Source organism: Micropterus salmoides, unplaced genomic scaffold (genome assembly GCF_014851395.1).
Source record: "Micropterus salmoides isolate LMB-PRFRI ecotype aquatic unplaced genomic scaffold, ASM1485139v1 Ms_hic_scaffold_17, whole genome shotgun sequence".
NCBI lineage: Eukaryota > Metazoa > Chordata > Actinopteri > Centrarchiformes > Centrarchidae > Micropterus > Micropterus salmoides.
Window position 1 is genome coordinate 31,143,440 of NW_024040817.1, and position 144,179 is coordinate 31,287,618.

At 40.3% G+C, this 144,179-nt stretch overlaps 1 protein-coding gene across 8 annotated transcripts; it reads right to left on the reverse strand.

Annotated features, from left to right (window-relative positions):
- Positions 1-11,602: 11,602 nt before the first annotated feature.
- phf14 (PHD finger protein 14) lies at positions 11,603-107,220 on the reverse strand. 8 transcript variants are annotated; one of them, XM_038724639.1, is made up of 19 exons: positions 107,202-107,220; positions 107,004-107,059; positions 105,377-105,487; positions 103,845-104,593; positions 100,272-100,413; positions 88,046-88,205; positions 87,156-87,267; positions 84,597-84,734; positions 83,378-83,524; positions 81,358-81,628; positions 78,072-78,178; positions 75,329-75,424; positions 65,360-65,466; positions 64,018-64,149; positions 57,665-57,827; positions 52,153-52,215; positions 50,942-51,063; positions 30,497-30,614; positions 11,603-12,942 (listed from the first exon to the last, which is right to left on the reverse strand). In XM_038724639.1, coding segments are annotated over exons 2-19 (2,814 nt in total). In that variant the 5' UTR covers positions 107,005-107,059; positions 107,202-107,220; the 3' UTR covers positions 11,603-12,867. The 8 variants fall into 8 exon arrangements, 7 of the variants coding, with proteins under 7 accessions (XP_038580567.1, XP_038580569.1, XP_038580566.1 ...); XM_038724641.1 differs by lacking the exon at positions 107,202-107,220 and having other exon boundaries at positions 57,677-57,827; positions 107,004-107,148; XM_038724638.1 differs by lacking the exon at positions 107,202-107,220 and having other exon boundaries at positions 107,004-107,147.
- Positions 107,221-144,179: the final 36,959 nt, after the last annotated feature.

Here is a 144,179-nt window from a genome sequence, read left to right on the forward strand (position 1 = left end):
AATAATAATAATAATGCCCCACGATCCCACTGTCCTCCCTGCATAAGAAAAAACAAACAATCTAAACAGAATAAAAAACAAAGGTATGAACTGAACTGTGGATTTGGAGAATCGTTACACCCCTAGTTGTAATTAGGCAGGTAGGTGGCTAGCAGACAGGGGGCTAGTGGCAACAGCCGACTGGGGTTCAGGGGTAACACCGGAGGCTGGAATGGTGGGCCTGGGAGGATGAGGGCAAAAAGAAACCTTTCAAGGCCACAAACGATGAAAGATGAACTTGACACCAAAAAAGAGGAGACACACAGACTGGAAGCAGAGTTCAGACAATACACAAGAGACAGAAAACTTCACAATAAAACAAGAAGCACCAAACACCAAAACCCCAAACCATGACAATATCATCTTGACTCCATCCTTTGTTTTGATATAAAAAAACATCACCAAAACTTTCTTTTTCCACCTGAAGAACATCTCCAGACTATGCCCCACTCTTTCCCACTCTGATGCAGAGACTCTCATTCATCACATCCAGATTAGATTACAGGACTGCCCTTCTCCTTGGTGTACCCACTCAGCTGTTAAACAGACTCCAATACCTCCACTCCAGTACTTCTTCTTGTTTATAAATCTCTCCATGGCCTAGCACCTCCCCACTTATCCAATCATCCCTACACACCTACTCACTGACGTCCATCTACTCTCCAATCCCCCCCCAAGGCTCCGCACTACGGGTGACGGGGCCTTCAGTGTGCCTGGTCCGAACCTCTGGAATGCTCTCCTCCAGGGCTTGCACCAGTGCACATGTGTTGTCGACCTTTAAAGCGAAACTGACAACTCATATTTTTAGATTAGCCTTTCCTGGTGCTTCAGAATATTATCAATGTATTCTGTGTTCCATATCATGTATATTATTAATGTATTGGCTGGCTAATCTTTCACCATGGGTGACTTGAAAGGCGACGACAAATATGCATAATTATTATTATTTAAGTCTATTGGGTATCCTGGTTAGGATGCAACAGTAAATGCAAAGATGATAGTGATAATGCACAATGAAAATTACAAATAAAATTATACACAATACAATCAAAAGATTTAAATGTGGAGCTTATGTGGAGGTACAAAATAAGTTAAACTGCTGTGATTGTAACAGACAGATGTGTTTGCGCTACACTGGCAGCATCATGAGAAGTGTTCTGTGATGGCAAGACACAACAAAGCGAGTTGTGTTTCTTCTGTTGCTGAGAGCTGGCTGTTAAGCACCACTCCTGCTATGCGGATTCTTCTCTTCATAAGAAACTGTTTAGTATGCTGCGGGTGTAAATGGGAGATTGGCGGGGCACTGGGTGGCAGAGCGGGCCACTCTGTCATTAATGTGCCCATCGCTGTTATCATACGCCTAATGACATCGCTCTCAGATGGCATGCTGGGAGCTCGACCGCAGGGAGCCCGGCTCAAACGTCTGCAGGCGCCGATGCCTCCCGTCATCAATTTTACACGTCTCTTCACCAAAATCTGAGGCCTTCCGATAATGTCTTTCACGGTTCAGCAGTCTTACAGGGCTTCCCTCCTGCTTGGCCTTGAAATGGGCAAATTAATAGTCCCTTTGAAACAAATTGGAATTACACCCCTCGATGCCTTAATGTCAGAATGCGTTGACGTCGTGGGTCTGACTGCTGATGGAATATAAAGATCTGACAAATACACTGGAGGGGAGGACAGTGCGAGGGGGAGTCAAGAAATGCAGTACTGTGACACATAGATATTGTCCCCCTCCCTGCTCAGCATGGACCTGTACAGTTCTGTGTGGTCTCTATGAATGGAAGGTTGGAAGTATTTAATCCTCAGCATTAAGAGGGAAACCCCTCAGGCCGTGCAAAACACTGTAAGACTGAATAATCTATGGAGGATATATTTGGTAATTCAATTGGTAATTCAAATCAAAAGAGTTTATTTCACTAAACCACTAGGAATCATCAGGCCATAATCAAATTATTAAAAAAATGAAACTGAAAAAGCTAATATAAAATGTAAAATGATAATTTGAAAATGTTGAGTGACTGAAAAAAGTGAAATTTAAATTTGCTAAAGCTTAAAGGCAGGGTAGGTAAGTTTGAGAAACTAGCCAGAAACTGCTGGATTTTGAAAGTATTCAACAGAGAAACTCCCACCCCCTCCCTTCTGGCCTCCGTGGCGCACGTGAACGCGCGTTGCCGACACTGCAGGAGGTGACGAGCGGAGAGCAGCGGCTCACATCAGGGGTAAGAAAACATCTAACTTATCATTATGAAAATAAACAACTAACCCAGCTGTTAGTACTCACTATCAAGCTAGCATGTTAATATTGGATAGGTTTAAAAAGACCGACTTTTAATCAGTAACGAGCTGGCTAGCTAACTGTTAGCAACAGGTAGCTGTGCTAACAGCTGTGGTAACACTGGGCAAAGCTAAAAACAGGATACACATTTTCCCGTTTCCATCAGTTACACTACACGAACGTGTATTTCGTGTTAGACTCCTAACATGCAAGTTGTTTTGCGTTACAGAACTGAGACTGTGAGAGAGAGTTTGGGCGATCTTATGTATGCGTTGGTGATTGGATTTGTAGGTGTGTGTGATGGGACACGGGTGGTTTAAACAGTGAGGGGGAAGAGGGAGGCGTGGTCCTATTCCTGAACCTCAGTTTACATAACTTCAGTAGGTTTAGCTACGAACAATGTCAAACTATATTATAGGTAGCTTATATACCAGAAACACAGATACTGGGGGACCTTTAGCCAGCGTTGTTTATGTATACTAATGTTGAAATGTCTTTCTCATAACTAAAAACACACACCTACACCACCACATTTGTAAAAGAGTAAAATACAGTCAAACAAGGCCTGCAGACACAAGATAATCACACAGATTAGATACAAGGTAAAAATAGGTGTAAACATAGTATAACAATAAACCTAGATGGTGAATAACTAAACCGGCGCAGTCTACACCTACATTGTCTTACCTAATGTTAGCATTGGAAAACACAGCTTGCGCTGCTGTTTTCCAGCTCACCTACAGCTAGATATAATTCATCGTCTCTACTCTGGCTCCTACACCAGTCTGCACTCGTAGCAACCGTTATTTGTATGCTAAGTAGGTAGCAACGTTTGCTAGCGATGAAAGTAACAAATTACCATCAAAATGATAAAAGCCAGATTACCTGTACAGCAGAAATAAAGCCACCACGGTGTAACTTTTCAGCCCCTTGGGGTTCCTCAGTTTTCACCGTCGTTGAAAAGCCACGCAGATATCACCTCTGGTGTGACAGCTACACCCTTCAGGTCTCAGGTGCGTGCACGTGGGCAGCTCCTGTAGCAGCAGGGCTGGTAGCCATGGCAGCGAGGGAGAGTGACAGTCAGCCAGCCAATCATTGCATTCGGTCCGAATGGAACGAGTGGCTGTGTTTACTGCAGCCCTGAGAGGACTACAGACAGACAGACCTAACTTTTTAATATGCATTGGTGTATATAGACAGTTTCAACACAACAAATATGACGAAAAGTGTTTTAGAAACAACTTGCCTACCCTGCCTTTAAATGTAAATGCTCAAACTGAAAACTTAAATTTTAAAGATAAAATTCAAATTGGTAATAGAAACAAGAGAAGAGAAACTTCAAACATAAAACTTATTGTTGATCATAGATCTCTCACTTCACTACTGATGCTTGTTCCTCAAACATAAGTCGCTTTGGATAAAAGTGTCTGCCAAATGAGTAAATGTAAATATAATGCTAATGGGAAATGGAGACGCTTAAATGGAAATACTTAAATTAAAAGCTTAAAAAACTAAATATCTTTTTTCATTTGCACTTTATCATTTGGCATTAAGCATTTTTTCCATTTTCCATTTGGCAATTGCCATTTGAAATTTGAAATTTCATCTTGTCCAGAGCCACCTTATGGTTTTATTAGCTATTATTTGCTGGTATGCATGACTAACATTAAGTTGATACCACAGCCACTTGCGAGCAAATAAACAGGCAATGTCAAGTCACTTAGGGAGAAATATGCAAAAAAAAATCATCTTCCTGCAGAATTGTCATATGGGTCTGCCAGGCGAGCTGGCTAACAGTAAAGACCAGCTGATTGGACTTATCTGCATTAACAGTGCAGTACCTATATGGCTACTGTAAGGAATGATACATTTAATAATTTATAGTGTAGATTACTGGATGTTATTCTTTTGCCAGGCTATTTGTGTAGTTGTCCCTAATGTGTGGATAAGGAGTTTTCTATTTAATTGAACTGACCTTTAATAAATTTACGTTTGATGCTAGCATCAAAATCTGCGGTGACTTGGCTGTTCGACTGATCATCTGCTAGTCACATGCGGTCTGCGGTATTGGGTCATTAACACAACATTATCTTGTCTTTCAACGGACTGTAGTTCAGTGTTGTGTTGCTGCTAACCTCAAACAGGAGGAAGAAGCTCCCCCTCCTGTCTATAAGGTGCCTCTGCGCCCCAGCCCCCTCCCTCATGCCTTTGGGCCACGCCTCCTCATTTACATACAGCTTGATAAGCCTAATCAGAGCCCTGTAAAGAGAGAGTCTCGTCAGCTGGGGTCCAAAATGCTTGACTGTCATTTTTTGGCCAACCTTACATTGGAAAGTGTGTTCCTCTTGAAAACATGTTTAAAATTCAGATCAGATTTACCTTTTTAACATACCTTTTAGTGATCCCATAGTACCAGGGTTAATTGATCTTAATGACTAATGTTATCTTTATGACTTCAGATAGAACAGACAGGTGACTATCAATGATTGTCATGTATTAATTTAATGAATCTCCAATAAACTCCGAAAACAGCATGTTAAGTTGTTTGTGCCTGTAATATCTTACAGTAGTGTACAGCATGGTTCATTGTGCTGTGTGGAGATGCTGCAGTCGGTCAGAAAAAGGAGTATGAATGTATGGTTTCCCAGGTGACATGGAGAGGAGGTTAAAAATGATTGCCTCAGGAGCAACCTTACCATCACTAAAGAGGCTAACAACAAAAAATATGTGAGGTACTTTTTCCACAAAGAAAAAACACATCACAGGCTTAATGTTTGGTTTATTAAAAACATCACTGCGGATGATCTTCAGGCTCCACTGAACCCCCTGTGATTCTTGTGCTGAGAGAGGAAGAACAAGAGAGAGAAAGGGTTAGACAAATCTACACATCTGTAAAGATTCACCCAGGTCATGGTTATCCAAGAAAAGTTGAATCGGGAGCAGCTTGGTTGTAGATGACGTTTCAGAAGAAGTCCAGTTGCCCTCAATTCAACCTTTCTTGTAAACGGCTACAGGTTTGTTGAGAATGTTATGTATTGTTAAGGTTTGGAACTTCATTAACAGCTTTTGCTTTTGATTGTTTGTTAGTTAGTGAATGTTTTTTTTTTTCAAACAGTTCTCACACACAGGAACTTTGATGATGATTTGATATGAATTTGTACAAAGTAATTATGTAATTAGAGTAAACATACCCAGTAAGAATTGAGTGTTCACCAATATGGTGCATTAAGCCAATAAGATGTATTAATGTGGGTAAATAAACCTGAATTGTTGTGTGGAAAATAAGCTCATAAGATAAGAAGGGATGCAGACACTGAGAGAAGGGAAAGCAAATAATCTAACATTTTACGTATGATTTCTTATAAATGATATATTATGATAGGCATTTACAATCATGTGTTGTTTTCTATCTCACCATGGTCTACTCAGTACTCTTTAGCATCACTGCTCCTCCACCTCGCAATATAATTAATGTTAACAATGAAGATCCCCCAACCCCCCACCCAAAAAATAAATAAATAACGTTTTGAAATCTTTTATTCATGCATGCACCACTAATATATTTAAATAAAATTAAATACCACCCCCCAGAAATGCATATTTTAAAATAAATTAATAGGCTGCCCATGTTTATATTGTGTGCTGCTAACTTTATCCATTGCCAGTATCATAATTTGTTTGTTAATTTGTTAACCGTTAATGTAATTTAATTTAGTGGGGGAAATCCACTAACATATTTTAATGCACATGTTAACTTGATTCAGTTGTGCTAATAATATATAATCTCTATAATATCTAATTACACGTCTTACCTTTCAAACGTGCATTCCAGATAGCATTTTCTATTGCAGCTCTGCTGCGCTGCTAGCATTTGATGCTAACTTCCGGGAACTATTCAGACACTCCATGATCCGCCATTGCTGTGAAAAACTGGTCCATTGGAGTGAACGGAGATGACGCGACTCTCTCTTTAAAGGGCTCTGAGCCTATTGCCAAATGTGAAATGGCAAACGCCTAAAAGAATAAATTTAAAATGATTAATGGCAAATGCTATATGGTAACTTGCAAATACTAAAAAAAATTCTATTTGCTTTAAATTTAAATATTTATTAAGTTTTGCTAGGCCAGTTACTAGCATGCCAAGGATAGCTGGTTAACTTTCTTCGTTTGTATTGTATTGGTGGATTTGAGCCAAATGCAGTGTGTTACCGCTACAAACTGTAGACAAAAGTATTCTTTCTCCTCCGTTTCTAGCAACATAGTGTTGCTAGTACATGTTTTTATTTCACACTTGCTTCGGCAAGGTAAATTTATGTTTTTACATGCCAATAAAGCCCAATTGAATTGAACTGAAGTTACTGTCCTTTACTGACAATGTATGTGCAGCATACCTGCTTAGGACAGTGCATGTGCACATAAATATCTTCACTTAAAACTACACTGAATTTTAGGCTACTCTACATTAAAGATTAAACAATGACCAAGAAAATGTTGTTACTGTTTTTTCACACGGTGTCGGACTAGCCGCTTGCCGAGCATTATATGAGGCACATTTTGCTTTCATCGCTTTGACGTCACAGGGATGAAAGGGAAATGGACGGACTACAAACGAGCTGTTTTCAAGCAGTTCAGAGTTTTCTGTGGGAGATGGGAACTCCCTTTGGGCTGGACTTTGGGCTTTTTCACTTTGCAAACCTGTTACATGCAAAAAAAGGTCTATAACTCAATAAAGGAGAGGGGAAAAGGCAAAATGTATAATACCACCTCTTTAAATCTACACCAGTTAGTTTATGCAGTCAAGCCTAGCTGTCAAATTTCCTTTTCCTTTTCTGTGGGTTATGAATATGAATGTATAGTCCAACTGATTATGACTGGTACAGCAGGATTCTCCTAGATGGATAGTGAAATAGATTCATGTCGACAGGCCATTAGATCTGCACTGGACTACATGTAAGCTGCAGTTTCATACTGTTGATAGATGTCACCATAAATACAGTAAGTCTAGCGAGCTAGTCAACAACTGACACAGCTTTTGGTGCATCTCAGACAAAACTTAACATTTTAAGAGTGGTGGAAAGACTTGTAGAATGTCCTACACAAGTACAAGTACTGTTACTTTACTTTACTTTGACATTTTACCTAAGTAGAAGTAAACATACTGGTTTAATGTAACTAAAAGTAAAAAACAACTCATTTAAAATGTACCCTGACTAAAATAGTGTATCTATATTATATCTCTGACTATTTCCACCCTTGCTTATGAAGACATGTGTTTAACTTATACTGGAACATGACAGGGGAGTTGGCCTCGATTCTGGCAGGCCATTATGGAGTTATTTTAGTGACAGCACAAATTGCATTTTATAGTTTTGAATTTGAAATGCTCAAACTGAATATTGTATACAAAATTTTAAATTGTATTTCATCGATTGAAATTTAATCTAATGGTTTGAAATTGAATGTAACTCGTACTTGCCTACGACCATCTAAAGTTTGGCTTCATTTTAGACAGAGACCCAACAATGTGGTGCACTGTAAGCCCTGCAAAATCGGAAATGGCATATCGCAGTTCGACTGCTATTATATGCATGAACACTTGAAGCGACTGCATTTGACTCTGTTTCCCCTGGATCCAGCAACATTCTAGTTTTGAGCAGATGAACACACATTCAGACAAAGGAGAACAGAAGTAAGCCAATGGCTTACAATTCCAGATCTAACTATTGCCTGTAATAGAAGCCTATGTTCCACACTAGCTATGGATAAATTACATACTGTCACCAATTTGTTCAAATATTCAATGTATTTTAATATAAGACTAGCTTGTGTTCAAGTTAAGTTCACTACAAATGTCTACAGTAGTTAATGGCTTTTGCTATAGGTTTCTGACATGTTGGACTATATTGCATGTAGCCTACAGGTCTGTTTACATTTACATTTACATTTAAAATCAACAGAGCATCAAATACAGATCTACAACTGACAATACATACTAGTAAGAGCAGCAATAAATACTAGTATGAGCTCATTGTACATATCACATCAATGGGGTAAATACCTTGGGAAAGAAGTTAGAGGTAACAAAAAAGTGCAATCAATACAAGATAACTGAAGGGGGATAGAAGAAGAAGAGCACAGGAAGTGCATGTTAGAGGTTAGGAGTTAGAGGTGTTATAAGAGGAAATGTTCTCAGAAGAGATGAGTTTTCAAGAGCTTCTTGAAGTTAGAGAGGGACGCCCCTGCTCTGACGGCGTGTGGTAGCTCGTTCCACCATCGTGGTGTCACAGATGAGAACAGGGACTGGGACTGCTTTGTGTGAAGGGATGGCAGATCCAGGCGGCGTTCGTTGGAGGAGCGTAGCGGCCGAGAAGGAACGTAAGTTTGTATTATGGATATTAGGTAGATGGGTGCAGACCCAGTAGTCACTCTGTATGCAGCATTAGTGACTTGAATTTGATTCTGGAGGCCACGGGGAGCCAGTGGAGGTCACTGAGTAATGGAGTGACATGAGTCCTTTTGGGCTGATCAAAACCAGACGCGTTGCTGCCTTCTGAACCATTTGTAAGGGTTTCACCGCACAAGATGGAAGACCTGCTAAGAGGGCATTGCAATAGTCGAGGTGAGAGATAACCATGGCCTGTACCAGAAGCTGGTTGGCGTACTGAGTGAGGTAGGGCCTGATTTTCCTTATGTTGTATAGAGCAAAGCGGCATGACCGAGAGACAGCAGCAACATGGTCTGAAAAGGACAGCTGGGCATCAATCATGACACCCACGTTTCTCACCACCCTGGTTGGAGTGATGGTAGAGTCAATTTGTAGTTTGATGTTATGGTGGATAGATTGCTTGGCTGGAATGACCAAGAGTTCAGTCTTAGACAGGTTAAGTTGGCAAGCCTTCATCCATGCAGATATGTCCGAGAGACAGTCCGTGATCCAGGCCGAGACGGTGGGATCTTCTGGCGGGAAGATTGGGTAGAGTTGCGTATCGTCTGCGTAGCAGTGGTAAGAGAATCTGTGCAAGCGAATGATCGGCCCCAGTGAGGTGGTGTAAATTGAGAAGAGAAGGGACCCTAGCACTGAGCCTTGGGGCACCCCTGTGGAGAGGCAGTGGGAGGAGGATAATTGTCCTTACCGCAAAACATTGTAGGAACGCCCCGAGAGGTAGGATTTGAACCACAGGAGTGCTTTATTAGAGATGCCCATTGCTGAGAGAGCGGATAGCAGGATCCTGTGGTTGACTGTGTCAAAGGCAGCTGAGCTGGGCTGCAGCTTTAGCTGACCTTAGGGCTTCTGTTACAGACAGAAGAGCCGTTTCAGTAGAGTGGGCACTCATTCCGAGACCTGTTTGAGTACTGCCCCTTCAATAGTTTTGGATAAAAATGGTAGAAGAGACATTGGTCGATAGTTCTCATCTTGAGTTGGGTCAAGTGAGGGCTTTTTGAGCAAGGGTGTAACCCAAGCACCGCCTTTCCTTTTTTTTATGGTCCGTTATCTAGCTATGGTTTTCTGTTTAGCAGTATAGCTTTACTGACATTCAGCTTCTAATGAAGAGTTTGATTTTGATTGTATGTCCCAGTTTGAGCAGTCTCTTATCGGGTCTGTCAGCCCATCACGGGAACAGGCAAAATGCTTAATATTTATTATTATTATTACAATTTTTTGTTATTATTAGTTATTATTATAAATATATTGAATTTGCACAAGTGTAAAAAAAAACATACTATGGCCTGTAAAAAGAATTGATTGATATATAGACATGTGTATATATATATTTATCAACACAATGTGTTTTCTAGTAGTAGTTACTTCAAATTTATTTTTTACCCATTTTAAAAGTAATGCCTGCACCGATCGGTTGTTCTATTCTGCTGTGCTTTGTCTGTCTCTATTTCAGGATGATGATTGAATAAAGTATTGAAAAATGTATAATTAAATTAAACAAGTTTTAATATTTATTTTGACAATGAATTGTTTTATTAATCAATTAATAAAAAAAGAATAATTAGAATAATTAATAAATTAGTTGTTGTAATCCACTAATAAAAAAAAACTGTAAATTGAAAAATAATCATTAGATGCAGCCCTTACTCAGAGTCATCTGGAGGACTCTAGACTAGAATAGAAGAGCTCCAATTCAATCCAATTCCTTTCAAAGGACTTCTTCTGACCAAAAGGCTTGTTGGGTATGTATGCAATGAAGGTACCTGTGTAGTCTCTCCCATTTTGTCATGGTTGACTTCTAGTCTAGACTCCACCAGAAGAGTGCCTGTGAGTTGAAACTAAATTTTGAGAAACTGAATGTGGAACTCCCCTGAAATCGAAATAATACTCACAAGTTAAAAGCAATACAACTAAATATCAAACCATTTGTTTCAATTTTAATCTGTGAAATAAAATTTAAAATATAATAATGGCATGCTAGAGCTGTCATGTTACAGTATGTTGTGAGGATTAAATAAGTTAAACACGTCTTCATAATCAAGGGTGCCAACTAATTACATTTACACACTTTCTGTAATTGAGCCATATACCTTTGAACTACCTTCTGGAACTATAGAAATAATGCCAGATAATTCCCATTTGTCTACAGTTGGTGGCAGAAACTTGACTTAAATCCGCCAATAAATACAAAGATAGAAAGTGACCAGCCTGCCTCAGCATGCTAGTAACCAGGATCGGGAAGCTAATGATCAGCCAAACCAGTACCTGATCCAGCAGGTTGCTGGCTCTGGTGTGCTAGGTATGCTGGTGTGTTCCGCCAGTGTATGAATGTGTGTGAATGTTAGTTTCCGTTTGAACACTCAGTGAATGAATGTGTATGACTGGTGAATGCAGATGTAGTGCAAAAGTGCTTTGAGTGGTCAAAGACTAGAAAGGTGCTATACAAAATACGGAGCATTTACATTTTAGTAACCAGCATCGCCTGATCAACCGGGTTGCTAGCCCTGGCATGCTTGGTACCAGCCTCGGAAGCCAATTACCAGCTGATCCAGTGGGTTGCTAGCATGGCGTGCTAGTTACCAGCCTTGGGAACTAGTAGCTGAGTACTGTGTTCCTGGGTTGGACCTATACAGTCTATGGATCAGACTCACGAGTTACCACCTTGGACTTTACCAACACTTATTATTAGCCAGATCAGTAACTGGTTTTGGCAAGGATATAGCCTCCGCCAGCTTCAAAGTATTCTAAATTTTGTCCCTTGGCCTGCGCCATAAAGAACCACCCTGATCAACAGATTTAAAGCATTTAATGTGCACTGAGTATCAGTGATAAAGAAGCAAACATTTTTTTGCAGTTCAGATTTATTGGCACTTTAAGGGATACTTCCAGATTTACTATGAGAGTCTGACAGTGCTTTGGCCTGACAGTAGTCTCTGGTCAAATCTAATGTTGTGTTAGCTCTCTGATAACAGAAACTATATGTGAGCATCACTTCAAATCAACTTTATATTAATTCTAATTTGGGTTTAAAATCAGCCATATGTAATATCATATTACATGTGGTAGATGATTTCAGATAATTACACTCTGAACACATCAATTTTCAGAAAGCTAAACTTTGCCAACAAGTGAGTGATGATTCCCAGGAAGCTCAGAGACCCAGTCTGGACCATAGACTACTAGCAGGTCATAGAACCATCTGGCTTAGAAACAGAAAAAGAAAAGAACCCCAAACTAATTCTACTTTACAAAGTAAGGAAAAACAATCTCTGATTAGACACATTTCCTAAACATGGATGATTTTTATTACAAATCCAATGACAAAATAGATTGGTATGTAGCACTTAAAAGAGACTGTAAATCACAGATAAAAAAGTTTTTTTTCCAACACAAAAACAAAACTCAATACTTCACATAAGTGTAAATAAGTGAGTGAGAAAATAGGTGAATATTTAAAATGGGGGAAGTAAGAAGATATGCATGAAATATAAAAATAAAATCCTCCAGTCAAATGTCAAGTGAAATGCGTTCGAAGACGACGGAAAGCCCTTCACTGCTGACGTCAGACCAGTTGAACGTGTTCGGCAGGAAAGAAGTGTTCTGTGGATTTGGAGAGAAAAGCTCACCCCCACTCTGCTAGCTTCATCTTGTAAACAGGACACTGAGGATACTCTGTGTGGAAACACTATCTGATGATCATTGGTGTATGAAAATAGATTGCATGGAAAGTGTCATAAATAGATCAGGTGGCAGGGCGTTGATAGACACATATTAATGCTGGAGAAGAAGCACAATGGTGCGTGTTCCCCTGTGGCTGGATGATTTGATGTGCTGCTTCATGAAGATGTCTGAAATCTGTCTGTCTGTCTAGCCCTGTTCATAAAAAGTACAAACTCTACCGTTGAATCTAAAGATTTCACCATTTAAACTGTGTTTTCTAAAATACACCTCTTCTTGCTAAACTATCTGAGCGGAAGCTAACTGCTGGCTGTCTAGAAACTTTGGGAGGCTAGTAGAAAGTTACGTGTGCTATAGTCTGAACAGAAATGCTAAGACTGGAGGCGGAGCCACAGAGCAGCAGTGTGTGTTTGCGTCCTCTTGTTCAGGTTCAGTTTGGAATCTCCTGCTCTGCTGTTTCCTCTTTAACAGAGTCATCTTCCTCCAGCTGCTCCTCCTCTTCCTCCTGCAAACACAACGCATCATACCATCACATAATAGAAGGCACCTTTAAACATGTCAGCATTAGCAAAAATAAATAAAAATAAACTGAACTTTATTGCTGTACAACCAATGTGTAACTGTCTTTTCAACTAATGCTGCTGTCTGTATTATGTCTGTTTTACAGTCTGCAGATATATATGGATATAGTGTTGCTCACCAGCCCACTATCCCACTAGCCACAGGAATTACATCCATACCTCAAAATGAACACGATACAATTCTTTTGTTGGATGTAGTATACCTGACTTTCATGAAGGACACAGGAGATCACAATACTGAAATCAATGTTTACCTGTTTATTAACCATAACCACAATCTTTCCCCAACCTTAACAATACTTAATGTGCAGATAATGTAGAAAGTGAGAATTCTGAAAACACTGACAAAGGAAATAAAATAACATATAAGGATCCTCCCATCACAGTTAGATCCACTGTATGGCAACATTATGGTTTCCTGGTTAGTTACAGCCAAAATGGACATTGATTACTGTCGAACTGTTCACATGTGACATTGTTCAGCTAAAGTCGGGTTTGTCTTTGGAAACACTTCTCACTGCCTCTCACTGCAGACTCAGACCATGCCGAAGCAATAACTAATACTATAGGAGTGTTTACCACTGTAGATATGTTGCCATACTGAGTGGTAGAGAATACAGAATTTAAACATATGGTCTCAGAGCCACGTGTTGTTCTTTCACATGTGCAGTTTAGTCAGTCCGTTGTGCAGCCCTGTATAAACAAGACAAGCTGCAGTTGTCCAGGAATTTTCAGGTCAGAGTCTTAAGGAGTATTAGTGACATTTGTGTAATTTTCTGTTACTTATCTCAATTCAAAGGGATTTATTGGCATGAACGTTTCAAAGACAATGTTCCATCAAAAAGTCTAATCAAACATATTTGACATTTAACATTAACACAAATTTACACTGTAATACAAGCTGTACACTCACTACTTTACTTTGTAGCAAAGTGTCATTTCTTCAGTGATGTCACATGAAAAGATAGAATCAAATATTTACATGTGAGGGGTGTACTCACTTTTGTTAGATACTGTACATATAAATATTAGGGCTTAACACATTAATTAATTATTGCCGACAACTATTTTATCGCACGTTAACAGTTTTTTTTTATTATTTTGAAAGTAGAAGGAGGAGCCTGTTATGATGTTCTGATTGTGGCTCTGAGCTCTAACTTGTTTTAACAAGCTAGATGAAAGGTAATGCCCTGGCAGTGGCAGATAGTTTCGGTTTTATATTTGATTTGATTACATTAATGTAAGAAATATTTTATTGCTACTGTGTAAAGGGAATACTGCTGGTAAAAAGCACCTTATTTGTTTCAACAGTTTGGAAACCACATGTTATTGCACTTTTGTGTATATAGCAGTACATTTAAATAAAGTGCGTAATACACAATTTTAGAATACATTATTCAATTTTGCACATAACTATGCAATTAATTGCAATTACATTTTTTAATTGCACTAATATACATATATATGCACATATTTGTCTGTGTGTCCATGTGTGCGCATGCATGTGCTGTCTGAGATCTGAGATCACAGAGTTGAACTTTACTTATAGTAAATGTTCCTTATATCATTCAATGTGTTCCAACATAGGAGGGAGTGCATCTCTGTCTCAGTCTCACCTGTCCACATAAGGGACCACATATTCTGTTTTCTCTTAGTTGCCATGACTTTTTGCATCTTCCTTTTTTGCCAGTGTGTGCTCACTGAGTCTGTACTTGGTTAGGCTCTGTCTCTGCTCTCTATCTCTCAGCAGAGAAATATTCTGCCAAGTCATCTCTTTTTAGGGCCAGATTACATTCAAATCTACTTTGGCTTTCAGTTTCTTCTCTTCAATGTTCCAAATACTGTAGGTTTCTTTAAAGTGGGTTATAATTTGGTTTTCTCTGATTGGTGTCTGGAATGCAGTGTTGCTGTGAGACTGGTCAGAGTGAGAGAGGGCAGTTAGTCTTTTCTTTTCACAGTATACCAGTATTTGAGTGCTTATAGTTACTGTAAAAGATATGGCCAATGAGCCACTGTTGTATGTTTACAACAAAAACATTTTTATTTTCTACATGTATTTGTTTTCCCTGCTGTACAGAAAATATACCAATCCATGACGCTACAACCAAGGTCCCGTTATACCCCTACTATTAAGATGCAGCGCCGGGCTGATCGTGTGGGATCCAGTGCATTTCGTTTAATGATTAATAATGAACTAAAAAACGTGGACCGAGTTACATGAAGTTCAGAACATGAACGTTTTCAGAAATGACTAAACAGCTCCCAAATGCATGTGTGAGTTTTAAAGCGAACAAAAAGAGAGTGACATACAGAGAGCAGGAGTCACGCTGGGCCAACCAAGAAGCCAGCTGACTTAGTAAAGCAGATGAAGTGAAAGTGACAGCGGTGAGAGCTGCAGCGGTGATTAAACAACTCTGACAGATACAATTATCACCCCCCTCCAGAGGTTAATGAACACATCTATACACCAGAATGTGTGATCACCAGGTTAGGATCTGCAGCCCACCACACCTGATGAATCCACATTCCTCCAGCTAGCTGAGAGCGGACATTAGTCACATTCTAATTCTCTATCAATCAAGCATGCTTTCACACCCATATGGATTCTTTGTGTACTCAACATCAATGTACAGATATTGTTTCTTAAATATTCTAAACCTCTGCTGATAGACCCATCTAGTACATGCCTACAGAACATTTTGGGGACTTCAAACCTGCTGCATGTGACTGTTGCCCCTCAAGGCCAATCTGCTACAAAGCAGTTTTCAATACTGCAGCATGTCCCGACTGTGTGCTTGCTAATTAAAAAACAAGTCTTTGAACAGATGAGCTTCTGAATACATCTTTTAACAATAGACTGTGATGGGAATTATTCTGGCAGACTCATTTAACTTTAGACTCTAATATACAAAAAGCTTTGAGTCACATGTGAACATGTTCACAATGACAAAGCTGACATGGGGATGTTTACCTTATTCACCAGAATGTACATTTGCACTAAACATAAATGTAGCTGAGGCTGACGAGCCTCTCTCTCACTACGGGGTGCTGTGTCGCTTTTTTCCATTTATACAATTCTTTTGTTGGTTTAGGACTACTTAAAGAGAAGAAATGTGCTATTTAAACTCGAGTTTCCTATGGTCAGTTATGTTTAGCAGCTCCTCTAAACATTTAGCTGAGGTGAAGGCATGCAGTCACGTGAGGATACTGAGCTAGAAAACCACATGTCTGTCATTCAAATTTGCCCAATTGTTTTGCACTTGAACCACAACAGAATAACGCATCCACAAGCACTTGAACAGAAACTCTTACAGTTATTTTTTTTATTACAGATTTAAAAACGATTTTTACTCCCCCCCCCCCCCCCCCGTGCTAATGAGCTGTGATGAGCAAACTGTGGGTGACATTCTTTAGAAATTCACCAGATAGTCTTTACTGGTGAAAAAGAAAGATTCCTGCAAATCTCATTCTGAAGCCTTTAGTAAAAATACATGTGGGCCTACCCTATAAACCACAGCTGCAGATTGAAATTTAACGTGTCAGGTAACCTGGGATGAAGATGAGCTGAACTCATGTATTAACTTAGTGTATATAAATCAGAGTGGAGGATGTGCAGAGCTATTTGCAGCAGTTGTTAAGGCATGTGTAGAAACAGTAAATTAAGGTTAGAGTTAATGCAAAGGACATATATCATCTCTCTACTAACAGGAACCTTGTCGGTGCGTCTGGAGCAGTGTTGATATGCAGTCTCCCCTGGAAAAAAATGTGATACTTTTTCCTAAACTCTGGATACTTTCTGGTGCCGGTCCACAGGGCTGATATAAATCTAGCTGTGGGGTGACACCCCATGAACTCCGCCATCGTATACATTCGCGCCATCCACCAAATCTCCCTGACAAGCCTGCCAATTTTCCAATTACCTGTGGCGCCATCCGTTATCGGAGGGCCAGTCAGCTCTTAAATGGGAAACAAGAGGGGAGGAGGGGCCAGCGCATGCTAACTATCTCATAAAGCCAGAGATGTGCCTCCCATGCCTCCTTCTCCACTGAGTTAGTGCGTGTCCCTGGGGAGAGGGGCTGACACCAGTCCTGCTGGCCTCTCAGGGCCTTCGCTGGATTTCTCATGTGCTCTTTATCCTCCCCACTCCAACCCCTCAGCCACCTATCACTCCTGTCTCTGCCTGAGGGGAAGCAGACGGGCGTCAGCTCCGCAGCTTCACAGTTGCTGGTATTATCCTGCTGTCTGTCTGCAGAGCCTCCTCCTCCAGTCTGGGTAGGAGGGCAGCAGCGGGGGGAGACACGGCCCAATTTTCATCTATTTTCATGTTTCTTTGAAATTCAGTGAAATGCCGTGCTGGAAGTGATACTACATCTGAAGATTGCCTTCCGTTTGAGCCCACTTCTCATTTGTCTGCCCTTATAGTCAGGCTTATGGAGTGAGTCTACAGAAATTGCCTGTGCAGCGTGCAATTTAAAGTGTCAGAGAGATGGAGAAGATGAGCTGTTAATCATATTTGAAATGCACATATCACCTGGGGAGTATCTGACGAGTTGTTTGGGGAGAGGTGTAATTCCTGTTAGAGAGCGCACACTGCATCACACATGTAGAGCAGTCAGTCATTATAACTCTGTAAAGCAGCTCCTTCATGTGTCATAGCATTACTGTGCTACACTGACATACAGTTTGTCGCAATTAAAAGATGATCTAGTGGCATTCATTGACTTCTTGGTCACTTGGGGGGCATGAACAAGCTGTAAACACAACATCTTGTGACATTAAATCACAATAAATTTGATGTGGCAAATGTGTTAACAAACAGTTCTCTCTTTACACAACCAACAGACACAAAGGAACATTAGCATTGATTAAGGCCGTGAAAGCAGTGAATGTTTTATTTGTAAGGAATTCTTTTTTTTTTCTTTCCCAAATTGATCACATCTTTGAGAGGGTAAATGTGCCCAAAATCTCACGCATCAGTGGTGGCAAAAATTTACATGTGATACTTGTGTGGCACATGAGTGTGACAAAAAGGCTCGCTAGCGCCCCCCTGCGGAGTAGCCCCCGTGAAACGTTTCAACAAGATCTATCATGTCCAGACACACACCAAATACACGCCTCTAGATCCAACAGGAATTTGACCATTTTGAATTCTGTGGTCGTTTTTTGTTTTACGATTTACAGGCCCTGTGCTTTAACTACTCCTAGAAAAATAATCAGATCAACTTGAAAAGTAGTGCTAGCTGTGAGTTTTCAATGAAGGGTGTGTTTGTGAGAGTTGTGTTGTACAACTTGCAGCAAGTTGACCAGATCCACCTTAAATTGGCCAGAAGAGCCCTAACACTTAGATGATGCTATATATTAAGAAGCTGATTTTAAAGAACAGTTGCCATGGCAATGCATTATTCACCATGAAACAAGAAGTTGTTGTAACTTAAGTGTACATTGTCTAATCTGCCCCAAATTTCACATAGCTTAAGCTTAAGGACATCGACATGTCAACTAGGACGTACAGTCATTGCGCCACCTACTGGCAACAGGAAATAAGCCTTGTGTGACAATCATCATTTGATTTACATGACATTTGTGGTGTGGTCTTCACTTGATGTACTTTGACATAATGTATAAATAGTGGGAGTCCACTAGCGCCAAATGGCAACACAGGAAGTGATGTTTGACTCCTTTGTCACTTAGCCCCTGTTTCTGGTGACTTTCCAAAGTTTATAATTACAAATATGACTATTGACACTGGATATAAGATATAAGGCCTCGATTGCAGTAAACAAATATATTGAAATACCATGCAGGACTGAAAACCATCGTTGCACTGCCATGTGGCTCAAGGAAACATGGAAACCGCATCATGCTGTATACGGCCTGGGAAAATTTCATGTTTCATCTCTGCATTATTTGATAGGTCTTGGAGTGAACTTTGGTAAATATATTATAATCAATACATTCCATACATATGCAGCTCAAAAATTATAATTTTTACTTTCAAATATTGGGTAGGGAAATATTAGATATCATTTTCTGCTTATATGTTCTTGTAATGAATGTAATAATAATTCTAATTCAGATGTATTTTGTGCTTCTTTATGCAATTTAATCTACTTACAAAACATTTTATTTGTTGGGGGAGAGGGGGCATGGGAGAGTGGAGATCTGAACAATGTTCAATGATTAACCTGAATTAAATTCAGCTGGTGCTATTTATTTATATCTGTATGAACATCTTTTCATTTCTTTCTGTTTTTACACTTTTGTTTTCACTTTTTTCCCCTTTATACATGTAAACATTGGTTGGAGCAGCTTTCATTAACATGAAACATTCTGTAATGACTCAGTTGCTTTTGAATTGATCATGTTGATAAAACCAACAAAGAGCATGGAAAGGACAGATGGTAAGCAATTACGTGTAAAGAAAATCCACAATCTTGTTCCTTGTGATTTGTAGTCAAAGCAAACTATGTATTTATGAATACAGTAAATATGTAACAAGCAAACTGCATCATATCCATCCCATCAGTGGTGGATGACATATCCAACATCCTGTTTTTAGACAAAAACATATAATAAGCATTACTAAACCTAATTTAATCTGTGCCTGTGTTGCAAAGACATGTGTTATTTGTGCTGTCTTAAAATTTGTAGCACGTTTTAAAGCGCAGCTTTAGCCACTGATCCAGAGAAAGAGGACCGAGGGGAAGCAGCAATGTTCTGCCTCCTCCTGTTCTCTCACTGTGGACTACAGAGGTTGAGGTATGGAGCTGTGTTTTGCATTAGTGGCCCCTGCTAGAATCGTTTGCTTTGTGGAGAGCGGAGAGGCATGCGCTCCCCCTCAGTTGAGCCTGCAGGAGCTGATGGGCTCTGGCATTGTGGGATATCTCCATCAATTCCCTTTGGGGAAACGAGGGAGAGGAGAGGAGGGCGGGTTTGTTTTCACTGCTTGATTTCCATAGGCTGGCAGGCCCTCTGGCACTAACATATACATATATGATAATGAAATGTCACATTTTTTGTTCGAGTTGGGGTCTGCGTTTTAAAGGGCAGGAGCAGAGTGTCGTCTGTAATATGATGCAGAAAAAGGAGAGCTGAGCCTGAGCCCTAGGTGGCATGAACACACACACACATACAAACTGCCAACCACGCACCCTATGCAATCAACTTCAGAAACTTGGATTCAATTTATTGTAAAGAGATCATAATGCACAACACAGCGTGTACTTTAATAAGCTTCACCTTCCTTTATCAAGCCTATACAGTCCTCAAAACAATTAGCAGTTAATTAGTGTGACTGATTTTATCATGTTTTCTGCTTTCATTGTATTTATTTATGACTGTCTCACACTGCACAATGTGTGTATGCAGAAGAGGCTCTGCTATGTGTCCCCACACCTTTGATAGATTCACTACCCCGCAGTTGGATAAATGTTCAGCTGCACAGATAATAGCACGCATATTAGGGGAAAGCACAACCATCAAGCGTTCATGTGAAATTCATGTAAACAGTAGGGTTGTACCTTTAAAGTTGTGAATAATCAAAACAGACTTGAACTGAATATTGTCCTTGGAAACAGCAGTTTGGGTAAAAATAATCTTGACTCAAGGTCCAGGCTAGTGACATTCAGGGCGTAGCCGGGAAGAAGCACAAAAATCAATGGAAAATGAGCAAATCATCAAAAGTCAACAAAATCAGGCAGGCAAAACGCTCTGCTTCAGAAACGCTCCCGGTGGGTGTTCCATGGCAAAAATAATAATATATGTGTAGGGTATTTTTGGGCATCCAATATTTTTCCACACATGGACCACAGCAGAAATATGGAATTCCAAAATTTCCAAAATGAAACAGTTACAACATTCTAAAATAATAAGAGTAAATACAAAACATACATAAATTAAGCAAAACATTCTCAAATGTAAATTAAACGTGTTATTATGAAATGCTAGTTTCATCATTATTACTTTTCTATTTTTTACTTATTTGATTGGATTTGATTTTTATTTATTTACAGCGATAATTTAACCCTAATGTTTTTGATAGACTGTGTATTTAGAATTAAAATGTTGTCAAGTACACTTTCATTTCCTAATTTGCATATTTATTGAGATATCCCTGAAATCTTTTTCAAATATATTTTTGGTATTCTCCTATAGTTTTATGCCACTAGGATGATTTTATTTAAAATTGTAAATCATTTGCTTCTTTGGATGGGAGCTATGACTTTTCTTACTGATAATTGTTATTAATACTAGGACCTCATGTTATGGGAAACAAAGAAGCACCCTACATGTAAGACAAAAGGCCTGAACAAAGAAAAAATGCCAAAATCACATCTCAGTGTGATATAAAGTTGAATCCAAATACTGGATTCCTATATAGCTCCTATCTGCACAAAGACAACTCCGCTGATTTCTCATTTTTAACCCGGCTATTATCAGAATCCAAGCTGAGAAGGACTCCTCCGGATTAAATGGACTGACGCATTACATCGTTACCAAGAGCGATTCGAAGTGAGAGGCTTGTGTCTGAGCAGAGACAGTTTCAAAACGGGGGTATTGTAACCTGAAGCTTTATTGTGGGGATTTCTATGGGAAATAACGGACAGCCATGTCCATTTTACTGCTTTGTACTTTAGGGCCTAACACGTGTTATTTTGTGGATTGGTGCCATGTTCCTGGGCCTTTTACTTGTTCCTGACACTGTGTGTGAAGCCAATAACAGCACCAAGTCCAGTAATAAAACACCCGGATGCAATTCCGCTGCTGGTTCCTATATAAAGTGGCATTTATTATGTTTTACCATGGTAATTACGTTTCCAGTGTGGGGCCCCGTAGTTTTCAGCGGCCACTAGCAGTGCGGTTTTAAGATCGCAACCAGGCGTGTGCTTGTACGCATGCTCGGCTCGAACTCATGAATGTGCATAATCCGCAATTAGGGGTGTGCGATATTATGATATTAGATCATGAACGATTAAAATGCCGTGATCTGCCTTTTCAAAGAGATTGTTAGGATCGTGCTACAGTGAATAATCTATCAGTTTAGTTCTGTGGCTACACACGCAGTTGAGAGCTACTCTGTCTAGTCAGCTCCGCTGTACAGGGCTACATCCCGACCTGATACCTTCACATAACAAGCAGAAAAGTGGCTGTTCCACAGAAAACAGGTGTGCGCTTCATTTCTAAGTGAGGCTACAGCCTAATTTATTCATTTCATATTGGCCATTTTGGCGTTCCGTACATAAGTCTGCTGACTACTAATGACTCTGCAGCAAACTGTGAAGCCTGCATATCACTACAGGAACAACAATGTGTGTTTGTTTTTACATTATATTTTTCTGATGGCTTTGGTTTCTGTATTTCTTCATTGGCTTTACAAAAGTCATTATTGGTGACTTAATGTTATATATTGTTGGTCCGTAGATTGCTGTATCGTACAGTAGGTATGATACTTGACAGGATTTTTAGTTTAACATTCTCCCCTTTTACACATTAATAAAATTTACTGAAGACAATATTGTATTTGGTAGATAGAAGTACATTCAGGAGTGTGCTTCTGTGTGTGCACTGGCATCTTGTTGCCATTCAAGAGATGACACAATTGCAGTGGGTCATAAACAGCAGCTTCATTAGTCTGTTCAGGTGGTGTGTTACGCGCTACATTTAACCACCTCTGCTCCCAGCGCTTCTGCTTGCACCTCTGCTCCTCTGCACCCACAAACCAGTCACCAGAGAGCACAATTAAATTTCATGATTGCACATATTTGCAATTCCCATTTCATTTATTAGAAAGGGCATTCTTTAATGTCCAATTTTTTTCTCCAAGAAACTTATTTCGTTTTTAGTGAGGCATGACTGATACCGAGGTGAAGTTACCAGGCGACACCTAATTTAATCAGAGGTAAAATTCCCGTGCAGGGTTTTTTCTTTTTATCGCCTCGTCTACACATGCGTCTCTGGTAGAGGATATACAGTCAGGAGAGGCTGAGCTGCTCTCTCTGTTTCCAATTTGAAGAACATGTGACAGAATAAAAACGTTCAGTACAATGGAACAGAGGAAGAGTCTTACGCAGTGTCATGATGGCAAAATTTTGCTTACTCAAAATCTGCGTAGGCAAAACACAAAAAAACACCACCGAAGTTTTTCACACCTACTATATACTTATAAATAATAATACTAATAATACGTTTTTGCAGCTGTAGCCACTGACCGGTGCTTTTGAAAGTTAAAATAACAAATAATGCCAGATTCTATCAGCTGTAGATAATGTCAATTCATTGAGAAAGGTAACGCCTGAATGTGCTATTTGCAAGCCAGTGTCTGTCCTTGGACAAAGATCATTTGTGAGGGAAGAAAATGGATTCACTGAAATGAATGCGTTTTAAAAAAGAAAGCAGCAACATAGAATATTATCTTTCTAGTGTCGTGTCAACTAGTACTGGTCCTCATGATAGGTCCATAGATGTTTACATGTATGATCGTAGAACCGTAGTTCCAGTGGGATACGGATAGGCTTTATCAACACAAGACTAAAGTTTTTGCATCAATGCAGCTACAGATGAAGTTCAAACATGAATCTAAAGTTGGAAATCAAAAGAAGAAAATATGTGATTATGTACAGTATTTCATGCAAGTCCTTAATATGAAGCCAAGAATATATCCAATGTATCCCTAAATCCATCTGTGGTGGGTTTACAAAAAGAAATGTTAAACTAAAGTTTATTATGTACATCTATTAGATGAAATTGTTGTGTCTCTATCCAGAATGCCATTAGAATATAGCATGCTGTCTGCCCACACAGCTGGAGCCAGAGACTTGTGGGAATGTTATCTTAAAGAAGGCTGGTTGTGCTGCTCACTGTCTGCTACACAGTTTATGACCATAAAATACTGAGGGGGTCCGAAAAAGTGGCCTCATGTACGCTCTCAGCTAAGAGGGTTATTAGAAAGAGCCAGGTCCAGAGAAATGGACGGCCGAGGCCACCGAGGACCCTGACAGCAATCACACACTCCTGTTTACTCCACAAATTGGCCCCTGAGAGGGGCATGGGCGTCTGTAGCGCCTAGTTAAAGTGATTGAGGTGACTGCTAGCCATTGATTTTCTCTTCGTCTTCGGCTTCCCGCCTGGCCACCCTTGACCATGTCCTGTGCTCCCTACAGGCTAGTTTAGCTAGCTGCCCCTGTTTAGCTGCCACTGCTTGCCTTTAAATCACATTAAACCGTGGTTAAACTTTGGCCACGTCTAAAAGACAACCATCATTGATGAGGTTATCATGCTTTAAGCACCTCATACACTTAAGTAAAAGCCTCGACTGTTGGGCTTATTGATCTCGCAGTCCTTGCAGCATTAAGATTAAACTTGAATACAGATAAGAGAATGCAGAGAGCAACAAATTCAAATCACACTCAGGGATTTATCTTCATTCCATAAATGCACAAATGATACTGATTAAACCAACCAGACTGCTGATGAAAAATGCCTCATTTAGAAAAGTAAAACAGGCTAAAGGTTAGATTTTTCCACTAAGATAGACACCCACAGAAATGCATTCCCTCTGCCTCACTCTAAATACCAGAACATCTGATGAGTAATGATGCCTATTTTTCTTTCAATTTATACAATATAGTAAAGTCAGCCAAGTGTGACACGCCATTAAGTTAATTAGGCTAACTTAATTACAGTCTTTCACAGGTCAAGCGATGAAGTTTCTGATTGATGGCACCGCTTGTAACGGTAATCCCATCAAAACGAACATTAGCTGCTACAAACCGTCAAAAATTACAATCCATTTGCTTCATACACACGCTCTGAAAAAGGCATACACTATCTTTAAACACATAACTGTCATACAGACCTAAACAGAGCTCAGTATTCGGAGGTCATAAAAGAACTTCATATACAAACTGTTTGCTGAGTAGGAGTAGACCGATGGCTGTGGAGGAAGTGAAGAAAATGAAACTTTAACGCACAGTAATTTCAGCAGTTGCAATCCTTTTGATGACAACAAGTCTGAGTGCAGCGAAAGTAGTGCATCCCACACAAGTTCACAGTTGACTACTTTAAACACTGCCTGAGCAACTTTAAGAGCTTTTGGCATTTCAAACCTTTTATCCAAATCTTCTGGTCTGATTCACCGTGGAACCCAGCATGCCAGGCACTGCTGCAAGGGTGTAAATAAAGTCTTAAACAAGCGCCCCTTGGCACGGTAACAAGCTTGCATTAAAAGCCATCCGTATATTACGGCAAGACTGTCACTTTATTACTGAAATCAATTCAGAGAGGGCCTGGGGCGACAGCGGGAGGGATGTGGCCTTGGTCAGAGTGAGGTTTATCTAAGCCGAGCAGGCTGAGAGAAACACAGCGTCTATAATGAACTCAAGCCTGTCTAATAAAGCTTTTTATTGCCCCTTTGCACAACAGAAACATGTCTACAACAGCACCAAGCTCCTGCATTTTCCTGCAACACTGTAATTACTGCTGCGCTACAAAGATCTCAACAACACAAGCAAATCACAGGGACAAATACTTTATATAAATATTTTGGTTATTTATCAGGACCTCACAGACAGAATCCAAGACAATATGAGAAACAGAGATGAAAACAAAAGCACTTGAGTCTTAGGGTTGGTTTCCTTTGGTGGGAACTATAGTGGCAACATTAATGATATAATTCCCTACAATGTTTCTGGGATACATCTGCAATATGCCAGTTGTTGATAGCCTTGTTCTAGACCTCTGAATCACCGCCCAAACCTCTGATTTGTCCACTGATTTCAACAGACAGAATGATGTTGTGCTCAATGATGGATGTTTCCCGTAGTTACTGAGCTACATCCATTAAAAAAAGTGACAAGCTTGGATGAGATGGACGCACCTGTACAGGTTCTTGTAAGTCGAATGACAGAAATAAAAACTACTAACCACTACCACAGCTTCTGTGTTGACTGAAACTGATGTTGGTAGGACAGATATGTCAGTTTCTATAACTCCCATGCTAGATAACATGAACATGTTAGGCTAAATTAATGGAGTGAAATAAAAATGCCAAGTCAGGTTGATCTTCTTGGCAGATTCATTTTAAGATTGCCACCAAGACAAGACATTAAAATTGAGAGCCTAAGTTCTTGTGGAATAAAGCCTTCTGTATGCTTTCTTTAGGGCAACCTCTAGTGATCATTACCCAAACCTTTAAGGTATGGGTAATGATGGTATATAAATGGCAACGCGGTGGCACAATCTGCACCAAAAATGCCATGGTATCCGTGCCTTTAATATTTCTTAAGGTCATATTGGATTTGTAGCCATGGCAGTGGCCGGCCGACGGCAATGTCAGTCCACCACATTGGTCCCGAGGATTGTCATGACATTGTTTACACACATTGATGATGAATCATGATGATAATGTCTCTAGTCATCTCAAAACCAATGCTATGCCCTTGCTGTATGTTGCATTTGGTACAAATAATCAGATGATAGAAACTAAGATTGTGAACATGGTAAACATTATACCTGCTCAGTATCATGAACATGTTAGCATGTTGACTTTAGCTGTGCCTTGTTGTATTATTTTTGCATCCATGTAATGAAACACTTTGATTTTTCAGGTTTTATATTTGCTGTATTAGGCTGTATCAGGCATTTTGTCCATTGATGTGATACATATTGATATTGTGATGTAAAATTACACATACCATACCACCTTTCAGTGTGGCCATGTGGTACAGGTATGAACATTTACATTTATTCATTTAGCTGATGCTTTTATCCAAAGCGACTCGATATATTTGTCAGAGGCCACGACTCTGGAGTGTCTTGCTCAGGGACACATTGGTGGGTGCGTCACAGTTGGAAATTGAACCCGGGTCTCTCACACCAAAGGTGTCTTATCCACTGGTCCATCGCCACACCACACTTTTGTCTTCAGATGTGGATGGGGGACACTGGCAATGACTGACAGCGTAATTTGTGAAACTCAGACCGGCTGACGGAACAAGACATTTAACCAAAACTGTTGTCAGCACTGCATACTGTAAGGATACTCTGTGTCGCTTCCTGCAAGCCTCTCCCTTCGGATTTCATATATCTTCCTCTCAGATAAGAGCAGTGGCTGCAGGGAGCTTTTACAATCACTTCCTGTACTATTCTTTGTGGCAGACTGTCAGGCAGAGGAGTTGACCAGAAGCTATCTGTGTGAGCATCTGAATCTCAGTCGCAACGATCAGGTAATGTTCTGCACTTAATGCTGGCATTTAAGAAACATTCTCCCCCCCGCAGGCAAAAACGTTGCATGGCTTGGCATTTAAAAGCAGATAATAAAACTTTCCTTAAATACAGCTCTCATCTCAGAGTGCTTTTTAGATGCCCTTAGAGGAGTCAATTATCTCCCCACACTTGCTATTACTGAGACACTCTGAGCACCTTGTGCCTTAAAAGGTCTGTGCACCATGCTTTCTCAAAAATGTCACAGTCTTAACTGCCTCTCAAAATGTAGACCCAGCAATATTAGAAATGGTGCACACGTGTTTGCTTCTTTCATCCATGAAAAGGCATGTTTAAGCAACAAACTTAAACATGCGTCTTCAGGCTTCCAGTTATTGAACACGATCTTGATCTATGCCTGCTAAAGGAATGAAGAGAAAAACACCCACTACACTAATTTGCCACGTCAATGCAGCAAACGTTATTCTCCTGTCACCAGTGAAATGTCGCTCTGGGGCAAAGAGAGCCGATGCCCAGACGTTCTGAGAGATGGCAGAATAAAGGAGATGACACATAGTAGAAGGGGAGAAATATTCACTAAAGGTCTACAGAACAAAAGTATGATATGTAAATAAAGTATAGTTGAATGGATCACTGATTAAAGGGGGAAATACAGTGTACAACTGGTTTCATCTGACAGGGATTTGAATTCTACAGTACTTGATTGATACTGTCGCCACCAGAAAAACAACATCATTTGTTGATTATTGGTTCATTGGTTGAGAGACAGACAGCGAGAGACTGATGCTAGTGTGACCACAACTTAAGGGAGGTCACATCGGTTGGTCAGTTGTGATCTGTTAATCCAATTCTATGATCCACCCATTAGGCCAAAATAAACCCCATCAGCAACACTTTTAGTTGTGAGTAAGTTGTTTTTCCATTTAACACTTGTTTTGTTGTATTTTAGACTGTTTTGAACATGTTAATCTCCATCTTCAACTTCTGCTGTTTAGAGCTGGGTCCCCCCTGTTTTTTTTCCACTACCGCTGGGGGCACCAAAGTTAATTTTGTTTTTACCAGATCTCAAACTGAATTGCCATGTTGTTTCACTTTATTAATACAGCCTGGTATTGTGTTCATGTTAGCTCATTTCTGGTTGGGAGGAGGATTATTTATTAGTATGTATTGTTTTTCCCTAACCAAATCAGTAGTGAGTAACGTGTCTGTCTCGCCATCGTAATTGTCATTCGACACAGTGGCTATGCCATCATATGCTAGGAGCAGTTTTTCATGTTGATCGAAGAAATATGCATATATAGCAATTGTTATTTCTGCAAGTCTGTCTGTTAAATTGTTCATGAACGTAGCTAGGTACCTAGCACCATTGGTAACGCTGCATTTCTCACATGTAAATACATCTCAGCTGCTGTTGGTCGCACAATCTCTCAATGATTCAGCCGAACTCATAGCAAATTATTTATGTAACTAAGGTTCTATGAAATCTGGGTGAACACCACAGAGAGTTGACTTTTATGTCTTAATCACAGGTGCGTTGCCCAGATCGAAGTGAACATGATGTTGTCTTGAACACTGGGGGTGTAAAGTGCAAGGCAGTAACAAGGATTTATCACAAATGTTTTAGTCAGTATGGAATAATTTGATCTGTTGGAATTAAGAAATGCTGATGCAAGGAACACTACTGACCGGAACCAGAATCAGATGACAGTCTAATAAGGTGACTGTGAATATAATTTAAAGTGAATAAAGTGAATTCCAATAACCAGAATCAGAATCAACAGAAACTAAGATATAAATCAACATGCCTAAAACTTCAGGGCTTGTTTTTTTTTTTCTTCTCAACAGAACTGTGCTATGATTCATTAGACGTTAGAGTGAAAGCCCGGTGGACTGGAACTAACCCTAAATCCCTTTATGGCTATAAGAAGACAGATGTTTGTATGAAACCTATATTAATTATATTACAGATTATTACAGATCAGTTTCATTACAGTAGTTTTTGTGTATTTACACAACTGAATGTAAAAACATAGTAATGGTGCATTTTAAAATAAACTGATTCTTATAGGTTTTATATGGGGACCTCTTAACATTAAAAGAGAGCTTTAACCTTTTTGTTTTCTTGGTAATTGAATGATTTATTTCTGGTCATTCAATGTTGAATGTTTCATTCAGAATCCACTTCCTCTGCGGCAGCATCAATCAGCCTCCATTTCCCCCATGGATAGAGCCTAGCACGACAGACTACTAGTTTCTAGAAAAATGTAAATTGGGATGCATTTATCAATTAGGTTGAGAGGCAGCCAAATGTTAGCCTTCATTGCAATATAATTTAAAAAACAACAACAGCTAAACAACTAAACAGCAAGAAAAAACAATAAAATAGTTGCAAAGGGATGACCTCATTTTTGATGAAAATTAAACGCTGTTTTAAGGATGGATTTTTAAGATGGGCAGCTACTGTACCCATTGAAGTTTTCCTGTAAACAACAACAGCTATGTTCACATTCAGCGGTTTTCACCATGCATTGTGTGTATCCTTCTCTAAGATCTAACAGATGTGTTCCATGCATTCCATCCACAAGCCAATTTGAGGAATATTTTGAAACCTGCAAACCTGTTAACTTCCGTCTCCTTTTTCTCTGCATTTTGATTGCACATTGCTAGTATATATATATTTTTGGAGCATTACCAAAATCGACTGTCAATGAAGCATGAAATCATCGGTAGGAACATGTATCACATCAAGCATATGCTGTAGTGTGTACATGAGAGTCCTTGTGTGTTTGCAAGTTAAGCATAAGACAAAAACAAAACAAGGACCCTCTCATCAGAACATTGCTCCAAGGCACCACTAGTGGTCCACAGGGTCTGCTGTCAAACAATGTTTATTAATTACTGTTTTATAAGATGTCTAAACATTACCATTAGTATAATATTAATTCCAGTTACAGCAGTTTCATTATGGTACGTTGATCTCATTCATTAAATCCTTATGGAGAAAAAGATGGTTGGTCTCTAATTTGTTAATGCAAAGTGCAAACTTGTCAATAATGATAACCATTTGTGCAGATTCCAACATTGCAATGCAAAAATGGAAACTTTTACTAAATAAGTACACAGTAAGTCAAAACAAGCATACCGATTTCTTAGCAAACTACTGTCATGATGAGAGATGTCAAAGCAGGCCAGCTACACCACTACCCCCCCCTCCCTTTTGCTTGCTGAGACATGTACACACATACTGTACACACTCACCTTGGAGGAGGATGTGTCACACTCCTGGCAAATCCAGCCATATCCTGTCTGCTTGGGGGATTTCTTCAGCGGGGGGTCCAGACACCCGAAGTGATAGCAGAGCTGGCACTCGTCACACCTGAGGCACAGACAGGAAGGGCATGCATAACTCTTCACATAAATAAAGCCGCTGTCGTTCTCCAATGAAGAGGGCAACTCAGAAGCTATGATGGATGATTAAAAGGCAGTTAGTCGTCTGTCATGAGATTTTGTTAATGGATTCCAAAGGCCCTCTAATCACTCTCCTCCCTTGGCCTTTACACAGCCATTGACTGTCCAATGGTTCATATCAGAAGGCAGATAAATACAGGCCTTGTTAGTGTCAGATAAATGCATGTCAGGCCTCCTAAAGTTGGACTGACTGTGTCCTCAGGTTAGGTAACAAGGATCAGACAACGCACACTGAAAAACTTAGATATGCCCGGAGAAGATGACTATCATGCTAATACCCAGACGTTGTGCTGACTGAAAAAAATACCTCATTTACTGGCTTTTTAAAGCACTCCTAGATAAGTCCAGATCATCTTTGTAATGGGTACAAATAATTGCTGTTATTCACATAATAGAACATACAAAGGGTCGAGCAAACTGACAAACAATGAACAAGCAGGTTTAGCAACTGCAGAAATGACATTCTTTCCTCCACTTGGTCTGTTTAACTCAAACAGAAAAAGAAATGTAAAAACAACCTTTAGTGGAAGTTTAAACTATTTCTTGATAAACAATAGTTGATCCATCTTTTGGTTTTGGTCTCTGTACAGGCCCAATGGCATCAAACTCGCCAAATTCACTGTGATGACCAGACTGACTCTGGGAAGCTGAACACAGTCACTGCACCCAACTAGTTTTCTCTATGACATAATGTTCAGACAGCGAGCAGCTGAGGCTGATGGGAATGCCATATCATTGTTGCAGGACCTGATGGTGCTACATGAGAAGTCACTTCACCCTGAACCCAAACATCATTGCAATCTGTCCAACAGTTGTTGAAATGGTGGACAGACAGATATTGCCATCAGTATAAAGATTTGAAAAATGTTTTTTTGTTCATTCCAAAAGTTGTATTACGTTTAACTGAGTTTTTAAAACACTGGAACATGGCTTCAGGTACACAACTTATGATTAGAGCTGTTTTTTCACTGTCATTGCAGGTTTTTGTTTGTACTGCGTAGCCGATCTTAAGCCCCATTCGGACTTGATTTACTCTCTGAGAGAAGGTGGGAGGATTTAAACATTACCTGGTGCTGGTGAGTGATCCTGTTGATCCCCTAATGTTTTTTCTGTGAACTGTTTGGTCCTCCTGCAATTACATCCCATTCACTGTAACGTCCTTGTATTTTTAAATGGATTTTTTTCCTGTGGGATTGGCTGCTTGTCAAAGAAATCCAAAATGTTTTTGCCTATCTGATAGACGGAAACATGTTAACAGGCCTGTAGGCCTATTTTGGAACCAATACAACTAAAGAAAAATATAATGTTAATTCCGGGGGTTTAGATTGATATTTCATTCACACATACACTGCTCATTTGTAGTTTCACCGTACATTAATCTCAAACTCTACCCTGAAGATTACTGAGGTCTTAAAAACTCTCTCTGAAGCCTGCAGATACACTTGTCATTTTTGTCTTTTAGTGTTTCTGTCCCTGTCTTCAACCCCCTCGTGCTGCCCTTCTGTCCCCAGTAATGGAGACGAATAGAGACGGTTCAGGTTGACCTCCATGGCTGTTAAACTGCTATCAGATTTTCATTGGAGAATATAAATCTCCTTCATTGATTAGGACATAATTGGCTCTAATTGTGGAGTGTGTGTGTGTGTGTCTGTGTGTGTGTGTTTACCAGGCATGATGAGCTTGTTGAAGGGCAGTCAGCCCCATAAAGTATTAAAAGAAAAGTCTGCTCTATACACCCATGTTTTCTTGTATTGGTATTTTGTGTGGCAGTGCAGGATTGACTTCCCTTCGCTGTTTCCTGCTGTTGGGTGTTGTACTGGCTCAGTTGACAGGAAATGAGATTTATGGATATGGAGTAAATAAAAAATGCACAATTTAACTTGCTCTGCAAATCAGTTAAATATAAATGAATATGAAGGAGTGGCCTGGATAAAGATCTACATAAAAATGCAGTATGTAAACATATTCAATCCCTTTAGTCACTATTGAGCTGCAATTATTTTCTAAACCGTTTGTTCCACCAACAGTTCTAAAAAACAAAGATATTTAATTCTCAATGATGACTAGATTTAATCAATTATTGAAATTGTTTACTATTCATTTTCTGTCAATCAACTAATCAATCAATTGCTAAGTTGTTTTGAGTCAAAATTACAGGTTTTAACCAAATGACAGTGCTTCTTGAGGCACTGGGCTATACGTTGCAAAGTTGTTGGCAATTAAAGTCTTGCTCTCAGGCTCCGTCCAACAAACAAAACAGACAAAATATAGTGCAGAAGTTAAAATGTAGAAGTAAAATATAACATAACATAAAAGAGACTGTATGGTGTTCTGTAGTGACAAAATGAATAAACTGGAGTAAATAAACTGTATAAAGTACAGTGCTGGGGGACACCCTTTAGTGCTATTGTTCAATGCTAAAAGGAATAATAAACAGGAAAGTCAGAAAAAGGAGGTTGTTGGGGTGGAGAGCTGTGACAAAAACAGAACTTTTTTCTTTGTTTCCCCGTGTGAAACAAAAACTCAACATTGGTTCCTTTTTGTGTTATTACGTAACTTACGTAAGTAGTGTTACTTAACTTGCGTAATTCAAGTAAGTCATTTGAACCCAACCTATGATTTTTTCCTAAATCTAACCAAGTAGTTTTGATATCTAAACCTAACCAAACTGTGACGTTTTACATTAACCATTGCCGTTTCACAATGTTAACCAGTAGTTGTATTTTAAAAGTGTAAACCTGACGTTGACCGTTGACCCTACACAAAAATGAAACAAAAGGACACCCCGGGCATTACAAAGCGACTCCAGTGGGTCTTGGCAAAGTGTCTGTATGTGACACCCTGGGAGTCACTTCCAGGACTCCATGTTCTTCTTTAAGATGAAGATAGTTCTTAATGACGTTAACTTGTTAACATTGTTGTCATCCAGCAGAATAAATTTGGGGCCAGTCAGATGCCTCCCTGATGGTATTGCATGATGAATTACTAAACTGCCTGTACTCCTCAGCATTGAGACCATTAATTCTGACCAAATCCCCAACTCTGTTTGTAGAAATGCAACCCAAACACGCAAAGAACCTCCACTATGCTTCACTGCTTTCTCATTCTTGTCCAGCTCTTCAGCCCTTTGGCAAACAAAGTGCCTTCTGTTACAGCAAAATATTTCAATATTTCATTTTGACTCATCAGTCCAGAGCACCTGCTGCCATTTTTCTACACCCCAGTTCCTGTGTTTCTGTGCATAGTTAAGTCTGTCTTGTTTTCAAGTCTTCCATGAAGGCCACTTCTGACTAGACTTCTCCCGACACTAGAATGTGGTATCAGGGTCCTTGCTTATGTGAATTTTATTCCTCCTATACAGTTGTTTTTGATTGTGTTTCAACCTCCATATTGAATTGGTGATCAACAGCACCTATTTGTAATAAAATATCATCCACCTGATGATATGTCTACAAAACCCCTCACTTTGTGCAAGTGAACTTTTTGTACTAGTTCATGTACTGGGGTGGAGGTAGAATTCTTAGAGACAGATAATCAAAATTAAACCCACATTAAACTAAAACTATATTCAAGGATATTTAAGGGTAAGAGAGAAAAAAAAGTAACTTCAGTAAACCAAGAGTTAAGTAAGAGATAATGCACAACACTGCTCCCGATCTACAGCCATAATGGTGTGCAGGCAAAGGACTTCATTAATTTAATCACAGCAATATGAGCACTGCTTCCTCCACCATCATCTTATAAATGAGGACACTTATTGTATGTTAAGTTAGTTTTAGCTGTGAATATTAACAGGTATGTGAAGCATTAGTATTGTTGCTATGGTTACCTGCTGTTTAATATTATGTTCTTCTTCGCAGACACATCACTATCACTCCTGTAGAGTTGCGGTAGTCAGTCCTCGTCAGCCAATGAAATGAACAGGATACATCAAGAAGTCAGCAGGTGATCACTGCACCTCCGCATTGACTCTGTTTCATTTTGCTGGGATTGTTCTGTCTTTTCATGCTGTGGTTTCAGGATGAATATCATGAAATCACATTATACACTCTGTCCAAGAAGCTGTCTGTGCATGATTTATGGCAGCCAATATTTGGATATCAATTACTTGTCCACAACAATGAAGCCAGCTTTGTGTTGGATGTGTGTGCTGGAAGGAATTAGGCAGCTTGATGGTATCACATCGGATGGCTCTACAGACAAATGCAATATGGTAGATGGTAACTGTGTCTCAAGTTTTGACTGTGAATGTGAGAAGAGGCCGGCGTCCAAAAGGAAGGATTGAGAACACTTCTTAACACGTCACGTTCTACATTCTTCTGTTCACTTCATGCTAAATTAGTATCTGCAACAGTATCTGTGAGCAAACCAACAGTGAGCTTCTTTTTATATATATAATTTTATGTTCTAATGATCTTCCATTAACTTTCAGCTACAACAGCTACACCAGTCAAAATAGGGTCAAAATGCATTCTGTGGATACAGTGATAGCAGTTTTCTGGGTGATAGTGGCTACGTTTTCAGATAAAAAAGCTGCAGTCTAATAACTATTGAAATCAACAGTCTTTGTTAGACTACTGTCTAACAGTAGAGTGTTCTGTGGATTATCCAGAGTAACAGTGACAATGTTTCTGGAAAAGGAAAGGAAGCTCACGGGTGTGCGTCTGCTGGCCATGCCATTGACCCATGGGGTCTAATCGGTACAGCCTAAAAGAACAACACGTAGCCACCACCCTGTGGGCCCACCACCCACAGGGAAGCTGACCATGGCATCTCAGACTGGTTCTTCTAGAATTCAAATGGGCCACGTTTAAAGCCTCTATTAAGTGATTGCTGGGAGATGTGGTCAGAAGGTTGTCTGTGTCTGTTCTGCAGGCAACCTAAGAACCCGCTGGTGGACACCAACTGGTGAAGGAAGCTGTCAAGCTGAAGGAGACCTTTCAGGCTTGGTTGGCCAAGGGGTCTACAGAAGCCACAGAGGCTTCACATGTACGGGGAGGCCTGAAACACTGTGGCTTTGTTGATCCTTTATGTGGGAGGACTTCCTAGAGCCTGTGGCGAAGGACTTTCAATTGTTTTCAAGTAAGTTGTGGCAAATGACCACAATTTACTTGAAAACATATGAGTCCCTTCCCTTCCTGAGGCATATGTGGCCATATGACTCAGGAAAGGAAAGTAGGTTTTGGCTCAGGCTGTACTCAGCAGGGGAGGACAACTGCTGATGCTGAATGAGATCTACTTTGAAGAACTCCAACATGTCCTCCCCCCGAAAGAAAGAGAAGGGCATGCCTCTTTGTTTCCTTAAGTGCCTGCAGGTGCCCAGTCCACGTGTGATTTTAACAGCCCCTGTGGTTTCAGGCATGTAAAAGCACTCACAAAGATCTTTCAATTCAGTTCTTCAAGATTTATTGATCGTATATTAACAAAATTATTATGTTGTTTACTTTTAACAAACGTATCACAAATAAATTTCTTAAATTCGTTTTCCACATCTCATAGTGATCACTAAATCCCCCATCATGTGTGAGGCCACATTACCAGATGAACTAAACACCTTTTATGCTCGCTTTTATCTCCTCAACAAGGAGTCAGCTGTAAAGTTTACCGGCCACTGTCTGTGTCCACAGCAGATGTGAGGAGAGTCCTGCTGAGTGAATATGAGTAAATCAGCTGATAACATCCCTGGCCGTGTACTAAAAACCTGAGCCAATCAACTAGTTGATGTTATTACTGACATTTTCAACATCTCACTGTCTCAGGAGGGGGTTCCCACCTGCTTCAAGACAGCCACCATCGTTCCTGGACCTAAAAAGTCTGCGGTGTCTAGTCTGAACGACCACCGCCCTGTTGCTCTCACCCCCAGTTTGCTTTCAGAACCAACAGATCCACAGAGGATGCCATCTCCACTGCCCTCCACTCAGCCCTCACACACCTTGAGAAAAACAACACCTACATCAGAATGCTGTTTGTGGATTTCAGCTCAGCATTCAACACAATCTCCCCATGAAACTGATCAGCAAACTCAGCACACACTGGGTTTAAACACAACACTCACAACACAATTGGATATCGGACTACATCACAAACAGACCCCAGTCAGTTCGGATTGGCGGACTCACCTCCTCCACTCTAGTGTTCAACAGAGGAGCCCCCCTAGATCTGTGTGCTCAGCCCCCTCCTGTTCACGCTGAACACCCACGACTGCATCCCCCGACATGGAGAGAACTCTGTTGTGAAGTTTGCGGACAACACCACCATCATCATCGTCCGTTCAAACAATGAGACTTCATATCAGGAGGAAATTCATAATCTTGCAGAGTGGTGCTCAGAGAACAACCTACTGCTCAACCCACCCAGCCACAGCCTGTTCACCCTGCTTTCTGCCGCATTCTGGGAAGAGATATAGAAGTTTCAGCTGCTGCACCACCAGACTGCAGAGCAGCTTTTCCCCCAAACTATCAGACTCTAAAACTCTTATTCATCCTCAGCACTGCTCCACTGATTATAGTTTATTTCTGTTCATAATTGATTCTTTATTAATGTATATAGTCCGCTATGTAGCAGAAGGGAGTTACAAAACTCACTTACTCTATGACTTGTTATATTGTCACAATAAACCTACCTACCTAAACTATTTCACTCCTCGTCTCTCATTCAAACACAAAATAACTCCCAAGCTGTTGTACTTCCTCTGATAATAGTACCCATGAGGATGACCTAATTAGGATAAGGAGCAATCGTATACAATTTCCCAAAAAATCCCCAGTTATTTGAATAAAGAAAATATCTCACATTGTTTGTCCATAACAACAAAATAATAAAACCAATCAACTACTATGGCTTCAACAGATGGCATTTTATGCAAGGAATCGAATGAAGTACTCTATTGGTATTGGTATCACTTTAAGGGTACAGATGGTGACAATTCCTTCTGCTTTCTGACAACTTGCAGAATCTACAGGGCAAATAATAAACATTAGATAGGAGCATTCTGAGATTTCTTGCAGCATATGGCCAACTTTTTCTGTATATTTCTCACACTGGAACACTGGACAATAGAACAACTACATTCTGAGTTTACGGAGCAAAGTAAAGAAAATATATTTATTTTATATTTACAATGGCCAGAGAAAATGGATATGACACATGCCTTTGGTGTGAAAGATCTGGGTTCAATCCCCCACTGTGACCCATCTACCAACATGTCCCTGAGCAAGACGCTAGAGGCGTGCGACCTCTGACATGTATAGCAATTGTAAGTCGCTTTGGATAAAGGTGTCAGCTAAATGTTAACGTATTGTTTTTTCCATTATCTGTGTAAGTTATGATAACTTTTACTCACCAAACTGCTGAGATTTGGGAACACAGCTGAAATTAAGTGCAAGGGAACAAGAAATATATGAGCAGTCAGACAATCAGAAAGACTGGAAACAAGCCAACAGTTTACCCAGATTATCTAAACCACTTTTTAAAAGTAAAACTGAAAGTGAGCAACCCTGTATTGTTGTTAACAATCCCACTTTATACAGGTAAACCCTGTCCGTGTTAGTGTCTGTGATGTCAGTTTAGGTAACACGCATTTCTTGGCATTTCTTGATTTCTTTCTTCCAAATAAGTTTGGCTTTCCTGTTTTTTGTTTCCAACCAGTGTGACTGACAGTTAAGGTTTCTTGTCCTGTCAGACACTGTCACTGTGATCCCAGCAATTAACTAGGATACTTGTTCTTACTGCGAATGATGGCTAAAACAAAAATAAGACATAAGAAATATCCTTTAAACAACCAACGGAACACTGAAAGCTCCATTTAGACTGAGACTTTCCAAACTTTAATAGGCATTAAGTTATGGAAGGTAGCCCTCTAGCACTAAACAAAGAAAATCTGTGAAATAGGTTTAATAACATACCTGTAATGTTTACACATTAAGCGTGGTAGATTTACTCAAATCAGAGTAGAAATTTAATTGGCATAGATAATTGGCATCTTATGAGCTGTAGGGGCATAAGCTAACAGCTGCTGCACATTAGCACAAATATGCAGAGGCAGGTGGATCTCTCTAACACACTCACAATGAAACACACACACAGCCAAGAATCTTGGATGGGCTGAGCAGGCATATCTGCCTAGGAAACGATGGGAATTTAAAGTGCCCTCCGGCCACCTAGTGAATAGAAGACAAATGACCAAAGTGTGTGTGCTCCACTAATGAGCACAGTCCTTTTGTTGCACACAAACCGCCAATTGATTTCACATGAATCTTCAACTAAGGAGAAAAGGAAGGAGCAAACTCTTCAGTTTCGCTGCTGGAGACTCTTCCTAAGACCTTCCAAACTCACAGGAGGTCTCTTGTTATTTAGCAAGACTGTGATGACTGCACACATACACTTCTCTATTCTCTAATTACTTTACCTTAATGAACCCTTTGTAATGTTTGTTGTGTATCACGGGGAAGATCTTTGAATTAAAGCAGTGCTCACTGCTGCCAAAGCAAGTTTTTCTGTGTGTGATAATTTAGTTGTTAATCTTCATTTATCCATGGAAGGTGGGCTGAACTCCATCTTCTTTTTCAGCAAAATTGAGCTTTTAATTTGGATAGTTTCACACATTCAGAGAGCTGACCAACACAACCACAGTCCACTGATGTAAGGGCCTGGCAACATTTACATTAAAGCCCCCCTCCAGTGTATTTTGACATTTCTAATATTTCATATTTTCCTGAGTCATTTCCTTACAATGTTGATTGCCCACATAATTCGCCAAATATTTTTTGACAAATAGCTTAATTTTGTGCTCAAAGTTGCAAAAGTTGCTTTGTTGTTAAAGCGGTATGCATTACCATGCATCGGTGGAGGCCCCCCCACCCCCCCGCGGTAAAGCAAGCGCACCATAAAACGTAGTGGAGTTATCATGTGCAGTGCAGATAACAGCTGATACTCGCACATTAGTTTCTATCATGGGTAAGTAATAGCTACTCCTGCCAGACAGTAAAGTGTACTAAACTTTACAGTGTAGGGATGTTAACATTGCATATCGTTAGTGAACACTCCAGCCGTCTGTATTACGTCCAACTATTAACCACATCCCCATTCTCTGTTTGAGAAAGAACGTTCACCAAAAACGGCAGTTAAAACTGGCTGGAGGGGGCTTTAAGTGTCATACAGTTTCTCAGAGAAACAGATTCTATTCAATGTTGTCAGAGGAAACACATTTTGGTGACCTTTGCACTGCTGACCAATAGCGACAGCACTGACTTTTGAGGGAAGGGAAGAGGAGAGCCCTGAATAGGGCTGGGCGATATGGCCAAAAATGTTATCACGATAAAAATATTTCATATAATTCGATATCGATAATTATCACGATGTCAAATCATTATTTCATTTTAAGTTTAAAGGCTGACTTTTGCTCCTGAGTGAAACAAGATGGTTAATTATGTGGTTAAAATTTTCTTTATGGTCAGAATGTGACAAACACTTGATAACAAACAGTGGCTCACTTCACAAATCTGAGGTAGAACATTCAAAACTATTATGATAAAATCTTTTTCAACAAATATGATCGGGAAATCTTTTTTCAGTCCCTTTCCCTCAACACAATAAAGATCTTAATAGAAAAATTAAGTGCTATTTTGCTCGTGATTCAAATGAATTAAACCAAATATGTATTTAGGATACATTGAACATTTATTATATTGTTGAGGAAAATATCGCAATAAATTATTATAATTGTTTTATTGCCTAGCCCTAGCCCTGAATGAATGAAACTGTCATAGTATTAGCTGTGTCACACTAGCTAAAACAAGACAGGAGTTGGTGTAAATATATCTCTCACCGTAAACAGTACGAGCACGAGCATGTTTCTAGTTAGCTCACACGTTACCGATTAGCTTGCCAGCTACAGTAACTTGCCAACAAGCTTCAGCATTAGGTGAGGATGTGCAGATACATTTTGCCACCATCTGGTGTAAAAGGGCACAAACCCAAAGAAGCAGTTTGGGAATTTTTGTCTTCTGCCCAATAGTCATTCGATTGAAATCTTTTTTTGAATTTTGTTTTGAACACAAATGGATGCAAAGATCGCAAGCAGGGAGAAACAGCTTGCAAAACAAACAAATTCATTATATAATATATTGTATTTATTATTCATTTCCCCAAAATGCTTCAGTATTGTTCTTCTGTTGAGAAAGCAGAGCGTCTATAAATGTATTCCACAAGAAGTTTAAGTCTTAGTAATTTAACATTTTCTATTGTGTGTCACTTGTTGATCACAATGACAGACATTTTCTACTAAAAACAAGACTTAGAGCCATGCTAGCGACTCTGTAGCCTGCTTACCACAACAATAGTTTGACCTCAATGTTAAAATCAGCATAGAAACATGCTCAGAATGACAATGTTAACCGGCTGATGTTTAGCATGTAATGGTTGCCAAGTTATGCCAAGTGCACGAGCCTGCTAACAGCACGAAACACAGTGAACACAATGCTGATGAGAATTTCATTTGTTTTGCAGGTATTTGATCTTGAGTAAAAATGGAAATTTTTACGATAGGTGGTGGTGAGAGTGAAAAAATCAGATGATCATCAGAGTCATTTGACTTCCTCCTCTGGCAACTATGAATGTAAAATGTAATGACAATACATCCAGTAGATGGAGGAAGTGGCGGACTGACCGTTATTACCTTCCCTAGCTGTGAACACAAATTGATATGGTGAATTTGTTAGCAAACATTTGCTTATATACACATCCAGCAGTTACGGAGCAACATTATTATTCATTTGAAATAGTGTTTCTGGCCATCTGGCAAATGTAAGTCAAATATTAATTCTCATTTAGCTCTCTTTTTGATCTCTACCAACTCCTGAGGGAAATATCTGGTAGGGTTGGGCGATAAAATGATAACAATAATTATCGCGATATAATTTTCCTTGATAACAATATAACAAATGTTCAATGAATTCGATTTAATTAATTTGAATTACAAACAAATCAGCACTTAATTTTTCTATTAAGATATTTATTTTGTTGAGAACACATCACTGCAAAAAGATTTTACTTAATTTTACTAATGCATATTTGTTGAAAAAAGATTATTATAATGGTGAAATGATCCAGTGTTTTAGACCATAGAGAATAGTTTAAAACAAAATTAATCATCTGCTTCAACTTTCACTAAGGAAATCTGCCTTTAAACTTGAAAGAAATAATAATTTGAGATTTATCGTGATAAATATTGATATCAACTTTTTTTTGTGATAATATCTTATAGCCCTAATATCTAGCTCTTTAGCTGCTAAATGCTCTACTATGTTCACCAGCTAGCAGTGTCTGTTTGCCATTTGGTGCTGAGCAGGCAGTGGACTGTGGGTTTTACTGCGTTTTGACTGAATCGTCTGGTGTGTGTGTGTGTGTGTGTGCTTACAATTAAAATATAAAAAATCTCATTAAATCTGTCATTATGTCCGTGGTTTCCCACGTTTTTAAAATCAGTTAAGATCTGAAAGTCCTCTAGTGTGCACCAGGCACAATGTAGTCAGTTTTGTTCTCAGTCTCTTCACTGTCTGAGCCCCCTGCTACCTCCAGCCTATCTGCTCCTAACACTGCCCTTACACACTCAGCCACAGCAAGGTCCTTGATGTTATCAAAGCAATTTGGCCCTGCTTTAATCATTGGGAAAATTGAGTAGCCCCCCCCTCCCCCTCCCTTGTAGTTTGGAAGCAGACAAAATCCAATCACTCATAAGAGAGGTTTATTGATTGATGTAATCTTATTAGAGGTGAGGTGGTGGAGGGGACATGATTGATTGCTTTTGTCTGCTACACATGTAGCTCTCGGTTGGCGATTCGTGTCCACTTTAATCTGGTATTTAATCTCTGTGTGAAGTTCTCAGATCCCTTCCTCCCCTTCAGCGTCAACCCAGGATCCGCCATGGCCAAGCGGGGCTGATGACCCACAAATCTAAGCTGGCTCAGTTTGATCTCATCCACCTCTTCCAAACTCGCTCACATTTCGGTCCAGGTCTCAAAAAGAGGAAGCGCCATCACTCGAGGAACTGCAAAGACATTCCATTCGTCCACATGGCAGAAATACTCAGTGGCGCATCACCACAACTTAAATCACGCTGATGACGATGAACATGACACAGTATCAGATTGAGTAAGTTGGATAGAATTTAAAATAATGCGTCTAATGCCTGGTGCACACAATGAGGATTTTCATTGTGAGGACATAATGACAGATTTAACAGATTTTTTATATTTTAATCTTTAGAAAGCGCACACAGGAGCACACACTCAGCGTTCGTACTAAATTGATTTCAGAGTGGTGATTCAGGGGACTCGGGATCTCACAGAAACTTGCGTGATCAAAACCAAATAAACCAAATGTGGATGAACTCCTGGCTGAGAAGACGGATCAGCATGGTTTCTACATTTTTTAGCGCATGAAAATACCAAACACATTGGTGACGTTTTCCAGTCAGCCTGCTCTCATTCTCATTGTTACCGATTTACAGATGTACTTGGAATAATTTGAACTCCCAGCAAAATGTCTTCTTTACTTTTTCTGTGTTGTAGTGTCTGATTGAATACATTTATTTATTAAAAGCAGTCTGTATCTAGACCATGATATGATGTCCCACAACATTTTACACATTACATCTGTTTATAAGCCAAATTATGAATGTTATCAATGTTCATTTATTTCTTTTGTATGGAATTTCCAATGGCAGCTGATCAGCACAAAGCATGCAGGGTTTTGACCACCTGAGCGATTCGATCTCTCCTGAGAGCATTCACATCTGTACAAGCTGTCCACTTGAGATCAGATTACCCATGACCCCTGAGTGTACTGAATAGGGGTGTGACAATACACTTAGCTTATAAGATGAGACGATACACAATATTGGGTTCACGAGAACAAAACGAAATTTTAACTTTTAATTTCAAGAAATCTTTAATGCCGAAATATACGGGAGTCTGGCTGCACCAATTTCTGCCTTTTCTCCATCAATTGATGGTGGAAATTTATTTTTATTTATATGAAGGGAAACACAAAACTCGGGTGGCATGTGACAATTCAAAATGATTTAAACAGAACATAATGCAGTGCAGCAGCTCTCAGGCATTCTGTGCTGCTTTCAGATCTGTTTCTCCTGTAGATCAACTTGTCAAGTAATCTCCTTCCTGCTGAGTCAGCACACATGCAGGCATGATTTAGACTTTCCTGCTCTTTTGTTTGAGGAAATAACCTCTTTAAATGTGCATGTGGCTCCTTTTCACCTCAATGAGAAATTCATTCATTTTAATTCAGTTAGAAACTCCTGGACTTTAACAGCTCCTGTGTTTCAGCAGGTTTTCTGCTCATGTCACAAACTTTCTCCCACAAAACTGTGTCCAGAAAAAAGTTATGTTTAGTTCTTTTAGGTTCAACTTTTCATTTGTAAGACAAATAATTTATTCTTTTAAAAGTGACAGGTGTGCTTTAAGTGTTTATATCTCAGTTAAAGGTGAGTTTAAGGCATAATCATTTTGCCTGCTCTGATGAGCTTATCTGTGGCTGCAGCCCTTGAGAAGTACATATTAAGAAAGATTCAAAACATGGAGCAGATCTAATGACAAAAAAAAAAAAATTAAGTACTCAGCTAAACCTTAATGATGAGACCCAGAAGCTGTAGGGTTATTGATGCATGTTGAAGTCATGGGTCCGTGTATTGACAGTGGGTTTGTGGCCTCAAAATCTTCTTTCCTCTCCAGCCCCAGTATCTGAGCCCAAGTGGATGAAACAAGGCTGTGAATTTATCACAAGTGGGCAATGCAATTACCTTGGAAGTGGCCACGTGACAGAAATCAATATGACACAAAGCACTCAGCCATTGACTCTCATCCATGACAAAGTGCGGCAGTGTCTTTCCACAGAAAGGAGTGGATTATTGGACTTTGTGAGCCTCCTACTTTTTTGATTTACTGTTGGGTCACTGCATCATTATAACACAGCCATTGTTTTACAAGAGGGGGGGGGGGGGTAATGAATGGACTGCTGATGTTGCACCTATGGAGAAAGCTAAGTCAGAGTGGCGCTGCCTTTATTAGCTCATCTGGACAACTCATTCACAGCTGCGATGTAAGGGAAGGGGAGTGATCTCTGCAGCTCTCACCAGGTGCTTTGTTTGCGTCTGAAGTTTCTCATATTTTCCAGCAGGGGGCCCTAGTGAACTGGGTACACCCTTGAAGAAGAGTCAATTTCAGCAGCAGGTCTCTGCCCTCACCTCAGCCGGGCAAACCGGCGCCTTGCAGTGACTGACACGGCCAGAAACTCAGTCTACTCTACCGATACCTCGCTACGGAAACTCCACTAGAGATACACACAGCTTACAGCAGACTGCAACTCCATTAAAACAAGTCTATGACGAGGTAATCAATTAAGGCACCCAGAGGGCTTTGCAATTCATGCTCAGTGTGTAATGATTAAATGGGTTAGGAGGCAACACAGTTCAGTTAAAAGATGATAAGACAGAAACCGGTTAAGGAGGATGGGAGGGAAGAGCGTTTACCTCAGGAAGCATTGGAGCACACCCACACTGTGGCGGAATCAGTGGGATAAAGAGATGGGGGAAGAAGTTGAGGAGTAATAGATTTTAGCTGCTTGGCCACACTTCCCACACAGCCCCAGTCCCAGCTCTGTGTTTTCTGTTTTAATAGGGGGGGAAAAGGGTGAAGTCAGCAAAAACAAAATGCCGCCATTAAATCATCTCCCCGGATCCCGTGTCAGAGCAGTAATGGGAAACGCACTCATCATCAGAAAGGTTACTGCTTTCCAGAACCTCCCTGCTAGCTTTTCTCTCTCTTTATCCCTCCGCCCTCCCCCTCCTGCGCCATCCTGCCCTCAGTCTCATCCTCAAACCAGAAACCAGCTGTAGGCGAGCTGATCTCTAGTTTGCCGGCTGCTGTTCAGTCCCCCAAGGATCCTGGGGGTCGAGGATGAGGGATTGGGGCAGCTACAGTTCGCCACGGTGAGTTGGTTTCATCTCACGGAGATGCCACTGTGTTGAAAAGAAAACGGTCTCCATCTGTCTTGTCCCACAATTGTTAAAGTTCAAGTTTTCTCAGTTGTCATGAACTGAACAAGTGAACAATTTATATTACAACCAAGCAAACATCTTCATATCTGATGGCCACAAAATACATCTGAAAACTCCAGTAAGCGGACCTTGCACTAAGAATGTTATTGTCATAATGACAATTAATGAGCCTTAAAGCTCAACTGCTGCCATGATATTCAATGTGGATGATTCATGTCCCCCCCCTTACCTTTACTCTTACGCCATCATCAAGCTCCATCAACATTCAAGCCATATAAAGAAATATTAGGTAATAATAGATGTACTCTCTAAAAACAATTTTCAGCTGATATATCAATAACTTCCAGTATTTGCCAGGCTTAAATTACTTTTACTGAGCACTGTCATGCTCTGCAGAGGAAGAACCATTTACATTTTGCACACTGCAAGACACTTTTTTCTAGCACCAAACAGACCAAGATGTCAACTTTAAATACAGACATCTCATTAACTAAGTCAGAAAAGCCATGAAATGTGCTGAGCACATTCATGCTCCTTAGGTGATGAACCCTTCTGTATTATCTTTAATGCTCTGTTTTAGATTTATTCTTTTATTAACATCAGTTTGTCTGAACTCATATGATGTACATGAAATAATGCATAAATTATGATGAAATAATTGTTATACAACTGATCAAGGCTTCATGCTTCTATGAGTTGTCCGCTTTAGTTGCCCTAAATGATTTGGAGATGTCTTGGGTCTTTCACAGATGTGAGAACTTGCATTTTCCTGTATGCTTAGTATGAAAATGGCCAAATGTAAATGTCAGAATATTAGCAATCAGCTGCTACAATACTGTGTGCTGACTTTCACGGTTTCAAACCTTGTCAATGATTGCAGTAGGAGAATCCAGCAGATCAGCTCTAGACTGTACTCTGTGGGCTGAGAAGCAACAATTCATCTGACCCCCCCCCCCCCTCTAAACAAGAAGGCCACTTCCCAGGTGATAAATCACAGATGACAGAGGGCATTACACGCACAAACGGACCGCCGCTGCCGCACCTTCAGAACAATTCATTAGCTGGCTGACACTCATTTATCACTGCGGCAATAAGGTGAAAAAGTCAAGAGTTTATTAAAGCTCCGCGTAATTTTCAAGAGCTATAGGCCAGAGGCTGAGACACTTCACATACACAACAGCAGCAACATTCACATTCTTACTTCATACAGTATCACAGTAATACAGTACACAATTAATCCAAAATATGCCTTTCAAAGCATGTCTGTAAACAAATGTTTGGCAATTAAAAGAAAATATGGTGGTCGCTTAAGACTACATCACAAATCAGAGTTCAACTCTGTTCACAATACAGGCTTATGATATATAATCAAGTATGTAGGCACAAAAAGAAAAGACATGTATGTTTGGCCTCTTCATAAATACTGTACACGTTGTCACACTACAGAGATACCTGGCATTCAAATTCTACAAGACCACATCACTTATTTTCAGCTTTAAATTACTGTACAGTAATAGGTATAGCCATGCACGTAGACTGAGTATGAGTGATGGGAAAGGACTGCTCAGGAGTCAGCAAGTCATTCTGCACTGAGATCTCACCTCTAAAGACAAACCCAGTGTGGTGGTGTTTCTGGAAACACTCCAGAGAGGAAAGAAGCAGTAAACTGCATGGGTTTGACTGCTCCCAAAAGCATGCATACAGGCCCTGGATAGGCACCAGAGTGACATATGAGGGCAGAATGTGACAGTTGTCATGAGCCCTGACAGAGCAGCAAGCAGCTGTTGTTTTGACAGGGCTGACTACGGGCCTCCAGGGACATGTAGACAAAGCTGGGCTTCTTTCTGAGGAAGTGTCAGTTTAACTGTCACTCCAAGATATGTAGACAGAGGAAGACTTCTAAATGACTAAAGACACTAAAGACATTTAGATAATTAAGTGCTATTACCGCTAACTACACTAGTTTGTTTCTACTACAGATGCTTTATGGTAGCATTACTTTACTGCTACACTTGACACACCAGAAACAGCTGGTTTATCTATACACAACACTTTTCTCAGTACTGTTGGTCTTCCATTCATTTAGAAAACAAAACACAACACTCAAGTCTGCCTAGGTTCAAGTGCATCTGCTATTAACCAAATTCACACCGAAATGCTCGGGCTAACCGGGTGGCAGGTGACGAAGACTTTACATACATGTTGGATGCAGGCGAGCACCTAGAGGCATAGAGAGGAATTATTCAGGATAGCGTCAGAAGAAAATCCACCGACTGCAGTCGTTTTCTGCATTTTATAGCACTTTGTCTTTTCTGTGCTTCCACACTGCGAGCAACCTGAGCTGTCTACCAAGCCAAGAGTCTACCACTCATTACCTACACAGTTATGCTCAGCTGCCATGACGAACCTATTATACTCAACAGCCACATTTGAACACAATCTTAAAGATCCCATGATATGGCCACTTGAGCTATCTAGAAAGCTGCCCCTCATTGAAAATGGGTATACTTTATTTTTTAAGAATTCCCCCTTTCTGTCTGTCCTTTCAAATGAAATGATTTCCGCTGATAGATCATTCACTGTCTAACATCCAGTTTCTAAAGAAAGTATAGCAGATTAAGAAAGTAATGAGACTACATTAGATAGCAGGACTCGGTCTTATCATTTAAATTCAGGACAGTTGCATCCATCAGTTGGCTTGATGGTTAGCGCTTCTGTCTTTTTTTACTTATTTTGTTTAATGCTAACTAAGTAGTGCAAGAGAGGTGTTCGTTATTTCCCAAAACGGTTTAATACATGAATTGTAGAAATACATCACTTTTTGTAAATTCAATGGTCTGCATGGAAACTTTGCAGACGAAGACAATTGCACAGATGCAACTGGAGCCACAATTGGTTACAAAAAGAATCCACCAAGCTACTTGTAGTGTGTAAAAGAGTCCCACATTAACCAAAAAGTATTGGCTTCAGCAGTTCTTCAGAATTTAGACTCCATGTTTTAGATTCAGACAGCTCCGCTCAATTCTCGTTGGACAGTTGTTGGTCCAGTTTGGATCAGAGGTGGTTGTGGGGCGGCGTTCTCCAGCCTGACTCGAGCACCGTTCTTCACATGCCTCAATTTGCCTCTCTCTGTCTCTAAGCCAAAGGTCATCTGTCCCGAGTTTTTACGGCAGGTGAGGTGGCTGCCCCGGCTCTCACAACCTGTGCAATGCAAAGATAGAAAGAGTCAGGGCAGCACACCTCACACCCCGACCAGCAACCCTTACAACTTCAACACTGCCTCAAGAGCACCACACATGAAACAACTCGAGCGTTGAGCTTTTTCTTTCATCTGTTTCCATGATACTGCTCTTGCCATGGACATAGTATAATTTTTTTCTGCAGAGATGTCTAATACATTAAAAGGTATATTCTTGAATAAAAGCCAGCGTCCAGTCTCCAATAATAAGCGTGCTCTGACAAATAACAAAGAGTGGGTAAAAATATTGAGAGTATGGTGGGTGGTGAAGTGACCTACCTTACATCTTAATGTTCAGCATACTGTACATTTTGACAGCACTAGTTTCGTCAGTACAACAATAGTGTCATGTCATACTCAGAGTCTTTTTAACAGGAATTTGCTCACAAAAGAATTCCCAGTGATTTGACTGCATAATTTTTTTAATCACTGTTGAGGGATAAAAAACCTGGATCACTTCCTGCACGAGTTTTCAATTAAAAGCCGACCAAGAATGGGGGGGGGGGTTTAATTATTTGGATTATCCACCATCTTGTGGCTATGTTTTCTTTCCCTCTCGTTTCTGTTCTCTTCACTTCGTCTTTGCATTTATCCTCATTCTCTGTATTATGTTTTTCCCTTGTAATTTTTTCATTTGTTCAGTGTTTCCTGTTTTTTTTTTTGAAGTTGTTCTGCCCCCTCGTTGTCTTGTTTTGTTCCCTGCCAGTGCCTTGGCTTTAGCTTCTGTCGGCTCGTCCCTTGGAAGTTGTCATGCGTCTTAGTAGTGGTACCTGGATTTAACCACAGTGGATTTAGGATTTTGTCTCTCACCCTACTGACCCTCCTTAGATCACTGCTTTTCTTTTGGTTTTTGTTTTGTTGAGTTATTTTGCCTGTTGCACAGCTTTATAGGTTATGTAAAGGTCTGTATCTAAGTTTCTTGTTAACATTACTAAATTATTAAACTCTGCAGACTACACCTGCTCCACCTTGGTGTTTGCATTGTGGGTCTGATCCCATTTCTCTGTGTTTACGCTTGGCACAACACAACACATAGTGGTTCTTTTAAAACCAAAAACTAGCAGCAGAATGATGAGAGTGGCATGACTTTGTTGTTGCCGTAATGGACTTAGTGGTGTAGAATGTACAATATTCTGAATTTGGACACCAGGTAAAGATGGAGGAAGTGTGGAGTTTGTATCAACAGTAAAGTAAAGCAGGACAGATCAGAAATGAGGGAGATTATTGAAATAATACAACATGCTTAAAAAGAAAGAAAAAAGAAAAGAAAATACAAGCCTGTTCCAGATAAAGGCTTCCTGCAACTATTTGAGATTTTGTGTTTAAGCAATTGGTGATGTAAAAAGATGGGGAAGAGTGTCACGCTCAAGTTATGTTTCAATATAATTGAAAAAGTCAAAGTGTTTCAAGTCACAATGAGCCAAAGCCAGTGTGGGAGAGACAATATGAAGCTCATGAAGGGAATTCTGGTCTGAGAACATTTTTATACAAGAGATTCATCACATGCCAATGTGCTGACAAGCGGCCTGCTGTGATCTCGTTTTTTATTTTCTCACAGAATTCCATTGTCAAAGAAGAATCCTGGCTATTAGACGCCTGACACCTGAAATCCCGAGAGAGGAGCAGAATAAATTGTGCTATTCATTACGCCTTAATGAACTGTGCAAATGTATGTGGCAGGTCAATATAGGGGGCCAATGGAGAAGATGCCCTCAGCCCCCTCATTCTGCAGAGCCCAGGCGGCCAGAGCCTAATGAAGACTGAACTTTAATCATCAGGAGGATATGGCTGCTGCCCCCCCCCCCCCCCCCCCCCCCCCCCCCCCCCCCACACACACACACACACACACACACACACACAGAGCATGTCTAATAACCCCAACCCCCCCGCCCCCTCTCAGAGCCACACACATGCGTTCTCTCACCTCACAAGGTTTTCGTTGTCGCCTGGTCCTTTGCAGGTTGTACACTCAGTCCTTGTGTCGTCAGCTTTGGGTTTTTTCTGCATTGCAGACTGGCGCTGTCGGCGTTCCCGTGGCAGTGGTTCCTATGGAAACACTGCTGATTAGAATGGAGAGCTGTATGGGTATGGTTGTTGGTGGTCTGGATGTAAAAAGGAATGAAATGTTAAACTGAGGAGAAATGGGGACGCTTGAGCAATATAGTATAATAATAACTAGGCATAAAGACTGGAAGCAGGAGCCAGTCTGGCTCTGTCCAAAATTCAATTCTCTGTACTGGCTAGATGGTACCAAATGGTTATTGCTTGTCGAGAAATGGTTTCAGCACATAACTGCCTAAAACCACAAATTGTCAGTACAAGTCTAGTCTAAGCTAGGCTACACCTCCTGGGTTAAACTCTGTAGTTAATGCAAAACCATTTCTTTCACTCTTGGAAAGAAGGCAAATAAATTAATTTCACAGAATGTTGAATATTTCTTTCTACTGCAGGGGAGCCCCGCGCTGGGGGAAGCCCTGTAGTGTCAGTTTTGAACGCTAAAGGTAGGTGTAGGATATTTAACAGAAAAAGCCAAGTAAGGAAGTCGTGGATGATGGTCCAGAAACCAGACTTTCACCCCGGAGACTGGTGTTTGTTTCACGTGTGAAACAAAAAGTCAATATTGAATGTTTTTCTTTAAGTAAGTTACATAAGTAATGTTACTTAAGTTTCATAAGTTAAATGACATAACATTGTTTTTAAGTGAAACCACAATGTTTTATTAAACCTAACCAAATAGCGATGTTTCACTACTTTAAAAAGTAGTTTTACTTTGAAAGTCTAACCAGACGCTGTATATTTATTGTTGCTAACTTGACAGTGGAGCTCTAAAGGTCGAAATACCATGCTAAAGGGTTACCCAGGGCGTAACAACCGGCGACCAGGTTTCTTTTTGTTTTTTCTTATAGCCTAATGAGTACAATTCTCTCACGTGCCACTTCAATAATTTCTCAGATAAAAACAGAAGAGGATTTGGGCCACATGTGATAAATGTATTTGAGTTCTGAGTCAGATTTCTGACTTTAACCTCACCACCTAAATTCATTTTTCACATGTGGCTTATAGCTTGTTTTTAATAAAAGGGACTCCATTGCTAAATATAACCAAGATGGTCTGCATCTGAATGAAGTGACAAACCTCAACTTTCTCTTCTCTGTCTTCACAGATGGGAACTCTCTTCCTCTTCTGCCCTCTGGTTCTCTGCAGACACAAGCATTCAACTTTTGAGCAGTGGTCAAAAACACAATGTTAACGTGAAATGCTCATTCAACTTCCTTCTGAATGGGTCAACACCTTCTTGAGGTCAGAGCGAGGGCCTGATTTCCTGCCTTCATGGGTTCAGTTTCATTCACTCACTAAAATCTAAGTATCTCATCTGTTCATGTACTAAAGCGTATTCTGTGACTGTGATTGGTTTGGAACCCGTGTGTCTCGTTTATTACAGCCATGTGTAACATCAAGTACTGATGTAACTACGCTTGCCGTAGCCTGGTTTGTTTCGCTCCAAACCAGCTGATGGAAACGCATTTAAATGTTGTTTGTCTTTTTGGCAACATTTCAAATTTCCACTTAAACTTTGCATGGCATTAGATGGAAACATGGCTAATGGTCCTTCACATGTGCAGTTCCTTAACTGTTTTCCCTGTTGTACTGACGTTCATGGCGAACAGTGAATTTTGTCTAGTGTTACACCAACAAATGTACACTGCACCAACAATGGCAGTGAAGAAGACGACTGTAAGCAGCAAGGAAAGGTGGATACAAAAAAGGGAGGACATAAAATATTAACAGCTACCTCACAGATCCACGTGGGAATACCTGAATGTAGCTTTAAAGGCATCTTACCAATCAGCTCCTTACTAGCAGTGGTGTGTTCATGTAGGATCCCATCACTACTTTTCTACCTGACTTTAAACAGCTTTGGTTATGTCACATGAGAGATTTCTGCAGTTTCATTGTTGCTTTTTCTCCCTGATTGAAATCAAAATATGGTGTGTTGTTTTTATTTTGCTGAGTTGTGGATTGTTAAACTGTTAATGTTTTCCCTGCCACAGCTCGTCAAGTTGTGGCAGTAAATGTCACTTGCCAGAACACCAGTCCTATAGTTTCTATGGAAGCTAAACAATGCTGGATGGATGTCTAGCAACACTACCATCTACTACACAGGTCTGAAGTGTGCTTTCTCCTCGAAGGAGATTGCACAGAGCAAGAAGGGAAATAAAAATCAAACATCTCTTTCTTGTTGCTCGCAAGTGAGCGGCGGAGCTGCTGGGGAGAGTTTAAAAGGGGAAGAAAAATCGACAACATATTTGAACAGATTGTGAAAACAATTCCATCTGTCGCCTTTGGCTCACTACCACTCACCAGATGGAGCACTTATCATTAAGAATGCTAACTGCAAGTATGCTGCCAATTGGCTCCTACAGACCTCCACTATTTCTCATGTGGCTGTATCACCAAACAAAAGGCCTGACAATTTCTTTAGTTATTTCTGCATTAAAGCGGTGTCTGTTTAAGTGATCTATAAGACCGGGGTGAGCAGAGTGCAGTTCAGTAGCTGGTTCAGCTAAAAACGCTCAGCCACACAGCACAGCTAATCTAAGGCTCTGCTCAGGTGAGGAAATTAAAGCTGCAGGCAGTTTATAAGTCCCAGCCAAAATCAATCTTTTAATTAAGTACATCAGTGCATCTTTAACAAGCATGAATCATTTCACACAGGAGTAGAAAAATTAACAGAGCATAAGAAGTAGTAGTAACTAGATATATTAACGTAATTGTCATAATTTCCAACTGATTAATGACATATGTTCGTATGGGAGGTTTTAATGTTAACACAGTGGTGGTGGCAGGCAGCAGTAAATCATGTCCCATTAGCAGGAGCATTTCATTGCCACCTTCAGTTAGCCTCTCGAACCCTGAATTTGAAAATTGCTATGTCGTACTTTTTTTGCATATAACTATAGTGGAAGTAATTGGGATAATTTCTGACAGAATTAAAGAATTCTAAAGGGCAGGTGAAAACCCTGTTGGGTCCCGTATGGCACAAGATATAAGACTGAGATACCGGCCTCTTTTTTACATTCATGTTCAAAGAACTGTTTCACCATGAATGTAAAAAAGAGGCTGGTTATGGAGACATTGTGTATCAAAATGCTTCAAAAGCTGATCTTATGAAAGTTAATGTAAAATTTAATAGTTTGTGCAGATTTATTCTGAACTGTGACTTTTAAACCCACCATTGTGTAATGTACAATCAACTGCAGTGGCTTTCTCTTGATAACAGAAGACAGTTACACTGGTACCAGTTTCTTTTCAAATGTATTAATTTTAAATATCCTGTTTATTTACAAGAGTTTTTTATTTTGCATAACTCTAATCATATTTATTATCTTAGAAGCAATAACAGGCTTTTTTTTCATGTTCCAAAAACTACACTAGAAATAGGAAAAAAAGCATTTAGGGTTAAGGCTCCTAGAGACTGGAACAATCTACAAATTTTCTTGACATCTTTGCAGTATCTAGGTTCATTTAAGAATACTCTTATCATTCACCTTACAACAGACTGCTCCTGTTAATTATTGTTACTTACTGTTATACTCTACTGTTTTTACTATTAGTGTTGGTGTCTAGTTTGTGGCATGTGCAAGGTACATGAGTGAATGTGTTTTTATTTTTTTGTGGTTTGTTTTTTTTGTATTCTTGTGTTTGATGTTTGCTGTATATATTGTGTATTTTTATATTATTGTGTTTCTTTGGCCAGGACCCCGCGAAAACGAGATGGTACATCTCAAGGGGTTTTTATCCTGGAAATAAATAAATTTCTCACTAAATGTGAAGATTACGAGGCAAGATCCGAAGTTAAAGATTTATGATTTGTGGATGATTTGTGGATGTTTATTAACTATGGACATGCAGGTCATGACCAGAGATACGGATATAAGGAAGCATAAATAGCACTAATCTAGCAGTGTATGACTTCTGAGTTGCTATGTAAATTTCATCCTTTGGGCTCAAAGAACAATTAAAAAAAACTGGTTACAATGTCTAAGAGGTTGATCATTTGTAAATGGAATAAATAAATTATGATAAATCAAATCATCCTCTATGCTGCAACTAACCATTCCTAAATTAGCTTGTCCTTTTGCACAGTGGGCCAGAGTCTAGGTCAGCAAGTGTTGGGCGAGAGGCAAAACACATGCTGGACAAGTGATGGCAAAAGCGTCAAAATAAATAATAACGTTTCTATAATGTTGGATGCTTTCTCTGATCAATGACATTTTGCCTAATATTCTCAGTTCTGACAGGATTCAGATTTGCCACATGTATCCTCAATGGCAAGACCCTGTCTGCACCCACGGTAAGAGACATCATTACATTATCACCAAGAAACTGTTTTCCTGTTTAAACTTATTTCATTTCCAGTATGATCTACTCATTTTTTAACTTACTATTTCACAAAAACACCTTCACTTTCCTCATGGGGAGCAAAAGGGAAGGGGAAATAATGAAGCTTAGTCTGGATAGAAGAGTATTTGAGATGGTCTATCTTTAGCAGGGCTGTGTAAAATCAGACAGAGTGCGCTATGGCGCATTAATTTTACAGCTGCGACATTATGTACATGCTAAATAAAATTCAACTCACAGGTTGACTTTAAAAGGTTTTCCTCCAGTAGGCACTACCCACTACAGGCCATGAACAACAGCCACAGGGCTCTCGGCTTCATCAAGGTGGCACTCGGCCATGTTAGCCCTTTTGGCCAAACATAAATGTGTGTATGTGCATACACACTCTTCTTCCTGTCATGTACGAACTCCCAAACACGCACACAGGCCAGCAGGAGTTTGATTAGCCAGTCCTGATAAATTAAAACATGGCTTTAGAGAAGTGCCAGGGCTTGGGTGCCCTGGTAAAAGCATTAAAAATGCAAAGCAGGGCCCTTTTAGCGTCTGCCATTGCGCGCCTTGCATTTGAAGATAAATGCTGCACTGAAGTGCCTCGCCCGAGTGGCTGCGGCTGCGAGAAAAATCAGAAAGCTGCTTAATCCCTGAGAGCTCCAGCAGGGTCCTCGACACATGTCTGCGCCCAGGGTTTCCAAACCTGAACAGAAAAACACATTAACCCAACTGCCACTGTGCTCCAACACTCCGCTGTTTCCCCTCTAAGACAGATAGAGTGCAGAGAGTGGAGAAGTGGCTGAGACACTCCTTTTCTTTGTTCATTCCTCTATTTGTAACAGAGACTGTAGTCAGGAGCAGCTTCGCTGGAATTGACTCTGCTGTGAGCATTCACGGTCACAAGAGGAAAGTTCTCTCAACTCCCAGGTGAGTGGCACTCGGTCACATATTGACAGTGGAAAAACAAAGGGGAGTGAAAGACACCCCCATCCGCACCCCCACCACCAGGCTGTCAGATATCAATCTGGAGTGTTTCTTGAGGGAGTGGGGAGGCTGCTCTGTATCGCTGGATCGGAGCATGGTTGGTACAGATAAGTAGGATCCAGTGAGGGATGGAGAGATGGTTCTGTTCCCTCTCACAGCTGACACAAAATGTTACACTACAAGCCGACACAGTCAACATACTGTCGCTCTTTTATGGTCAAAGAAAAAAGTTGCAGGGGAACAGACACAAGATGTATGGGGAAACAAAAGTGACACTGTTCTGCCCCAAATGGCTTTCATAAATGCATTAATATCTTGAAGACATTCCTGGAGATCCGATCAGGGACTGTGGATTTTGTCCCCCAGTCTGAACAGGGGGAATGATTACATCAAGAAAAACCTGTTTCAATATACACTTGAGCACTGGCCATTGTTTTAAGACAGACTTTAAAAACCTCCTTCAACTTTGATTTGATTATTTGTTCATAAAACCACTGTAAGCTAGGGCTTTGCACAGTAGATGCAGACAGAGCTTTAATTGTGTGGAGGCCTGATGCTTCGTCATCTGACTGAGCTGCAGGCTGAGACTCTTGCCTTTTGAGTTCAAGCGATTTCTCCCTCCTCATATTTTGGGGCCAATTTTTGTAGTTTTTTGTTTATTTTTTTTTTACTGTCTTTGATTGTCCTACAGGGACAATGCAAACAAAATTTAAAGTCTTTATTGTCAATAATTTGTGAGGGTTTCTGGAGTGTGTGAAAACACAGAACGACTATTTTAAGACCTATTTGTTTCAATTATTTCCCACCAGGCTCTCGCCTCTAATCAAATGAAGTAATACAACAAAGGTCAACAATTCTTTTGTTCAAGTTGAAATATTTTTTTCCACCAAGAGCAGAAGCCACATCTGTTTTGCTGTTGCTGTTGTGTTTTTCTTCTTCTTTATATTCAGTCACACAGCCTTCTGTAGCAAAAGCCCTTTGAGCTACATTTGTTTTTATTTTGGTGCTCATGGGAACACACTATCACCTTGTGCAACTTTCAGACAGCCTTCAGGAGAGCATGAGACTAATGAGATCTCAAGTTCATTATTTGTAATCAGTACAAATCAATCAATTAGCCAACGCTGACATCAGTTACACTCTAGTGAAGGACGAGTTGAGAATCCAAACTTTTCATTATTTTTAGCTGTAAGAGCAGTTTTTGCTTTGAGAATGAAATATTATTTCTACTGATCATATTTTTAGATATTTCCAGTGTGTCCATACACACCGTGCCTCTCACTTGATGTTTCTTGGGCTCTGGCGACATCTCCTGTGGGATGAATTTGATTGGTCCCTTGATCTGTCTCCTGGACCTCTTGGTTCCGTCAGGTAGCGTCTCCATGGCGATATCGGCTTCATCGCTGCTGGCTTGGTCACACTCGGAGCATTGCCTGAGGAGAAGGAATAAAGCTCCTCTCAATAAACTTTTACCCTAACCCAAATCTTTAGTCTTAACTGTAAACAAAAATAAAAACAACAACAAAACATGTTGTCACATTTACTCAGGGTCAAAAGATTTTCGCTAATTCTTATGTTGCTAAATGTCAGCCGGCACTTAACACTGTTCTATGATACTGTTTGTTCTTATAAGGGTCTAAAGTAATCTATTGGTGATGAGCAGCAAAAACCTTCTTCTTTTCCCCCTTTGGACAGCGCCACGCTATCTGTTTCCAGTCTTCATGCTAAGCTAAACTAGCCACATTGTGACTGTAGCTACGTACTTAACAGACAAGCATGAGATTTATATTAATCTTTTCATCTCACTTTCAAAAAGAAAGCAACCAAGTCCAAACAACTATTCTTAAAGCTCATTAATGTCTTTATTTAACATCTGCTCATCTCACTCTGACTCAGTACTCATCAATGATTATGCATCCTAAACAGATGTATAATCTACAGTAGGTACACATTGTGAAAGTACTTCTATCTAATGCATTACAATTGAACGACAACAGAGAGATAGTCATCATTATTATTTATCGAGCTAGCAGTATTGGTTCAACACATTGGTCCAGACTGAAAAACCATGACAAATATTGATTGGATTGCTGAGACATTTAGTGCAGACATTCCTGGTCCCCAGAGGATGGAACCTAATGACTTTGGTGATCCTCTGACTTTTCCTCTAGCGCCATCATGAGGTTTAGATGTGTGGTTCTGAGTGAAAAATCTCAACCACTATTGGATGACCTTCATCCAAGTCAAATGACATTCCCATCGACCTCAGTTGTACTTTGTGTTAGCATGCCAACATGCTAAACTAAGATGGCAAACATGGAAACATTAAACCTTCTAAACATCAGCATGTTAGCATTGTCATTACGTGCGTGTTAGCATTTAGTACAGCCTAACATAGGTGCTGGCATGGCTGTGGACCCTTGTTGACAGAGCATTTGAAGTTTGTTGCTGTACTAATTGTTTGTGACTGCATCATATCAAAAAGTGTTCCTGAAAATATAATGGTTTCTAGCCCCCTTGGTTGGCAACACGCCTCACCACATCCAAAACTCCATTGACTTTTTAGACAAAGTTCAAGGACTGAAACTGGACCCAGATGAAACCATGGTGTCCTATAATGTGACTTCTTTGTTTACATGTATCCTCATCATGGAGGCTGTACAAACCATGAGGACAAAACTGCTAAAAGATAACACCCTGAACAACAGAACAATCCTCAGACAAGACCAGGGTTCTCTTTTATAAAACTGTGTGTAGAAACGTGCACCCAAAAGCCAAAAATGGCGTACGCCAAAAAATAGTCAGCCTTATAAAACCTTACTTGTAAGTAAGTTCTTTGCAGAAACAGATATCTCCGTTTGTGTTTATTATCCTAAATCTGGATCTTTTTGTGCGCTACATCTTAAATTATGTTTTTTATTATGTCACAGTTCAGGGAAAATTAATCAAACGGGTGTTTGTTTATTTAGAAAGGCTTTAAGCCTGTAATACTCAGAGGTAATATTTCAATTTATTTTACACAATAGTAGGCCTCTTCATTTCAAACCGTTTCATCCTTCTGCCATGTGAGTCGCCGTTTCTCATTTCTCCTCTTTATGTGCGTACGCAAGGTTCAGAGTTTCTTTACAGGACGCACATTCTCCTGTCAAGTTTGTTTTTTATAGATCACAACCTTTGCTTGGGAAGTGGAGTACGCACGTTTCAAGCCCTGTTTTGTACGTACGCCCCGTTTAGAAATGAGACCCCAGATCTGTAAACTACTGGACCTCTGCCTAAACCCCACATATTTCAAATAACTACACCGGAGGATTCTACAGACAAAAGCATGGCTGTGCCATGGGCTCACCAGTACCCCCTATTGTGGCCAACATCTACATGGAAGAAGTGGAGAGCAAAGCCCAGAACTCCTTCAGAGGAACAGCACCGAGCCACTGGTACAGGTATGTGGACGACACATGGGTCAAAATTAAAAGCCAGGAAGTGCAAGCCTTCACAGACAGTAACATCAAGTTCACACGGGAAGATGTCCACAACAACAGTTTGGTGTTCTTGGACTGTGCTGTACACTGTGCAAATTGGAGTATACAGAAAACGGAACAATACCTAGTTTTTGATTCCCACCTCCCACTGGGGCATAAGCTAGGGGTCATCAGAACCCTGCATGACTGTGCTGAGAACTTACCAGCCAGTGCCAAGCCCCAGAAGCGGAAGAGAACCACCTAAAGGGGGCACTTGCAGCCTGGATACCCTAAATAGACCTTTGTGAAAACAGCTACAAGATCCAGGGAGAACACCAACACTAAGGAGGATGAGGAAAAGAGAAGCGAACACAACAACACTGAGATTCCGTACGTGTCTGGAGTATCAGAGAAGCTCAGGGGGATTTTCAACAAACACCACATCTGAGAACACGCCAAGACAGAAACTGGTCCACCCTAAAGACCGCACACCCAAACAGAAGAAAAGCAATGAATGCACAGACTTCCTTACTGGGGAAACTAAACAACCACTACACAAACACATGGCTCAACACAGCAGGGCCAACTCCTCAGCAGTTTACCTACATCTGAAGGATAAAGGACACTCAAAAAGTGCACATTTTTGACAGAGAGGAGGGATGGTTTGAAAGATCACAACTGTTTTTAGGTTAGTTTGGTTTCACCTGCAACATGCAGTTCCAAACGGTGTCGTCAAACTACCAACGGAGCAAAAACGTAATGTACAGCAGCAGAGTACAGGGCAGGTAGACTTAAAAAATATTGACTTCTCATTTAATGATGACACTAGTCTCGTAACATTATAAGTTTTTTCTGCACATGTCAGAACACAGAGATGTGGGAGAGATTCTGAATGTGCAGAAAGTTTTGAACATGAGCAGAAAACCTGCTGAAACACAGGAGCTGTTGAAGTCCAGGAGTTTCTAACTGATTTAAATGAATTTATTTATGACTGAGTTGAAAAGGCGCCACATGCACATTTAAAGAGGTTACTTAACCAAACAAAGGATACAAAGGAGGAGGGAAGGCTAAATTATGCTTGCATGTGTGCTGACTCAGCAGGGATTTTATAAATTAGAAAAGCTGTTCTACAGAACAAACAAAGCAACAGCTACAGGATGCCTGAAAGCCACGTATTCTATAGCCTTTATTAATGTCATCTGCGACCTGAATCTTGTGTTTCCCTTTATATAGATAAAGAAATTTCCACCATAAATTGGTGCACAATTTTTCACCAGAATGCTTAAAATGAAGTTTAAATGAACTACTCCAGTCACAGACAAATTGTGTTACATGTCCTGTTTTTTAACACCAGCTGCAGCTCTTCATTTCTTAACTAGAGAAGAGAAAAGGCGTCTCTGCTTCAAACAGTGGAAGAAGTAGTTCACTAAGCAACAGAATATTTTAGAATTATCATAGGTTGAAAAACAGATGCACTAAATCTCTATAGATAAGAACTGCAGTAGAGAAGCAATTGTGACATTTCCACCATCTCAGCATCAATCATCTGATAATCCTGCTGCCACCGACTGGCCTAAAATGTCAGGACTAATATGAATAAACAAACTCTGGATTCTAATTTCTTACTGCTCCTAGCAGACATTGAGTGTAATATGATATGCAATCCCTGTTCATACACACACAATAAAGGTGTTTAATAATGTTACTATCAACTAGGATTGTCAAAGGTTTTGCTTTTTCTTGAAGTATCATTTCTCTATTTATGGAATAATGGATAACCAGTGTATCATACATTTCATACCAAGATGGCCCTAAATATCCTAAACCTTATCCATATCCCATTGTAACCCAAACTGGACCATTTGATAGGTGGAGTTTGTTCGCTATTTTGGTTGCCTCTGGTTCCAAACGTAATGGTCTCATTCATTTTACCCACAGACAAAGTTGTGAACAGTTGGACTGTCTTGGATCAGCATGAAACTCTCCCAGTTAAATCAATAGTACAAAAAAATAACAACTGTGTCCAATCTGGTTCTCTGATAAAGAGTCAAAGGTATTAACCTACGGACATAAACACTTTTTATTATAGAAGTCAACTAAAACATTTCAGGAAGAAACATACAATCACAGAGCCTAAAATTCTGTTACAGGCGCCGCTAATGCCAGGCAATGTAAATGTAAATGCTCCGTATTTGTGTAGCACCTTTCTAGTCTTTTTGGCCACTCAAAGCGCTTTTACACTACATCTGCATTCACCATTCACTCACATTCATACACTTGTGGAACAGCCACCAGGGGCAATTTGGGGTTCAGTATCTTGCCCAAGGGCACTTCGACATGCAGCCAGGGGGAGCCGGGGATTGGACCGCCGACCTGCCGATTAACGGGCAACCCACCCACGGCAGGAGCTAAGGGTTGAGGTGCATAAGAATTTAAAACACAAGCTGCAATTTTAAATGAATTCAGTAACTATGGTACTGTGTTTTGTTCTCAGCTGCCCTAACGAAGTGTTCTGAATTCACTACTGCTCTGATCCTCCCCCCCAACTTCTCTAAGTTGCAAATGGAACATTATCTGATGACAGTTCCATACATAATGTTCCATAGATCTACCAGTCTTTTTCTTCAAAGTAAAGCTTATAGTCCCTAACTGAGTAGTAAGTAGGGTTCTGGGTTAACATGCAGAGAGTAAGACGGCTTTTTCTGATTTATATTTACCAGTTTTCTGGCAGGATGATTAAACTAACCATGATATTCATCTTAATCACAAGATGGGTTGCTTTTTAGTGGCTGAAAATATGATAAAAGCATGTCAAAATGCAGAAAATTGTATTAAATTCCTTTTTTTATCTGGGGGAGGACCCCCAGACAGCCCGCTTTATTGTGCCCCCCCCCCCCCTTTACAATCCAATGTTAGACCCTTGCTTATGGATATTGTAGAATTTAGACCCGTCCACCATTTCAAACTGACAGGCAAAGACCTGCTCTCTCACAAATGGATGTTGAAATAACTACGATCCATCGTCAACTGCTTATCCTGCGTACTGGGTCGCGGGGGGGGGAGCCAATCCCAGCTGACATCGGGTGAAAGGCAGGGTACACCCTGGACAGGTCGCCAGTCCATTGCAGCAGATATCACCCAAAATTGGGAGCATACCACTTTTAAATAAATAACTAAGCATGTTCAGTGCTACAGTACTAACGAAGTTCTCAGAGATACTTATTAGCACATTGTCACAGAGGGATCCCAGTTGATTTCTGACCTGTACTGTGCATTTGCTGTGTAAGGCAAAGGATTAGTGACACAACGCTTCCTGCATGTGTGTCTTTAGAAATGTGAAGACAGTGTTTGGCCTTTAGTGTCATAGGAAATGATGACAATGCTAGCTGCTAGCTATTTTAGCCAAGAACACCAACATAACAATCTGTAATGCTTGTCTTACGTTTTACAGCACTTCTTGTAGCAAATACTCCTCTGGAGCAATATATTAGCGATTTGGTTTGGTGTGTGAGCAAAAAGAAGACGACAGTCCATAAGTGAAGTTGTGCCCAAACTGTGAGAAGGTTTTGCCCTACATCTAAGTATAGTATCTGTGAAATTGTATTTGATGTCAGAACAGTTGGTCCATTTGTAATACATACACTAATTCTAACTCTTATGTTAGGCCTATTAGAGCATGATTAAGTACATACTATGTAAGGCACTTTGTTATAATGACTCTAGAAATGCAGGAAATGGCATATATATATATATCTGGACACTCTGGCTCCAACTATCTTTAATGTGTCACTTTCAAATCTCAAATCAAACATTAAATTAAACACAGTCACAGTCTACGTCACACACAGAGACCACTTAAGAAAGTCCTCATGGTTTATGAAGGGAGCATAGACTTCTGTGTTGTTGTATTCTATGGCCAAAGTAAGAGTAACAGTGGCGCCTCTGCAGACTGACCGAGCACTAAATTTGATATGCGGGGGATCGTTCTGACAAAACTTGACCTGTGTAATTTTCACTAATGGCTCTACAGCAGTCTGGGTTTCCTCAAGCTTACAGTGATTCTGTGGCCTGTATGGGGTATGTATATACTTCTCAGCAACTGACATTTATTTTACATTTCTTCATGTGTCCTTGACCAGTCCCCTTGTGTCCCCATGTCTCTCACCAGTAGCTGTTCTTGGTCTTCTTGGGCATGCGTGTTAGTGGAGGCTCCAGGCAGCCTAGGTGGTAGTAGAGCTTGCAGGTGTCACACAGCACCAGCAGATGTTGGTCCTGGTTCTTCTTACAGATGCCACAGCTGCAGGAACACATGTATAAGTACATACATGTACAAGTATGTGTGAGAAAAGGCATGCTATTGGTGTTTTTAGTCACGATGAGGCTTCATTTAGCCTAAAAACAAGGGTTTTCCTGCAGAAAGAATCACGAGGCTGGCCACCTCTGTCAGATCTGGTCCCGCCTCCAGCTCTCAACAAACGCTGACGGTTTTGCCAGCAGAATCAAATAGTTTATTTATAGTTTATATTTATAAGATTTATTAGTATTTGATATTCTCAGTCTCAGAACTTAACGATGTCATGTGACATGCTTCAGTAAGAACAACTATCACTGGGACCACTTAACTTTGTTACCTGTGTAAATTAACACATTAACTTTCATGTTGTATTTGAATCCATGTTGAACAGGGCACCTTTATTTTTTAATAAAATATGCATTAACATAGGGCTGGTCAATGAAACAATAATGATAATTATCACAATATAATTTTCCTCAATAACAATATAAGAAATGTTCAAAATATAAAAATAAATGTTTGATTAAATTCATTTGAATTATGAACGAATTTACACTTAAATTTTCTATTAAGATATTTGTTTTGTTGAGGAAAAGGGACTGAAAAAAGATTTACTGATCATAATTGTGGAAAAAGGATTTTATCAGAATCATTTTGAATGCTCTACCTCAGATTTTTGGAGTGAGCCACTGTTTGGCGTCAAGCTGTTTGGAGGTAGGTGAAGGCACGATACCCATGTGCGTGTGTGTTATGTTGGTTACATAACATTTATTCATTTAGCTGATACTTTTATCCAAAGCGACTTAGGTCATTACATCATTATGTGAGAGGTCGCACTCCTCTGGCCTTGCTCAGGGACACATTGTAGGATGTGTCTCAGTCGGGAATTGAACCCGGGTCTCTCACACCAAAGGCATGCGTCTTATCCACTGTTCAACCCGCCCCTTTCATTTGGTGCCTGAGAAAGTGTGTGACAGTTTTGCCAAACCATATAAACACAGATTATATTAAATGTTAAGTTACATACTCAACCCCAAACAGTCTAAAAACAATGATGGACGTACGCAGTGTGGGACACCGTTTCTGCCCCTGGCATTCGATGATATTTGAAACAACGCCACCCTGGCTTTATTATCTTTACTTGATCAGTTAACCGCCAACCTTCATCCTTCATAGTCTTTCCCCTGCGTCCCTCTGGGCACTGTGTGTTCACCTGTAGAGGATTGCTGGCAGGCTGGATGACTTCCCTGGGGTTCCTCCCTCCTTCTTGCTGGGCTTCCTCTCTTTCGGGGCTTTCAGAACAGCTGGGGTGTTTAGTTTCTGCCAAAGAAAAGTTGCACAAACGCTTTCATGTAACAGCAACATTTCTTCCCAGTGACACGGTTTCTCCGTGTAACCTACAGAACATGATGTGGACCCGTTTCTTTTGTAGGAAGTAGTTCTAATCAAACTGAAGCTCTGAAATCTCGCGAGAGGCGAGTTGCTGTAGGAAGACGCCGGTGAAAACGTGAGTCACAATTGGAGAGAGGAGATTGTTGCGTTGGAGTGAAGTTAGGAAATAAAGTCTTGCTAGCAGTTCCTCTACCTACACAACAAACTCCTCTCTCCAAATCTGACTCACTTTACTGCACAGATTCCTTTTTGTACCCACTAGTCATTTCAACACAGAAATATGTGAAAATAGGGCCCAGATTTAAAACTACCAAAGTTACCCTTCAATGTGTGCATTTCACTCCATTTGTAAGTAAAGATTAGCGTGTGAATGTCAAACATTATTTGGTCGCATTGTGCCAGTGGCTCTGTTCTGACACCCGGGTTTGCAAAACATACAGATTCGCTAAGCCCCATCAATTAAGAGATGTGTACAAAACACTCAGCTAGCAGCTTCTCCTTTTTAGTCACTCACAGTCTGACAGTCACTTGCACCGGTTCAAATGACAAACGTCGCCTGTGGCACATTATGTCAGCTGTCACTAATTACTGTCAGTAACTCGATGGCATTCCAAAATAAAATTCTGTTCTTGTCGAGTTTGTGTGCTCTCTGCAAGCCGTTGTAACACTAAAATCTGTGACCTATCAGATTTTGTGACTAAACCCAAACGACGATGTTTTCCTAAACATAACCAAGTACTTTTGGTGACTAAACCCAACCACGTACTTTTGGTGACTAAACCCAACCACGTACTTTTGGTGACTAAACCCAACCACGTACTTTTGATGACTAAACCCAACCACGTACTTTTGATGACTAAACCCAACCACGTACTTTTGGTGACTAAACCCAACCACGTACTTTTGGTGACTAAACCCAACCACGTACTTTTGGTGACTAAACCCAACCACGTACTTTTGATGACTAAACCCAACCACGTACTTTTAGTACCTAAACCCAACCACGTACTTTTAGTACCTAAACCCAACCACGTACTTTTAGTACCTAAACCTAACCACGTACTTTTAGTACCTAAACCCAACCACGTACTTTTAGTACCTAAACCCAACCAAGTACTTTTAGTACCTAAACCTAACCACGTACTTTTAGTACCTAAACCCAACCAAGTACTTTTAGTACCTAAACCCAACCACGTACTTTTAGTACCTAAACCCAACCAAGTACTTTTAGTACCTAAACCCAACCACGTACGTTTAGTACCTAAACCCAACCACGTACTTTTAGTACCTAAACCCAACCACGTACTTTTGATGACTAAACCCAACCAAGTACTTTTAGTACCTAAACCCAACCACGTACTTTTAGTACCTAAACCCAACCACGTACTTTTAGTACCTAAACCCAACCAAGTACTTTTAGTACCTAAACCCAACCAAGTACTTTTAGTACCTAAACCCAACCACGTACTTTTAGTACCTAAACCCAACCAAGTACTTTTAGTACCTAAACCCAACCACGTACTTTTGATGACTAAACCCAACCACGTACTTTTAGTACCTAAACCCAACCACGTACTTTTGATGACTAAACCCAACCACGTACTTTTGATGACTAAACCCAACCACGTACTTTTAGTACCTAAACCCAACCAAGTACTTTTGATGACTAAACCCAACCACGTACTTTTAGTACCTAAACCCAACCAAGTACTTTTAGTACCTAAACCCAACCACGTACTTTTAGTACCTAAACCCAACCACGTACTTTTAGTACCTAAACCCAACCACGTACTTTTGATGACTAAACCCAACCACGTACTTTTAGTACCTAAACCCAACCAAGTACTTTTAGTACCTAAACCCAACCACGTACTTTTGATGACTAAACCCAACCACGTACTTTTGATGACTAAACCCAACCACGTACTTTTAGTACCTAAACCCAACCACGTACTTTTGATGACTAAACCCAACCACGTACTTTTAGTACCTAAACCCAACCAAGTACTTTTAGTACCTAAACCCAACCACGTACTTTTATTACCTAAACCCAACCACGTACTTTTAGTACCTAAACCCAACCAAGTACTTTTAGTACCTAAACCCAACCAAGTACTTTTAGTACCTAAACCCAACCACGTACTTTTAGTACCTAAACCCAACCAAGTACTTTTAGTACCTAAACCCAACCAAGTACTTTTAGTACCTAAACCCAACCACGTACTTTTAGTACCTAAACCCAACCAAGTACTTTTAGTACCTAAACCCAACCACGTACTTTTGATGACTAAACCCAACCACGTACTTTTAGTACCTAAACCCAACCACGTACTTTTGATGACTAAACCCAACCACGTACTTTTGATGACTAAACCCAACCACGTACTTTTAGTACCTAAACCCAACCACGTACTTTTGATGACTAAACCCAACCACGTACTTTTAGTACCTAAACCCAACCAAGTACTTTTAGTACCTAAACCCAACCACGTACTTTTAGTACCTAAACCCAACCACGTACTTTTAGTACCTAAACCCAACCACGTACTTTTGATGACTAAACCCAACCACGTACTTTTAGTACCTAAACCCAACCAAGTACTTTTAGTACCTAAACCCAACCACGTACTTTTGATGACTAAACCCAACCACGTACTTTTGATGACTAAACCCAACCACGTACTTTTAGTACCTAAACCCAACCACGTACTTTTGATGACTAAACCCAACCACGTACTTTTAGTACCTAAACCCAACCAAGTACTTTTAGTACCTAAACCCAACCACGTACTTTTAGTACCTAAACCCAACCACGTACTTTTAGTACCTAAACCCAACCAAGTACTTTTAGTACCTAAACCCAACCACGTACTTTTAGTACCTAAACCCAACCAAGTACTTTTAGTACCTAAACCCAACCACGTACTTTTGATGACTAAACCCAACCACGTACTTTTAGTGCCTAAACCCAACCACGTACTTTTGATGACTAAACCCAACCACGTACTTTTGATGACTAAACCCAACCACGTACTTTTAGTACCTAAACCCAACCACGTACTTTTGATGACTAAACCCAACCACGTACTTTTAGTACCTAAACCCAACCAAGTACTTTTAGTACCTAAACCCAACCACGTACTTTTAGTACCTAAACCCAACCACGTACTTTTAGTACCTAAACCCAACCACGTACTTTTGATGACTAAACCCAACCACGTACTTTTAGTACCTAAACCCAACCAAGTACTTTTAGTACCTAAACCCAACCACGTACTTTTGATGACTAAACCCAACCACGTACTTTTAGTACCTAAACCCAACCACGTACTTTTGATGACTAAACCCAACCACGTACTTTTAGTACCTAAACCCAACCAAGTACTTTTAGTACCTAAACCCAACCACGTACTTTTATTACCTAAACCCAACCACGTACTTTTAGTACCTAAACCCAACCAAGTACTTTTAGTACCTAAACCCAACCACGTACTTTTGATGACTAAACCCAACCACGTACTTTTAGTACCTAAACCCAACCACGTACTTTTGATGACTAAACCCAACCACGTACTTTTAGTACCTAAACCCAACCAAGTACTTTTAGTACCTAAACCCAACCACGTACTTTTAGTACCTAAACCCAACCAAGTACTTTTAGTACCTAAACCCAACCACGTACTTTTGATGACTAAACCCAACCACGTACTTTTAGTGCCTAAACCCAACCACGTACTTTTGATGACTAAACCCAACCACGTACTTTTAGTACCTAAACCCAACCACGTACTTTTGATGACTAAACCCAACCACGTACTTTTAGTACCTAAACCCAACCAAGTACTTTTAGTACCTAAACCCAACCACGTACTTTTGATGACTAAACCCAACCACGTACTTTTGATGACTAAACCCAACCACGTACTTTTAGTACCTAAACCCAACCACGTACTTTTGATGACTAAACCCAACCACGTACTTTTAGTACCTAAACCCAACCAAGTACTTTTAGTACCTAAACCCAACCACGTACTTTTGATGACTAAACCCAACCACGTACTTTTAGTACCTAAACCCAACCAAGTACTTTTAGTACCTAAACCCAACCACGTACTTTTATTACCTAAACCCAACCACGTACTTTTAGTACCTAAACCCAACCACGTACTTTTGATGACTAAACCCAACCACGTACTTTTAGTACCTAAACCCAACCAAGTACTTTTAGTACCTAAACCCAACCACGTACTTTTGATGACTAAACCCAACCACGTACTTTTGATGACTAAACCCAACCACGTACTTTTAGTACCTAAACCCAACCACGTACTTTTGATGACTAAACCCAACCACGTACCTTTAGTACCTAAACCCAACCAAGTACTTTTAGTACCTAAACCCAACCACGTACTTTTAGTACCTAAACCCAACCACGTACTTTTGATGACTAAACCCAACCAAGTACTTTTAGTACCTAAACCCAACCAAGTACTTTTAGTACCTAAACCCAACCACGTACTTTTGATGACTAAACCCAACCACGTACTTTTGATGACTAAACCCAACCACGTACTTTTAGTACCTAAACCCAACCACGTACTTTTGATGACTAAACCCAACCACGTACTTTTGATGACTAAACCCAACCACGTACTTTTAGTACCTAAACCCAACCAAGTACTTTTAGTACCTAAACCCAACCACGTACTTTTAGTACCTAAACCCAACCACGTACTTTTAGTACCTAAACCCAACCACGTACTTTTGATGACTAAACCCAACCACGTACTTTTAGTACCTAAACCCAACCAAGTACTTTTAGTACCTAAACCCAACCACGTACTTTTGATGACTAAACCCAACCACGTACTTTTAGTACCTAAACCCAACCACGTACTTTTGATGACTAAACCCAACCACGTACTTTTAGTACCTAAACCCAACCACGTACTTTTGATGACTAAACCCAACCAAGTACTTTTAGTACCTAAACCCAACCAAGTACTTTTAGTACCTAAACCCAACCAAGTACTTTTAGTACCTAAACCCAACCACGTACTTTTGATGACTAAACCCAACCACGTACTTTTAGTACCTAAACCCAACCACGTACTTTTGATGACTAAACCCAACCACGTACTTTTAGTACCTAAACCCAACCACGTACTTTTGATGACTAAACCCAACCAAGTACTTTTAGTACCTAAACCAAACCAAGTACTTTTAGTACCTAAACCCAACCAAGTACTTTTGGTGACTAAACCCAACCAAGTACTTTTGGTGACAAAACCCAACCAAGTACTTTTAGTACCTAAACCCAAACAAGTACTTTTAGTGACTAAACCCAACCAAGTACTTTTAGTGACTAAACCCAACCAAGTACTTTTAGTACCTAAACCCAACCAAGTACTTTTGGTGACTAAACCCAACCAAGTACTTTTGGTGACTAAACCCAACCAAGTACTTTTGGTGACTAAACCCAACCAAGTACTTTTAGTACCTAAACCCAACCAAGTACTTTTAGTACCTAAACCCAACCAAGTACTTTTGGTGACAAAACCCAACCAAGTACTTTTAGTACCTAAACCCAACCAAGTACTTTTGGTGACAAAACCCAACCAAGTACTTTTGGTGACAAAACCCAACCAAGTACTTTTAGTGACTAAACCCAACCAAGTACTTTTGGTGACAAAACCCAACCAAGTACTTTTAGTGACTAAACCCAACCAAGTACTTTTGGTGACAAAACCCAACCAAGTACTTTTGGTGACAAAACCCAACAAAGTACTTTTAGTGACTAAACCCAACCAAGTACTCACCATGAACATTATTTTTCAAAATTTTAAATATGCTTCACACTTTCCACGGAATTCTCCACACACTCAGACACAAAAGAAGCCTACACCTCAGTTAAACACACCGGCTTGCCCTGCCTCTCTCTGTCTCTGCGACTTCGTAACGTCATAGACTACCAAGTTTTTAACCGAGTAAAGTCTGTGCGAGTGAACACATGCACATAAGACGACCGCAACCCCTCCCCCTGCGCGCACACCCCCCAATACCATCATCCATCCCGATGTTTCAATGCAGAAATTTTGTAGACATCGCTCACCCCTATTAATATCATATCAATAAATCAATCTGTCAAAACATTTATCAAAAGTGCATCATATACGGACAGAGTAATGCACAGTTTTCCACTGCCGAGCTCGTAGTTCATCTCTCGTTGCTGATTGTTTAGCTATGGGTGGTTCATGAAGTCAATCACCCATTTAAAGAATATTTGTCTTTTTTGTTGAAGTTAAAGTGTTGCTCTATACTGCTGTATTTTCTTTTGCAGTAAATGTTTTTCATTTCATTTGTTTTACATTTCCATCATCAAAACATTAGAGTCTACGACAGTGATTTGTTACACACAAACATTACTGTTTCCTTTGCTGTAAATAATTGTTACATTTATTTTACATTTCAGAAAATTAAGCAATGTTAATTCTGTTCTTAATTTGTTTCATTTTTCTCTCTTAAAAAATAACAGCTACAGTACTGGATCGATTAGCAGGATCTGTAAGATTAGTACTACCATTAAAATCCTGTTTCTGTACATTTTCCAGTTGAGTTTTTTTGACGTCATCTTCTAATGCTGGAGATCAGTGAGAAAAATTTATTTTGTTATTTTGGTTAGCTAAACTCACTTAAACCCTCTGAAACTTGGTGTCAAAGATATAATGAAGCATGATCCTGTTCTCAAAATGACAAATGAGATCGTTTGGGAAAAACATTTCAGGGAAAGCTGCCATCTTTTTTCCACTCTGAAAATGAAAGCACGGATCAATGACAGCTCAGCAAGTGGTTTGTTCATTCAGTCGGTTTAGAAGAGTCCATGATGTTGCTATAAGAGCAAACTGTCAGTCATCGCCGGTGCAGCCCAGTTCAATATTTTGTCTCTCAGCAAATTCATCCACAGTTTTACCACAGCCACTACACCTCAGAGAGAAAAGTAGGCTGATGCTGCTGTGGTCAGTTAGGGTGACCGACAAGTGGCTCTTATTGAACACCGGCTTTTTCGTCTAAGAGTTTAGCCTGTCTAAATAAATTGCGAGCCAAAGCAGGGCTGTAAAAGTTCCTTCCCAGCCGAGTTGTGAGGAGCAGGGCGGGGAACATGTTGTATGTGGCAGGTGAAAAGCAGCGGCAGGAAGCCAGTTTATTCTCCCCTGCATCTCAGGTGCATTGCTGCCACGCGGGTTAATTAGAAAACTTATCTCGTAGGGAGCGAGTCTGTCACTAAACAGACAAGGTTCTCCCTGAGGAAGTTCTAATCTGGGCGCCCGCTCCGCCTGCAGCGCTGAGGGAGCGTCCCCGCAGGGAGGCCTGATAGATGGAGGGACAGGGTGACCAAAGCACAAGGGGCTACTGGGGCTATCTCCTCAACCTGGACTGCAGTCTGCCAGCATCCGACCACGAGGAAGCATCTCTGCTGCTGATACGGAACTGTGTCAACATTGTTAACATTCTTTTTCAGACAGATGAAGACGTTTAAAGGTACAGATTATAAATAGTGAGTGGAAACAGTCAGGTACACAAACACTCTTTAAGCTGTCTGGCTTCCTGCCACCCTGCTCTGTCCTCAGGGAAAACCCATCAAAGCATTACAGTGAAGGAGCAAACTGGACACTTTCTGTTTCTGAGAGCATTTCCATCCTATTCATAAATAAAGTAAAATGAATATCAAGAAGTAGCACAAAACCTCACTTGAAAACACCTCTGCAAAGGCACATAGGCTCCTTCATAACTATGTCTGCAAGTGCAAGATGTGTGCTTCAGCTGTAAGACTAATCCACCAATGCTAGCATCTCTGGACCGCAAAGACCCTTCTATCGGAAGATCAGAGTCTGGGATCCTAAAATCAAAAAACATTGTTAACTAATTAGGGCCCAAGAACCTTACTTCATTTCATATCATGCACAAAACTGGCACATTGCACATATTTGTTGTTAATTGTTAATCGTTGTTCTATATTTTTATATTTTGTCAATTTATATATTTATGTACACTATTTCCTCTTCCGTTGCAACACGTCTGCACAACACAAATCCACATGCAAATATCTGCCACGTTGTTCTTTCTCTTCAAATCGTTGTATTATTTTTCTCTATTCTTTTATTATTCTTATATAACTTGCATTTGTTTATTCCATATTCATATATTTCTAAATTGATTTATGTCAACTGTATGTTTCTCTATGTGCAGCACTTTATCATCAAAGCAAATTCCTTGTATGTGTAAAACACTACTTGGCAGTAAAGCTCCCTCTGATTCTGATTCTATTATGTCAGACCATCTCAGTCTCAAGGTTGTTTTGATTCTGACAGTCTTGGTCTTTGGTTTCACACTTGATATATCATACCCCTCCTGCAATAAGCATATCATAACACATTGTCATTGCGTATATATTTTTTAAATATGGAAGGAGGGACAACATTTTGGTTGCCCTTAGTGCCCTCAAAGCGCCTTCAGCTCTGAACCTGGTCAGATGCTTGCCTGCAGGTCTAGTTAGTTATTTTTTGTTGTTGTTGTTGATTGGTGTGAAACTGGACTACACTTATCCCGGTCATATCAGCTGCTTTGTAGCTGTTTGAGCCTGATGACATTTTACCAAGGCTAGTGGAAAATGTCTTCTGAGTGTTTTCTTGTGAAGTTGCCAGGAGTGCTAAACTTCCAGAAGCACCAGGAACAAAAGCACTGACCATGTACTGGAAGAAGGATGACAGTCCCAGTTGGGGACATCAATAATTTCTGCAAATGCACAGGCAGGATGACAAATAGGAGACGAAAATGTGGCAGATAGATGACACAAAAGCATGCGGTGCTGTGACTGATGTTGCTACTTAAACCGTGCATGTTCATAATTAGGTGATTTATGGTGGTCATTGCAGATTCACTGACAGTCTCCGTCGAGTCTGTGTCCATTCTGCTGCCAAGCCAACGCATTAACATCATTTGACCGTCTATCTTCACGGCTCATACTCTCAACGACCATACTTTTAATAAGGCTTTTTATGGAATATACTGGTACTTACATACATGTAGAACACTCCTGTTTATAGATTTCCTTTTTTAGGAATGGACTGAGTTAATAATTTAATAAATATTTTTTATTAAGTATTATATATTCTATTCTATTTATCCATATGATTATTTATTCCATGATGTCGGCTTTATTCATTTTACACTGAACGCTTTGGGGCTGAATATTTGTATGTCAAAAGCTGAATTAAAGTTTAGTTTTAAGAAAGTAGTCCTGCACTGGTGCTGCTTTATATTCTATGTAAATGACTATGTGTGTAAATCCAAGCTTTAGTGTTTCCTAACAAAACCCCCAGAAGATTTCAGTCTATTTCTGTAGATTGCAGTTCACATTCATTAAATAACCCATCAGCCACAGTGGTACATCTTGGCAATAGGTTGCCATAGGAACGGGAAGTGAGAGACAGTTTTTACTTCCCCTCAGTCAGGTCTGACTTCATGGCAAATGACAGGTCAATCAGTGCAAAATGAAAGGTTTTTATAAACAGCAGGGTTATTAGAGCCTGCAATATCATCCCACTGGTGGCCATGTGGGTTGCTACTCGCAATCTGGATAACTCTCCATCACAAATCACTGCTACGCCAAAAAAAGAAATCTATAAACAGGAGTTCTGCAAACTTTCTCAACAACTAATCAGGGTGTGAAGAGTAGGGTGACAGGAGAAGGGGGAGATGGTGTGTTTAGAGGCAATAGTGGTGGTGGTACCTGTCCTACGATGCCCCCCAGCAGAGTCCACATGGCTTGGCCTTCACTTCGTAGCTCTCCATTCACATTCAGAAGCTCCTCCAGAGACTCACAGAGCTGCAGGAGGGGAGAGGAAACAACATGAGGCAAGGACACCACAGACCTCTGGCATCAATACTCTACGTTTTACTCTGATAGAAAGCAAATTAACAATTGTCAAAAATGTTTAAAGGTTTGTAGGAAATTGTGACATTATGTTTGTTAAAGGCCTGTGATTAAAGGTTTTCTTACATTTTGGAAAAAAACTCTAGAGTCCCTTTGGCTCTCCAAAGCTCACATACATTTACTAATACTTCCATCCAGGCACTAGAGAAACACAACACTGGCTTTGTGTAATGCAGTCCAATAGACAGCCAATCACAAGCCTACTTGATTAAAAGCTACTCCCTAGCTTTGGTTTAATTGGCTCACAGACACAGGGATAGAACAGTAGTGAGAAGTGTCACAGTTGGAGTAAAAAATATCATAATATGCACAGTTGCACAACTAATGCTGCAGGTTAACCTTTGAACCAATGCCAGCCAGTGTGCCTGTTTAATGTTAACACTTCATATGATGTGGAGAGTTGAGACTAGTGGTGGAGTAAACCTTGACTGGGCTCTACTACATCTATCAGTCAAAGCCAGACTTGTAATGACATTTGTCCACTGGCATTTTCTCCAAGGCCAAGCCATGTAAGAGCAACTCAAGCAGTGCAATTAGCAACACACACTCCATTAATAACGCTTAACACGCACGGCAGAAGACTAAACGCAACATTAACTCTTGTGACATTTACTCTGCCGTTGTATTCCCTCTCTCATGTTGACAGATGGAGCAGCAGCTTCTTTGTAGAGGTCACATGTTTGAGGAGAGACGAGAGAGAGGCACGCACACGATTCCTGTTTTTATTATGTAGCATAGAAAGGCCATATGTAATGTGGTGACAGAGCTGTACATGCTAAGCTGAACACGGTCCATAAAAACAGAGGAAACAAGTGAAGTAGGATGGCCACATACTGATTTTGTTTTGCCTTAATCTTGCACTTTCAACTCAACACTGTACATCACCACTGCTGACGCTGACACTGTTACACTGCTGTTAGGTAGCTTAGCTAGCTAGATCATGGTGCAAAGACAAATAAACCTAAATGCAGGAACACTACAAGAAGAGACTCTGATATATTAACTAACAGCTTTTTGCTACCTCTGTCCCCACAGGCCAGCTGTCAACCGAAAGATATGAATCTTAATTTAGGATTAAAGCTTACCATGTTTGAGTTTGAGTGATTTTTAACCAAAGAAGACTAAGAGTCTTCAATCATGCTATAGCTTTGTTAGATACAAGGGTGCTTCGAGCTACAGGCTAATGCCAGCTAACATGCTGACTGAAGTTTACCAGGTAATGATTACCCAACTTTAGTTTAGTCCAGTCCGATTAGCACTAAACACAAAGTACAGCTCAGGCTGTTGGAAACGAGTTATTAGTTTTGCAGGTCATAAACCAAAGTATTACACAAAGTCAATGTTGACCTGATGATGACAATTAATTTCTGTAGCTAATTTAATGGCAATCCATCAGGACAGCTCACACTGAATGTTAACATCATGAGGGCACCAGAGGAAAAGGAAATGAATCACCAAAGTCAGTAGGATTGATCCTCTGGGGACCTCGAGTGTCTATACAAAGGTTTGTGGCAATCCATCTCAAAGTATTTCAGTCGGGACCACAGGGGTGGTCCATCTGACCCACACTGCCATCCCTAGAGCCACAAAGCTGGTTGGTAAAAAATATTCAGATTTTCTAACAGAAGTGCTCCCATACATCAACAGAGTGTGTTTCCTGCCTGTGAAATGATACTCTTCAGCACAGTTGGGTGTCAGCAGGATCCTCTGAGGGGGAGGACAGCTGTGTATATGCTATTAAATATGTTACTAATTAAAAGAGAAAATATAAATGGAGAGAAAACTCTAGAGACACACAAAATCATTGAAAAACAATACAGTATTTTAGCTATGCTAGCAACGTGGCTCTGGGGATAGATGTTGTTAGGTCATCAGGGCCACCACTTTGATCCAGACTGAAATATCTCAAGAAGTACTGCATGGACTGTTGCCCTCCACATGAACTGTAATAACTTTAGTCATCCCCTGAATTTTCTATGCTAACAAGCTAAACTAAGTTGGTGAACATGGTAAATATTATACCTGCTAAATATCAGCATGTTAGCATTGTCATTGTGAGCATGTTAGCATGCTGATGTCAGCATTTGGATTAAAGCCCCTCTGTGCCTAAATACAGCCTCACAGAGCCAGCATGGCAGTAGACTCTTAGTCTGGGAAGAATACTTCTAATATCTATATTGTTTTAATCAGACTTTACTCTCTTTAAAAAATACAGTATTTGATAAATAACAAAAAAAGTATACTAAGCCTGAAACATAACCTACCAATAAAACAAGAGACATTTTCTTCAGCTTGATTACTGAATGACAATGGTGGCTGTAGCCTACAAATCCCAAATGGCACAGCTACACCAGGTGTTTTCCTTTGCTGTTAGTCCTATTATGTGTGTTTGAATTACTGCATAATAATCTTACTTATCAGAATGTAATATTATAATGGTAGCAGCAAAATGTGTTGTACCACTGTACAACACATTTCATGAAGCAGCCCGTCCCCAGACATGAAACATTTTTCTGTAGGTTTGGATTTTGCTGCTCACCTTGTTGTACTCCACGTGCAGTTTTTCTTGCTCGCTCTCCAGCTTGTCTTTTAAGTTCTTCTGTTCAGAGATGTTGTCCTGGATCTGGATCATTCGCATGTTCCGCTCTGAATAACAATGGGACAACAATCAATAGGACAATCACAATCTATATACAGGAAAAAGCACATGAAAGTGTGCTGATGGCAGATAGGCCCTCTACTGAAGGCTAATGGAGTGTGCGCTCAAGGTTACTGGCATGGCATCACAATCATTTATTTAGCATGCACTATTTGAGGAGAAAATGCCTTTACACGGCATTCACACAATATCTTAACCACTATGTACAACAGTCAAAGATATGCAGAATGGAGATAAATGCTAAAACCCTTTTGGCTTAGTTAAATTACAATCATAACACCAGACTACATTCCTGAACTTTGGATCTAACAAACAGAGACTAGAAGCTTCGTTCTATAAAATGTCACTGATGCATTAATTGCATATCTATAAATATATGTGCATGGTGCAGAAGACAACCATAAGAGCAGCCATTTGCAAATGCACAGATAAGAATCACATTTTAAGCTCAGTGCTCTTCCTCAGGCAGCTCTCAAGGAGAATGGAAAGGGAAAACAGTGCTGCTTGTGTCACTGCCGCATACATTTTGCATACAGGCTGAGTACATGAAAGATGAGAAGATGTGAATTGTGTGCTAAAACTGCATGAGAAGAGCATTTGAACCTATGCATTTGCTTAATTCTTTATGAAAAGCTCTATCTTTGCTTTGAAAGAATAAAAGGGGTAGATGGTGTTATGGTAATGCAGGGTTTACTGGCTAACATGCTGTGACTCAGTCTATTAAAAAAGTACTCCACTTATTTAGCATTGCACTTATATAATACTGTCACACTCACAATGGAGAGTTAATAAATAGAAATCGACACAGCAGAACAATCCATGTATGGTTGGTTCTTTGATTATTTTGTTTCAAAAACCGAATCGGAAAAACATTGTTTTTTGTTTTTTCTGTTTTAAAACCAAAACAGACAAATATTGATTTTGATTTTTAATGAGTCTGATTTGTGTAGCTTTGTGTGTTACATTTGATAAACCTGCAGCAGACACACTACGGCAATGGCTGTGCCTGATTAAATGTAATTAAGGAGGCTCAACGTTCAGTTTGTAACTCACTAGCTACTGGGACAGGAATGCTTTCCTGAGAATCCTTTGGTTTTTAAGATTTCTTCAGTATCAAATTAATTCAGTTATAGTTGTCACAACATCCAGTGGTACCCAGCAAACAGGAACTGTTATTAGTTAATTCGGCGAGCTGGATATAAACAAATCATAAACAGATTAAAATTATCGGGCAATTTTCGTTCAGCTTCTCTACACTGTTTCGATCTGACCTTTATTTTCTTCGTGAGATGGAAGAATTTTGAGTTTTGTGGTGCTGCGGAGAGCCTCAAGCTGCAGGAACACATGGATTAGGCTATGCAGAAAATCAGGAGCATCAAACTTCATCCAGCCGGAGGGAACAACCACTGACCGCCTTGGTCGCCTCCAACTGCTAGTAGAGATGAGAAGCAGGCTACAGCAGTCTGGTTAGCTCCCTTCTTCACTAGAGATTCACAGGGTACCGCGCGATACAATACACGGCTCACAATATCAATAATATCACGATACAGCAATTCTGCAATAATCGATATAACGATGTATGAAAATACAAATTGCTGTGTACTAGTCAAATATGTACATCACATTATATTGTTCAGTGACACAGCATTGTGCTGCCTTTTCTCCACCTGAAGTTAGCATCTCTTTTTTATTTCACACAGAGCTCAGGAAACATGTACTTTTAAGTATTTGCACACTATGTCACTCAGGATGTTAAGCCTGTGAAGCAAAATGTGTAGTTATGTTAAGATTATATTATCGCGATCACGATGCTAATGTCCGTTAGCATGTTAATGGAGATTCCCATTATGAATATATTATATTAGCATTGAGCTAACTGTCAAAGCACTATTTTTTATTTTTTCTTATGTATCGATATGATGGGCTGGAATATCGATACAGTATCATGAAAAAATGCATAACAATGTGTTGCTTTATCGATTTTTTGGCACACCCCTATTCTTCACACAGTCTAATGCATTCTTGTTTATTTATGGACATCTATCAATTTCACTCACTGCAAGCAAGGAGCTTCCAAAGTGTTGCTATACCCTGCACTAATCTGGAAAAGCTTTTCCCCATTTTGCGTCTACACACTGTTGCAAAAGAAGAACTGGTAATGGAAGAATGGCAAGACAATGGTTAAAGATTCACAGCTGATTCTAAAACTTACTAGGGATGCACCGAATGTCTGGCTACCGAAATTAATCGGCCAAAAATAGCAAAAACAGCACTTTCGGTGTTCGGCCTAATAAGTCAAAAGGCAGATTAAATTTTATCGAACAATTACATTGACGCATTTTAAATTGTCTGAGAAAGAAACAAAAATCGCTGTTTGCAGACACTGTTCTGCTGAATTGTCTCCTGGCACATCCACTCCATCTGTGGCTGATTTCTTAGAAAACGCAACAAATGGTGTGACCCGCTTTGAGTGTTTCTGTCACTTGTTTGTGAGAAGGCGATTAAGCTAGCCGCACCTACATTTGGAGTGCACACATATTCAAGCCTTTATGGTAACTGAAACGGACCAGAGCGAGCTGACAGGCAAGTTGGCGACTTTATCCTGTCAGTTTGTCTCTTTACAAAGACAAGTGTTGCAGTGTTAGAGCCCTACCTGAAGAGAGGCTGTGAAGTCTTCATGTTACGCGATACGAGAACCACATACAAAATTTATCATATTAGATCGGACTTGATTCATTTAGCTCCAGTTTTCAAAATAAGGTGTCTATACAGGATGGAAATAAGATTAACTGGATTATATTCACAGAAAGTATAAAACATATTACATGTGTACATTAAAAGGAAATGGACACATGTAATTTACTTTACCGGACCCTCTCGGGCCTTGGACCCACCCACCATAGTCTCTCCACATCCTGTGGGAAACACTAAGTAAAAAGCACATTTTGACTATTTAATTTATGCAATGGTAAAAAAAAAAAAAAAAAGAGGAGAAAATGTGAATGCATTTGTTCGGTATTCTGAGAATTTTTTCATTATATTCGGTTTCGGCTCCGGCCAAGAAAGTTAATTTTGGTGCATACCTAAAACTTACATCAGATCAATAGTATCTGAAAAGACATGGGCTGAGAGTTCTTTACTTTCACGCTGTAACAAGTTTCCTCACCCAGGTAGTAGTTGACAAAGTCCGCCGTGAGAGCAGGCTGCTTGTGTTTCCTGCGTCCGTCCATGCTGGCGTTGGCGTCAGACGTGTCCACAGGGAAAATGTCAGTGCTGATGCCCATCAGCTCCGCCTTCCTCATCAGCTTCCTAATGGCTGAGGCACTAGAGGTCAGAGGTCGCGGCAGCTTCTCCCGGGGCACCCACGCCTGAGGTCGCGTGTTCCTGGACAGCTCTGCTTTTGCTCTGTACTGCTGCAGGCGGGTAGTGATTCGGGCCTGCAGGTGGGACACACACATTTTACTGTTAGTAAATCATCAGTGAGTTGTAACATCAGACTGATACACTATATGGGCACCTGAACATTACGCCTGTGTGATTCCAAAACCATGGGCAATAGTGTGCTGCTATAACAGCCTCCACTCTTCTGATTTAAGGCTTTCCACCAGATGTTGGAACGTGGAAGCAGGGATTTGCTGCCATTCAGCCACAAGAGCATCAGTGAGGTCCAACACTGATGATGGAGGACAAGGCCTTGTTCTGTGTATGTGCTTGTTTATTGTATTGCGTTCCTGAAGTGATGCTGCAATCCAACACCGAGCGCCATGTTGATTAGTATTGTTTGTAATCAGTTGTTAAATGGTGCTGGCTTCCACCCTCAGGTGTTTATGCCAAAAATGTTTCTTTCTTTTTTTCATTCAACTTCTGCTCAACTTTATATAAATGGATATAAAGTATAAATTCAAGACCTGGTGAATGACTCCCCTCCATAACACTGTAACTAATATGGTAATGGAATAAATAAAAATAAAAAATTAAACTAAATAAAAACTAAATCATATATTTCACTCAAGGGGTGGGAATCGCAGGGTACCTCACGATATGATACATGGCTCTTGATAACAATAATACAGCAATTTTGCGATAATCGATATATCGCTAGACAATCCTAAAATGATACACCATGATATCTGTGTAACTATGAATACAAAATGTCTGTGAAAAGTTTTTTCTATTTATTCACTGCAAATCCAAACTGTTAGAAAGCAGCACACATTTTTCAAACTGTAAATTAAAACTACAGAACTACAGTGCAACTATGAAAAATTATTATAAAAAACATTTCTTTATAAAAAGGTACATATAAATGCTAATTCACTGAATTTATCGCTGAAAATACAAATTGCTGCGTACCACCTAAGTCAAATATCTACATCACATTATATAGATAACTGTTCAGTGACACAGCATTGTGCTGCCTTTTCTCCACATAGTGATAGCTGTATTTTTAGGCCATTGGGAATTTTGGGTTTGAGTTCTGACCCTTTGGGGTTGCTGTAGCTAGTCTGGAGTGCTGAAGCAGCAGAGTAGCGGATCAAACCAGTGAAGTTAGCAGCGCTTTTTTATTTCACATGGAGCTCAAGAAACATGTAATTTAAGTATTTGCACAGTATGTCTTTCAGGCATGTGAAGCAAAATATGTAGTTGTGTTAAGATTATATTATCGCCATCACGATGCTAATGTTTGTTAGCACATTAACGGAGATTCCTATTATGTGTTAGCATTGAGCTAACTTTTTAAATTTGATGTATCGATATGATGGGCTTGAATATCGATACAGTATCATAGAAAAATGTATAACGATATATTGCTGTATCGATTTTTTGGCACATGTGTCCATCTTTTGCCTGAATCAAGTTCAGCTTCATCCCTCACAATGAGCCCCATCTGCTTCTTAATTAGCTACTGCAACTAACATTATGGCAAATATGGCTTCCTGCTGTTGGCTAATAAAAAATCCTGACTGATTCTATTTGGTAATTTATTCTATTTCTTATTCATGTCATTTATACAATCTATGTCTATGAAAATATGACTGCATATAAATGGATATTAAACTTACCTTAACATCATAAACCTAAACCTAACTGTAACCCCAGACCTAATCTTCAGCATTCCACTGATGAAGCAGAACAGTTTTTCTGATGTTTGGCTGCTGCAGCTGATGTGAATGAATGATCCTTACCTGAGCTTCAGGAGTAAGCTGTTTCTCTCTCTCCTGCAGAGAAACCTTACAGTAAGACTGTAGGGCCAGATAATTCTTCCTTTTCCACTTCCTGTCAAAGCGGTCAGCATGCTGTTTGCAGTACGCAAAAAATGGATCAGCAATATCCTGAGGGAACAAAAACACAAGCATGTATTAACAGGTGTATTACTGCTTTTTTACCACATTGACATTTTACAGCCCCGTGCCATCCATTTCTCACTCTGTCACAGGAAGAAAATACAAATGAAGCAGTTTTTCCAGCTGCTGGCCTTTTGGAATCATTTAAAAGGTACAGTTTAAGTTTTAGTGGCATCTGGTGGTGAGGATTGCAAATTGCAACCGGTGTTTCAAGGTGCTAAGAGAACGCACTTTTAGCTGTGTTAGCAAACACGTTAAGTGCAATAATAAATCAGTGAATAATAGGAGTAGCCTACGCTGTCTTGTCTTCTTCCCTATTTCCCCCCTGGTGTTGATACTAGTGTTCATTCTGAATAGCTAACCTAGTTCACTTAATGGTAACGTTAGCGAGTAAGCCTGTGCGTTGGACATCAGTAATTCACTTGAAAGAAATTTAATTAGTTAAATTATTAGGGTTAGGGTTTGGGGGTAACAAAAAATAATCGTGACTAGTCGACTAATCAAATAAATAATTAACAGATTAGTTGACTACGAAAATAATCATTAGTTGTAGCCCTATCTGGAACTGCTGGAATAGTGTTGTGTGGCTCAACAGACTTTAGTTTTACGTTGGATACTCGGCAGACGTCTGTGATAAAACGTAAAACTAACTTCAACGGTGTAAAGTTCTGTCCCTTCATGAAAATATTACGTTTAAGTGTTGAATTTGCGACATAACGAAATAAACGATAGAGCATAATTGTAAAGGGTAGACGTTTATCGTCAAATGACATTTCATATTGCACAGCCCTACTTGCAAGTGTGAATGGTATTTAAAGAACTTCACCTTGAACATCCTATGTCAGCAGAACAAGTTGTTGGATAAAGCTCACTAGGCTGGTCTCTCCTTGTGTTTGGTGTTTTATGTCTACGTAATAACCTCAGCTCTTTGAATACACTTCCAAAGAAATTCACCTCGGTCTGTCATGCAGCATGGTACCTGACATTGGGATTGTTTTCACCCCTTAGAAAAGTGAAGTAATTAAGTAATAATGTGCCATTGTGGGTTTTTTTGTCTCACCTCCTCTGCTGCAGCCTCAGACAGGAGTCCCTCCCTCTGTGCACAGGTGACATGGAAATAGGAGCGACACATTCCTGCATCGCAGCTGATGCAAACGCCAGTCCTGGCAAAGCGGGCGTCCTCACAAAAACTGCACTCCTAAATGCAACAGAACACAACCGAGAGAGCTGAAGTTGTAGCCGCACCATACAGAAAGTGAACACTGGTTTCGGTTAACACATCACCACATAGCTGATCATCAAGTTTTTCTAATGGGATGGTTGAAGAAGACGTATCTACTTCAAAACAATGCATTTTCTCTCTGAGTCACTGAAGGAATCACATTTATCTCCAAAGGAGGATGGATAAAATGTGCGCTTTGTTCTCCCAGAGAGACAAACGTTTAAAGGTCTTTTTACTGACTTTAAAAATTTCTTTTGTGTATTGGTATGGTGGTTAGTGACAAAAAGTGTCAAAAACTGCAGTCAATGCTTTCACTTCAACTGACATTTCAAATGCTTTTACAACATAGAATGAAATGATTTTTCCTCTTCAACTGACATTTACTGCTATTAATACTTTTAGCTATAACACTTACTGACGCATCAGCTGCTGTCAGTACAGTGTATTAACTGACACTATTTGTGACACTTAAAATGCAAACACAACTATATCCGGCAGATTCACTTTATCTAATATTACAAGGAAGGACGTTCACACACGGGACACACAGCCAGCCTGAGCAACACGTGTGCCTCGCGGAACCTTTCATTTCGGCGTCCATGTTAACAGGTTAGAGGCTATTTCAGTCAGTCTGATGATGGTCATATGAACATCATACCAGCAACATTACACTGTTCACTCCAGTTTGTCTATATTTGCAGATTATGTAACAGACACCTCCTGGAGCATTTGTGTGGACAGAATCCCTTCATTTGTTAACAGGACTTATAATGTATTGTTTTTATCAAAAGGGCAAACTCAGTGCAGAAAGATAGGGCTGGCAGCAGCAGCAACCTGTCTGTATGGAGACCACAGGTTACGTTAACTGGTCACTCTAAATTGCCCGTAGGTGTGAATGTGAGCCTCAATGGTTGTCTGTCTCTATGTGTGAGCCCTGCCAGGCCCCTGTTCAGCTCCTGGGATAGGGTCCAACTCCCCGCGACCCTCTAGAGGATAGGCGGGAATAGTTAACAGATGGGTGGATAGCCTGAAGTCATTACCTGCAAGAAAATTACTCAGTGAAGTGAAACAGGTTCGATGGAATAACTGTGAGAGTAACTTTGTGTACTTTGATACACTAATCAATAAATATGTAAGATTGTGTTGTACTTGAGACCGGTCTTGGTCTCGAGACCGGTCTCAAGACCACTTTTTGATGGTATTGGTCTCGTTTCAGACTCGACTACATTTGTACTCAGTCTTGTCTCAGTCATTGAGGACTCTGGATTTTATTTCAAGACCAGTCAAGACAATAACTTTGGGAATATCAATAAATTGCTTTTACATTGTCTGATTTATTTGTTAACATCCTAACTTTAATTGAAGGCAAAACGTATTACTTCAAATGCAACCAATAACCCTAATTAAAAATGTGTTGTTTCCGATAACGACTTTCACCCCTCCCCACGATTGGAAGCATGGAAAAGGAGTGTTGATTAAAGATGTTATGCTAAGATTTCAGCTTAGTGTTTGCGTGTGGGTGTTTTAATGGGAATGTGGATCTTTCAGATCAATTTGAGGAGACCCTATGATCTCGGTCTTGGTCTTGACTTGGTCCCGGTTTGGGCGGTCTTGACTACAACACTAATGTAAGACACAGCTCCTGCAGGATTTTTAACATGTCTCTTCTGTTAACTGCTCTCAATGTTTTCACTTCAATGGACCTTTCAACAGTGTGGGTTTAAATCACAGTTAAGACTTAAAAAGTTCAGCTATTATAATTCCACTGACATATAGAATCTATTGCTGTCAATGCTTGCAAATGAACTGACATTTCGACTGTTTATGACACTTGAAGTGCCATCACAGCTATCTCCAGCGCTTGCACTTAAACTGACATTTCGAGGGCTTTGATCAATTCTGAAAATGACAGTTTCAACTGTTTCACTGCTTACACCTGAACTGACAGTTCAACTGCTTTCATCTTTTACTCTACACCTGACAGTTCAACTTCATTTCATTCTTCAAACGAGAGTTCAACTGTTCAGTGATTACACTTCAACTCCTTTTAATCCTTACACTTCAACTGACACTTCAAACACTTTCAGTGCTTCAACTCCTTAAGTGCCTCAGTTTCAACTCCAACTCTCATACCTTGCAAGCAAGAATTAGCATTTGTAAACATTATTTGAAAAATGTCTCCAGCGTTTTCAGTGGAAGTGACCATCCTTTCCTTCAGAAAATTTTGCATTTTCTAGTTCTAGAGGACAATAACTTAACAGAAATGATAAACACAACTGATATATTTTGATATACATTCAGCATATACTATTAAAAAATTAAATCTAAAAAGTGGCTCATGCATGATGTTCATCACGTCTAAATCAACATGAACAAACGATCCAAAAGAGTACTTGCCTTGGCCCCGTATTTTGAATAATTCATCTCTGTGAGCGTCACTGGTCGTAGTTTATCTATGTCTCCAAATGCTACTCCAGGAACGTAAAGTGCACAAACCACATGCACCCATCTGAAAACGAAGAGGAAGAAATCTGCTAAGAAACTGGTTTGTTGAAGAGAAACAACACCACATCAGAACACAAATCATGACCCAAAAGATGTTTCAAGACGAAAAGTACTTTTAAAAAGGTGACATTTAAAATTGATTGATTTCTGGTCTCTGATTTCAAGTAACGCCATCAAAATGATTAAAATCTATTGCTGTGGTTACTTTTGCATTTAGTGTAGTGAATTACTGCAGACAAGAAGAAACTTAATATCATGAAATTGGCTGCAGTGAGTTGCACAGACACTTCAAAAAGAAATGGATTCATAGATTTATGTAGCCCCAGACTCTAGCTACAGTTTGGTGTGACACAATTTCAAATGCGGACTTTAGGGAAGAGAATCCGAAGTCCAATATAAAGATATCCATCTCTAGCAAGCAACAGCTTCACAGTTTAATTTGCTGTGTTTTTCATGCTCTAGTGAAGTAGTAAATTCGGCTGCAGCCTGGCTGAGGAGCACTATCAGCGATAACGTGGCTGAAGTCTCCACGCTTCACATAACGCACTCTTTTCTCTCACTCCTTTTCTTCCTCTATCTCTTCTCTTCTCTCCTTTCCCTTCTCACACTCCTCTGCCAGTTCTCTCTCTCTGCTCCTTAATCCAACGGACTCTTCTCTCCACTACTGAATATATGTACAATTTAGATACAGTTTTATATATTCCCTTCAGCATTTCAACCAGCTAAGGTCATCAGTTAAAAATATCAGGTGACCACCGGGCCAATGTGCCGCTGTTTCCCACCTCCCGGCGTCTGTCTCTTTGAAGATGCCATCCTGGTTGGGGCACAGCTCGCAGCTGGGAGTCACTCCGTTCTTACAGGCGTCACAGAACCAAGGCTCTGTTGAATTCTCTGAGGCAGAGCTCATGATCGAGTCACTCTCGCCGTCCACACCGTAACATCCTGGACACACAAAAAAAGACTTATTATTTACTGTTCATCCTTTTATTCTGTAGGGTTGGAAATTAGCAAACGCCAACCTCCAAACGCAGGTGATTGTGTGCAGTGGCGGATTAATTTTCTCAACGTACCAGCCACAGTGATGGGTAAAGAGTTATAACATTCCACAATGCAGGTTGAATTGCAAGTCTGCACCCTCTTTTCACTCCAAGTGAGGAAATAGAATATTCTTAGCTTGCATCATCTGGTTGAAATTAACATACATATTAATAAGCTCTTGAAGATCCCAATCACCTCCAAAGTGTATGTCATGCAAAGCCATGTTATTTCACGTTATTAGCTATAATGTTTTCTATACAGTTTCCCTTGGCCAATGAATCGATTGTTAATGAGAGTAGCAAATAATGATACACAATGGTCCTGTTCACTTTCCAGATGTGCTCTGACCTTACAATCATAAACGATGCATTTCTCATGGCGACGTTTCCAGCTGGAGAACGCGTTGCTGCCGAATGCACAAGATTAGACAACACCGGACACGTTTATACTTTCTAAAGAAAAAAAATACTGTTCTCCTGTCTATGCGTGAGGTGGTGGCTAATCCGAGACTCAAGAGTTTTGTCAGTTGTTGATTTCAGCTGAACTTTCTGTTGCTGCAGCAGAAACGTTCATATTTTTGAAGGCAGTATTAATTTTATAGTGTTGACTGTCAATTAGCACATGCCTAAAACAACCTCTAGATTAATTTAAAAGCTGATATCTAAATAAGAGGCATTGTTTAATTTTGCAATTCATAATCCGAACAGTCTATTATTCGTTTCAACAATCGATAGAATAATCGACTATCAAAATAGTGGTTAGTTGCAGCCCTACAGTGAACACAATACGGCTAAAATGATGTTTGGCAAAGTGCGAACAACTACAGCAAGTACAGTGAGTCCAAAGGAAGTAGACAAACGGTCAAATCGTCCCACTGCTAACCTTTCGATCATACTTTCATATTCCTTGTTAGCTATGTTGCCGAATTCTGTATCTAAGCTCTCAGCAATTAACCGACGGCCAAATCAACAAAAAAGAATAGGGCCTGATGAACTGTAATTACATTTGTTTTTTACAACTTTCATGTTGCAAGCAATTGTGCTTGCAACATGAAAGATTGCAGCAGTCAGAAACTGGAACTATTCACTGCAGGTTTTTATCTTTCTGGAAGTCACACATTCAGGAAACATTCTGCTGTCTTGAGTGATGTCATTCTTCAATTGGATGACTTAATCAATCACCAAATCTGAATAGAAAAAGATGCCTTGCTCTGCCATAGGTTTGTTTTGCCATTCACTGCCAACAGAAGACACACTAAATAAGAAGGTAAAAACTGTCTCCGTTGAACAATTCCTGATTTGTGGTTTGACTTCTGCCTTTACCTTTAAATCCAATAGTATGACCACCATTCTGGTTTAACCGACTTATTTTACTATACTACTTTAAAATTGTACTGTTTAGTAATGTCATTATTTTAACCATGTGGTTTGCTATTTTAACACTCGGGGAACCAAGCAGAAGGTTTTTTTAAATTGACGTGGTCTGCTCTGGTCCAAAGCTGTCAATTTACTGTAACACTGCAGCACAACAAACTAAAGCAAGAAGAAGCCAAGCAAACGAATTTTAATGTTGTCCTCTTCATTTTCTGACATTGCCTAAACAATTACTTGGCTGATGTGGTTTCTATGGCAGCTATTACACCAGACAGACGTGCTCTTCACTACCAATGAGTGCAGCAATCAGTACCCTGCCTCCGCTGGGGAGATAACACTCAAACTCTTAATTCAGTCAACCAGCCTTTGGGCTTTTTGAGCAATGGGAAAGACTCACAAATCAAAAGCTCAATGTTCTGCATGCCCGTCACTGTGTGCCAGACTGGGGAGTCAAGCAGCCCATCAAAAGCAAACACTGGGGCAGACGGAGTTGTTTATTCAGCTATACACTTTGTTTGGTGGGTGCATGTCCTTTTCTGATTGAGAGACCATTTGCTGTGTGTCATGGTGAATCACTTATTTTGAACTCTGATCTTCAGAGGCTGGTGGGATATATTTTCAGTTTTTAAAGGCCACTGGTTTCTTCTTGAGATCAACTCACAGGCAGGATACACCAATCAAGCTGCTGATTATTCCACCGGGGCAATTAAGCCACAGCTGGACTTCGTCCTGACCTTCAAAAGCGGAAGAACTACTCAGAATTTCACTACCCAAGATGAACATAAATACTGCCTATTTCTACCTCCATTTTCCTCCACAGCATGTGGCAAGGGCAAGAGGTTAAGTCCGGCCAGCTCCAATATGGCTCCACTCAAGGTAACTGGAATACCTCTGTCAACAGTGGGTGCTTCATCTTCACTGATTGGGCTTTGAACCGTGAAACTGGGGGTTGTGAACGACCACCATTCTGGTTTAACCGACTTATGGCTGAACCGTGGCACAAATCTTCGGTGTTCCTTTTGAACTGAGATACAAAGCTCAGACCATTAAGCCACGGGATGCTGGGTAATATGAGCTAAGCTGGCAAAAATGATGACTACAGGACAACTTCATAATCCCTGAAGTAAAGATTATCCTAGTCAGAAGCCTGGCATAAAAAAAAGAAGGGGCAAGGTAGAGTCGACTGAAGTACTTTTACCTGTATTGAGATTTAATCAAAAGAACTGTGCGCCTGCCTTCAACAAAGGCTAACCTAGTGTGGATGCATCCAGCTGTGAGAATATGAAATCATATGTGGACAAAGATTGTAGAATAAAGGTAAAGGAGGGGGATTCCCATGGAATAAGTTAAATTGATGAGCACCTCACATAAATGAACAAGCCTGTTATCCTGACAGCATACTGATGGCTCACATTATCCACTTGGCAACACTCTCCTACTAAAATTCTATCTATAGCTGTTGTTTGGGGCCTCATTTATGGAAGCATGTAGGCCAGAAGCCCTAAAAGCACTTTTTCATGTCTTTTCAACATAAATGTGTCCCCAGTGTGTCTAAAGACTAACCCTGCATTACCTATTTGTATTTTATATTGATGTTTTTTCCTTTCCTTTTATGATCTTAGCACTTTGAGATTTGTTTCACATGTATTAAGTGTATTACAAATAAAATGTATTATTATTATTAAAGAACCCCAAACGATGAGGAAAAAAACATGCTCCATCTTTTTTGCCAGCTCAGTCTTTGTAATATATAACCAGTCCAGGCATAGGCTAGCTGCATGACTAACGGCGCTAACTAGCTAGCGGCAGCTACAGTTAGCAGTAGTTAGTGTCTAAAGCAATTGCTGACAAGTACAGCCATCTGTCTATCAGAAAATATTTTTTCCATAAAATATGATCCAGTGCTGTAATCAGTGAGACCCAGGCACCAGAAACACTACACTCCAACAGCGTCTAATAGTTTTTTAGTTTTTATCTAATTATTGTCTCATTTTTAGTTTGACAGACATTGAATTCATCAAATTTTGTACCCCATATCGTTATTTTCATAGCCATCAGGCACACCGGCAAGAGAGTGAGGATGCGGGCCACAAGGGGAGCCTTAAAGAGACAGGCACTAAAACGGAGTGGTCAGACAGAGGTTGAACAGAGGTACTGCAATGGACAGTGTGAGAAAAATAGTGATTTCTGAACATTAAAGCATTTAAACATTTTCTAGTACAAACCCAAACTAAAAGTATGAACCTGAAAGAGGGCATACTATGGGACCTTTAACAAACCAGCTTGTGTGTAACACATAAAGCCTGTAACAAAGTAAACAGTGCCAAAATCTCCCTGTCCATTAATTCACGCCTAAGTGTGACTTTTAAGTTGAAACCAAAACACTGGGTTTCTATTGGCTAAGCCCTCACAAAAGCGCTCACCCCCTGCTTTTTCCATTACTGGTGTAAGCTGCAACATGACATGTCTGTTGTATTTTATTTTTTTTTAAACTTCAAGTTCAACATGTTACTCTTTATTCCTTCTGAGTACAGATTTGGAAGGAGCCCATTATTCACAGCAGTCTCATATGTGCAGACGAAGATACTGCTTATAGGGTTCTTACCAAGAAGAGGATAACCGCTGAAGTCCGAACCTCTTGATCCACTAAGGTCAACTTGCCGTTTTTCCCCATTGCTGTGCTGCGACCCTGACACCAGTGTAGTACTCTGGCCATCGTCAGAATCCGAGCCAAGAAAGAGTCCACTGGATTGCTTATTTACATTACACACTGTAGTTTATTTTGACAGGGGCAATCTCACATATATCATCCTGTGGCCATCCAGAAATACTCACTAAACCACCAAATCTGGCCACTGGTGAAAATAGTCCTAGCAAATGCACCATTTCGTCCTGTTTAGTGACGTTTGTCAAAAACTACAGTGGCAAGCTGTTTTCGGAAAAGATTTAGCCTTTAAAAAACGCAGCTATTTATTTTTGAGGGGTCTTCAAATATGTTTAGGGCTCTAGGCTGAGCGCCACAGAGAAGTTACGGAAGTCAGAAATTCGTGTCAGACAGACTAATAAAGACATACTTTTCTTAGTATTAAACTGAACAAATTTCAGTTTGCACATTTGGATAGCACATTTGGGGAAATTATTATGTTTACCGTACATCTGAGTGAAGATGATTTGATCACTTTCACATCAATGGATCAGAAAGGGATGACAGCACAATGGTGATGTATACCTTTTAATAAAGTATTAGTAGTATAAAATATTTCTGATTTTCTACAATAACCTATAACTCTCGTAAGAGAAAACTGTTGACCTGTAATGTCAAAATTAGGGGCCTGTATGTACTACTGAATAAGAGAAAATCAGCAGAGCTTGACTCATGAAAATGTGCCAATCAGGGCCTTCTTTAGCATTTACAGTCAAAAACAAAAAAAAGCACAGGGAGAGCATGTGGTATGGTAATGATGTCTGCGTGTATGACCGGCAAGAGTCTGATAATCAAAAGGCCGACTGGTAAGAACAGGACTTCTCTTTGTGCTCGGTGTAGATGCAGGCTTCTGCCCATTGCAGCTTTTGATCTCTCACTCAGGCCTTGTGTCCCTACCTTTTATGTCAGCCTCTCTTCTCGTCTGAGAGGGAGTGATGGAGTCCGGACAGCAAAGAGAAGCAGTGAAGTCGAGCCGCAAGACTGGATGGTATAAGCTCCAGACACTGACAGCTCATCTCTGCCTCAAAGTCCTTCCTTGTTTGACCTTATCTTAACATTGAACATGGTACTTTGTGATCACAACATACTGATTCTTAGGACAGGATTGTTTTACAATTCCTCAGACACCATGGTGATGTTTCCAAATATCGTGTTTTGTCCAACATATAGTCCAAAATCCAAATATATAGATTTTTAAAATCAGTCCTATACAGAGCGCAGCATATTTAAGACAACGGGCTTAGTTAGGAGGTATAGCTGTGTGTCATCAGCAAAAAAATTAGTATTTGCATAGAATACAGTATAGTATAATCTGAAAGATAATCCTGAAGTTGTGCATTAATGTAATAAACGTGTGTGCTTAGTGAGAGGTACAGGTAGCAACAGAATTACACAGGTATGCACCTAAATATATATACTGTGATGGTTTACACACACACACACACACACACACGCCTGTCACTATAATTACATTATTGACTTACTGTACAATATATGGACATGGCCTCAATCATTTTGGCTTAACTCCCACACATACACAAAGGTGTAGAGGCTATGTGGTGTTTTAATTGGTGTTTTTACAGAATGGATTCCACCTGCATGCTGCCAGAGCTGATCGCAGCCAATCTAGATAATAGCTCCACCAGATGCGCTGCAGTTTGTTTTAGAAGTGGCATTTATTTTTTATTTATAAATCAGGGACTTGCTCAGATTGTGGATAGATATAATCCCTCTTCATTTCATATTAAAAGAACAATGGGAAGAAGATCTACGAATCCCGATGTTAGATGAGGAATGGGACATGGCTCTTTCAAAGGTTCATTCTCTTCTATATGCTCAAGACATGGCTTAATACATATCAAAGTGCTATATTGGCTACAATACTAGACTAAGCCCTATATGTGACAGGTCCAAACAGACCCCAGCGACCATCTACCATTGTGTTCTTGCCCAAAGCGTGCCCCTGTTTTGACACTATTTCCAAGACTTATGGCTGTAGTATTACGCCTTCTCCTACAACTGCTATTTTTGGTATATTGTCAGTACCAGATGATCTAATCTCCCTGCTCGCTTAACAGATGGATATTGCCTTTTCCTCTCTCTTGGCTAGACCCTCAATTATGTAAAAATAGCCTGCTTTTAACCTTTTTATTTGTAGGAGCCCATTTTTTGATTTTTGGATATTTATAAATGTCTTCCTCAAAATGCCTCCATTATTAAATGATTTAATACCCGCTGTCTTATGACACGTTCATATGCGCGGCCCTCTAAAGTCGGCTGACATGCACGCCAGACCTAAACCAACATGAATCTGACTGTGCTCCATGATATACGCTATGCAGGTAGAAATTTGGAGGGGTGTGTTGTCTTTTTACCCACCGACTGTAAGACTACTAATCTAAGGACATTCGCATCACATGGCTTTTGTTTGCAATTTCTGGACCGTCTTGAGTTTGTGAGCCTTTGTGAATGCAAACTAGACCAGCTGGAAGTCTGAAACAAGGTATCATCCTCACATTGGTTCGATTCAGGAACTGGAGCTTTACGAGTTTACTCACAAAACTACTTAAATTCAGACAAACACCTACACTCCACTTCCTTGGTATTCTTCAGATTTCATAATACCATGCACACAGTCAAGACATCCAGTAGCTGAATCAGCATAGCAACCCCAAAACATGAGTGAACCTCCACCATGTTTGACTGTAGGGACTGTTTTCTTTTCTTTGAAGGCCTCATTTTGTTTTTTGAGAACAGGACAACCGAACGAATCATGTGTCTGACTTCCTGCCCGGTTCATCTGCTCTGTACTGCTTGATGAAAAATAGAGCTAAGCTTTAAAAAAAAAAGAAAGAAAAAAAAATGGAATCGTAAACGCAATATCAATAAAATTAGATTTTTCCCCAAATCGTTCAGCCCTATTTTCCATGCTTTTCCAAGATTTTGCTTCTCAAATCCTCAGACAACTGTTTTCTCTTCTTTCTTTTGTCCAGGTTCAGTATGGCACACACAGACACACAACACTAAAGGTTGAGTCAAACTTTCTCCATTTTACCTGGTTGTAAGTGTGATTTGAAACACAATTATAAGGCCTACCTTGAAAAGGTGCCAATAATTTTGTCTAGTCCATTTTCTAGAGTTCTGTGTGGATTGTCTCAGATTTGGCTTTTTTTCCAATGCAAACAAAAGAAATAAACATGACAATACCAAAGCATTTGTTATCGCAACCATTTTCTGGGAGAAGCAGTGCATTATGTGGCAGACATAAAGGGGTGGCCATGACTCTCCATCTGTCTTTCTCTCCCTGTACGTCTCTGCTCTGTTGACTTACTTCATCAGCATTTCCATATTTTATGACTTATCTACAATGTTGGATGTTCATGTTAAATATGGCCAAAGCTTCAAATAATGAGGTAAATGTATTTAAAAGAAATCCGTGTGAGCCAAAATCTCAGATTTCCTCCTGTTCTGAATGCTCTGTTTTGAACTGCTTTTTCTACCAACGGCTCCGTTCTACGACACATGGAGCTAGATGGCGCCGGTGTTCCATATATGGTCATTTGCTCAGCACAGGAACACTCAGTCTGTCGGTATCACTCAGCAACAACAACAGCCTAGCAACATGCTTCAAGTCTTGGCCAATCAGAAGACACTTTGAGAGGGGTGGGCTTAAAGAGACAGGAGCATCTACAGCTTGTTTCAGAAAGAGGCTGAAATGGAGAGCCAGTATAAAACAGAAAATTATGTTTTTGAACTTTGAATCATGCAAAGCTGCCATACAGGAGTCACAGAACTACAATACAGGACTGGAAAAGCAGTATAATAGATCTCCTTTAATAAAATTGGCCAAAAACCACAATTCCGTGCTTGTAAAATATCAACCATGTCTGAGTCTTCTAACATAATACCAAATATTGTCTCTCTCTGTTTCTCTGAAAAGTGGGTCACCAAATATACTTTGGAGCAGTTAATAAACCTGGGCGGCCTGCCCAAATACAGTCTGTGTGGGTAAACACAGCTTATTTTGGCCTTACAGGTATTACATATCGGTAGCTTTGAGTCTTCTTCACTCACTGTGAAGAACTTGCACACTGACATGGTTTAGGGTGTCTGTATGGCTGTGATAATAGCCGGTTGCGGTCTGTGAAGCTGTGGCATGGAAGAACCAACGTGCGGCAAAGCATTCGGTTAAATATGACCAGCACAAGATGGAATATGCGAGTCTGTCACAGTGCCAGTCACAGGTCGCGGCTGATCAAGCTGAAAACCGGCTGATCAATCGGTGCATCTTTAAGGTGAATAGCTTCCTTGGCCTGGAAGTATGAACCCATGCCTCTACATGTGTTCTTTTTTTCACTTCAGTCTGTTTTGGATGTTGTTGCTGGATTTGTTTGCGTTTCTTTCCAGTATTCCTTATATTTCTGCCGGTATTGTTGATATCTTATGTAAATGTCTTGTCTGATAAATCTCACTTTTTGACAGAAAAGATTTTTTATTTGTTTTTTATAATAACTTCACAAGAACAAATCACAGGCATGATGGATGATCTTGTTGATACCTCGTTCCCTACAAATTAAGTTGTTCCAAATTTACGCCTCTCCCACTAGACGCCTCTCCTGTTCCCGCCGTGTCTTTGATGGCCCTGCTGTAAATCACTTAAGTGCTGTATTCCCTGTCATCAAACTGGCCTCCGTTGGTCTCAGAGGCCTCATTGGCAGGCTGCTGAGCATGGGCAGTGTCAGAACAATGCAATGTTTACTTTACAGTGACATGAAGCAGAGAAAAGAAGCAAATCCAAAAATTTGAGAAGCCGCAGCCAACATACTTTACACAGAGAATTTGTTTTTATTGGAGGAGCACTGTCTCCAGTATGTCAGCACACACACTGTTTTGTTACTGTCTACACAAGCATTTTTCTGTCATTCTAGGATGTATGCTCTAAAAGGTATACAATAAAATTAATTTCTGATAAAACACGGCCTTATCAACAATTGTGCTCACGGGAGGAAAGGACATACTTTCAGTGCCAGGTCAAACTAGCCTGCCTCAGCATAACAGTTCTTTATAATCAAATAGCGAGATCCCAAGGTAGCAAGATTCCAGCTCAGCTCTCCACCAAATAAATGCATGGAAAGGCCTGAACTCATTAAAACTAGCAACACCATAGATCACACTGCTGTACTTAAAAATGACTGGATTAGAATACACAGTTCAGGAACTGGAAGGAATACAGCTCCTCATTCAGTATGCTTACACACTTTATGAATCTGGCAAAAAATATGCATAAGAGGAAATAAATTCTTTAGTAGTAGGTTAAAATAATATGTAAACATTACGGACATGGGTTTTAAAACAAGTTACTTTATTCAGTCAGTAATATTCTTTCCATAGTGTCTTTTAAGGTGAGATGTCAAAGTTAACTGCTCAGTCACAGCTGTGTGCCCATAAAATTTAGACTGCTGATGGTGGACCTAGTCTGATTCGGCATGACTTTTGTTTAGGTGGTGTAAGAGCATGAAACAGAGCGTAAAAGAGGGGGACTAATGCCAAAGGTGTGAGAGGCTGCAACCCTGCATGTGATGGAGAAGACGAACCTCGGCTCCACTCAGCTCTGACGGGGTCCAGCCCAATTTATCCCCGGATGATAAGAAATCATCCTGATGGCGATTAACTGGATCTATTCCTACATGCTGACATGAGTGGTGGCATTTCAATTAATTTGCATGACTATTGAAAATGGAATACATTATTTTTTAAATCTAACCATTTACCGTCAGACAACTATGGAATGTGAACAGAAATCCAGGTAGATGAAGTGCTGTGCTGTACATCTCAAGGATCCGATCATATATCATGACAAAAAAATAGCTGACCTATTGAATAAAACCTCCAATAGCACAATAGATCTATCCATTTTGACCACAAATACATAGGAACTCAAAACTTACTGCTAGAATTAAGTCGCATATTTTACAGCCCCAGAAAAAAGGAACACCATTCATGTCCTTGGAGACGAAGATAGGAACTGGCCGCAAGTGCTGCCACGGCCTCCTCTCTCTAAAACCTCCACTGCAAACCACTTAGTCTTCCTTCTGTGTCTTTTCGGGGAGATTAAACATGTCTCAGAGGAAGAAAATATCAACCAACCAAATGAACAAGATAAATGTAAGACCTGCTCCTAATATCTCATGTCTGCCTATGGAGAATTGGTGATTAGGAAGGTTTCCACTGTTCAGTACGTGTGTGTGTGTGTGTGTGTGTGTGTCATAAGAGACTTTGTGAGCAAGACTGAGATAATCTAACAAGTCCTGCTTGCACCTCAAAGGTGTTTGCTGCTTCAAGGCTAAACCCTTATACACTTCAGCCAATCACAGTGGACGATGCTATGCGTGTTATCTCTGATCACATGTATGTGAACATGGTAGCTGTAGATTATGTAACTCAATGAATGCCTGTTAACTGTCAATATTTTTTCAGTACGAAACAACATAGCGGCACTTACATTTTTATTCGGATCACCTCTCAACTTAAGAAAAAGAAAGATATGAACACAAACTGCAAGTGGTGGGCACTTACGATCCATATAACATTACAGCATCCGCTGCCACATTTCTACTGTTAAAAACCACCAGGTCCCTGCCGCCGCTCCACTGTGGTAATGATTGCATTTACCTTGTGGGGAATCCCTCACCTAACACAGCCCAGGCCATCTGAAAGCACAACAACCATCCAGCATTTTGGCAACGCAAAAGCAACCAACTCAAAGTAACAGTGTGTCACTTGCTTCCTGGTTGGCGGGCAGTGGAAAATAACGTCTTTTTTTGCCTCCAAGGGAGGTCACGTGAAAACTCTGAATTACCCTGGTTCCACAAATGTTCCAAAGCAGCAGTTTTACCTCTCCCCACGACTCGTTTTGTATAACAGTGTGTGTTGCACGCTTCAAATGATGTAAAGCGAATGGTGTTCGTTGTTTGATTTTGTTTTTTCAATAATGAATAATGATGGTTGCAGGCATCTCTTTTCAGTCTGTCTTGCTTTGTCTGGTGTTTTTAAATCAGTACAACAAGGGGAAATACATTAATAAATGAAGTGATTGAAAACTGATTGACCCTCCTCGCATGGTCAACCTACTATGGATGTCTGTGAGAGCTCACAAAGTCATTGATCCTGTTTCCAAGCAGCCAGACTCACTCAGCTGATAAAGCTGAAATAGGAAATATGTTAACCACAGTTATCCACAGGATAGGCCTGAGAAGGGAATTCATTTGTCTTTACATGTTGCCAGACATGTTTACATTTCCAAATTGCCTCCCTGCTGTAATTCATATAACACTGTATTGCCGTTTGCATTGCATTTATGTTTTTCATCTGATTTTTCAGGTGTTACCTCTGCTGTGATCGCTCAGAGAGGACAGAGAGCTGGGATCCTAGCTATACAGGCCCAGCTCGGACATTAGTCTGCTTCTAAAGGTCTAGTCTGGACAAAACGGACCTCAGGCTGCCAAGCAATAAAGGTCCACATCTTCATTCTGGATGGAGCACTCAGCATCCAGAATGCAGCAGCAGACGTTCTCCCACCCTGCACAGCACCCTGCGCTGGCTACCAGTGGCTGCTTGCTCAGCAAAACCACCACTGTTTGCTGTCTTGGCTCCACAATGGTAGTGATACACAGCCTGGGAGTATACCGCCAACTTCACGGGAAAGTAAGTCCCTAAAGCATGTAGTCGAGGAGAAGTCTGTTGGTTGAGGTCACAGTTCACTTTTTAGGCTCGTTTAGAACAGTTGTTCTGAGGAGTGTACTTTTACGAAGTAGACATGACAAATACCTGAACGGCTCCCTGATTTAGACATCAATCTTTTACACACTATACTGGACTAACTCTGCAGCTTACCTTCGTGCACGGTCACCCCACAGTTGTCACATTGGATGATCTCATCTGCATCCTCGCTGTTGTCTCCCAAACAGACACAGCAGATGAGGATGTGCTGAGTGCTCCAGGTCTGGGAACGGTCCAGCAAGGCATCCTGGGGAATCAGGAAACAGAGCCACAGTAAAGCCACTTATCCAATGCCCCCACACCCCAACCCCCTGATCTGACCACAGATCCAGTAACTGGCAGTTAGTAAATCCTCTACACAATGCTCGTGGACATTGTGCTAAGTCGATTATAACAAAGGCAGAAATTCTCCTGGAATCACTCTGATACCATCTAAACCTCTCATTGGATTATATGGTGACTTTGTGACTCATATTGTTGTTTGGTATTATGGAGTGCTACAAAAAGTAGCCAATGTGCAGGCCAAATACCTAATTCAGCTGCAGTGGTTTACATAACTTGTACAAGGCCAGAAACTGCATTTGCTTCTATGATCAGTAGATCAATAACAGTGTCCGAAATTAACTTTTTGACTCACCAGCCAAGCATATTCATAACAATGTATATGGGTCACATATACATTTGTTTTAGTAGGTTTGATTGAGATAATAAGGTGTTGTGTTGAAGAGAAACAAGCAGAGGCCAGAATAAAATGTGAAGCCAAGTTAATCAACGGTTCATCAATTCAAGCCTGTAACAACTACTGAAAAGTACATCTCAAAATTCTACTCTTTTTGACATTAAATGTACTTAAGGATAAAAACTAAAAGGAATGGGTCAAACCCATGGACTTTCACACAGAAGACAGGGGTTCATTTCCCATGTGAATTCAAAAGTCAGCATTGATTTTTTTAAGTGCTTGTCTTATTTTAGCCCTGATCTTCTCCTAAAACAACCAAGTTGTGAGCATCACCTGAAATGTTTCTAAGTTTTATTCTTAAAGTCCAACTGGACGTTGCATATTTACCGTTGCTGACCACTGACACTGACCAAGGAATGAGAACGTGCCACATGCGTGACACTGTGTGTAATATACGCTTTGGCATGATACCAGGTTGCAGTAGCAGACCAGCGGCGAGTGGTAGTTTAGCGGAGTATCTGATGTCCCATGAGGTAGAGGCTCTCAGTGTAGTTTTTTATTACAAGACTAAATATGTTAATGTTTTTATTATTGAACGGAAGAAAACAATTGTTCTTCCTTTGGAGCTACATCTGAAATTCTCATTTAGCCTTCAAACCTCTAAGCGGGCTTGCCTGTGTCCACGTTTGACTGACAGCTGAGCCAGCAGGCTGGTAACTGAAGCTTACAAACAAGGACAGACGATGTTGTTTGGTGCATGTATGGTGTAGCCCTTATGTTTAGCATACGGGCTACACCATTCAGCACATGTGAAATATCTGAAAATTTCTTCTACTGAATTTGAACGCAGTCCACACAGTCTGATCCTACACTGGGGTATAAAAGTTCAATTCATCCGCAGTGCCTCACAAGCAAACATTACTGTGAGGCAGCTGCATTTTACAATGTCAGCGAATAAATCTTTGGTGTTGAATGATATTTTTTATTGCCATTGTATTTTTTTGTTTCTTTTGGGAGGCCTGCTGTGTTCTATGCTTGACAAGGGTTTTTTTTCTTATAAATTGCCACCACCACTACTAACAAATGTCAGCATTCTGTTGAACCTTAGCTTTGTAGGTCCATCGGACCACAGTCACAACGCCATTCTAAGTGTAATACTTTCAAAAAAGTGGGACTACTTCGTAGATGTGCACATATCAAAAGTTAATTGATGTTCTGAAGAATGTGTCACAAGAGGAAAAGAGACCAAGCGGTGGTACAATCAGTTATCACACCATATATTAGCACTTTTACTAACAAAGGTAATCACAACCCACGTGTTACACTGCATTTAATCGTAACGTAGCATTGCGTATTTAGCACGTGTTTGCTGCACATACAGCTTGGGGCTCCCATTCATCGTTTCACACCGGCTTCCTCTTCATTCTTATCCAACTTTCTTAACGATGCCAAACACACCTGAAACCCTTGCTCCGAGCCAGAGAAAAACACAACCAGGCAAATCAAGCTAGCAAGCATGTCAAGCTCAGCATCGCAACCAAACATATTAACCAATTTAACATTATTCAACCATTTAAAACAAGTTGAGAAGAGAACATTATAAACCTAAAACAAACTGACACAGTTATAAGCGAGCAGTGACTAATATTTACCTTTGGAGGATGATGCAACTGATAATATTCCGACTTTCGGTCACTTGAATTAATGGTATCCAACCTGTGCTGTGTGTGACGTGACTCCGGGGTGTGTTCACAGCACTGCCACAACAGCATATTAAAATAATTTTTCAGGACAACACAAGTTTTTCCAAGAAATGTAACTTTTTTTCTCTCATGTTCCAGGTGTTATCCATGACTGGAAAATTGTTCAACCGTTTCCCAGGTTTTCCAGGACACGTGGGAACCCTTTTTTCTGTGCTTTTGGACAAAGTTCAAACTTCTCAATTTCAACATTGTTTTATATTTAGAACATTTTAAATTGAATCCACCTCTGAGACGGGAACGTTGGAAGTAAAGCCACAGTCCGCATGCCGGTGTTACACGTAATGGTCTTTGTCTACACCGATGGTTCCAGAAAGCTGGATTGGTACGTGAAAACATGCATAGTCGCTGGATTATGCCAGATACGTTTGTTGAGTATGAATGAGCGAATGTGGCATATTGGTGGATATTCTTTAGGCGTTGATGGAGTGATCTCTGTATGAAAGTAGCTATAGTCTCTCTCTCTTTCTACTTTCTCATCCTGATGCACTCTCGGGTAGGGTTGGGCCGACAGACGATGGCATCGTCTATTGGCGATGGCTGACAGACATCACGACATTGAGCCGGCATCGTGATTGTAAAACCTCAAATTTTCACATTATACCACCCTGTGAAAGCAGGTTTTAATGACCACGAACATTCTTATTATTGTTTTTAAGTATGCGTTGCACCTGCCTCTCTCTCCCCGCCGTCTGCTCCATTTTCTCCATCAGCAGTATCTTTTATAAAGTCGCCTAAAAGACTGAGAACTTACACATATATTAAACATATATTTCCACCCGCGATCAGTTATCACGGCAGCAGGTGAGCCGCAGGTCGGCTTGTTAATGACGTAGCCTATCAAACAACTGAAATCAACATCGGCACCTGGTGTGTTCCCTGACGCTTTACCTGGTCCGTGCGTAAAATATCCACCGCCAAGTTAATAGTCAATTTTTTTACCGAGTGAAGTCTGCGCGAGAACACATGCACATAAGACCCCCGCGCACCTGATGACATTGTCCTTCCCGATCTTTCATGGTAGACATCATCCGATGGAAATTTTGGAGACATTGTCCAACCCTAATCTCAGGTACCAAAATATGGCACAGATTGATTTTATGTGAATCGGTACTTGGTAGTACAGACGTAATTCGGTTGATACCCTTAAAAGTACTGAGTTTGGTACCCAAACATGCTACTTCATTTCAGTTGCACCTGAAGTCTGAGACTTGAAGTCAGGCCCTGTGAGACTGTAGCTGCACTCACCTCATTGCCCTTTCCCTGGGACATGCTGTCGTTAGTCAGCTCTTCATCAAAAGTACTTGTGCTCTTAGCCTTCTTCTTGGGCTTCTTCATCTCTTTGTCACTATCACTGCTACTGTTGTTGTTGTTGTTGATGTTGTCATCACCATCTTCCTTATCATCATCCTCGTCGTCGTCCTCGTCGTCGTCCTCATCATCATCATCGTCGTTATCGTCGTCATCGTCGCTAGCACTGCCACCCTCCTCTTCCTCAGTCCCTCCTTTTTGAGCAGCTGCTTTGCCTTTCTTCTTCCCTGCTGTGGGTCTCCAGTCATTATCATCCTCGCTGTCATAGTCGTCCATCTCATTCAGTTCCTCCATAGTGGTGAAGTCCAGCAGGGGGCGGTTCCTGCGGAAATTCCATTTCTTGGGCTCGGCCTGAGACTCTTCTGCGTTCACGCTGCCAGACCCTGACGTTGAGGTAGATTCAGTGCCAGCAGCTACAGCAGGCTCAGGCTCTGAAGTCTTCTTGCTCCTGCGGCGGCTTTTGGGTAGGGTGACAGCGGACGTGTCTTTGGTGGAGCCGTCTGAGGAGGGCTGCTGTTTGGCCTTCTCTTCATCTTCCGTTAAGTTGTCCTCAGCGGCCAGGTCTTTCGCCTCTTCTTCATCTATACCATCGTCTGCAGACCCAGCGTTGTTCGAGTCACTTTCAGAGCCTGCAGCGCTGCCTTTAGACCCTTCCTCATCACTGCCGTTGCCTGTGCCGTCTGATCCTATCAGAACACAGAACAATGACAGGGGAATCAGAAGAGTGCACACTGAGGTCACTCTGAAAGGCCTAGCTGCTGCTCCAGCATCTGTAGGGACTTTGTGTAGGCAGGTGTGATTAAAGTCAAACGGAAATTAAAATTACTTTTACAAAGAAATGATGACTGTTTTGTGTACTTCTTTGCTTATTTGTGTCTCCCCAATGGCTGTGAATGTTTTGAAAAAACTGATGTGAGGACTGTAATTTGCTTGGTGCAATATCTGTATGGACTAAAAATATTGCAAGTTTAGCTCAAATTGTTTGTTCTTCATTTAATTTCCAACAAACTCCCCTGGCTGCCAATAGAGGGTCTGATTCTTGATATAAATATATAAATCATATGTTCAATAAATATGCATCTCACAGGTGTAGCCTACTTAATTTGACACACCTCATTTTTCACAAGCTACTTAATCCAAATACTAGAGGTCCTGGTTAAAAAATATTATGTTTATAAACTTAACTGAGCCTATTAGTATGATATTAAGGAAAATTGAAATTGGAGAATGTGACTTCTGAAACTCGTGCAATGCAACCAGCTAGAGATTAAACATATCACTGTTAAGATTAAAAGTATTAAACAAAACATACACAAAATGTTACTCAAAATGGGGGGTTGTACACATTACCAGGAGCTTCAGTAGGCCTGCAGCATATTCTGCTATTGTATATGTTTTCTTTTATCGTTTAATTAGGATGGAAAATGATATAGGTTGAAGGCTGCTAGATTTACAAAGACGGTGCTTACCTGAGGCATCTCCCACTTCAAAGTCACTGTCATCTGAGCTGTCATAATCCAAGGCATCTAAGAGAGAGGCAGCAAGTGGCTTCACCTGCCGGCGCTTCAAATTGCGGTCCACTAAAAATGTGTTGCCGAGAATAAAATAAAGTTTGAGTAAGGTGTGATGTCCATGCAGCAGAATAACACATTTGGATTTAGAGTGCAGTGACAAGCAGCATACAACTATAAATAACTACCTGTACAAAGGCAGTAATTAGACAATTCTTCTTACTCTGTACCATGGAAAACCTGTAATTGAAGTGTTGTCTAAAGATGATTACACCCACTCATTGACATTATAAGGAGGTCTGGCCTCAACACATCAGATTGATGATATTATAAAATACAGAACACATCCTCTAAGAATAAATGTACAAAGTTCCTAATCAAACACTAAGCTTATGTTTATACTATAACTAATATTTGGGCTTAGGGTGGCCATCCTGTTTAGTGATGGTTCCTTTAGATGAACAACATTTCAAAACTATGAGTCAACTTTTCAGGATTATGATCTGTGATGCCTTTGTGAGACAGGATATGGATTTAGCTGAACTGATTTTAACACTAGAAATGTCTGACAGGAATTGTTCTCTCTTAGATGACATGGTAGCTAGCTGAACTCAGTTTCCATGTTTTTGCAGCACTAGCAAGATTTACAATACGTGACCATGCTGCATCGTGCTTTAATTACATTCTCCACAGTCAGTGTTTTACTTTACTCCCACGCTGCCATTTAATGCCACTTTACTTTGTGAAACAGAGCGACTGTAGGGTGTGCATGAACTTGTAGTTCTTTAGTTTTGCCGTGCCTCAGGACTAAGTGGGGACTGTGTTTACATTTCTTCATTCACTATATGATGGAAAGCAGTGATCGTGGTGAACACGTGGTTTGCAGTATTTAGTCTTAGCTAGATCTGTGTTACTGAAAGCGAGAAGACATTTTTTCAGATTCTGAAACTGGGACAAATGAGAATCATGAACGCTCCTCGCGTGCACGGTGTGTTTGTAATAGCAAACTGTTAGCAAACAAAGAGCACCGCTGCGCCTCTGCAGCTAGCGTTAGCAAAAGGCTGCGCAATGCTGTAACTTAGAAATGTCTTGCTCTTTCAGCCAATAGTTAACCACCCAGACTCTCTTTAACCCAATAGTGTTTTTAGGTACACAATGATTTCGTCAAAACCACCTCACATTTACTGCAGTTGTGTCGCCACTTCACATCCTTGTCTGCAAGCAAGGTAGCTAATTGCTGCTAGCATTAACTAGCTGTAGTAATTTAACGTTACGTCCAAAGACCGTAAGTTAACTTGTGTTTTGCAGATCCTTAACCGCGCTTCACACAGACGTAAGACTAAGAATCTGGTTAGACCGACAATAGCAGACACAGGAAAGTGTCCAACTGCACTTAAAACAAATTAGCATTAGCATTATTAGCAACACCAGGTGCTAGTTAAATCGTAGCTGCGCTAGCTTAGCCGGCTAGCTGCTAATTGGCCGTTCGAGCCAGCAAACTATGCTGTTAAATCGGTGCAAATCCAATTTAACAAAATCTTGCTAAGTCTTACAGTAAAATCACAACGTGGAAAGCAGCACTCACTCTGTAGTTCGTGTTTACTACAAGAAACAAGGCAGGTGTCCCTGTAGCAGCATGTTCTGTGGACAATGAAACACAGCGGTGACGTGCAGACTGGAAGCTGTTGCCATGGGGACAGTTAGGCTTACAGACAGCAGATGGTTACATTTGAGAGAAATTAATACAACGACAGAGGGGTAAACAAATAAAAATGATTAATACATTGTGAAGGAAGTCTCCTAAGAGGTCGTAAGTCTGGTAGATGGTAGTAAGGGACAGGTCACTAGGAACAGAATACCCAGCTGTCATTATGACTGGAAGAAGCCTGAGCCCACACAGCCAAGGACCAGAGATGGGTGCTCAGCCTCAGGTGTGCCAGAGTGACACCACCTTAGAAAACATTACATGTGACCTGCTAATTACTACGTGGCGCACGCAAACCTATGTAGGCCTAACCATAGCGTCTTCTTTGGAACCAATATCCAATTGAGTCTGTACACATGTATAGGTGGGTGAAGAATAACATTATTTGGACAAATAGTGAATCTCAGTAGGTCTAGGAAGGGAAAACATCCCCCGCCAGGAAGTATCCTTCAGATTCAAACACTGCACTTTGATTTTCACTCTGTAGCCTATTGTTTTTACCATTTACTTTATTTAATCTTCATTAAATAAGAGATGACCAGCTGAGCTCACAATTATTTCCTTCACAAAATTGTATGTATTATTAAAAAACTGAATTTACGTACTAATAAATGAAACACTGTACACTGTACAACACTTGTATGGTATATATTTATATTGCTTTCTATTTTTGGAAGCACATAGACCTATGTACAGCATATAGAAAGACAGCCCTCTCTGGGCCACTGTATAAGACTGAAAGCCAAACCCAGAACAGTGTCGCCAGCTGCTGCTGAGACCCATTATAACATATAATTGCTGCTTTCTAAGCAGATTGTTAATCATTGCAAAGAGACCTATTACAAACAATGAAAAAGAAAAACAATATTTTTGGCTCTCTAAAGAGCTTATAAATGAATAAGAACTTGTTGTACTGCACTTTGTTATCAGTAGGGCATTCTGGGTAGGAAAATGCCATCGTTGACAAATTAAAGGAATGTTAGGTGTCTCGAGGTGTTGCTCCACCTTGAGCTTCGAGAAAAGCTTAATAGTCCTTGTCATAGATCCCCCAAGTGTGTGAAACTACTGGAGGGATGAACAGCATTCGCACAAAAGATATTCCATCATAACATGTTGCTTCAAAAATCTCCCAAAATTGCTGAGGATATGATAACTAGTGTACTCAAACATAGCCAGCATACTAGTGCACACGTGACCATACTCAGTGATCTTGTAAGTAGACGGGCATAATATTTTTACAACTACAGACATGACATTTTAGCACTAAATATTTGCTGTCAGTACATCAAAATATCCTACCCTGATATCTAATACAGGACATTTACAGCCCTTTGGGACACTCCTTGTTCAGACAGAGCCAGGCTAGTTGTTTCATGAACTATTCCTTTAACAAAAAATTGCACAATACAACAACAGGAATGGAGGAAAACAGTAAAGACCAAAAACACTACAAACCTCAGAGTGTTTGGAACAACTTGTTACCAAAATTGGTTCGGACTGGAAAAGACCTTAATTATTTCCCCCTTTGAATTGTTTTGTTTTTATTTCTCTAAAAACCTCTCTCTTGAGAACTCATGCAATTACTGTATTCAGACTTTCTTTTAGATTTATGAAGAAACGGGAAAGTTCTTTTAAAAGGGTGCAGCTGCATGAAAACGCACTTTGGCTGATTTTCAAAATGAGCTTTGTTTCTATTGTCCTCCTTTGACTTTGCCAGTTTAGCAAATAAGAGACGATTAAAATAAATGAGCCTAGATTGATGGTGATACATGGTAAGGGGAAGACTGATGGGGCAGGCATGCGAAAGGGATGATTACAACTGTCCTTGCATGATGACAAATTGCCCTGTATTGTGCTGGAAAGAGGTAGTTTTTTTATCAGCTTGTATCAGAACACTTTGGGGATATCACAGCAGCCATCATTGTCATCATCACTATCAGCATTTTCATCGTTTTCTCTCCTGCCCTCCTTTGATCAACATAGAGCCTGTGATGCTGCCAGATAGTGTGTGAGGGAATATGACAAGTAGTGGGTCTGAAATCACACTGGTCAATGTGATAATATTAGTGAGGCCAAGTGTAGATTTAACAGAATTGCACTTATTTCGAAGCAGATCCCAGTTTATACACCTCCTGAGCAGTACAAATGGACACAGAGCAGTAAAGTAAAGGCTACACTCAGGTGAGATGAGACATTTAATTGCACACAACGTGACCTCCACTGGGCCTTCTGAGGAACCAGTTTGTGAACAAGCTTCATGCTGAGCTGAGTTTTTCTTCTTTTCTTTTTTTTTTAATCCAAGCATTTTATTAGGCCCAGTGTCACAGAATAACAGCTCAAACAAAGAAAAGAAAAGGGCCCTTTTTTCATTTTTCCCTCCCAATGAAATGAATGAGGCTCAACAAAAGAATGAGGCAGGCTCAGTTTTGGTCTGTTCTTCTTTTGTATCCTTTTGGTACAAAACATCAGTGGAAGTACAGGTGGACAATACTGTTCTTTTACATTACATTTACACATTTGGCTTTTATCAGAAGCGACATGTATGAGGAACAACATACAAGCATTAATAAAGTAAGAGATCAAGTGACAATAGATACTAGGAAGTCCAGCAATAAGTATGAGTTACAAGGTTGTTTATTTGTCATTATTCAGCACAAAGCTGCACAACAAAACAAAATTTGTAGTTCCTTTATGCTACACACACAACATATGTAGTGTAGACCTATATTAAAATATGGTAACATATAAAATAATATACTCCGGACATTCCGCAGTGCATTTTTTGAATTTGGGGTAAATGTAAACAGCAGCAACCAGATGATAATATGAAAGTTGTGCTTGCGCGTGCTTGACCCGGGATGTTGATGGGGCAGGTCTCTGTAATGATGTGGGCAAAACAGTCAGTTGTTTGGACTGGCTGGATTGTGGTCTGCTGCTCTTTAATCCAAAAAGCAATGTACTTTCTTGTACAAACACCAGTAAAAGCTATTAGCGTGTCTGCATCAATGGGAATATGGTGAAAAAGTTAGTTTTTTTCCCCCATATTTTAATTTCATATATTCTAGATTCATTACACATAAAGTGAATTATTTCTTTCTTTTTTTGTTTTATTCTTGATGATTACAGCTTACAGCTCATGGAAATCAAAAATCCACATCTTAAGTCATTTTATATGTAATGAGCTAAAATATATATGAAACATGTCGGGTGGTAATGGAGTAATGGGTAAGGCCCATACCTTTGGTGTGAGAGACCTGGGTTCGAATCCACTGTGAGACACCAGTGTGTCCCTGAGCAAGACACTTAACACACTTAACGCCTACTTGCTCCAGAGGCGTGCAGCCTCTGATGTATATAATTGTAAGTCGCTTTGGATAAAAGCGTCAGCTAAATGAATAAATTAGACTTTTGGGGAAGCAGTAAGAGTTAACGAAATAATGCAATGCAATCAGTGCAATATAATTGGAGGAGATAGAAAAAGAGAGCACAGGAAGTACATATTAGAGGTTAGGGGTGTTATAAGAGGAAGTGTTCTAGGAAGAGATGAGTTTTCAAGAGAGGGACGCCCCTGCTCTGATGGCGTGTGGTAGCTTGTTCCACCATCGTGGTGGTGACTGAGATTGCTTTGTGTGTAGGGATGGCAGGCTTTATGCACATGCTGTGGGTGATGCAGAGACGAATAATGCAGATAGTGGAAATAAAAAAAATCTTTTTTTTAAACCAAGGCTTCATAAAGATGTATGACACCAAAAACTGACAGTAGCACTCTCAATACTGCGCCTGAATGCATCTGTGTAGACACTGACAGAGGGCTGAAGCTCCTGCTGCCCTGTCACTGTTATATGATGCAACTACAACAACATAAGCTCACATCATGATTTTGATAACTGGACAAATTGGATTACAGTGCATCACAATATGGGAAACATACATCTTTTCCTGACTTTAGCCAAACCACACATGTTCCCTAAGCTAACCAAATAGTTTTTTAGCCTAAAAAGTACAGTACAACATAAGCATTAACTTTAGCTGGACTTTTAGCCAATGAATGTAATGTCAAATGGAGGATCAGCATTTTTCATTAGTAGCAATAAAATATCAAAGATTACAAACGTGTCTATGAAGGTATACACTGGTTTAGAAATAGCAGACTGCTGTGCAGACAGTAATCACAACCGGTGATAATGCAGTAATCAGGTATTCAGGAGTATAAATTACTAATATATTCAATTTAAAAATCATATCCTGAATGATCACACACAGATTCAACTTTTTGTTTAGTATTTTTTATTCAAAAGCACAGAAAAGGCTTGAGTCATTTAAAAGGGAGAAATGAGGTGCACAAAAATGCTGTGTACATTGAAAATGACCCTCAACCCATTTCTCCGGGGGGGTACAATGAAATGCGGCAGATGATAAAACTAGATAGTGACAACTTTAGTGAAGTTTGATTTAAGAGGAGCAGTAGGAAAGGCTGTGCAGGCTCAGTGCAGAGAGCTGAGATCTTGAGAAAGTGTCCTACCACAGAAATCAGTCAGCTTGATGAGCCAGAGGACAGAAGCAATTACATCGAGAGCAAGAATAACACAAGGTTTAGGAAATAAAAACATTACTATAAGGACGCACCATGACAAGTAAGGTTTAAAACCTCATTTGAAGAGGAGTAATTGCATTGGATGTTATTTATAATTTCCTGAGGAAAAATGTACCAAAATGTCTGTGCTGATCTACAGCCTCGCTCCACCTCAAGATTTTGCATTTAAATTGGAATATTTGTTCATTCATATGGTGTAAATCATATGACACCATGTTCTGCATTTATCTTTCGTGGGACCGCCTTTACATTTCTTTCTATCTGGAGAAAGTGAATTGTATTACTACCCCACTGGCAGTGCCCGATGATGCCTTGCAATAAAATGTTCACTGGTAACCAATTACTTCTAAGGCATGCAGAACAAATTATATTTAAAGTGTCATTTTTGACTCTCACTAAAATAAATCTGGTAAATCAATTGAACACTGAACAAAATGTCTTACTATTTAATGCAGCGGTTGACAAACATTGACTCAGGGACTCGTCAGATGTTCCTGGAGCCCTTGAGCCCCCAAATAACATTATTTGAAATAACCTAATTTCAGTGAATCTAAAATTGTACTTAGTTAGTTCGGACTGGTAACTTTTGTCCATTGAGTGCAGAGAGAAGTGTAAGTTGTGTTTAGCCAAGACTATGTAACATTTACCAAATAGACGGGTTTCTTGTATACAAACATTACAGGATGATCGCGCACTCAGGGGGCAAAACCGCTTTGGTCAGAAGATATTATTTTTATATTTATTTTTTGACGTTAGATGCCACCAATCATAAGGGCCCCTGTCCACCAAAGGGTTTTTTGCCAGCTGAAGAAAACTAGTGCTAGGGTGAGTTTTGAAGGCGCTGTGGTTGCTATGATACACAATGTCCGTGGAGGTGATGTGCTGCAAGTAGGGTAGCCTACTTAATTTTACTGAATGTAAAAATTTCACCACAAAGTATGTAGGCCTGCTTGCTCTGGCCTTTGCTCTGCATGAAGAGAAGGCTGAATCATGAGAGCACAGACCGTCCGTACGTGGGTTCATGAGATTTTGAGGGTGAGGAAACACCTCGGCGAGTATGCACATCGTTTCGTTCAAGATCGGATGTGCTCGGTGTGGTGTTCGTCATTGGCGAGACAAAGTTGAACATTTTTCAACTCTCGGCCACCGGGAAAAGACGCTCAGCGCCTCGTCACGCTCCTGCCGTTTTTACTAGTTTGGAAAAGCGCGGCGCTCCCATTGGAATGAATTGAAAAAAAGACGCAGGCGTCAGAAAAAAAAACGTTTTGGTGGACACGGGCCCTAAAAATCATATTCCTTCCTGCCAATAGTTACAAAGTTACGCTTCACAGACTAGAAGTAGGTAGGAACTACTAGCCTCCCAACAACTTCCAAGCATAATTTAAGATTCATGATTAAAGACTGTATTCTCATTTCTTTCATATTTTTATTTTTAACATCTGGCCAGAGACAACAGAGGGAAATTAACTTTCCTAGCTAATTCTGCCTCATTTACAGTTCCTGTTTTCCATTGAACAATGGCCATTGTCCCTGTAAAATAAACTATATGGCCATAGCAACTGAAACAGACCAATAAATGGTTTAATAATACATCTAAATCTGACATAAACTGCCTAAACAGACATTAGGCTACTTTTGCAAATATAAAAAAGACATTAAAGTGAGCCTATTTGCTCACCAGTGGCTACTGTAGCTACAAGTGGCAATTACAGAATAATGGTTAATGTAATAATGTAGTGTAACGATAACATAAGCAAGCTTTAGGTAGATATTTTGAGCATTAGCAAGTAGAGGCTACAGTAAGTCTGTAGCAGCAAAAGCTCTGAGTGTACTGAATTAGGCAAGAGTATGTTATGTTGCTTATAGGTTCACCTTTTTATTTGTAAGAGCAAGAGCCTGTTATTTTTCTTTCTTTCAAAAGTGACGCAGTCTCACTTTCAATGCGTGCTTTTGCACATAAACATGCATAAGCACACACTAGTCTCACAGCAAAATGAAAGAACTGTGAGTGTGGCGGAATCGTTAATAACACTTTGTGCTCTTTAATTTCACAGCGATTGTGATTAATATCTGAGATTGGTGGTAGCGATGAAGCAGGGAGAGGACTTCATTATGTGCTATGTATTCACAAGTTATATCTTGTTTATATTTTTTGTGATCAACGTTTTCATTGCTCTTGACGATAAAATTAATGTTCAAGGTTCATTTACTTGTCATTCTACAACACAGTGCTGCTCAAAAAAGTTAAAAATCAACTTATTAACCCTTCAAGCTACACATACACACACACACACATAACATATATATCCATCCATCCATCGTCAACCGCTTATCCTGCGTACAGGGTTGCGGGGGGCTGGAGCCAATCCCAGCTGACATCGGGCGAAAGGCGGGGTACACCCTGGACAGGTCGCCAGTCCATCACAGACATATATTTCTATATCAATATATATATTTAGAATAGAAATAAAAACAATATATATGGCTACTTATAGAGATAAGGTATATAGAAAAGGTAGTGGTATGGTAATGTCCAAAACCAGAATAACAGAAAGTTTCATGCCATTTACTGTATTTATGGTGGAGTGCAGAGGATGAGGTGTTGTTTACCAGGCTGCAGCAGTGTGGACGGCTGTCACAGGTAATACTTGCTTCCATAGATAATACGTGCGTCAGTAATAAGTAACAAATTAAAGCAAAAATTCAGCTAAGTTCAAAAGAGCTAGCTGCTGCATCTGCATGCACCGCCGTCACCATGGCAACATTCAAGATTAATAAACCTTTGAGAAAGGATGAGTCTTGGTCATCCAGGTTCTACATGGATACCAGGCATCTGTAGAACATATTGACACAATTAGGGCTCTTATAACAAATGTGTTTGCATAATATAGTTCAATAAATGAATAAAGCTTGACTACATACTAAAGTTAGTCCAGGTGAGCATAGGTCTGAGTGAACACAACGTACAAGATTAACAAAAACACCCAGCTGTAGGTATAACCTGCTCTCATTTTGTCGAGAGTTTATATAGCCATAACTTCTGAGTGATTCTAGTATCAAAGTTAATTTACCAACTAGCCAATTTACTGAAAGCTTGCAGTTTTTTGACCCTAAACTCAAAGGTCCCAGTCTTAAACTGCCCCGAGTGCAGAACAAGAATCAGAGCCTTTAGAGGATTTTGGTCATCTGTCCTTATAAAGAATTTCACAAAACACAGTAGTACACACACACACACACACACACACACAAACACATACACAGCATAAGTATAAGCAAGGTTAATAGATGTCATGGAAACTCAACGCATTAGCCCTGGCACCTTGACACTACTGTGTTACTTGGCTGTGAATAGACTCCTCTCAGTGCAGCATGAGATCCAATGGTTTCCAGATAGGCTTTCAGCTCTGCCACTTTCTATGTTATGATGTTTCAGTCATGTTCAAAGAGTGCCTCTATTGGAGGTTTTCTCATAAAATGTAGATGGCATGTGTCTGACAACTTCCAATTTCCTTTAAAAGGCACACTATTTGTAAAACTTCCAGGCACGCTCTCCTTGGCGCTCTAGACACAGCCTCCATTTCTCTGATGGATTGGCTGTCATATTCCAACAGTGCAGTGCTTCTTTCACTTTATAGACGTCTCTGTGCTCCTGACTGTGCACTGCAAGCTGTAGTTTTTCTCCCTTATCAGTATATTGCTGTTTCCGGCCTCCTCATGTATACAAACAAGTTGCACAACTGAATAATCATGACTTTGGGAGAGTTCAGCTCAGGTGATGGAGTTCATATGCCCCGTAAAGCAATCATCATCACTGACCACCTCATCAGAAATGTAAATGATTTCCATGGAAATGATGTCACGTAAGTGATATGCATGCATGTGTTATATGTTAGTGTGCAAGCATGGGTCTACGGTCTTTAAACGGTTAGTTTCGGAACAGCATCTATGTTTAGGGTTATGCTTAGTATTGAATTAGGGACAGTGGAAAAATGATGTGCTTCCATCCAGCAAAAAACAAATACAGTACCTTGGCTCTCATCAGCTTTGACTGTCCTATCAGGAGGTATTTTTCAATGACACCCTCATTAGTATCCTGACCATACAAACCGGGCTCCACCAACCTATAAAAAGTTTCCACTGCAGTAGCTTCAAAACTTAATATACTGTAGCCGTTATCACAGGTAATATAAAAAATAGTTGTTTGTCCATGCTAGAACTAACTAGCCTGTCTAGAATGACACATTGAAGCATTTTCTGATCTGACACCCCTATGAGAAGGACTTCATCTTCCTGTGTCCTCCCAAAGAGTCACAAATTACTGTTGAAAAATAAATGTTTTCTTATGTGACACCACTATGGTAAAGATTTGTACAGGTTTAGGCACAAAAACAAGTTGGTTAGGTTTAGGGAAAGATTCCTTAAAGTATTTAGTCAAGTTTAGAAGAACTATTTCATCATACATCATAAAATAACACTTGGTTATGTTCAAGGAATGGTCATGCTTAAAAGAAGTCCCTGTTAAAGTCTGTTTTGTTGACCCATCCATCCATCCGACCCGACCTCTTCCCTACATAGAGTATGTCACCATCATGTCACCTGACTTCCTTCCTTCCCTTGCTCATTGGGAATCAGTAATGCCACTGAGACCGTCGTTCATCTTGAGATCTACATAAAAAACATTGTCAATAGACATAAAAAAATGTCACTGAACAAAATCCTTGTCTGGAGATAGGGTTGGTACGAACCAGGAACTGTTCTTTTAATCTTAAACATCCCTAAAATCTCTGTACTGCAGGTGCTGGGTAACATGTTTGTTTTTAATCTAAGACCCAGTTTGCACAACACTGGATTATCTGATTTAACGGAAAGGTTAGAGGTTGTGGTAGACATGTAGCTGTTGTCCTCACAAGAATAGTTAATAAATGAGTGTGTTTGTGCGTGTGTTTTCTGCATGTGAGCGTCTGAACTCGTGGACATTGTCTTCCTGGTAAATCTGGTCCCTCCAGCAGGCCTGCGTGTGAGCCGCAGCTTATCAGGTCTGACCAGAGTTGCCCTCACTCCCAACCACCTCCATCGCCTGAGAGGAAAATAAATTGCACCCATGCAGTTAATAAGAATAAAAAATATATTGCGAAGGAGTCTCACACAACCATTACAAATAGAGATGTAGCTGGTGGGGGGAGAGAGAGAGAGAGAGAGAGTGTGTGTGTGTGTGTGTGTGTGTGTGTGTGTGTGTGTGTATGTCTGTGTGTGTCTGTGTCTGTGTACTTTGACAGGAACTCGTTGGCATGGTGAGACATCTCCCAGTATCAGACAGGGGTTCAACCTGCTTCTCATGATGAACAGCTGAGGTTGTTCTCGCCCTCCTCCACAAAGCCAAACAAAACATTTATTTCCTTCGAATTACACCGCCTGTGTCATGGGTGCATATTGAATTCCTGACAACACCGTGATGATGTCTATGGGAGGTAATTACATATTGAATATTCTTTTTCTTCATGCAGCTCCTGGAGGGGAAAATCCATCTGTTGCGCCCAGAGATTGTATGGAGAAATCATGTTTCCTCAAGCCCTCAAATATAACCATTTATGGTGACATCAAAACAGGTAGAGCAATGCAGGATATCTGCGCCATGGTAAATTAACTTCTGGCAATGCTGCATATGATACATTTCCTATGAAATAAGGAGGCTGTTCTGTTACACAGTGCTGAAAAAGGAAACACTGAGTACTTCCACAAATATGATTTAATAGAAAGATGTGTTAGGTTACAAAAATCTTTTCTGAGAACTGCCTCGCAACACAGTGCTATTCTATTATGGGCTCCTCCGACCTTCGTGAAGGTAGGCTAGAAATAAGCAGAAGAGGAGAATAAAAGCATGAGCTCAATTTTGGGGAATTACATTTTTCAGTGAAAGGTCAACCAGGTAAACACACTATCAATGTGCTGCACAGAAAAAAGGACTTAAAATTGAGGGAAACGGCGGCACTTTTACTCTATTAGCCATTATTAAAGGAATTATTAAATGTTTAAAAAATATGCTCATTTGCTTTCTTTCCAAGAGCGAGGTGAGCAGAGAAAGTCTCACAGAACTGGAGTCAGGACAGTAAATGTTCATGAAGCTGCACACAGTCCAGTATTGCCAACTTAGAAACTTTCTTACTACATTTTGCTTTTTTTTTCTTCTTCAAAAAAGTGCCTAGCAACTTTTTTCGGCAGTCCAGAACGCCTCTCTCTTGATAAGGGTCAAGTATTTTCTCATGTGCTTTCATGTGGCTGTGGCTCGCTGGCCCGACAGTGTTCACTGAGCAGGGGAGAGCAGCGGCCCGTTCAGCCGACAAATCAGCTGACATACACGTGAATGAGCTGTAAGTGCGCATACTTAATGACCAATCTCTGATCCCTATTGTTTGTCTGGGGAACTTTTTCTACTTTGTTGTTATTCTAAATGATTTAACTTGACCATTTAATTGTCATTTTTTCATACACAGAGTTTCCAAGAGTGAGATTATTCCAGTGTCTGGATATTCATGACACTTCAATTCCACAGTCTATATATCAGCCCAGTTTTGACGTAAGAAGTAGATTCAGATGCATATTGAACAGATATTAAGTTATAATATATATTATAAGTTAAGAAATATAACAGATAGACCTATACAGTAGAAGAAAGACTTAACCTGACTTTTAACTTTTTAAAATGTTATATATGCTAATCATTACATATACAAATTAGCACATAATCTAGCGACTTTCTTACATCTAACTCTTACACAGTGTTGTTGGTTTTAACATTGGTCTTTCTGTAGGGGCTGAATAAAAAAGACACAACATGTGCAAGGAACTTTGAACAGTGTCAGGCTAGCTTCCAGTCTTTGTGCTATGCTGGGCTTACCTTACTCTAGCTCTCTACTTTACGGACAGGCCTCAGACTGACATCATCTTGTCTCATTCTTGTAATAAAAGCAAATAACTGTATTTCCCAAAAGATTTACTGTAACTTCTGGCGCCAGCAACAGTTGAAGAAGCCAGTAAGACGTGAAACATGCTAGCATAGCTCTGTAAAAAGGGGAAACATGTTTTCCAGCTACTGGAAAGCTGTCTAACTTACAAATTGTGTCTTGTTTATTTATACCAGATGTAGACATTATGGTTTTAGAAACTCTGATTCATTTTTATTTGTTTAACCAACAACCACTGTAACTTTACCGTCAACAAAACCTAGGAAATTAGCTTGGTCATCTCAATACCTTTTGGAGTTGATAGTAGGTGTATTTTTTTAATTTTGATGAACACAAGCAGTTTTTACAGATTCCAGTCTTTGGGACCAAGCTAGGCTAAAACCATCATCTCTATATAGACTGTTTCTTACAGTTCTCCCATTTTTTTAAGTATTCGCAGTAAGGAGTTAGGCCCCGATCACACAGAACGCGTTTTTTTCCAGTGAGAGGCACCTGTGTTTTAAATTTGTTTTCTATTGGCAGTGAGTGTTCTGTGCGCTGTTTATGCGCCATGAAGCCTTGAACCGACCATCATTAAGACGAAGCTACTGGTGCCTCCTCTTTCTGAGGGTCTCATGTACCCACTCGGATCTCCATTTCCCTGTCTCCTGCATGTTTACCTCTCACCCTCAAACAACGCCAGAGCAAACGCCCTGCGTTTGTCTATTTTTAGAGCAGTTTTTAGCAACAAAAGACACAGAACTGTGAGTTGTGATCAAGTTCCTGCTAATATGACAGTTATTAAACCAAAGATTACAGATCGCTGGCGCTATAATCTTTGATTAGTCTGACAGGACAGCTGATTCGGTGGTTGCCTAACAACATGAAAAAAGAAACGCAGCGCACTGCTCTTCCAAATTACAACCAAAAAAGGCACTGCTGTGCGCCTCACGTTTTCAAACCTGCAAAATGCTTTGTCTGATAGGGCCCTTACATAGTAACGTGTTACTGTAATATTATTACTTTTCCCAATAACTAGTATTGTAACTAATTACTTTTCTAAAACAGTAATTATTACAGTTACTAATCCAAGTAACGCTGCGTTACTGAACGCACCATCCTTGACGTGAATGCGCGACTGCACTGCAGGTCAGCGGCACCGATCGTGTTTTTCAAGTCATCTGTTAGCTAAAAAACAACCCGTTCTCACTCCCTGACTCGTCACATATGGACGCATGGTCAAGAGCCATCGTCGTCAGTTTGTAACGCAACTGGATCCCTTTACCGTCACAGTTCAACGCAGTGGGGGAAGCCCTGTTACGTCGGTTTTTGACAGTAAAGGCAGGTACTGATTTAAAAGTAAGGACTGAGTAAGGAGGTGGTTGGGGAGGATAATAATATAATAATCTTTATTTGTAGAGCACTTTTCAAAAACAAGTTACAAAGTGCTTTAACAAGTGTAAAGACAATAAAACACAAAAGATAATACAAAAACAATACAAGATAAAAGCATGAAAACATTAAAAAGACTAAAATACACGTTTAAGATAAATATAAAATTTGTAAAATAGAATCAAATAAAAGGGATAAACTAAAGTCAGATAAGATCGGGAAAGGCTCTCCTATAAAAGTATGTTTTAAGAAGGGACTTAAAGGAGTTCACTGACTCAGCCGACCTGATTTCCTCGGGCAGGCTGTTCCAGAGCCTCGGGGCCCTGACAGCAAACGCTCTGTCCCTTTTAGTTTTCAGTCGAGACTCTGGAACAGACAACAGACCTCTGCCCGAGGATCTCAAGGTACGTGCTGGTGTGTATGGGACTAAAAGGTCAGAAATATAACAAGGCGAGAGGCCACGAAGAGCTTTAAAAGTGATCAATAGAATTTTATAGTCAATTCTAAAACATACTGGGAGCCAGTGTAATGAAGCTAAAATAGGAGTAATGTGGTCATATTTCTTTGTTCTGGTTAAAAGCCTGGCAGCTGAGTTCTGGACAGTCTGGAGTCGATCAATAGATTTTTGGGTTAAACAGGTGAAAAGGCTGTTGCAATAATCCAGGCGTGATGAGATGAAGGCGTGTAAAATGGTCTCGGTGTCCTTAAAAGTTAACATAGATCGAATTTTTGCTATATTTCTAAGTTGATAAAAACATGATTGAACAAGCTTTGTGGTGTGCTGCTCGAAATTTAAATTACTATCAAACCAGACACCAAGGTTCTTTGCAACAGGCTTAATGTGATTTACTAGGGAACCAGCAGATGGCAGTATTTGATTGCCATCTGCTGGGACCCAATGACCAGGATTTCTGTTTTGTCTGAGTTCAGTTGGAGGAAATTATTTGACATCCATTTCTTAACTTCACAAAGGCAGTTGTTAAATGAACTCAGCATTCCAGGGTCTGTGGATCTGACGGGCAAGTATATTTGTGTATCATCAGCATAAATATGAAAAGAAATGCCAGACATTAAAAGGTCATTGGTGACTTTAAGCAGGGCAGTCTCAGTGCTGTGGTACTTCCTGAAACCAGATTGAAACTTTTCAAATAATTTGTTATTTTCCAGCACAGTGAGCAGCTGTTTGGACACAATTCTTTCTAGAATCTTTGCAATAAAAGGCAGTTTTGAAATTGGTCTAAAATTATGTGGGAGGGAGGGATCTAAACCAGGTTTCTTTAAAAGTGGGTTCACGCAAGCCGTTTTAAAATAATCAGGGACACAACCAGTAGATAGGGAGCTGTTGAAAACAGAGATCAAATGGGGGCCAACAGAATCCATTACTTTCAGTAAAAACTTTGTAGGTATTACATCAAGTGGGCTGGAGGACACTCTCATTTGTGATACTGTTTTTAAAAGCTCAGACAAGTCGATGGGATAAAACTGGTTAAAACTCTCTTGTTGCTGGTGAGGGACCTCTGAGTAAGAGGCCGCGGGGGTAATAGAGGCTCTGATTGACACCACCTTACTGGTAAAATAAGATAAAAACAATTCACAGTCATCATTACTTCCAGCTGAGGCACAAGGAGGGGTTGGGTTTACCAGCTGATCCACAGTCTTAAACAGAAACCTGGGATTGTGTTTATGTGTAGTAATGAGTTCAGAAAAATTGTGTGTTCTCGCATCCTTAACCAAGTTATTGTAGTTAATTAATAAATCCTTCAGACTGAGATAATGGACTTGGAGACTGGATTTTTTCCATCTGTGCTCTGCTTTCCTGCATTCCATTTTAGGCTGCGAATGCTGTCATTTATCCAGGGTTGCTTACTAGCTTTAGACGTAGGCCTAACCTTTAGAGGAGCAGTAATTTAGTGATGACAAGCAGATATGACTGAAGTGATCGACCAGATTGTTGGTGTTGGAATCAGACAGGTGTTGGCTTTGGCTCTGAAAGAATGTGCAAAACTTTGAAACACTTTGTTCATTAAAGAAGCGAGAACACACGGAGCTTGGTGAGGCGGCATGAGTAACAGGCGAATCGCAGCTAAAAACAATACATCTGTGGTCAGATATGGTCATGTCCACTAATTCCACAGAGGAAATGCTGACACCCAGGGTAAAAACCAAGTCCAGTGTATGACCACGGTTATGGGTTTGCCCTTTGACATGTTGTTTGAAGTTAAAAGAAGTGGCCATATTTAAAAAGTCAGTTGCATTAACATTGTTGGGGTCATCAACATGAATATTAAAATCGCCACAAAGAACAATTCTGTCATAATTTAAAACCAGAGTAGATAAAAATTCAGGAAGTTCTGATAAAAATCCTCCAGGCGGTTTTGGGGGGCAATAATTTATAACAAATATGATAAGTTGCAACCCTCCAACTTTAAGAGTGAGAACTTCAAAGGAGTTAAAATGGAGGGACTAACTATTTAAGTTAGGCAAGTTACGTTAACTTATTGTACGTGTTAACTGACATACGTAGTTATTTTAACCCAAACCATTGTCTTTTCCTAACCTTAACCAAATACTTTTGTTGCCTAAATGCAACCAAGTACTTTTTGTACCTAAACCTAACCAAACTGCAACATTTCACAACTTTAGGGGGTGGTAGTGAAAGCGGTGTTTCCCATACATCCCAAAATTAAATCTATGTATTGGATAATTATCAATGCCCCCACACGCCGCGCGCCACAGTTACGCTGTCATTCTGTGAGAAACACGGTAAAGTAATATAGGTAATGAGTAACGTAACTATACTTTCATCACCCAGTAATAAGTAAAGTAATATCATTACTTTTTTAAGGAGTAATAAGTAACTAGCAATATATTACACTTACACTGTGGGGAGGCTCGTTGTCAGTTATTGCTTCATAATGTGGCTCCTTGAAGGGGCTAACAAATAAACCTGACTTGATGCTTTCCCACCTTTTTGTTTTCCTTTCTTTGTCCGCAGTGTTTTCTTATCACCTCTGTGTAGCTGTACCTTTATCCAGTCCTAAAGCCTCCTGGGCAGCACCCTGAGGACCCCGCTAAATTTCTGCTCTGTCTACGCCTCTGTCAGACTGTGGAAATAGAGCTTTTGTTCTCCGACATAAGATCCACAGCTTCAGCCGGTGGGATTAGCACTGGTAATTCACTGCCTTGGCAGGGCCTGGCTTTGGTTTGCCCATGTCGCACAGCAGCTGCAATGCCACACTGCTTTCGTTGTAGGAGGGGGCCCACGGTGGAGGTATAGGCTGGCTGGTTCCTGGCAAATAACACTAAAGCTAGTACTACTACAACCAGGGACTAGGCTACAAGTGAGGGTACAGTGGACATGTTCTCAGTAGTGTTCCCGGGACTGTGGAGGTTTTAAAGATCTATGGTCACTTTCTTTTTCCCTGAATCAGATCTTTTGACTAAAATTATTAATGACACAGAGGATTATTGTGATTTATTGCACAAAAACTGTGAAACTTACAGTGCAGGTAAAAACAAAATTCAAACAAAAAAGTAATCCACAGGAAACAGGGAGACATGAAACTACATGAGACTAACTAGAGACTAAACTAGAAACACACAGAGACTCAAACAATGAACTGGCAACCACTCAAAGACAGACAACCACTTAAATACACAGGTGGGGGAGCAACTAATTACACACAGGCGACACTACTCAGACAATCATCCACAAGCACAGGAAATCAAACATCGGTAGTCCCGGTTTTGGCCCTCTTCCTTGGGGGTGGCTGCCTGGGAGGCCGGGCCCCCGTCTGGGGATGGGACCGGGATGGGATTTTTTCTCTGGTCTTTTTTTGTGGGTTGGGGTTGTCACTTGCACACTGATGGCACCGCTCCTCTGCGGGTCCTGCCTTTTGTGTTCCGGCGGCATTGCGTTGTGGATTGGCATTTGGATGGTTGGTGTCTTTGGCGTTTGTTGGTCGGGTCGGGGTCTTCCGCGTTCATGTCGCGGTCCGTCTGGGAGTCAACTTCTCTTTTTTTTTCTCCCACCCCTATTGGCTACTGGAATTCTTGCCTGCCTGTCGCTGGAGTCGGTGCGGTGCAGTTGTGGCGTCCCACTCTCACTAAGAACTACATTCTGTAACAGGCTTATGCACACACACATACACACACAGTCTCACATATAGACACACACACACACACACACACAAACAAAGGTTGTCCCTGGTAGAATTATTCTTGATGCTTTTCTTTCGGTTACTTATTTAAATGAATACATTTTTCCAGCTCTCGTGGCTGTGCTGTGTTGTTTATTTATGTTGCTTGACTGTTTATGTTTTTCATTTCTCTCTCAATTGTCTGTCAGCTGTTTATTGCTGCTTTTCGGCTGGTTGTCTCTTTGTTTTTTGTTTGTCGTTGTTTATTTGTTTGTTTTTCTCCGCCCCGCTCCCCGTTCTCTTGCAGGTGTTGTCCTTTCTCTGTGCTGTCGGTCTATGTGGTGTTTCTATTCCCCATCCCCATGTCTGTCCCCTGTTGGCCCGGTGACAAATAAATTTAAATAAATAATAAAACAGACAAAGGACTATATTAATACTCTCTTGTTAAAGTAAAACCTGTCTGGGACAATATGGTATCCAGCTCTTCATGCTCTATACCAGGCTGCCGGGCAGGACAGGTTTATAAAAAAAAGTAATAAAAAATAAAATAACAAATGTGGAAAAAGAGAAAAAGAACATATCTCACTATCTATTTGTGGGTGACTACTGATTTCTTAGGGGGGGTTAGGTTGTATTCCAGGAATGTAGACTCAATATTTCTAAAATCCTGGTTACGGCATTGAGTTCTACCACTCACCAACTACCCATTACTATTCCATTACAATCAGTCAGTTTTAATGACTCCATTATTATTTGACAAACTGTGATTTTGCTTTAGGAAAAAGTTTATTTATGTTTTTCTACAATTATAATGAACACAGTGTTGGGATCACAGCGATCTCACAGATGAAGTTGTTCATTTATGATCAAAACTGTGAAGAACTGTGGCCTGTACTACGAAGCCATTTAACTGGCTACTGCGGTTGCAATGAAGTTCTGAATGCAACAGTATTACCTACGCACAGTGAGCCCTGCAGCCTCAGTGATTTTAGAGAGGAAATCTTAATTAATGGGACAGTTTCTTAAATGTAACCCATCTGTAGTCTATGATTGAATTCTACTAAGTGTTTTCACATATTTAGATATTTTACATGTCCAAAAAATAGGGAGCCAGGGTGGGGATTAATAGGCTAACCGAGAAAAAAATCCTAGCTGAAAGTGTTAAATTTACAAGAAGAAAAATTGGAAATTCCCTGAAATTAATGTCACAATAAAATCGAAAAATCCCTCGGCAAAGTCTCTAAGGTGCATGATAGTGATTGTGGGTTAAACTCACGAGTAGCCTATTTCCTCATCCCTTTCCAATGCATGCATAATACACGGCAGACGGATTTGTGTGATGTTGCAGCCTTGCAAAGTGAAGTTTCTCTCATAAATGTGTGACTATGATGTCAGAGAATATTCAAGGTTTTGTAGATTAGCCTAATCTTGGAAATTTATTTTTGTCTCGGATTATTAGGCTACCCCTCTCCGCTGGCTCCTTTTTTTCCTAATGGACCTTATGTGCATCTTAATTATAAGATAAGATATTACTTTATTAATCCCCCGTAGGGAAAATTTAAGAGCCCACGTAAAAGAAGAGCCCATAAAATACATAATAGAGATCTGAACTACAATAAGAACACTGTGCCAACAAGCCTCCTTGGCTTTGTCAACCGCCACGATATTATATTTAACTTGTCTTTACATTGATAATTTCCTGACACTACCAATGTGCATTCCTCAGGAGAACTATGGAGCACGCGCCGTTGTGAAAAACCTCTGCCTGCAGGGCCAAACACACCCCTTCTATGCGAACGCGCACCGACTCCAATTAAGTTAACACGGACTCAACTAACCAACATCTTATTCACTGTCGTAGTACCGTTTAACTCCAGTGTAGGCGGTCAGAGTTTGTCAACCCTGAATTTGCCTGCTAACCCCGAGTTCACTGAGTAGGTTGAACTCCCTTTGTAGTACAGGCCGCTGGAGTCCAGGTGCTGGAGGATGTAGTGAAGGGCCATGTTTACATTCTGGTTTCTTTTCAATATTTCATAAGAATGAAGATATTGCCAACTTCTTCTATGTAGAATTCCAAATCCTTCAATCAACTAACTATTAATGGTAAGTTTGTTATAGTTATTCATTTAATTATTCATCCAAATGCCAAATTAATAATTTAGGATATTTCATAAATTGGAATTAGGAAATCGGCTATCAATTTTCTTTTGTTCAAGAGTGATGCCCTGAGGAGACTTTAACTTTAAGTTATATTCTATTATTAGTCATTAAATAATATAAATAATAATAATAATAATTACATTATTTCATTTAAATATAGACAACAATGAGGTGTTATACATTTGCAGACACTGCAGTGTTAACAATTCTGTGGAATTGGAATCTACCTTTTCTGAGGCCCCATCCACATTACTGCGTCTTTGTTTTAAAACGGAGACCTTTTGCTACGTTCGCTCCTCCCGTCCAGACTAAAACGGCGAAAACGAGGACCTAAAACGGATTAGTTTAAAAACGCTGCCGACCCCGTTTTACGGTTTAAAACTCCAGAGAGCGTTTTAGTAAAGACGGGCAAAAACGGAGGACTTTAGAAACGATGACACACTCGGCTCATGCTCAGGCTCTCTGATTGGGTCTCACAAGTCATGCAAAGCAGAAACACAATGCTACTGACAGAGTTTTTGATCTGGTATTTTTATTAAGATATTTTGTACCATGCAAATATCACTTATAAAATCTGATGTGGTTCTTCATCTGTATTTCTTTATTCATCAACCAAATCTTCTGTAACAACGGAACACACCATCTGCTTTATGTTTACTTACACTGGCACACGCATGCCCAGTGTACGTGAGCGGCCACTCGATGTGCATTTTCACTCGTTTTAATATAGATGGAGATCAACTTGCAGCTAAAACGCTGGTGTGGATGGAGATCGTATTTATTTTAAAACTCAGAACAGAGTAGTGTAGATGGGGCCTGACACTCTTCAGATCTGCAAACTTCTCCTTTCTCAGCTAGTAAAGGTATCAGTTTAGATACTTGTAAGACAAGACAAGAGCTTCTCACCTCTGAGATGATACATGTCTCGTCAAGATAACAAAGTCACAACAAGGTGTGAAAACCATATACCTTCACTTGATTGTTAAAGCACAGACAAGAGACTGAACACACACACAGTCACACACACACACAAATCACTTTCTTTTCACTCAACATGTGGCCTGAGATAAGGTTGCCAGATGCCCATGATAAAAGATGAAGGGACATCCTTAAAGGAACTAACGATTCTTCTGAGGCAGGTCTGAATTAATTACTGTATAATCAGCTTTTCGAAATCCTGCTATCCTTTCTCAATCTTGATGTTCAACTCAGCTTTTATTTTTGTATGACATGAAATGAGCAAGCTATTAACAACAGAATTAAAATCTTGTTTACCATGTAACTACATTGACATCTACTGAACAATGGACAGCAATATCTGTAACCATCGCCATTAGAAACCTGTATAATTTTGTAACTATTATACGATATTATGTAGAGCAAAATGGTTATTAGTAGTCTTGCGTGGTGGCCTCAACCCTGTACACAACACTGGAAAGCCAGCTAGAGCACGCATTCTCATCTCAGTATGTCATAACTGACGCTTTCAGACAGCGTGACAAAGCATAGGGATTTTACGCTAAAGGTATGAAATGCCCCTGTTTGCTACGTTGCAGCAACACAAAGGAGGCTAACCCTAGCCGGCATGCATAAAGTCAGTGACTTAGGTTTAGGTACTAACATTTCTGATGGTTATGTTAAGGGTAGGGGCTTCGGGGGGCTGTCAGCACCTTTAACACAAACGTAGCTAGCTAGCACTTCCGGTCTGTACGGGACGCCCCAGAGACGCTTCCGGTGCGTCTCACACAGACACTGAAGGGTACCTTTAGCATCAAATAACTACGTTTTGTCACTTTTTCTGAAAGCGTTGGTATTGGACGACCTGAGAACGGGCTGTCTCTGCCAGCGCTTCATCAGTAGGCTGAATCACTTTTTTTGCTGTGAAAAAGAGCTGACGTCAAATTGAATTCCCATTTAGAGAAGTTAAGTGCTCTAGTGTTACGTTAGCACCTTCCTGTTGTGTTTCACTATCAGATCACATACTTCACTATTGGCAATAAGATCAGGTTTATTTCATCACAATATGGGCTATTCATCTGTTGTGTCTATTGTTTCCCTATTAATCCTTCATTTATTAGGTATTTAGCTATAAGTAAATACCCTAATTTAATCAGTAAGAAGTTGTCTGTGTGTTTTGTTTGAAGCAAGAGACAAGGTCAATCTATCAAAAGAATTCAATTCCTTCTGACAAGACTGATCAAATTAATTATCTGGATAATATTCCCTATAATTAATTTTGATGGTGCCCACGACGACAAGTTTAAAAGTAGTGCTTCTCCGTCACTATTTTTGTCACTTCACTGCTTATGTTGGATCTGGGGCAAATTTACAGTACAGTATGGATAGAGCTTGGTAAAATAACATTCAGGTGGGCAAATCCATCTGCTTTGAATGAACTACGAAACACTCAATTATGTATATCAATCTAAATAAAAGGTTTTTTAAATGTAACGTAGTGGATATTTTAAATACTTCAGTGGGCCAGTACATTTGTTTTTAATAGGCAGTTTTCAGGGAAATTGTGTGTAACAGGATACACATATGATATAACACAGGAAAATTGCTGGAATGCTAAACATGAAGGTACTAAGATGAACTGGCACAGAGACAGGGGAACTAAATACTGTAGGAGGAGTGTCTCTAACAACGAACAGGTAGCTGCTAATTTTGTCTGTCTGCTGTTTGGTGCTGGGCAGGTACAGTAAGTTTGCCATAACTTTTAGTGCTGCTGAGAAAAAACTGAATATATACACAGTACAAGCAACACCTTTCACACTTCACAATAATAATCAATAATTATTATTTTAACTATATTGTTATACTTAGAGGATTGTATGTTATTTAACAAACACATTGTTATGCATTTACTATACAGTAGTTATTTCTGGCCACACATGCATATAACTATAATTTAGAGATTTGGACATTATAATAAACTTTGTTGATAACAAGTGTGTGTGTTGGCTAATTGAAATGTAACATAATGATGCCTCTGCAGTTCAGTTATTGAATCACTGTTCAATAGCAGCTGTTCAGGAAATTCAATAGAGCTTCCCTCTCTTACAAATAACACTACATTCAGTATTGTGATTGCTCTTTTATGAAATGGAGGAACACTCTTCATATCCGTGTCAGTCATTCACTCTTCAAACTGCATTTTTGTCACCGAACACAAATGGCAGAGACCACATGTTTTCCTGCTGCCAGACGCGACACATTTGTATCACACTCCCTCAGACCACTCCAGCACAGTGCACAGTGTCAAAGAGCGCTCCAGCAATGTTCATATTCATTTCCTCCTGATTATGTCTTTCTCGTGTCTGTTATTACTCCCAGACAGCGCGCTGGGTCCGCTCATTTCAGAATACATCATAAACAATTTACACGTCATTAGTTTTGTTTTGATCATATTTGTTTGACGAAACGTCTCCCTGTATGGTGAGTGCTGGGGTTATTTACCCCATTTAGAGGCACACCATGCAGGGTGTGTTATGTTGCATTGTGTGATTAATTGTCATGGCTCTGTGCAGAACTTTGAATGAGACTAACTAAGATAGGGGACAAGTGTATTGAGTGTTTAAGTGTGTGTGTGTGTGTGTCTCTCTCTGAAGTTAACTGAGTAAGTGAGTGCTGCTTGTGTTGAGAGATCGGCAGTGTGTCTTCAAATGCTAATGTAGGTGATGTAATGTATTTAATCTGTCACCCAACTGCAGATACCCTGCAGAGGATGTGCATCTACTGTACCACTGCCAAAAGGGTAAAAGGGCAGATGTGATTGTTGTGTGATGTGTGTGTGTGTGTGTGTGTCGTGCCCAGTATGGATGGCCTGCAGAGGGCAGTAAAACTAACAGCAAACAGAAAGGCTGACGTAAGCCAGAGCAAATAAACAACAAACTCCATCCAACATGCAAACAGAGCATGCCATATCATAGAGTATACATACTGCATACTGTGTCATTCTCCCTGTGATCTGTGGCCCACATAGCCTCCTTACATACACTGGATAATGTTCATGCGTCTGCTATGAAGTCTTTTTGGTTCCCTTCGCAGAACTGATTTGACCCCCACACACCTTAACCTTGAGAGAATGTTTCAATTTAAAATAAGAACAATTTTAGTAATTTTAAATGGGATGTTTTTGTGTTTCTTTTTCTCTTTGTGCTCCTTTCACAGGTTTTAAGGAGGCAGGTCTCAGTTCGAAGGTGGTGTTAGGTATACTTGCATGCACCAATCGGGATTTAGCAACATATGAATTGCTCTGTTCGGTCAGTCAGATCTAATAAAACCACACCCACACAGTCCTGATGAAGCAGATATGAGTTTTTGTTAAACTCTTAATAAATAACACATAAAGAAGTGTTGTTTGATAGTTGCTAGTCAAGAATATTTATTGTTAGATAAATACTAGAATTTGAAGGAAGGTTTTCTGGGGCTTGTTGTTTTGAAAAAAAATGTTGTTTAGTGTCATTTTAGGTTATATGAAGTGATATTGAAAGATAACACTACTTGCATGTTGAATGAAGTGTTGAGCACATTATGGCCTTTGTCGTTAGCCTGTGTTTGTGATATGACCTAATGCTGAAGGTCCAGGTCTCTCAACAGGTGAATACTGATAACTAGCGGAGGCCTTTGGGCAGGGTTTTACTTTATTGTTCACACGTTCCATTGCGTTCCTACTAGCATACGTCCGGGTGATGGCATCAGGGCCAGCAGGCTTACATGCATTTAACCAGCTCAGTGCAGCACACTCATCTGTGGGGGAGAGTGTGAGGGTCTCATGGTCTGCAAGGAACACGGGTTTGTAGTTCATGATAGCCTAATCCCTTGCCACATGTGTCAGGGGTTGGAGTGGGGTTCATGATTTTGCAGTCCATAATCTTTTTGTGGATGATGATCTGCAGCTGCACTTCATCCATTTTGTTCACCAGAGACCAAACATTCGTGAGGAAAAGGCAGGGTCGATAGTTGATGAAGAGTTAGCTTTAGCTCTCCTCTCTTTCCCCACCTTTGTTTACAATCTTAAAGGGGCATTATGGAGTTTCTAGCGGCCACTAGCGGTGCAGGATTGCAACCAGGTGTGTGCTCGTACGCGTGCTCGCTTGAAGTCATGAGGGCATAATCCGAAACACCGCTTTCATACAGAAATCCTGCAATAAACGCAGGAACACCTGCATGCAGTCTGTGGCTTTTCTTCAGACATGTTCAGGCTCTGTTACTTCAACGTTCCTGTCTCAGAGGCAGATCAACACCGGCGCCGTACCTTTCATTCAGTGCAGCCAGCCGCATATCGGCTCAATCTTCCTGAAAAAAGGCAGAGTGACAGCAGCTATAGACAGACAGGGAGAACAGACAGAGCTGGAAACTCAGGTAAACTCCCACTGCAGCGTTAGAGTAATAGTTTTGTCCACTGTAGGTTGAACTAATCCATGCTCGTTACATGATCACGTTACATTTACTGCATTTAGCCGACGTGCTACATCGCTAGCTCGCCTGCTGCTTTCAGTAAGTATCTTTACTATCTGTGAATCTGTCTCCGGGGGCTCAGCAATGTCAGCACAGCTACATGTATAGGATGATAATGAAATGGTTAGTGAACTGGACTGAATATTATATAGATTGTCACACTTAGACCGCAGTAAGTAACTTTACTGTAGCTAGTGATAGTGGATGGCTCTTCCTCTGGGTTGTTACAGCGACTGAGAGGTGGAGAAGCTGTATACCTGAGTATTAACACAATAAACAAGAAAACAGCAGCAGGTCCGAGCTACTGTAGCGTTAGCTGGCTGCATCCCTATAGGCTACCTATAGTAAATAGATCGTTCCACATTTGCTTTTCGCCGTTACATCCTCTCTTGTAGGCTAAATCAACAGTGGCACACAGGATGGTAACATGGGTGGCGTTAGTTGGTGAAGTGTGTGGAATCTGGAAAGTGATATAACTTTGCACCCGATAACATTAGCAACTGCTCGGCGTTAGCCTGCGAGCTAACATGACTTTCTCTGTTTCTCCAGCTTTACTAATACTCACTTTGTTCTTACTGGACATCATCTGAACCTGTTTGGTCTGATGGGCTTCAGCACCTAAACCTTTATTGTTGTTTTGTATCCTTATGTGGAGCCTGTGTTTTGCTGTGAGCCGATTGTTTTATGGTGTTAATGGACTGCATGTCGTTCGCGTCCGTGTTGTCGCTGTAGTACGAGAGAGGCTCGGGAGCGCGTACAGGGCTCGGCTGGCTGAATCCGACCCAGAGACTTTACATTAAAAGTTGAATAGTGTCTGATGCAAGCAACTGAGAAAACAGGCATGCGCTTCAGTTTCTAAGTGAGTTTTGAGCCCATTGACAATAAGGCAATGACAATTTGATTTATTAAAATAAAAAACAACGATGCACCTGTCACATCACAATGCAGTTGTTAGCACTGTCACCTCACAGCAAGAAGGTTGCGGGTTCAAACCCGGCCAGGGTGCACCCTACCCTTTGCCCAATGTAAGCTGGGATTGGCTCCAGCCCCCCCGCGACCCTGTACGCAGGATAAACAGTTGACAATGGATGGATGGACACCGCTTGCCAGCACTGGACAGTGAAGCTGGGTTCGTAGCCTCCAAAGTCTTGGTGATCTCTGGAATGATCACAGATAAAGTTGCCAAAGTTATGAGGTTCAAAAGCAGTCCCTGTCAGCTGTATAGTATGTATGCAAGACTGTTGAGATAACTAGTCAGACATAAGCTGAGCCTTGTGATATGCACGTGCTGCCATCTTTGTCACCAACACCGTTCTGATTCCAATCTTTGAAGGAGTAAATAAGCTGGAGATGAAAGTGGTGGCAGAGCCCATTGTCATAGTTGCCACATTTGCCTGCTAGTTGTTAAACCAATCATATCATCCCTTCCACAAAATGAAAACGATGCACCTGTCACATCACAATGTTAAAACTGCATCATCCCATAATATGTCCAAAAGCAACGCACCAAAAATCGAGACTCTACCCATCACTGACTTCAAAGTCAAGGCTGTCATGGTATCTGATTCTTACCCACTTCAAAGAATGGAAGATTGCATTGATTTGTGAGCAAACTTGATCTGCTTAACGGCTTTGGCCCTTCCTGTAGAGGGCTTGGGTGTCCTTGGACCAGTCCAGTTTATTGTCAATGTGCACTCCCAGGTATTTGTAATCCTCCACAATGTCCACACTGACCCCCTGGATGGAAACAGGGGTCCAGATCTCAGATGGGTTATCTGTGGACCTGGGCGCCATGTCGGTCGGCTTCAGTGCGATCAAAACTCTCTCCTTACATTATTAGAGAGAGTTTAGCTTAAATTACTAATACACCAAAAATCACGCATGTGAGATATAAAAAAGAAAGTTAGAAAATAACACGACGAGCATGAGCAACTGCAACAGGCCACATGCACGGTTGGCGCATGCGCACTATACACAGTGTAGTATAGGACTGGTACAAGCATAGATCCTTGTGGAACTCCAAGACAAACTTTGGTGTGCATTGAGAATTCATAATTTTCTGACTTTGTAACTCCAGATAATTTTCTTAAGTATATGGTCATAGTGTTTGGCATGTGAAATGCGACAGCCAACGTGGCTAGTAAACACTGTCTTTACTGGCATGATAAATTACAATAGATTTAATCGTCTACTCTCTCACATGGTCTCAACACCTTACAGAGCATAACTGAGGTGTTCCGCTGTCTCACCAAAGCCTCTCTCACTCTCAACTTAGCCAAGTGTGAGTTCAGAAACGGAGAGTGTAACCTATAAGCAAGGCAAGTTGGACAGGGTCATCAATGAAAAAGTCACTGCTATCACTGATTTTCCTGTGCCCACCACCAGGCATTCACTGCGGTGATTCCTTGGCATGAGAGGTTACTACACATTATCAAGTGGCCTTTTATTGTGGCCAGCCTAAGGCACACCTGTGCAATCCCCATGCTGTCTGATCAGCATCTTGATATGCCACACCTGTGAGGCAGATGGATTATCTCGGCAAAGGAGAAGTGCTCACTGACACAGATTTAGACAGATTTGGAAACAATATTTGAGAGAAATAGGCCTTTTGTGTACATAGAGAAAGTCTTAGATCTTTGAGTTCAGCTCATGATGAATGGGGGCAAAAACAAAAAAGTTGCTTATAAAGTTGTTTATAATTCTGTTCAGTGTATATATATATATATATATACACACATACATACACACACACACACACACACACACACATTATATTATACATGAATGTCATGTGTGAACTGTGTCACAGATTTGCAGCAACTATTTGGTACTATGATAAAATCAAACATGCAAATTAAAATGATGAAAAATACAATGATAAAATTAATACTTTGCACTTGTAAAGAGCTTTATTCGGATCTAGGGGGCATCTTAGTTTGTCAGTGGCTTGGGCTGGCCATGTCCTGCTTCCTGGAGAAAAAGATCAGCTTTGCCCTTCTTTATACACCTGGCAAGACTTCATATACCATACAGTATAGTGTAGTGTGACAAACATTAAACAGTAAAATGAAGTTGAATTTGACTACTTTTATGTATTTCCAGAGAGGACAACAGTTTCAAGCAGATTCTGACATGTAAGAGGTGGAAGTGTTTGTGGTGCCAGCCGCTGCTGATCACTTGCCCACAATCAGTTAATTGGCAGGTTGAGCAAAGCTGGGTGCTGGCAGCAGTTTCAGCCTCAGTTTTATTTTCTCTCTTTATCTGTTGACTGTTAGACAGCTATTCCAAAGGTAGTTGATTCCATTGTTTCTCAGCACTGTCATGCCAAGGAAGCCATCGTCCTTCCTCTTGATTCACTTTGAAATGATAAATACTGATGAAATACATATTAAACCAAAGTAGAAAATCATGTGTCATGCAGACTGCTCAGGAAAGTGTATAGATATAGAGATATATAGATATCAGCCATTACTTTAGGAAATTACAATTTTCATCCATACACTACAGTAGTCACATGACATCCACCCCCAGATGAAATGAAATACAAGGGTAACATTGTGCTACACTCATGTCATTGTGCAATTCTCATGGTTGTCGCTTGAAAGATAGCTCTAGATAGTGTCTGACAGAGTTATTAATACCCAGTGTAATTAGCACACTGAATTAACTGTTATCTGGGGTTGAGATGCTGTTGAAATGGTGGTGTGGGGGTAAAAACAGTGTCCATGATCAAAGCTGCAGCTAATCAAATCAATAATGGAAAGATTTTATTAAGCTGTCCCAGTTTAACAGGCACTACCAAACAATACTGACTATTGTTAATGCCTGCTCATTAGCTTCCCTAAAGCAAATCTATCCATTATTACTTTTATGAGCTGCAGCTGTGTTTTCCATGTTTCAACACATCTGTTAAAGGCTGGTGTGACATCATTATCATGCAGTGCATTTGAAGTGCTGCAGCATATAGCGTTTGCATTCACTGTCACTTTCTGCCGCTCGGACAATCAAACACTCGCTACGCGCCTCCTGATTCAGAGTTCCACTGCTCTTATAACAACATCTGTCACGTATGTTCTGCATAGAACGAGGAGAGGAAGTGAGCCGAGCATTGAGTGCTGCCGTGCTCGCATAGTGTGCGAGTGAAAACATTTGTAGCGCATAGTTTAATGATCGTGGGAAATTTTAGTAGTGGCGGGATTATGGCAAACCTTGGTTCAGTATGAATGAGCAAATGCAGCAAATTGGCGGATATTCTTTCTGCGATCATTGTGGGATCTCTGTATGAAAGCAGCAGTGCTTCTGGCTGTAGTGTTAGGAGGCTTTTTTCATTTGGGATTGGCCATGATGTTCTGTGGTGAAGCCTTGATTTTTGATGCATAGCCGAGGTGTAAGATAACACAACCTGCATGTTTATTTTATTATTAGCCTATTTGTTTAGATTGCATAGCCCGTTTTTTTGCACGCAGTTGCGAGCAGCAGCAATAGCAGCCTGCCATTAGTAGTGATAACAAACACTTGTAATATGCTTGAAGTGTTTTATATCAATGGATTATATTGTATGCAAGTCAAGTATTGATTTGAGAGGCTTAATTGATCGTTAACTCAATGTCAGCCATCGGTCGTCACTTTAAAAAACAAAAACTTTAAACAAAAACAAAATGCTCCAAACATTTTTCTAAGTTGACTTAAGGAAATGAAATATAACCACTGCCATTAAAAAAATAACTGAACCGTTTTATGGGCTGCAACAGTAAGCTGTGTTATGGGGAGGAGGTAAAAAACACGGGCTCCGGTCGGGCTCGGGCTGAGAATTCTGATAAGCGGTCGGACACGGGCCGGGCTCGGGCCTAGATTTGAGACCCATACAGGGCTATAATAAAGAGCCACAAAGTCTGTGTAGGGAGGAGGCCATTGTGGGTCAGCCTGTTCTCATGCTCAGGCGTCACATATACACTCTTTGGAAAAACCATGTGTATTGTACGCAAAACGGCGATTTTGCGTGTATAGTAGACGCCCCCAGGTACGTGTGTATGAGACGCATCCAGGCCGCGTGTGGCTTTTGCTAGTTTGCACACAATAGACAAAGCGTGTATATGTGATGCGTGAGATCGGGTTGGGTGGATGAATGTGTCAAACACAGGACTTTCACCCAGGAGACAGCTGTTTGTGTCCCATGTGAAACCAAAAATTGACTTACTTACGTGACTTACGTAACCAGGGACGGAGGCCAATGTTTGTGGCTTAGCCCAAACCAAGGGGGGTTCAAGGGCATGCTTTTCCCAGGGACATTTTTTCCTTATTTATGGCAGTGATGGGCACTATTTTTGTCAGCCATTTGAGATAATAGAATGCCAAAAAATCTGTACATCAATCTGTAAAAAATTGGGACTTTCAATTGGGTATATATATATAGCATTAGTAATCTTGAAAGCTATTTTTGTTATTATTCTGGAGTACAGTTCATAGAATGAATGTTTAATTGACAAATCTGCTACATTTGAATCCATGGCATTGAAATGATCGTAATTCATGTGACTATGACGTGAATCTGCAGTGTCGTCACAATTCTGTATCACATGCATTTCCCTGTGGTAACAGTAGAGAGAGTTGAAGCCTTATGCACACTGTGCAGTGCCAGAAACTCATTCCATGATGAAACATAGTGATAATCTCAAATAATACTACTTTTAAAAATTCACCACTCTCCTCCTGTTGCTAGTGGACACTGCCTAATCACCAGATTACATTTAAAATATTTTCTTCTTACTTTTTGGTTAAACAACATAAACACAATCAAAACATAATCAAAGATCATAGCATATGCATGCTGTTAGCTAGATTGCATTAATGCTGGTCAGGTCAATTGCTTTACCTGTGTAAACAGCTCTGGGGGAACAGTTTGTGATTTTCAGAGGGAGAAAATGAGCTGCCAGTGGCAGGTCTTTTCACACTGAGGGATTATGCAGGACTCTAGCTGTACCATCACTGTACCTGACTGCCAGCATCAACATGCACCCAGAAGCGACAGCATTCCACCAGGTGCGCACACACAGCTGCATGAGCAGACTACAGTTTTTAAATGATCAGTTAGCTTTTGTAGAGAAACCATTATATAACCTTTATATAACTAGGAAGTCACATTGAGATTAAAAAGTATTTTACAAGAGAGACCTAGCCAAGATGGGGTCAAATAGCAGCATCCAACACACAACAGAAATAACAACATTAAATTAGAACAGCAGTGGTACATTACAGCAATATTTAGTCATGTGTTTGTTAGTTTACTGAAGCAACTGCAGCTAGCAGTGGCCACATCCATTGTTTAAACAGTTTGAAAGTTTGAGCTAAGTTTGAGCTTGGTCTGTTGATCGTTCCAGGACCGAAATAGAACAGGCTTATTATGCCTGCCTCTGTACTGGTAAAAGGCACTTTAAAATTAAGCCATTTCTGCGACCTAAGTTAATGACTGATTTGCAAAAATAAAAACTTGCCTCAGATAATCTTATAGACTAAAATGCGCCGGTGTTGTAACCAAAGTGAATGATTAGCATCCTATCAGGCTGTGTAAGGTTACCTCAGGGCTAAGTGAAACAGGAAGTCATGTGTGGACAAGGTGAATGGTGAGGCAAACTTGTAAATAATATCACCAAAATCGAAAGTTTTTTCCAGTGGCCTTTTATTGTGACCAGCCTAAGGCACACCTGTGCAATCCCCATGCTGTCTGATCAGCATCTTGATATGCCACACCTGTGAGGTGGATGGATTATCCCGGCAAAGGAGAAGTGCTCACTAACACAGATTTTGACAGATTTGTGAACAATATTTGAGAGAAATAGAAATTTGTGTACATAAAGAAAGTCTTAGATCTTTGAGTTCAGCTCATGGTGAATGGGGGCAAAAACAAAAGTGTTGCATTTATAATTTTGTTCAGTGTAGTTAGATAAAATATTTCTTATATTGTGTATATGTTACTGATTAACACTATAAAATAACTCATATCCCTTCCAGAGAGATTCCCTATATAATACACATAGCTCCAGGTATAGCAGCAGCTCTTTATCTCTGTTGACATGCCTGAGTCCTGAACCATGTTGATGTTGGTCGGATGCTCCTCCAAATGAATGCTAACTGCAGTGACCGACTATCAGCAGCCTATCAGTTATTACTCCAAAGCCGGGGCGTAGGCTCAGCAGGCTGAAGGTCTCAGCTCTAGTGTCTGATTTGGGAGATCAACCCAAACAGCCCAGAGTCAATTACCAGGCTTAGCTAGGATATGAAGCAAAGCAACTAAGATCTCCACCAACAAATGGGAAAAAGAAAAGCTGAGAGAGAGAGAGAGAGAAGGCAGGAGAAAAAGTAAGAGAAGAGAGTGAGAGGGAAAATATCAGGCAGAGAAACCTTGGAGGCCATTTCAATACTTTCCTCCAATTTATCTCCCTCGTCTCTCCTCCCCTACCTCCCTGAAAATGCCCGCAGGTACTGAACAGACTTCCACTGAGCAGGTTCATTTGAATAATTCTTTCCATTTTATATATATATATATATATATATATATATATATATATATCAGAAATCAGCGAAAAGGGATTATGTCTGAGTTGTAATTTGTAATTTTTCTTTCATTTTTTCTTCACTGGTTGTGCATGAACAGAATCTGTGTGAACAGAGCGGAAAGACTGTGGTGGCTTTAAACAATGAGTTGACCAGGCACATTTACCAACTTCAAGTTTATTATGTGAAATTAGCTATTAATAATACAGGATGCAATTTGCAGTCACCCAAAAAGCCAAAGATAGCAACTCAATAAAATGTGAAGGCTTTCAGTTTTATTGTCTCTTTAAAATCTGTACTATTCAGTATTTATATGCATTATTTTACATTGATTAAACAACTTGACAAACCTACAGAGAATTAGGACCTGACTCTGTAGTTTTTCTCAGATTAAAGCCGCTTCTTAGCCTCTTTTAGCTCTTAATCTTGATAAATGATCTTCTGCTAACTATGGATTCAAATTCCACCTTAGTGCTTCTAATAACTAATCTGTGATATCAGTGATTAGTGCATACTCCAAGACAACTGGAAAATCAATTTGGCATCTCTAGCCAGGCTCTCGCATAGTTCATTTCTATCTGACAGACTGTACTATATTTCCTAAGATAGTACTACTTGATACTCAATTCTGATGTGAACTATGGAGTACCTTAGGGTTCTGTTCTTGGCCCTCTGCTTTTCTCTTTTTATATTTCTCCATTTGGCCAAATAATAAGCAGTCACTTAAGTTCCACTGCCTGTAACAACAGGTCATACGTAACTGACAGAATAGGTTGATTGCCAATGACTCCCAAAACATCATATGTGACCATTGGATAGTACCAGCAACAGGCGTGCTGAACCTTACGTACATTACGTGAGTCAACAAGATTACTTGGTTGTGTTTAGGAAAAGACTGTGGTGTCAGACAGAGTCTGACTCTTGGCCTTTAAATGTTAAAACTCAGATTTAAAGGCCACAAAACTTCAGTTCACCATAGCTTTTAGCTTTACATTCGATTACTTCAGGCCTTGTACCTGTTACCATTATCCATCTGGTAGGTTGATCTCAGTCTCAATGAATGTATTACACCTTGTACTTTTTATCCATGTTTGTCCTGCTGACGAGAATACTGTAAACTTTCTGAAAAGTACGGGATCTCTCTAACCCCTGTTTGTTTGTGTCTCACAAGCATAGCTGTGTGCCAGTCTCTCTCTTCCTTGCTCATTCAACCATTCATGCACAGCTAACTGTCAGGAACAATTAGGGTTTGTGTGTCTTGCCCAAGGACACTTCTACACCTGGACAGGAGGTGGGGATCAAACCTCCAACCCTGTGATCAGTCGAAAACCTGTTCCAGCTCCTGAGCCATAGCCACCCCATATATCTGTAATTTCATCATCATGTCATCATGTTGCTATTCCGGAGTTGTCTTCCATTTCTTTTTCTTTTTTTGAGCAAAGGAGGTCCTTACCTGAATCGATGGTCTGCAGATAGAACGTGTCATGCTTCATAAATTGTAGCCCCGTGAGGCAAATTTGTAATTTGTGGTATTGGGCATGTAAATAAAACTAACTTGTTGTGAGTGAACTGACTTGATAGCAGAGAACTGTTCTCAACAATAAACGCTCTGACAAACCTGCTATACACTACTGGACCAGCACCAAACGACAGACAGACTAGGTTAACAGCTACCTGGTGAACAAGGTTGAGAATTTAGCGACTAAAAAGCCTGACATTTGTCTCAATAGTTAAACACAGTTAAAAGGAGAGTGAATAATAGACTTACATTCATCAGGTGGACACAAACATCTGTAAATGAAGGCTAATGTTGCGCTGCTGGTTGTGGAAATAAACAGTGATTTGTGTGCCACAACAACTGTATAAGGTTTTTTTCTGCTGCCCCCCCCTCCAAAAAAAATAAAATAAAAAATAATTTAGCTTTGAATGTGCTATGTGTAGCTGTTGAAATGAGATTGTTGTGAGCCAGGTTCAGGTGTGAAGAAGTTGTGGAGACTGATGAAGACTTAACATAGCATGGTTTATTGAGCCCGGCCGAGGAGATACAGTGCCAGCATACAACATGTGAACACGTCAAATGCCAGCACCAAATCTGAAAGAGAACATCTTATGGTCCCTTTTATGTCTTCACCCTAGTGCCTGTAGGTTTCTCTATTAGGTCACCTTTCACCTGGAACAACTACCTATCTGATGTTTGGATTCCAATGCTTCGTCATATTGGAATCTTTGACTGTCCATGTGTTGTACTCTGATCTGTGGAGCCAGTGAGTTCTTGTTAACATTCTTGTTGCACTCAACCTTGTAAGATTCCCAGCGAACACTCATATCTGCTAGCCAGACGCCTGAGCTGCTGTCTCTTAACTAATCAGTTTATTGTTGTCTTCCTGACAAGGACAAGTACAAGTGAGAAATACCTAAAGCTATAATGTCAAACACTTATGGGATCAGTTAAATTACTCAAAGCTTTTGGCAGCATTGTTGACGTCGCCATTTAGCACCACATCCCAAAAGGTGCTCTATTGGATTGAGATCTGGTGACTGGAGGTCATTAGAGTATAGTGAACTAATTGTCATGTTCAAGAAGCCAGTTTGAGATGATCTGAGCTTTGTGACATGGTGCATTATCCTGCTGGAAGGAGCCATCAGAAGATGGTACACTGTGGTCATAAAGGGGTGGACATGGTCAGAAACAAGACTCAGGTAGGCTGATGTGTTTAAACGATGATCAGTTGGTACTAAGGGCCCAAATTGTGCCAAGAAAACATCCCCCACACCATTACACCACCACCACCAGCCTGAACCACTGACACAAGGCAGGATGGAGCCATGCTTTCATGTTGTTTACATTAAATACTGACCCTACCGTCTGAATGTTGCAGCTGAAATCAAGTGGTGTGCATTCAGAGATGGTATTTTGCATACATTGGTTGTGACGGGTGGTTATTTGAGTTACAAGGCATTTTCATCTACACAACTACCGCTCAACTGGATATTTTCTCTTTTTCTGACCATTCTCTGTAAACCCTAGAGATGGTTGTGCATGAAAATCCCAGTAGATCAGCAGTTTCTGAAATACTTAGATCAGCCTGTCTGGCACCAACAACCATGCCATGTTCAAAGTCACTTAAATCCCCTTTCTTCCCCATTCTGATGCTCACTTTGAACTTCAGCAAGTTGTCTTTTCCACGTCTACATGCCTAAATGCACTGAGTTGCTGCCATGTGATTGGCTGATTAGCTATATGTGTTAATGAGCAATTGAACAGGTGTACCTTATAAAGTGGCCGTGAGTGTATAGCACCACCATCAGGTGAAAATGTTCTCATGTACACAAAAAAATATCATATTCTAATGGACATATTGCTATTACATTAACTTTACACTCATGCTCCTCAGAGGATTAAGTACTTCTGTTTTGGACCATCCATATGTGTTCCTCTAGTGCTCCCATCAGGACAAAATCTCAACTTTACAATTTCATATCATAATCCAGCAGGCAGATTAATATTTATCAGAGATCATTCATGGTCTCAAGGGGCCAAGCCCTCTATTTTTAATCCCAAATCGTTCCTGGTAGTGTCACTATGATTTCAAAAACTATACATTTTCATATCCACTACTGGTAACACAAAGAATTGTGTTTCCTTGCCTTACTTTCCACATGTTAGACAGAAATTAACTGTTTTAGGATTATGTAAAAAGTAAAGAACCAGTATATCTGAAAGATTTTATAACTCGCTCTAGGCTGAATTACTACTGTGATACATCAGTATGATAGATTTTACAGACATTTGAGGAGAACATTTTCCAAAATATTCATTTAAACAAGCGGGATGATGAACATGTGAGTGACTGATGGTTCATAACATAGGTTTACCAGTCACTTCTCATTGAATTCTTGAAGCAATTTCCTCCATAATCTCTGACTTGCTGAATGGGAGCAGGACCAGTGCACTGTTCAAGATCATAAAACCCCAGATTTATCTGGGAGGGTCAGATTGATCTATTAGAGGTCCTATGCTGACATCACATCCACCATGTCCTGTGCTTATGCTTGCGAAACGCCCGCTCTCCACAGAAGCTTTCTGCTGAAATAAGCAGCGCTTGGGCTCCTTCACTGCATCGTGCCTGGATCATCCATAACCATGGAACTGCGGCACTGATAAACATTCCCCCTACAGTGGAGGAAAAAGGAGGGGAGCGCTTTGGCAAACAATGTGCGTTTCTTTGGGCACTGGGTAATACATTCATTCAATCAGCCTTGTCAGAAGCGGTGCAGGCCCAAGATGGTATTGTATTTGATTTTCAAACTGGTCTTTGATTGCAAAAGGGAATGGCACCCCTGTGACACTGAAAACAAGTAATGCAATTACTCTACTGCTCTATGTTCTTGAGGCAATTAATTCATTTTGATTTGCTGTGTATTTCCTGGGCCTCCTTCCTCATTAGTAATGATTAATCACGGAGCAGCCTCCTGTGTCTTGGGATTCAGTCTCTTACTTTTAACCAGTGTTAGAGGAATGTGAAACAGCACAGTGATCTCTGCTCTCGCAGGTTAGGTGTCACAATTTTGCAACGTTTAAAATCAATAGGCTAGATTAAAAGCATTGACAAATTTCTCAGGTGTGGCGAGACATGTTTCTAATTTAGCTCAGAATCATTTTCCGCGGACAGATTGTCTGAGGCAAGTTAATTAAAATTCAAACTAGAAGATCAGCTGATTTAGAAAGCAAAGTCGGAAACAGTTAGAATAAAATAAACATGTATTCCAATCCCTCTGATAACTGGCAGGGCGCACCCGATTAGGGAAAAAGATT

Bases quoted from the DNA above. Each gene is read 5' to 3' on its own strand.
- phf14 (XM_038724639.1), bottom strand. The intron at 100,414-103,844 runs GTGAGTGCAGCT...CTCTGTTTCCTG, and splicing joins CCCAGGGAAAGGGCAATGAG to ATTCCCCAGGATGCCTTGCT. The intron at 84,735-87,155 runs GCAAGTACTCTT...TGTTGCATTTAG, and splicing joins ATTCAAAATACGGGGCCAAG to GAGTGCAGTTTTTGTGAGGA.